The following is a 144,179-nucleotide window of genomic DNA, read 5'->3' as shown; positions in this document are numbered from 1 at the left end:
AATGTAGGGATTAACCTTTGACCTATCGATCGATCAAGTTGACAGTTGTCTTTACCCTATTGACCTTTGTATGATATATGAAGTTGCCAGTTGTCTTTGCCAGTTGTCTTTGCCCCATTGATTTTGACCTATTGACCCCGGGGGAAATAACTTCTTGGTGTGGGAAATCCCCTCCGTGTCGGGGTGAGAAAATTATTTTTCTAATGTCGCATAAAGATTAGAATAGATTAGAATTACAAAAGTAAAATCATCTTACCGTTTCACTATGGTGAAGAATTGGATTAAAGTTGACAGTCTCCGCACTGTGTGTGTGTGCGTCTGTCTGTGAGTGCGTGTCATCCGATATCCTGGCATTCCTGAGCACGCTATATAAATGGGGATAGTGAGAAAATATCTCCCAGTAACTAAAGTTGAAACACATTCTGTTCTTTAAAAAGTATATAAATGAAATGGTTAATACAATATCTTTTCAAAACAAAAATAAATATCTTACTAAAAATCTACTGAAGCAGTCATTTCAGATTAAATAAGTTTAAAGTTTTTAAACACTCTGTGTTTTGACACTCTGTGATTCAGAGTGGTGGAGGAGTGTGTGTGTGTGTGTGTGTGTGTGTGTGTGTGTGTGTGTGTGTCTGTGTGTGTGTGTGTGTGTGTGTGTGTGTGTGTGTGTGTGTGTGTGTGTGTGTGTGTGTGTGTGTGTGTGTGTGTGTGTGTGTGTGTGTGTGTGACACCCTCCCTCCCCTCAGTCTCTCAAACACCAGCGCATGACAGGCATGGTCTCCGCGCTAAGTGTGTGCGTCTGTCTGTGAGTGAGACACCACCCTATTCCTGCACCCTCTGCTGGGGGGTGAAAGTGAGAAAATATCTCCCAGTAACTAAAGTTGAAACACATTCTGTTCTTTAAAAGTATATGAATGAAATATTTATAAAATTTACATTTAGTCATTTACAAATATAATATTTTCACACTAACTAAAGTTGAAAACGTTCTGTTATTTACAAGTATATATGAAACGGTTATAACATTTACATTTAGTCATTTACAAATATATTATCTTCACCCTAAGTAGAGTTGAAATACATTCTGTTCTTTAAAAGTATATAAATGATATGATTATATCGTTCATTTTAAAAATAACCATCTTTTCTAAATTTACTGAAACACAGTGCACCAATTAGTTTTGTTTTAGATGAACACAAAATAAAGAAAATCATCTTACATTTTCAGAGAATTGAAGAAGTAAATCCCAACACATCATTGTCCTTTTAACGTATGAATGTATTTACAAAGATGCAATAAGTTTAAAGTTTTGATACAAAATATCCCTGAGTGTTTTTCTCCCACACAGGCGTTTGTGACACTCTGTGATTTAGAGTGGTGGAGGAATGTGTGTGTGTGTGTGTGTGTGTGTGTGTGTGTGTGTGTGTGTGTGTGTGTGTGTGTGTGTGTGTGTGTGTGTGTGTGTGTGTGTGTTCAGCCAGCAGTATGAGACGTTGAGGATGTTTTGTTAGTGTTAATCTTAAAAGTTAATGTTAAAAATAAAAGATAATTTAAATTCAATTCAATGAATTATTTAAAGTCTTAATAAAAACGTTGTAATACAGTCGTATCTTCTATTTATCTTTTGAAGATTACTGTAATGATTTTATTTAACGGTGACCTAAAGTATAATTTTTATTAATATAGCCATAATGATTTTTGTACTGTAACAGCATATTTATTCCCGTACACAAACACGACCATCACAGAAAACAACATCTTTACATTGTTTTTACATACATTGCACTCACACTAACTCAGTTCCATAAATTAACTAATCTCCATATTTAAATTAAATGATTATAAATATAGAATAATAACAAGTATGTTACTAAAATGAATTCAAACAATTTAAACATAGTTTTAGCTAAATGAATTTATATATAAAAGTATATATATATATATATATATATATATATATATATATATAAATATAAAAATACCTTACATTTTCATAGTGCCGAAGATGTAGTTCTTTATGCAATGATAAAAACAGTCCAAAGTCATAAACAAAATTGTATTCCTTTTTTATTCCTTCAGTGATAAACTACAGGGTGAAATGAATGCATGACCCCCTCAGAGAGACGAGAGGAGTTACAGGACAGATGAGCCTCTGGGATGTGCCAATGTCATAGCATATGTAAAGTTAGTCTGCTTTCCAAAGTTTTATTCATACTAAATTCATTTCAAAATCTTAAAAGCTTAAATTAGATCTTTTAAAATTAAAAGACTGTTTAAATCAAAGCTTTAACGTTTTATTAAAATTGTATCTTCTATTTATTTTCTTAGAAGACTTATGTATGATATAAATGATTTTACATAAATTTAACCTAAGCTATTATTTTTACTAAAGCGTCTGTTCAAAAAATAAAGCAAAAACCGTACTTTGGTATCTTAGTCAAAAATATTTCAAACAGTATTTTTTGTCCATGCCGCATGAAACATGTTGTCAAAGTTTGTCATAATGTTTTTTTTTTTTGTAGTTGTTGTTTTTGTTTTTAAGAAATCCCAGGACTCTACATTGCTCTTATTTAGATTAAGTTGTATCATTTAGAAAACCACTGTACATTTTCAGAGACGCGATGTACCTTTTTTGGTCCATCACACAGCATATTTAATTTTACTCCTCTTAATTCAAAGCATGATCTTACTTTTTCTATGGTAGCTATATGATCTATTGCACGTATAAGGTGTATATCATTTTTTACTTTTCTTGTATCTCCCAAACTATCCTTAATCAGTGTGGAAACACACAGGGTGAACCCCTTTACTGAGAATATACTATCGGTTATCTATATACCAGGAGGCATGCCCTTTGACCTCCTCCATTTTGGAGGCTTACAGCTTAGTCCTTAAGCGGCTACAGTAATTTATTGCCATGTGTAACCTGAAAAACAAGAGGTGATAAAAAATGTTAACGATGACCTCATGGCTACGGCTGTGAGAGGACTCCATTGCCTACTGAAAGAACATTGTGGACACACAGCTCTGACGTTTTCCAAGAGTATTTTGCCCAGCCTCTTCTTTATATACAGCCAAGACAAATCATTTCTGGACCAAAAACTTTTGCACCCTCACTCCTCTTACCACCTCATCAAAAGACATGTCTAAAAGTGAGTATTGTCTTTATAATTCATTTATGCTACAGTGTTTTATTTAAAAAGATTGTTTACAAATAAGGAAAAGACGGTATAATTCATTAGTGTTTTAAACATGCTATTGCTGTTATAGCATGCTTTGTTGCTCTTACACATTGCTATATGTTCTATATCAAATGTTTTTGACGTCCAATACGTTTCAGAATATATATATATTGTATATATATTGTATATTGCTGTTGTGTTAGCTTTCTCATTCAAAGTCATGTTGAAAGAACCTTTTTCAGTTAAGTAAACCAAAAAAATTAATTAAGTAAATGGAGTTATTGTCTACTTTATGTATATTTAATGTCGGTCTATCATCATTTTGTAAAGAAAAATACTGTTGAAATAAAAGATTGTACCGCTTAACTCATCATTCTTTGCGACCGTGTCGGAGCTTTGGAGTTTCACAATTTTATAATAAAATGGTATTATAAGTCTTGATTCTTGCGCATTAATAATTTAATGAATAAATACTAGATGAGAATATTTAAGAGATTAAATATTTCAGTGAGCCTGTGGATTTCCCCATCCCATCATGCTGTATAGGGGTGTACATTTGAAATAAAACGTTATTTATGTGTTTTAACAGCAAGATAAAAACATGTTAATGTTTATATTTAAAAGAGTTTCTGATATGTTAGTGTTTTACCATAAAGTGTAGACCATGATAATAATAATTAAAGCGGTTTTAATCATTATAAAAACAACTACTTTGGGGATGCATTGGATGCGACAAAACCAATAAGAGTCTTTACCGAGTAAAGATTTTGTAAAAGGTTATCTTATTAGATATATTTGTAAAGGTTGTTGAACACTATCCCTAAATAAACGAAACAATTGGATTATTTGAACTTAATAGTTTTGGACTAAATTAAGAATGTTAACCTGATTCAACTAAATGGCATTGAATTAATCTTATGTAATAAACTTAAGTTTACTGAAATAAACAATGTTAATTAAATGCGACGTTACCCCGCTATGCAGAACCTGTTGACATAAAAAGTTGAGTAAATCCACCAGTTGTTTTCCAACAAAATGTTGATTAAACATTAAAAGTTCAAAACATATGGATGGGTGAATGGATCGCGATAAACTCTGTTTAGAAAGTAGCTAGGATGTATTTTATTTTGCGCAGACTTTAAGTGAACTTTTACCAACTATTAAGATGTTAAAGTTCAGTTATAGACCTTTAGCGCATTATTGAGTAACCGAATTCAGGGTTGTTCAATAGTTATCAAGCACCCGCACTTGGCGAGATTATTCAGAAAAAAGTAATTTTCTGATAAATCATCGTACACGGATGCACTGTGTTTTGAGGGACACTTATAGAAAGATGTCTTCATTCTTTGTTTCGGTGTATTTTTAAAAACATAGATCTACCTAGATGTTATACACGACCTACATAGATGTTTTACACAAAAAATATTTCAGAGATCCTTGTGCGGTATTCTGTAGCCGCATAAAAGGGGTAAAATATACATTTAAGCGCTATTTAAAACTAGGATGGTATAATATACTGTAAAATACTGTAAAATATACTGTAAACCATAAAATATAATGTAAATGTCTCAAGCGAAGATGATGGTTTAAACCGTCATTTTATTAAATCACGCCAATTCATGCGAATACTGTCAAATATGAACAAAGAGAAGACATAGAGTTGACTAACATTACCGCTAACTGTAGGAACCAGATATCCAGGGGGAAAGTGTAAAGAAAAACACCATACAAAACATTACAATCACACCCGGCGATACGATAAGTGTTACGATAGTGTTGTTCAAAATGAAACCGCGGTAAACAATTTAAGAACCCTAGAGCTGTTAAACATGCGGTTCAATATAAACAAGAATCCATCTCTAATGCGACTGAGCTCGTTTCACATATAACTGTTGATAGTTAGGTATAATCGTTAGATAATTTATCAAACAATTGAAATTTACGATATGTTAAAACATTTTGATGATGGGCTTGCACAAAGCATTGACCAGCTCCTTGGCAATGCTTTCACAATTCACACAGTCAAGCAGTTCCCTCATCTTCATCACACAGTCCAGCAGTTCCCTCATCTTCATCCGGCGTGTTGGATTCGCTCACACATTTGCAACTGATTCATTGTGCAAGTCAAGATCGTCAATGATTGGATCAATGTTCTTCATATTTTCAACCAACTGACTGGTGTTTGCTTTCAGAAACCCTTGATGATCTGAGAATATAAAAATAGAAAAATTAAAACAGGAAAAGGAAAATGAAGGCAAAATGGGGAAAGAATATAAAGATTGAATCTAACCTTGTATTGACCTGTTTCTCTTCTTTCCCAGTCGCCCCTTTTGGACAGTATTTGGCTTTGATAAAATCTGTAGTAAAATAAATAAGTGCCGTAAAATAAAAGGCTATAGTTACAATTCTGAATAATCCAGGAGCATGACACCAGATAAGATAAATTCATCATGACTTAACTTGATTCAATAGTACCAAAATATTTCAAATTTGTACATGATACTGTTAGATCAGAATGTAACTTTCCTTAAAATTTGTCCCAAATAGTTAACTCGGACTGCTTAATTGAGATTAATTTTATACATTACATAGGCGAAAAACTGTTTTAATAGTTCCCTTTCAAGGGAACTTCGAGCTGCGTCAAACGCTGCGGGAACGCCCCTGCGTTGTGCGTCATGAAGCACGTATGGAATCAGCCCAATGGAGAGATGAAACGTCATAGGCGGGTGACGTCATCGACCAGGAAACTATAAAGCACCCCAAAAACACAAGCGCATTAGCTTCTGTGCTTTCAGTCGCGCTACATGTGAATCTGTCCCTGTGTGATATTGTCTGTCTTACATACCCTGCACCACACAAACAATTTATCCCTATATATATATATATTGAGAGATTATGGCGGACGAACAGCAGTTTAGAAAGTGTGTTCCTCCCTGCTCGCGTTATTTAACGAGCGGGGATACACATGATCTTTGTGTTGTTTGTTTGGGAGTTCAGCATGCCCAGTTTGCTCTCGAGGGAGCAGACTGTGAGCATTGCGAGCGTTTGCCGTTAAGGACGCTCCGCTCCCGCCGGTCGCTCTTTGAGGAGAGCGGTTCGGTGCGCGCTCCCCGCGGTTCGGGTCCCGCTTCTGCCGAGGCAGAGCGGCGGCGCTTATCGTGGGGATCGCAGATGGATCTCACAGCGGGGTTTGAGACGGGCTCTGCCTTATCTCTCCCTTCACCTGTGAGATCCAGTGCCTCAGTCCCGGGTTCGGAAGCACGCGCTGCGGTTTCTTCCGCTCGGGCTGAGGCACCAATGCTATCCAGTTCTGAGGAACTTGATGTTGTTAGTGTTGAGGGAGATGTGGAGGATTCGCCACCCCACACTCCTGAGAGTGATGAGCTTATGGAGGTGTTAACAAGAGCTGTTGAAAAACTTAATATTGAATGGCCAGTGACTAGACAGGAGTCTGTTTCTAAATCAAAGTTGGATGAGAGATTTTTGCCGTCACGTGTGCAGCCTCCACGCCGGTGCCTGCCGTTTTTCCATGATCTCCACACCGAGGTGTCGAAATCATGGAGAAAACCGGTGTCATATAGAGTGTTTAGTCCCCAGACTTCAACATACGCTAATATTATGGGAGCCAAGGCTCATGGTTATGGTGCGTTGCCTCGTGTGGAAGAGACGCTTGCGAGCCATCTCTCCCCCGAAGCAGCATCATCTTTTAAGGCACCGGCATTACCCACCAAGCCTTTAAGAAACACTTCGGCTTTGGTGGGTAAAGCATATTCGGCAGCAGGTCAGGCTGCGTCATGTCTGCATACTATGTCAATCTTGCAGGCATACCAGGCTGATCTGCTAAGGGACATGAGTGAGAGTGAGGAGGTCAGTACTGACGTAGTTCGCGAACTGCGTCAGGCTGCTGATTTATCCCTGCGTGCCACCAGAGAATCGGCCAAATTAATGGGTCGTTCTATGGCAGCTCTGGTGGCCGCAGAAAGACATTTGTGGTTAAATCAGACTAATATTAAAGAGAGAGAAAAAGCTTTTCTTTTAGATGCTCCTCTTTCTCCCATGGGGTTGTTTGGTGATGCTGTGAATTCAGTTATCGATAAATTCCAAGAAGAAAAGAAACAAACTGCAGCTTTTAAAAAGTTTCTTCCCCTTAAAGTTCATGTCCCTGGGGCTGCTGGGCGGGAGCAGCCCCGGCCGTCTTCGAGCTCATCACATAGAGCGCAGCAGAGGCAGAGTGTCGCGTCTCGTGCTCCCCCTGCTGGACAGTGGGCTCAGCCGCGACACTCTCAGCCGAAGCCTTCTCCCAGTAGAACTGATCTGAGGACAGTTATATTGGCTAAGAAGGCTTCGGCTAAGAAGAAGTCCTGACGCCAAGCCTTTCAGGATGCTGAGGGTGGTCCCCACCGAGGCGGAAAGGTGTTCACCTCTTTTTACGGTGCCCATTCCTCCTCGGTGCCCTCAGGGGCTCGTTCTGCCAACCCCGCCTTTATGCCGGGGCACAGACGATCCCAGCGAGCGCTTTCCCGAGGGACGCTCGCTCCCTCTGAGGAGGGTCTCAGAGCGGTCAGACCAGTTGTTCCCTGCCGGTGCGCCGTTACAGGGCGCTGCGTCTGCTGCTCAAGTTACACCAGAGGCCAGTCTCGAGAGGCTGGTACCCTTAGTAGAATTTCTGGCAGAGTGGAAAAGCCTTCCAAAAATATCTCATTGGGTCCTGCAGACAGTAGAAAAGGGTTATGCTATCCAGTTCAGGTGTCGTCCACCAAAATTCAGAGGGGTTCTGCACACAGTGGTGGGCCCCGAGCAGGCTCTGGTATTGGAACAAGAGGTGAAAACGCTCCTTCAAAAAGAGGCTATAGAACGGGTTCCTCCTCCCAGTTTGGAGTCAGGTTATTACAGCCGATATTTCATCGTTCCAAAGAAGGATGGGGGGTTGCGTCCAATTTTAGACCTGCGCATATTGAATCGCTCGGTAGGGAAGCTAAAATTCAAGATGCTCACTATCAAGCAGATCGTGTCTCAAATCAGGTCCGAGGACTGGTTTGTCACGATAGATCTGAAGGACGCATACTTCCATGTGTCCATCCTTCCACAACACAGGAAGTTCCTGAGGTTCGCCTTCGGGGGCGAGGCGTACCAGTACAGGGTTCTTCCGTTTGGCCTAGCTTTATCTCCCCGCACTTTCACGAAATGCATGGATGCAGCACTAGTGCCTCTGAGGCTTCAGGGCATTCGTATTCTCAATTACATCGACGATTGGTTGATTTTAGCTCAGACCGAGCAGATGGCGGTTCGGCATCGAGATGTCGTCCTCGCTCATATCAGAAAGTTGGGGTTGAGGCTGAACGCAAAGAAAAGTGTATTATCTCCTTCCCAGAAGACCACTTTTCTGGGTGTCGTTTGGGATTCGGTATCGATGCGGGCGCGACTCTCTCCGACCCGCATCGCTTCGATTCTCTCAGCTGTGAAACAAGTGAAGCTAGGCCAGCTACTCACTGTCAAGCAGTTTCAGAGACTGTTGGGTCTGATGGCAGCAGCGTCCAACGTTATACCTTGCGGCCTGTTGTACATGAGACCGCTACAGTGGTGGCTCAGGACCAAGGGATTCTCCCCGAGGGGAAATCCGCTCCGCACGTTCAAAGTCACGCGGCGCTGCCTTCGTGCTCTGGTCATGTGGAGAGAAACTTGGTTCCTATCCAAAGGTCCTGTGCTGGGGGCTCTTTGTCGTCGCATAACGCTAACGACGGATGCTTCCCTCACAGGGTGGGGGGCGGTCATGAGTGGTCGCCCAGCCCAAGGTCTGTGGCAGGATCATCATCTTTCGTGGCACATAAATTGTCTAGAGATGTTGGCTGTGTTTCAGGCTCTGAAACACTTCCTAACAGACCTGAGAGGCCATCATGTGTTAGTTCAATCAGACAACACGTCGGTGGTCTCTTATATAAATCATCAGGGGGGCCTGCGGTCTCGCCGGCTTTACAAGTTGGCCCGTCAGATCCTCCTGTGGTCCCAAGGGAAGCTACTATCTCTGAGAGCAATGTATCTCCCTGGGTATTTGAATGTGGTAGCAGACTCCCTGTCGAGGCAGGGGCCGAGGCCAGGGGAATGGAGACTCCACCCCGAGGTGGTGGAGCTCCTTTGGTTGAGTTTCGGTCGCGCCGAGGTGGACCTATTCGCTTCCAAGGAGACCACTCATTGTCATCGGTGGTTCTCCATCACTCTTCCAGCCCCCCTGGGGTTGGATGCTATGGTGCAGCCGTGGCCGAGGTCACGTCTGTACGCCTTTCCCCCGATTGCTCTGTTACCAGGAGTTCTGGAGAGGGTCCGCCGGGACGGGGTCAGTCTACTACTAGTAGCCCCGTTCTGGCCGGCCCGAGTATGGTTTGCGGACCTGATTTCTCTCCTGGACGGTTCTCCTTTGGAGCTCCCGGTCAGGAGGGATCTACTCTCCCAGGTGGGGGGCACGATACTTCACCCCCGCCCAGAATTGTGGAAACTGTGGGCTTGGCCTCTGAGGGGGCCCAGCTCATAGACTCCGGTCTCTCAACCGAGGTTGTTGAGACCATTCTTAACTCCAGAGCTCCATCCACGAGGAAGCTTTATGCCTTGAAGTGGAAACTTTTCACTTCTTGGTGTGGAGAACACCTGCAGGACCCAGTTAACTGCCCAGTGGGTGCAGTGCTGGAATTCCTGCAGGAGCGCTTCTCCACAGGGTTATCCCCCTCCACACTAAAGGTGTATGTGGCGGCACTAGCTGCTTACCACGTCCCTTTCAGTGGAGTTTCTCTTGGGAGACACCCGCTTATAACTCGTTTCCTCCGTGGCACTTTGAGGCTGAGGCCAGCAGTTCGTACGAGGGTGCCGACTTGGGATCTGGCCATTGTATTAGAAGGTCTTTCCCTAGCTCCTTTTGAACCTATCGAAGAAGTTCCCGAGAAGTTTCTCACTTTTAAGACTATCTTTTTGCTTGCTATCTCTTCACTAAAAAGAATCGGAGATTTGCAGGCTCTGTCGGTTTCACCCTCGTGCCTGGAATTTGCACCTGGCATGGTTAAAGCTTTTCTGCATCCTAGACCAGGTTACGTTCCTAAGGTTCCTACTAATATTGTTAGACCTACGGTTCTGCAGGCTTTCTGTCCTCCTCCATTTATGTCATCGGACCAGGAGAAACTTAATTCACTCTGCCCTGTTAGGGCATTAGACGCTTATGTCCACAGAGCTGCCCTGTGGAGGAAATCAGAACAACTTTTTGTATGTTTCGGGCCACCCAGGAAAGGGTGTCCGGCGTCTAAACAGAGAATGAGCAAGTGGGTGGTTGAGGCTATCTCACTTGCTTATGAGTCGGCTGGCCAGCCTTCACCTTTGGTTGTCCGAGCTCACTCTACCAGGAGTATGGCTGCTTCTAAAGCTCTTTTGTCGGGGGTTTCCCTGAGTGATGTTTGTGATGCGGCTGGATGGTCTTCACCGCATACTTTTATTAAGTTCTATGACCTAGACTTAAGCTCTACCCCTGGGGCACAGGTGCTCTCGTCCTCTGTGCGCTAGTCTCACATGACGGTCATTTGGTCCTATGGCGACGTGGGTATTCGCGTTCCCGCAGCGTTTGACGCAGCTCGAAGTTCCCTTGAAAGGGAACGTCTCGGTTACGTATGTAACCCTAGTTCCCTGATAGGGAACGAGACGCTGCGTCGCTCCGCCATACTCCCGGCACTCCCGTTAGCGCTTCCTTCAAGCCTATCAGAAGCTAATGCGCTTGTGTTTTTGGGGTGCTTTATAGTTTCCTGGTCGATGACGTCACCCGCCTATGACGTTTCATCTCTCCATTGGGCTGATTCCATACGTGCTTCATGACGCACAACGCAGGGGCGTTCCCGCAGCGTTTGACGCAGCGTCTCGTTCCCTATCAGGGAACTAGGGTTACATACGTAACCGAGACGTTTTTCATGCATCACACTTACAATTTGCCGGTACATTTGATTCGTCAGAAGTTATGTTGATCTCAAAGGGGGAGCCATGAGTTAAATCAGTTATCATAGGCGAAAACACATGGCCGCCATCAGATGAAGAGATTTTGCCTGTTTACATAAAATATCTGTCAGTTCATCTGTCAATTGTTCATTTATTTTATTATTGCAACCATGAATTGAGTTAATTCGTCGCTTTGATAAAATCATCAGTAAATAAAAGGCTAATGTAGTATAGTAAAATAATCCAGGAGCATGACAAATTTGTACATGAAGCTGTTAGATCAGAATGTAAATTTCCAATTGGTCCCAAATAGTTAACTCGGACTGCTTAATTAAGATTAATTTAATACATAGGCGAAACTGTTTTATTACATTTACAATGTGCCGGTACACTTGATTCGTCAGAAGTTATGTTGATCTCAAAGGAGGAGCCATGAGTTAAACCAGTTATGATAGGCGAAAACACATGGCCACCATCAGATGAAGAGATTTTGCCTGTTTACATAAAATATCTGTCAGTTCATCTGTTCATTATACAGCCAATAGAGTACCTGCCCCCTTTTTCACAGTCGCTGGTTACCGGAAGTGTTTTTACTTCCAGAAAACGCCTGTTGCACTCTATAATGTTTCTCATTAAAAATAAATATAAACCACACTAACATGTTACTTGGATGTCCGGTTGTCCTGCAGTGTTTGCTGTCTCTAGAGAGAGAGAGAAAAGGAAAGACCATGTTATTTTAAATGGAAAAAAATCATGCAATCATCCTATAGGCAGTAACGCAGTTCATTACAGTACAATGATGAAGTTTACAGTTCTTTTCCATTCAGGGGAGCATAATATCATAAATATTGAACCATCTGAAAGAAGACGCTTGACAGTGTCCCAGCGTCAGAATGTATAACTAAATTATGAGAATGTGAAAAACGCTAGGCTATATAAATAGCTTTGACTTAACTTTTATATATTTTGGTTATCACATTGTGCCATTCATATTTACAGCTTACATTTTAAACAATTTTATCATGCAAAGTGCTAAAAGTTAAAATCAAAGACAAAGTAAAGGAAGAATTAAAAAGTAGCCTACCGAAATTTAAAAAGTAAGTAACTGAAGAGGAATAAAATATATATATATATATTTCCCCCCCATCCAAGCACATTTTACTGTAGTTGGCCGCTGCGGGGTTTCCATAAAGGACTTTTAAAATATATGTTTTGGTTTTTATTCAGTTTTAAATCTTATTTAGATTATTTGAGTCAAACATGGTTATATGTGCATAGGCCTATTTAATTATTTAATCTGTATTTTATTCCTCTTCAGTTACTTACTTTTTAAATTTCGGTAGGCTACTTTTTAATTCTTCCTTTACTTTGTCTTTGATTTTAACTTTTAGCACTTTGCATGATAAAATTGTTTAAAATGTAAGCTGTAAATATGAATGGCACAATGTGATAACCAAAATATATAAAAGTTAAGTCAAAGCTATTTATATAGCCTAGCGTTTTTCACATTCTCATAATTTAGTTATACATTCTGACGCTGGGACACTGTCAAGCGTCTTCTTTCAGATGGTTCAATATTTATGATATTATGCTCCCCTGAATGGAAAAGAACTGTAAACTTCATCATTGTACTGTAATGAACTGCGTTACTGCCTATAGGATGATTGCATGATTTTTTTCCATTTAAAATAACATGGTCTTTCCTTTTCTCTCTCTCTCTAGAGACAGCAAACACTGCAGGACAACCGGACATCCAAGTAACATGTTAGTGTGGTTTATATTTATTTTTAATGAGAAACATTATAGAGTGCAACAGGCGTTTTCTGGAAGTAAAAACACTTCCGGTAACCAGCGACTGTGAAAAAGGGGGCAGGTACTCTATTGGCTGTATAATGAACAGATGAACTGACAGATATTTTATGTAAACAGGCAAAATCTCTTCATCTGATGGTGGCCATGTGTTTTCGCCTATCATAACTGGTTTAACTCATGGCTCCTCCTTTGAGATCAACATAACTTCTGACGAATCAAGTGTACCGGCACATTGTAAATGTAATAAAACAGTTTCGCCTATGTATTAAATTAATCTTAATTAAGCAGTCCGAGTTAACTATTTGGGACCAATTGGAAATTTACATTCTGATCTAACAGCTTCATGTACAAATTTGTCATGCTCCTGGATTATTTTACTATACTACATTAGCCTTTTATTTACTGATGATTTTATCAAAGCGACGAATTAACTCAATTCATGGTTGCAATAATAAAATAAATGAACAATTGACAGATGAACTGACAGATATTTTATGTAAACAGGCAAAATCTCTTCATCTGATGGCGGCCATGTGTTTTCGCCTATGATAACTGATTTAACTCATGGCTCCCCCTTTGAGATCAACATAACTTCTGACGAATCAAATGTACCGGCAAATTGTAAGTGTGATGCATGAAAAACTATTAAAACAGTTTTTCGCCTATGTAATGTATAAAATTAATCTCAATTAAGCAGTCCGAGTTAACTATTTGGGACAAATTTTAAGGAAAGTTACATTCTGATCTAACAGTATCATGTACAAATTTGAAATATTTTGGTACTATTGAATCAAGTTAAGTCATGATGAATTTATCTTATCTGGTGTCATGCTCCTGGATTATTCAGAATTGTAACTATAGCCTTTTATTTTACGGCACTTATTTATTTTACTACAGATTTTATCAAAGCCAAATACTGTCCAAAAGGGGCGACTGGGAAAGAAGAGAAACAGGTCAATACAAGGTTAGATTCAATCTTTATATTCTTTCCCCATTTTGCCTTCATTTTCCTTTTCCTGTTTTAATTTTTCTATTTTTATATTCTCAGATCATCAAGGGTTTCTGAAAGCAAACACCAGTCAGTTGGTTGAAAATATGAAGAACATTGATCCAATCATTGACGATCTTGACTTGCACAATGAATCAGTTGCAAATGTGTGAGCGAATCCAACACGCCGGATGAAGATGAGGGAACTGCTGGACTGTGTGATGAAGATGAGGGAACTGCTTGACTGTGTGAATTGTGAAAGCATTGCCAAGGAGCTGGTCAATGCTTTGTGCAAGCCCATCATCAAAATGTTTTAACATATCGTAAATTTCAATTGTTTGATAAATTATCTAACGATTATACCTAACTATCAACAGTTATATGTGAAACGAGCTCAGTCGCATTAGAGATGGATTCTTGTTTATATTGAACCGCATGTTTAACAGCTCTAGGGTTCTTAAATTGTTTACCGCGGTTTCATTTTGAACAACACTATCGTAACACTTATCGTATCGCCGGGTGTGATTGTAATGTTTTGTATGGTGTTTTTCTTTACACTTTCCCCCTGGATATCTGGTTCCTACAGTTAGCGGTAATGTTAGTCAACTCTATGTCTTCTCTTTGTTCATATTTGACAGTATTCGCATGAATTGGCGTGATTTAATAAAATGACGGTTTAAACCATCATCTTCGCTTGAGACATTTACATTATATTTTATGGTTTACAGTATATTTTACAGTATTTTACAGTATATTATACCATCCTAGTTTTAAATAGCGCTTAAATGTATATTTTACCCCTTTTATGCGGCTACAGAATACCGCACAAGGATCTCTGAAATATTTTTTGTGTAAAACATCTATGTAGGTCGTGTATAACATCTAGGTAGATCTATGTTTTTAAAAATACACCGAAACAAAGAATGAAGACATCTTTCTATAAGTGTCCCTCAAAACACAGTGCATCCGTGTACGATGATTTATCAGAAAATTACTTTTTTCTGAATAATCTCGCCAAGTGCGGGTGCTTGATAACTATTGAACAACCCTGAATTCGGTTACTCAATAATGCGCTAAAGGTCTATAACTGAACTTTAACATCTTAATAGTTGGTAAAAGTTCACTTAAAGTCTGCGCAAAATAAAATACATCCTAGCTACTTTCTAAACAGAGTTTATCGCGATCCATTCACCCATCCATATGTTTTGAACTTTTAATGTTTAATCAACATTTTGTTGGAAAACAACTGGTGGATTTACTCAACTTTTTATGTCAACAGGTTCTGCATAGCGGGGTAACGTCGCATTTAATTAACATTGTTTATTTCAGTAAACTTAAGTTTATTACATAAGATTAATTCAATGCCATTTAGTTGAATCAGGTTAACATTCCTTATTTAGTCCAAAACTATTAAGTTCAAATAATCCAATTGTTTCGTTTATTTAGGGATAGTGTTCAACAACCTTTACAAATATATCTAATAAGATAACCTTTTACAAAATCTTTACTCGGTAAAGACTCTTATTGGTTTTGTCGCATCCAATGCATCCCCAAAGTAGTTGTTTTTATAATGATTAAAACCGCTTTAATTATTATTATCATGGTCTACACTTTATGGTAAAACACTAACATATCAGAAACTCTTTTAAATATAAACATTAACATGTTTTTATCTTGCTGTTAAAACACATAAATAACGTTTTATTTCAAATGTACACCCCTATACAGCATGATGGGATGGGGAAATCCACAGGCTCACTGAAATATTTAATCTCTTAAATATTCTCATCTAGTATTTATTCATTAAATTATTAATGCGCAAGAATCAAGACTTATAATACCATTTTATTATAAAATTGTGAAACTCCAAAGCTCCGACACGGTCGCAAAGAATGATGAGTTAAGCGGTACAATCTTTTATTTCAACAGTATTTTTCTTTACAAAATGATGATAGACCGACATTAAATATACATAAAGTAGACAATAACTCCATTTACTTAATTAATTTTTTTGGTTTACTTAACTGAAAAAGGTTCTTTCAACATGACTTTGAATGAGAAAGCTAACACAACAGCAATATACAATATATATACAATATATATATTCTGAAACGTATTGGACGTCAAAAACATTTGATATAGAACATATAGCAATGTGTAAGAGCAACAAAGCATGCTATAACAGCAATAGCATGTTTAAAACACTAATGAATTATACCGTCTTTTCCTTATGTGTAAACAATCTTTTTAAATAAAACACTGTAGCATAAATGAATTATAAAGACAATACTCACTTTTAGACATGTCTTTTGATGAGGTGGTAAGAGGAGTGAGGGTGCAAAAGTTTTTGGTCCAGAAATGATTTGTCTTGGCTGTATATAAAGAAGAGGCTGGGCAAAATACTCTTGGAAAACGTCAGAGCTGTGTGTCCACAATGTTCTTTCAGTAGGCAATGGAGTCCTCTCACAGCCGTAGCCATGAGGTCATCGTTAACATTTTTTATCACCTCTTGTTTTTCAGGTTACACATGGCAATAAATTACTGTAGCCGCTTAAGGACTAAGCTGTAAGCCTCCAAAATGGAGGAGGTCAAAGGGCATGCCTCCTGGTATATAGATAACCGATAGTATATTCTCAGTAAAGGGGTTCACCCTGTGTGTTTCCACACTGATTAAGGATAGTTTGGGAGATACAAGAAAAGTAAAAAATGATATACACCTTATACGTGCAATAGATCATATAGCTACCATAGAAAAAGTAAGATCATGCTTTGAATTAAGAGGAGTAAAATTAAATATGCTGTGTGATGGACCAAAAAAGGTACATCGCGTCTCTGAAAATGTACAGTGGTTTTCTAAATGATACAACTTAATCTAAATAAGAGCAATGTAGAGTCCTGGGATTTCTTAAAAACAAAAACAACAACTACAAAAAAAAAAAACATTGTGACAAACTTTGACAACATGTTTCATGCGGCATGGACAAAAAATACTGTTTGAAATATTTTTGACTAAGATACCAAAGTACGGTTTTTGCTTTATTTTTTGAACAGACGCTTTAGTAAAAATAATAGCTTAGGTTAAATTTATGTAAAATCATTTATATCATACATAAGTCTTCTAAGAAAATAAATAGAAGATACAATTTTAATAAAACGTTAAAGCTTTGATTTAAACAGTCTTTTAATTTTAAAAGATCTAATTTAAGCTTTTAAGATTTTGAAATGAATTTAGTATGAATAAAACTTTGGAAAGCAGACTAACTTTACATATGCTATGATATTGGCACATCCCAGAGGCTCATCTGTCCTGTAACTCCTCTCGTCTCTCTGAGGGGGTCATGCATTCATTTCACCCTGTAGTTTATCACTGAAGGAATAAAAAAGGAATACAATTTTGTTTATGACTTTGGACTGTTTTTATCATTGCATAAAGAACGTCCTGGTTGCGTATGCAACCCACCGTTCCCTGAAGGAGGGAACGGAGGACGTAGTCGACGCGACTGAAATGGGATCACGCTAGGGAGCCTATCATCTTCGAGTACTATTGAACGAGCCAATGTAATTGGCGTGCGTGATTCGCATCACACACTCCGCCCCCGCGGCGCGGGTATAAATGGGGAAGTGGATGCACGCACTAGTTGCTTTTCGCTGAGGAGCCGAGAGTAACCCGGGGTCAGCGGTGGTCCAGCGGTAGTGGCAAGGGGACTACGTCCTCCGTTCCCTCCTTCAGGGAACGGTGGGTTGCATACGCAACCAGGACGTTCCCTTTCAGTCGATAACGTCGGACGTAGTCGACGCGACTGAAATGGGATCAACCATTGAACACGCCACTAACGCTGCCACCTTCCAGTGCCTAAACCAAAGCCTCCTGATGCCCCCGCAAACTTAAGGCGGGGAAGGACAGGGCTTAGGCCAGGGAAGTCACTGCTGTTCCTACAGGACCACTGGGAAAGCGTTCCCCGTACGTTGGAAGGAAGGGACGCTGCGGAAGCCACATCCAACCCGAGGGAGGAAATGTGGAGAATACACATATGAACTGGGCGGAAACCGGGCAGTCTAACATATGGAATGTCACTGGGGTGGCTCCAGCCTAAGACGGGGGGAGACACACCGGACAGTGACGGCAGAGAGACTCTGCCGAGGGAAGACACGGGCTCACCGCAGGGAGCCGTATCGTGGAAGAATACACATATGGGGTCACCGAAGGGACCGCAACATATGGACCCAGCCTAACACAGGTTCCACACTGCTTACGAGTGGTAGGCCTAACACCAGACGTTCCGCACGTCCGACGTCGGAGGGGTGTGGAGGAACTCAACAGGGTTCAATTTTAAGGGAACTCAACTGGAGTAGAAAAGCGCACGTATCCAGTCCATAGGAGGGGAATGGCGCCGCAAGCCGACACTTGAACCGGGCTCACGGTGAAACTGGCTTCATGAGAAGGGAGCCCACGGGAAGCAGCGGTTCAACTAGGTGTCGTCCAGCCCCCAACTCTAGAATCTGTTTAGCAAAGTATATCGTCAACGCCCAGGCGGAGCACTTTACACTCATCATAGAGGAGCTCAACACCTAAGTGGACATGTTGCATCTCGGATCTTTGCCGAAATGAAGGCAAGCACTAAGTGCAACTTTGCATGGAAACAGCCTTCCCTCTCTGCTGAATTCCAACAGATATTTGAAGAGCTGGTCTGAGGTCTATGACTTGCATTCTGTACACGTCCAAGCGAATCGGACAGAGAAGCCAGGGCTGGATCTGCCTCCTCCAGGGCAGCGCTTGCAGGCTCACCACCTGCTCCTATTACGGGAGAGGTAGGAACCTTGGGCACAATCCGAGCCGGGGTCTCAGCTTGTGAGAGTTAGCCGGCCCAGACTCCAGGCACAATACGTTGACCGAAAGCGAGCAAGTCCCTACCCTCTAGTAGAGACCACGCGAGCAGGAGAACTGATATAACAGAATTTTTAACTCACTACCTGCAGTGGCTCAGGGGCGGTCTCTGCAGTGCAGTCGCACCAGGGACAAGGCCCAAGAGGATAAAGAGGGACACAAGGATTTACAAGACCTTGCTCCTCAGGAACCTGACGATCAGAACGTGCTTCTGCATACTTCTGCAACACGATGAGCGTCGTTTAAACACCGAGGCAACATCATTTTGAGGGTGATTTAAGAAAACAGCCTACTGCAACCCATTTTGCAGGAAAGAGAGCACTGAAGTGATCGAAAGCTTTCAGGATCTCCTCAGGGGAGAAGACGCACTCAACGACTAGGTTCCACTTCTAAAGGCGTAAGCACGCTACCCAATTCTAGGGGGTGCTCGCAGAAGTGATGGTAACTAACACATGTTCTTGTGATAGCCACCTGAACCTCCGCGTTCAGATGTAAGACCGCCCGGAATCTCCGGGGGAAGAACGCGTGTGCCATCGTGCCCCGTCCCCGAAAGAGTTTCCAGGGGAAGTCAGGAAGGCTGTTGAAGGGAACCAGGTCTAGTTGGGCCAATGAGGGGCAACTATGAAGACCTGTTCCTCTCCCGACATGGCACGTAGGTGCAAGTGACGGGCGCAAAAGACAGGAGCATTGCTCAACACAACATGTGAAGATCACTGGGCTTCAGGAGCATTTTCTGCTCAGCACTTGGGTGTGACAAGTTCACTGAGCTTCAGGAGCATTCCTGCTCAACACCTGAGTGTGATAAACTCACCGAGCTTCAGGAGCATTTCTGCTCAACACTTGAGTACGAAGAACCTCACTGAGCGACAGGAGCATTTCTGCTCAGCACTTGAGTGTGACAAGTTCACTGAGCTTCAGGAGCATTACTGCTCAACACCTGAGTGTGATAAACTCACTGAGCTTCAGGAGCATTTCCGCTCAACACTTGAGTGCGAGGAACTTCACTGAGCACCAGGAGCATTTCTGCTCAGCACTGCGTGTGATGAATTCACTGAGCTACCTGTGATGGACTCACTGAGCTACAGGAGCATTGCTGCTCAACACCAGAGTGCGATGAACTTCACTGAGTTTCAGGAGCAAATCTGCTCAACATGAAGAGTGATGATTTCACTGACTTGCAGGTGCAAGGCGACCATGAGTCGCAGTCACTTTTAGAAGGCTCACTGGGGTTAAACGCATTTCTGCGGGCCCCTGGGGCCGCTGAGTCCCAGTGTTTGTCCAAGGGTAGTCCGCTCGGTTTACCCAAACACTGGCGGAAAAATAAAACCGGGGGGGCAACTGAGCGGCCCCGGAATGGTCATGACCCAGCCGGACCCAGGGGATGGAGTCTCCACTTGCCCTGGCTATAACTGTCGTGAGGCTCGATGGCGGCACGATTGAGTAAGCGGGAGGAGTGGAATAAGGCGCCCTCAGAAGCGTCTGACTCCAAGGAGGAGGTGACGGGTGAGTTTGTGACATGCAGGGGAAGCTTGCGCAACGGTCGCAATGTCTAACAACTCGAGGCACGAATGCCCGTGTAGTCGGGGGTCGCCCAGGCCCCCGTTAAAACACGCCCTTTGTACATGGCCGCTCTGTTGAAGAGGGTTTGGCAGCAGACCGGGATGAACTATAGTCACACAGGGTGAGCTGCTCTGCCACGGTCACCTCGGGACTCGATCGTGAAGCTAGCGCTGAAGCGGTCACATATGGAGGGAGCCAAAGGCTGCGACTACCATATACCCCAGGAGCCTCTGAAAGTTCTTTCAGTGGGACCCTTTCTCACTTCAACACCAGCTGAACACATTCTCATTGGAGAGACATGTTGGACCGAGTACCTCTCCAAAACTAGAAAAGAGATACTCAGCCCGTGGGCGAGATTACTCTCTTCCAGTTGACCTGAAGACCCAACGGGCTCTGGAGCACTCGAGGGGAAGGACACTGTACTGATACTCCACCCTTAGACGCAACACACAGGATGGCCTGCGGTGCGGGAGGTAGAGATCTGAAGCACATGCCTTTCAGGTCAAAGCTGCAGACCAATCTTGGGCCAAGATGGTCACGACCCACCACCTAGTAGCACGAAGAACGAGTTTACAACTGGCCTTCGTACCGGCTGGAGGAGCGGCTATATCAAATCCTTCGCCAGCAGGATAAGATAAGCACGCACAAGTCAGGAGCACTGCTCAACACTCGGTGTGATGAATATCACTGAATTTTCAGGAGCACGTCTGCTCAACACCTAATGTGATGACTATCACTGACTTGAGCGGGGTAGCCGAGCCTGAGGTGGGGCAGCAAAGTAGAGAGAGTGGTGTTAGTGTGCTGTGCAAAACTTACCTGTCTCCACAAGCGGCAGGGGGCGCGTGAGAAGGCGGATGACCGGGTCCTCGAACGCACCAAGCTGCCTGCTGGCGACCAAGGGGGAGCTGAGGGGTGTAAGGCTATACAGGGTCACACCCGCCAGACTGGCCCTCTTGGGACCCAGGAACAGATGAAATTGCTCTCTCTTTGAAGTGTGGGTACCGCTTGCTCCGCTTTTTTTTTTTTTTTTTAGGGAGCCAGCGGCGGAACAGACACACACTCAAACAAAGGCTCCACCCGGCCCTCACCCGGGGGGAGGGAGTGATCGTGCCACTCCAAGAGCATCTCATCCATTCCTGGGCGGCCCGCTCCGGAATGCTTTCGCTGTCGCTTGCCACCTGGCTTGGCAGCGCCTGGAGCGGGCTGGGCGTCTCTACTGCGGCCGGCTCCCTGCTGAGGCCTGGGTGGAGGCTGCTGCGGAGGGCCAGCAGGAGCGGCGGCCGGAGAACGCCCACGGCGACGAGCAGGCGGAGGAGCTGCCACCGGCGGCGGGTGGAGGCAGCAGCTGGCCACCGGGGCAGGATGTGCCGGATGACCTCCGTCTGCGCTTGAGCGGCAGAGAACTGTTTGATGCAGTTCTCCACCGCGTCGCCGACCAGCCCAACCTGGGAAATTGGGGAGACCAGGAACCGAACCTTGTCCGCATCCGCCATACCAACCAGGCTGAGCCAACGAAGGCGCTACTGGACCACCAAGGTGGACATCGCCAGACCGATCACGCACGCTACGATACCCGTACCCCGGAGGGTGAGGTCGGATGCAGTGCGGTGCTCACCTATGAGCGCACGGTCTGGATTACCCTCGTGCATGCCATGGGTGCCCTAGCCTGCAGCAACGCCATGGCACGCAAGAGGAAGGGGCTTGCCCACAGGCTTTGTAAGCTCTGCCCGTCGGAACGGACGAAACTCACAGGCCTTAGGGGGGAGACGAGGATCCCCCCAAAAGGCAGCGGCCGCCGGACACAGGTGCACCTGTGTCGACAGACCGCTCCAATGGAGGGACACCTCGCAACCCTTCACCGTTCCTCCATCAAGGGTAATGAGGGGGAAAAGCTATTCAGGCAGTTTCTGGCAGAGAAAGATGCTGTTCACCACCTGATAAGCTCTCCATGCATTTCGGGAAAGAAAGGCACTGGGGCGGCGAGCTGAGAACCAGCGCGGCCCGCCCCAAGATAACAAACTCCAGATTCCAACCGAGACTGAACGGGACACGGTGGAGGTTCCACTCGAGCCCGGCAGCCTCGGCGGCCCGTTTCAGCATAGCTGATAATTCTGGATCCGGCTCGGGCAACATTGAACTCCCGGAGGGAGACAATGCAGCCGAGTCATCATCTCCAGAAGTCAGCTCACCCTCTGATGCTGCAATCGGCGTCCTGTCCTCCCGGGGAGCCCCGAGTGAAACCGCTGGCCCACCCATTACAGATGGACCAGCAGACAACACAGGAGGCTCCAGTGGTTGCAGTGGAAGGGAGGAGTGAGGAGCCCACAGGGAATGGTTACTGGGCGGGACATCCAACACTATCCTCTGGTCACCCATCCCACACAGCACCCGAGGGTGGGGCATGGTAATGGGGACTCGCTCTCCGCGAACGAAGGCGAGTCTCGCCCTCAACACTGCGACAGTCATGTTCCCACAGTGAAAACATGAGCTGTCCACAAAAGCTGTCTCAGCGTGCTGTAAGCCAAACACGTGACACAACAGTTGTGACCATCAGAGAGAGACAGGGAACGACCGCACCCAGAAACGCACGGGATGGAATGACATCTTGAAAAAGACGCAAACGCACCCGTGTTGCTCTTTCAGAAAATAGGACCGTCACCAGTGCCGGAGCACACAGGGAAATGACCGCGGCAACACTGAACAGAGAACTGAAACAGTGAAGCACTCACTTTTCCGCCCTCTAACCAGCCATCAACACACACAAACATTTAGAAATTTGTTGCTGTTAAAACAGCAGTTGAGAGCTCAAAGCTCGCGATCACCGCTGCACTCGCGCTGTAGAACACCAGCACTGGGAGAGTCTTCCTGAAGAACACCGACACACTCGCCCGTTGTAGACAACAGCACTCTCAGAGACATCAAACGATCGGCTCCGAAGCGAAAGGCAACTAGTGCGTGCATCCACTTCCGTATTTATACCCGCGCCGCGGGGGCGGAGTGTGTGATGCGAATCACGCACGCCAATTACATTGGCTCGTTCAATAGTACTCGAAGATGATAGGCTCCCTAGCGTGATCCCATTTCAGTCGCGTCGACTACGTCCGACGTTATCGACTGAAAGGGAACTACATCTTCGGCACTATGAAAATGTAAGGTATTTTTATATTTATATATATATATATATATATATATATATACTTTTATATATAAATTCATTTAGCTAAAACTATGTTTAAATTGTTTGAATTCATTTTAGTAACATACTTGTTATTATTCTATATTTATAATCATTTAATTTAAATATGGAGATTAGTTAATTTATGGAACTGAGTTAGTGTGAGTGCAATGTATGTAAAAACAATGTAAAGATGTTGTTTTCTGTGATGGTCGTGTTTGTGTACGGGAATAAATATGCTGTTACAGTACAAAAATCATTATGGCTATATTAATAAAAATTATACTTTAGGTCACCGTTAAATAAAATCATTACAGTAATCTTCAAAAGATAAATAGAAGATACGACTGTATTACAACGTTTTTATTAAGACTTTAAATAATTCATTGAATTGAATTTAAATTATCTTTTATTTTTAACATTAACTTTTAAGATTAACACTAACAAAACATCCTCAACGTCTCATACTGCTGGCTGAACACACACACACACACACACACACACACACACACACACACACACACACACACACACACACACACACACACACACATTCCTCCACCACTCTAAATCACAGAGTGTCACAAACGCCTGTGTGGGAGAAAAACACTCAGGGATATTTTGTATCAAAACTTTAAACTTATTGCATCTTTGTAAATACATTCATACGTTAAAAGGACAATGATGTGTTGGGATTTACTTCTTCAATTCTCTGAAAATGTAAGATGATTTTCTTTATTTTGTGTTCATCTAAAACAAAACTAATTGGTGTTTCAGTAAATTTAGAAAAGATGGTTATTTTTAAAATGAACGATATAATCATATCATTTATATACTTTTAAAGAACAGAATGTATTTCAACTCTACTTAGGGTGAAGATAATATATTTGTAAATGACTAAATGTAAATGTTATAACCGTTTCATATATACTTGTAAATAACAGAACGTTTTCAACTTTAGTTAGTGTGAAAATATTATATTTGTAAATGACTAAATGTAAATTTTATAAATATTTCATTCATATACTTTTAAAGAACAGAATGTGTTTCAACTTTAGTTACTGGGAGATATTTTCTCACTTTCACCCCCCAGCAGGGGGTGCAGGAATAGGGTGGTGTCTCACTCACAGACAGACGCACACACTTAGCGCGGAGACCATGCCTGTCATGCGCTGGTGTTTGAGAGACTGAGGGGAGGGAGGGTGTCACACACACACACACACACACACACACACACACACACACACACACACACACACACACACACACACACACACACACACACACACACACACACACACACACACACACACACACACACACACACACACACACACACACACACACACACACACACACACACACACACACACACACACACACACATATTCCTCCACCACTCTAAATCACAGAGTGTCACAAACGCCTGTGTGGGAGAAAAACACTCAGGGATATTTTGTATCAAAACTTTAAACTTATTGCATCTTTGTAAATACATTCATACGTTAAAAGGACAATGATGTGTTGGGATTTACTTCTTCAATTCTCTGAAAATGTAAGATGATTTTCTTTATTTTGTGTTCATCTAAAACAAAACTAATTGGTGCACTGTGTTTCAGTAAATTTAGAAAAGATGGTTATTTTTAAAATGAACGATATAATCATATCATTTATATACTTTTAAAGAACAGAATGTATTTCAACTCTACTTAGGGTGAAGATAATATATTTGTAAATGACTAAATGTAAATGTTATAACCGTTTCATATATACTTGTAAATAACAGAACGTTTTCAACTTTAGTTAGTGTGAAAATATTATATTTGTAAATGACTAAATGTAAATTTTATAAATATTTCATTCATATACTTTTAAAGAACAGAATGTGTTTCAACTTTAGTTACTGGGAGATATTTTCTCACTTTCACCCCCCAGCAGGGGGTGCAGGAATAGGGTGGTGTCTCACTCACAGACAGACGCACACACTTAGCGCGGAGACCATGCCTGTCATGCGCTGGTGTTTGAGAGACTGAGGGGAGGGAGGGTGTCACACACACACACACACACACACACAGACACACACACACAGACACACACACACACACACACACACACACACACACACACACACACACACACACACACACACACACACAGACACACACACACAGACACACACACACACACACACACACACACACACACACACACACACACACACACACACACACACACACACACACACACACACACACACACACTCCTCCACCACTCTGAATCACAGAGTGTCAAAACACAGAGTGTTTAAAAACTTTAAACTTATTTAATCTGAAATGACTGCTTCAGTAGATTTTTAGTAAGATATTTATTTTTGTTTTGAAAAGATATTGTATTAACCATTTCATTTATATACTTTTTAAAGAACAGAATGTGTTTCAACTTTAGTTACTGGGAGATATTTTCTCACTATCCCCATTTATATAGCGTGCTCAGGAATGCCAGGATATCGGATGACACGCACACACTCACAGACAGACGCACACACACACAGTGCGGAGACTGTCAACTTTAATCCAATTCTTCACCATAGTGAAACGGTAAGATGATTTTACTTTTGTAATTCTAATCTATTCTAATCTATATGCGACATTAGAAAAATAATTTTCTCACCCCGACACGGAGGGGATTTCCCACACCAAGAAGTTATTTCCCCCGGGGTCAATAGGTCAAAATCAATGGGGCAAAGACAACTGGCAAAGACAACTGGCAACTTCATATATCATACAAAGGTCAATAGGGTAAAGACAACTGTCAACTTGATCGATCGATAGGTCAAAGGTTAATCCCTACATTAAAGGACCTCCGGAACATCCTCCGGAATGTACTGTCAACTTGATCGATCGATAGGTCAAAGGTTAATCCCTAAATTAAGCGACCTCCGGAACAACCCCTCCGGAAGGTCAAAGGTTAATCCCTACATCAAAGGACCTCCGGAACACCCTCCGGAAGGTCAAAGGTTAGCCCCGCCCACCTGTCAATCATAGGGTCATAAATCATCTTGACAGAAGGTAAATGGTATTACTACTCATGATAATTCATGTACCCTTACCGTAAAGTGTTACCTATATATATATATATATATATATATATAAATAAATAATCTTAATGTATGTAATAAAAAAAATATATTGTATTTAAATATAAAGTTGAATAAGTTCCACTTTCCGAACAGGAACAACTGCTTTCTTTCGATTAGAGAAGATCGTCAGAAACAAGAGGATTCTGAAGGATGTTGAAAAACTGAGCCCTCACCATCAGACCTCATCCCTGGAGGCGTTCCACAGTGTAATTCAGCCCTTTGCGCCAAAGAATGTTGTCTTTTATTTCCTGGGAATGTTATGCAGGTAACTCAATATAATTGGGAAAGGAGTGGAGAAGTTTTCAAATACGCAAGTGTGCCCTAAGTAATCTTTAACCATTATTTCTTCTTTATAGACCTGGCAGCCCTACATTTTAATGAGAATGCTGGGCATCCCCAAGCCATGACAGCAGCTGGAGAGGCACTATTTAAGGTGGTTTTCCCAAAATACAAGAAAGGACAATGCTCTTCAAAACCTGTGAAAGTAGAACCAACCTTTCGTGAGTGTTTGCTTTTATTCAAATGCAAAATAATCGTTGTATCTACAGACATAAATCAGAAGCTAAACATAAATTGTATAATTTTTTCTTTTTATTTTATAAAAAAGACACCTTATAGACAGTATTATATACAAAACCATGTAACCACCACACTAAGTGAGCAACACAACTTCAGACTAAACTTAGAAGATCAAAACAATTTTTTTAATTTTTTTTACAGAGTATGTGGACAACTTGTTGCAACTTATCTTTGAGAACATTGCTGTTGACCCAACTCCTTATATGGACGATATCCTGAAGAACTCCATACCTGAGGATCTCACATCCCAGTTTGACAAACCAGATAAACAGGAAGTGATAGACAGCTACGTGTCTAGGTTTAATCAAGGGCAGGTCCGAACCCTACATATTGTCCTTGAGCATTAGGGAACTCTGCCCTTATTCGTCGCACCACGCAGGAGGGCAGCACAACCCTGATATTCGAGCCCAGAATGCTCCAACACCAGCTGACGAAATTTCGGTAGGCCAAAAACCTGTAACGGCTGAGAAAATTAAAACATTTTTACGTATAATTTGTCATAATTTCATTTATTTATTGATGTTTGTTTTTTTTACAATTATTTTTGCTGTTACTGCATTTTTTTATTTTTTTTATTACATACATCTTTGGATTTCAGTAAAACCGTATTTCTGTCAATAAATGTTAGTCCAAAAAGTTTTGTCTGTTCATTACTTGGTATTTCATGCTTATGGTATGTTATGTGGTTATTAAAAATTACACTACAGTTGATCAGTTACCTACAGTGAATGTTATGCTTTGCACTGCAGTCGCTTATGTTACAATAGAACATTATGACTGAAATGAATCAAAACACAACTTACGCTGCCATTCCCCTTAAACCTAAAGGCCCATAGTCTTCTCGGTAGATGTTTAATGCATTCTGAAGCGAGAAGAGATTTAAACAAACGGGTTCCAGGCCTGGATGATCAACCATACATTGAGGTGGATTTTCCAGCTGCTGTAATCTTCTTAAAACCTACAAATTATGAATATGGTGACTGCGCTGAGATTTTTACAAGAAGATTGTGATAGTAATACAATTTAGGAAAAGTACTGTACCTGTGGTATCTCCCTGCAGCATATATTCTCAGCCTCTGTAGGCATTTGCCCACAACATCCACAAAGACACCTGAAACAGGAATATCAATGCAGTTACAATACTATAGATGTACTTAAAACTTTTCCTAAAACATAAACATTTTCGTACTGCACTAAACATAAACATACAACAAATTCTTAGGTATCCTTCAACTACTGCTAGAATCATTACTGACATGACCTCATGTCAGTTTTTCAGTCACGATAGTTGTACCTAATACTGAGATAACGTCACGCATCACTGACAAGCCTACATTTACAAAAAAAAACAGTTTTTCAAAATTAATCTGTCAACGCACTAACCTATAACTTACATTAGTAACATTAAACACATAGTGTTTGTATCTCACAACTCTAACATTACCCTGCCAGTACATACAAAAATAGATCAAAGTGACATTGTTAACTGTAGTGAGGGGGGCGTGGTTTAGCGAGGTCTGCAGCGGAGGAACGGGGGCGGAGCCGAGTGGTAAGAAAGTATGTCAAGTGCAAAATGACGAACACCTGTTTCTGATTGCAGTGATTGGCGTGGGGAGACCGGATAAAAGCCGGGCGATTCGGGGATTCGAGAGAGAGAGAAGGACTGGGATCTTGTACACAAATGGACTGAGTTGTTTCCCTGCTAAAGGACTGTTTATTTTCCCTGACGAGTGCTATAGTTTACCTAGTGTGAAGTGTATAAAATAAAATAAAGTGTACAAGACCCAGTCACACCGACCCTTGTCTTCTTCCATCCTTACAACACTGAACCTGAATTCTACTACACTGGTGCCGAAACCCGGGATGGAAGAAGGAGCCGCCGCAAGATCATCTCCGTCGCCACTTGAGGATATCATCCATGCGCTCGCGGGACTCCACCAGGAACAACATCGGGCCCTGCTGGATGTCAAAGAGGAGCAGGAACGGAGGTTCGAGATGCTCCTCAGGGCCCAACGAGAGGACCGCGAGCTGTTCCGGAGCTGGATAGACCAGGAGGCTCGGGCCGCCCCCCAAACACCAGCTGCTGCCTCGGCCGTGTCCATTCCCCTACACAAAATGGGGCCTCATGACGACCCGGAGGCATTCCTCGACTTGTTCGAGAAGACGGCCGAGGCTGGGGGCTGGCCCTTGTCGACTGGCCAGTGCGTCTGATTCCCCTGCTGTCCGGGGAGGCGCAGATAGCCGCACAACAACTGCCAGTCCAAAACCTCTTGGTCTATCAGGACCTGAGGCGCGCCATCCTCCAGCGGGTCGGTCGGACCCCTGAGGAAAGCAGACAGCGACTCCGTTCATTAGAACTCGGGGAGTCTGGCCGAACCTTTGTTTTCGCGCAGCAGCTCCGGGACGCGTGCCGCAAGTGGCTGATGGCCGGAGGCCGCGACGTCGAGGGAGTGATCGATCAGGTGGTGCTGGAGCAGTTCGTGGCGAGGCTGCCCAAGAGGACTGCGCAGTGGGTCCAGTGCCACCGCCCGACGTCGCTGGACCAGGCCATCCAATTGGCGGAGGACCAGCTGGTGGCGTGCCCAGGGGTCGGTGAAACCCTGCCATCGCCTTCTCTCTCTTCTTCTTTTTTTTCTCCTTCTTCTTCTTCTCCTCCTATCCCTGCTCCCAGGTTTCGAGGAACGCCTACACCCCGACCAGCGCCGAGGTGGAGGTCTGGGAGCTCGACGGAGCCCATTGAGGGTCCGAGGGCAGCTCCGCGGAAGTTCATCTCCCGGACCAGCGGAACGCCGGGGTTTGCGCTCTCCCCACGCCATTCGCTTGACCCGCTTCCCGCCACTGGAGCGGCGGGGAGGTCTGGGCCGGCCTGTTGGCGTTGCGGGGACCCTGGGCATTTGATCGACCAGTGTCCAGTGATGGAGGTGGGGACACTGGTCAGGGTCCCCGACACACCGCAGGCTGCCCCCGGTCAGGGAGGACTGTACCAAATTCCGGTGAGCATAAAGGGGGGTATGTATCAGGCTCTGGTGGATTCAGGTATGTAACCAAACCTCGATTCATCAAAGCCTGATGCAATCCGGGGCATTGGATAAGAGCCGCGCGGTTAAGGTGAGGTGTGTGCACGGGGAGGTGATGGAATAACCTTTAATGCCAGTCATTATCCAATTCAGGGGACAAAAGCATAGTGTAGAGGTGGCTGTTAGTCAGCACCTCAGGTATCCGCTGATTTTGGGGACCAATTGGCCAGGGTTTAAAACGTTATAGGGTCATTTGTGTGCGGGTGCTTCTGGGACGAAAAGAAAGCGGGGGAAGAAGGCGGTTGCTCAGGTGGGAAATGCTGTTCCGGGACCATCGGAGCCTGTTTCAGAGGAACGGAGTGCGGTTGAAAGGAGAGATCTTTCAGAACGCGATGATTTTCCTCTGGAGCAGTCCCGAGATGAGAAAAATGCATTTGATCAGGTTCGCACAATCGACGGACTGCCTCTTCACCCAGACCGACCTCTTTCATATCCTTATTTCGCAATTATAAAAGATAAGTTGTATCGGGTGACCCAAGACACCCAGTCAAAACAAGATACAACTCAGTTGTTAGTCCCGAAAAGCCGCCGGGAAATGCTTTTTCAGGCGGCTCATTGTAACCCGATGGCTGGGCATTTAGGGCAGACAGCTACACTAAATCATCTAATGACCCGATTTTTTTGGCCGGGCATCCACGAGAATGTGCGCAAGTGGTGTGCCTCTTGTCGTGAATGTCAACTGGTGAATCCGCCGGCCAACCTAAAAGCACTTTGGTGCCCTCTTCCTTTGATGGAGGTCCCCTTCGAGAGAATTGGTATGGACCTCATCGGGCCATTAGAGCGATCTGCACGGGGGCATCGCTTTGCATTAGTCCTAGTGGATTATGCAACGCGATACCCAGAAGCCAGTGCCACTTCGCACTATTTCCGATAAGAGCGTGGCGAGTGCACTGTTTCAGTTAATCTCCCGGGTGGGAATCCCGAAAGAGATTCTCACCGATCAAGGCACGGCGTTTATGTCACGTACGATTCACGAGCTTTACGAATTATTGGGCATTAAATCGATTCGCACCAGCGTTTATCACCCACAGACGGACGGACTGGTGGAACGCTTTAATCGCACGTTAAAATCCATGATTCGGAAGTTCGTTCACAAAGACGCCAAAAATTGGGATAAATGGCTAGAACCCCTCTTGTTCGGTGTACGCGAGGTCCCCCAAGCCTCCACGGGGTTTTCCCCCTTTGAGCTTCTCTATGGGCGTCAGCCCCGCGGGGTGCTGGATGTGCTTAGAGAGACTTGGGAGGACGGACCTTCGAATAGCAGAAACGAAATTCAATATGTCATGGACCTGAGAACAAAACTCCACACTTTGGGGCGGCTCTCTATGGAAAATTTGTTACAGGCCCAGGACACGCAAAGTCGGTTGTACAACAGGGGGACTAGGCTGAGAGAATTTGCACAGGGAGATAAAGTACTTGTATTGCTTCCCACGTCCAGTTCTAAATTACTCGCAAAGTGGCAAGGACCCTTTGAGGTTACACGGCGAGTGGGAGATCTCAATTATGAGGTCATTCGAACAGACAGGAACGGGGCACGTCAAATTTATCACCTCAATCTGCTAAAAAAGTGGAATGAGGTGGAATCAGTAATGCTGGCATCAGTGGTGAGTGGGGAGGAGGATCTCGGTCCAGAGACGAGCTCAAAATCACAATCTCTCGCTCTGGCACTGGGAGGAGACCACCTTTCGCCGATCCAGATTACTGATATACGTAAGTTACAAGCAGAATTTGCTGACGTGTTTTCGCCTCTGCCTGGTCGAACAAATATCATTCAGCACCACATTGAGACAGATCCGGGCGTAGTAGTGCATAGCCGGCCATACAGGTTGCCTGAACATAAGAAGAAAGTGGTTCAGGAGGAATTAGAGGCTATGCTGGACATGGGGGTAATAGAAGAATCCAACAGTGAGTGGGCGAGCCTGATAGTTTTAGTGCCTAAAACTGACGGCTCGATCCGCTTCTGTGTGGATTATCGCAAAGTGAATGCCGTGTCGAAATTCGACGCGTATCCAATGCCTCGGGTTGATGAGCTACTTGACCGGCTGGGTACTGCTCGATTTTATTCGACACTGGATTTAACAAAAGGATATTGGCAGATCCCCTTAACTCCAATGTCCAAAGAAAAAACAGCTTTCACAACGCCGTTTGGATTTCACCAATTTGTCACACTTCCTTTTGGGTTGTTCGGGGCTCCGGCGACCTTCCAGCGCCTGATGGACAGAATTCTCCGCCGCATGCTGCATATGCCGCTGCCTACCTGGATGACATCATCATCTATAGTAATGACTGGCAGCGTCATATGCAGCACTTGCGGGCTGTCCTCGGAGCGCTGCGGGGGGCTGGGCTCACGGCCAACCCAAAGAAGTGTGCAATTGGGCGTGTGGAAGTCAGGTATCTGGGTTTCCACTTGGGTCATGGGCAGGTGCGTCCCCAAATTGATGAGACGGCAGCGGTTGCGACCTGCCCAAGACCTAAGACCAAAAAGGAGGTTAGACAGTTCCTGGGGCTGGCGGGATATTATAGAAGGTTTGTGCCTAATTATTCGGACCTTGCTAGCCCACTGACTGATCTAACTAAAAAGGAGGCACCAGATACTGTCCAGTGGACGGAGCAGTGTCAGCAGGCCTTTACCCATATAAAGGCTGCTCTGTGTGGCGGGCCGCTCTTACAGGCTCCTAACTTTTCTCTCCCTTTTATTCTGCAGACTGACGCGTCAGACAGGGGGTTGGGCGCAGTCCTGTCCCAGGAGATGGAGGGGGAGGAGCGGCCGGTGCTGTACATTAGTCGTAAGCTTTCGAAGAGAGAGACTAAGTACAGCACCATTGAAAAGGAATGCTTGGCCATCAGGGTGCCCGTTCTCACCCTCCGCTACTATCTCTTGGGGCGGGAGTTCACCCTCTGTTCGGACCATGCTCCCCTACAGTGGCTCCACCGCATGAAGGATACCAATGCGCGGATCACCCGTTGGTATCTAGCATTACAACCTTTTAAATTTCAGGTGGTCCACAGGTCAGGTGTACAGATGGCTGTGGCCGACTTCCTTTCCAGAAGGAGGGGGGGAGGGAGGCTGCAGTCCGGATGGCTCCCCGGCCTGAATCGGGCGGTGGGGGTATGTAGTGAGGGGGGCGTGGTTTAGCGAGGTCTGCAGCGGAGGAACGGGGGCGGAGCCGAGCTGTAAGAAAGTAGGTCAAGTGCAAAATGACGAACATCTGTTTCTGATTGCAGTGATTGGCGTGGGGAGACCGGATAAAAGCCGGGCGATTCGGGGATTCGAGAGAGAGAGAAGGACTGGGATCTTGTACACAAATGGACTGAGTTGTTTCCCTGCTAAAGGACTGTTTATTTTCCCTGACGAGTGCTATAGTTTACCTATGGTGAAGGCGCCTTGCGCATCTTTCTTTCCCTTGTTTTGGTTTTCTAAATAAAGTGTACAAGACCCAGTCACACCGACCCTTGTCTTCTTCCATCCTTACAACACTGAACCTGAATTCTACTACAGTAACCAACCATTCAGAAACGTCCTTTTTGAACCATAATTGTCAAACTTCTTCGGGGCCGTCATCTTGTTCCGGGTCCGACTCCGGTTCAAATTGATATGGTTGCACTACAGATGTGTCCTCAGAGACTCCAGCTGCCATTCTTTCGCCAAAATACAACAATAACTGTTGTCAAGGTAACACTCCACGTGCGTTGTGTCAAAAACGCCCCACAGAACAGAGGGGCGGGGTGAGCAAAGCTCATTATCATTTAAAGTCATATGCACTGAAATAGCGTGCTGAAAACAGAGATGTTTTTGAGAAGGTAAAATGAGTGTTTTCTTAAAATACTATTGAGAATTTTTAATAAAAGTATATTACAAAGTTTTCATTTAGACCCTAAAGATTCATATTAACATTATATGACCCCTTTAAGTAACTTTTTAGCGTATCTGTACTTTACTTGAGTATCATTGTTTTGTGAGACTTTATTCTTTGACTCTACTACATTTCAAAGTGGAAAACCTTAATTTTTACTCCTCTACTTTACTAAAACCTGTCGTTTCTTTCTACGTTCCTTTCCACGACATACATGCGAGACCAGTGACAGGTCCAAATAAGTGCACGTGCTCCGCAAGTTTAACAATCAGAACACATCGTGTTTCGTGCAGTTTGGGCGCTGCTGCTGGCTGCACCTGCGCTTTACTGTCTATTCATTTGCCGAATTTTTTTCTCTGTCACGTTTATAGCCAACGCAATAATAGAAGAAGCGCCAGACATTGAAATTGAGCACCCATGGCCATATTTAAGCAAACTATTTGAAGTAGTGGAAAGGAAGAACGAATCGTTAATTTTTAAGTGCCTTCTCTCTGCCTCAGAAGCATACGGTTTCTTCTTTCAAGAATTCACCGTCCAATCTAAAGAAACACAAGGAGGTAAGTAATTTTCACTTTGACTGAGTTTGACTCAGTTTGACTTTTAAATTAATTAAAGGCTAATATACCTGTCGTTTTACCCAAACTGGATATAATACAGTCATACGTTGTGTTAATAATAAACGTGGACATCAGTTGCATTGTGTAAGTTTAAGCTAGGAAACTGCAGACTAGTAAGATTAGCAAAGCTCATTAACACCAAGGCACTTGGCTAGAAATAGCCTAACATTACCCCCTAAAAATGCTTTTTACTTGTCCAAATTTACTTGTCAAGCTCATTCATAGAATGTGTAGTGTGTCTAAAGAAATTCAATGTAAAATGATGAAAATGCATTTAGGCATTTAGGCTTCTATTTGACTAGGTTTACATGCAAGGTATGATTGATTGGTAGCTACTTGAACAGTAGCCTGCGATTGATGTAGGCTAGCTAGTTACTCAGCCTTCTCGGCAGCCTACTGTACATGCAAAAAAAATATTTTCAAAATAATGAAATTGAGATATATTGCTGTGAAGATATGATGTTCATGATGTGTTTTTCCCCCTTTCTTTCCAGTGAAAGCATTCAAGTCACTTGGAAAGATACAATGCCCTGACAGCCCCTCGAAAAAGAAAAGCTGAAAACCCAGTTACCTCCACTTCCAGACAACTGAAATTAGGAGAAACGAAGATTGTGAATCAAACAAAGGTAGACAACGTAGTCATAGATTTTGTAATTCAGAGTACTCAACCATTTACTGTGGTAGAACAGCCTGCGTTTCAGGCTTTAGTGCAAGAGCTACCGCCTAATTCACGTGTGATGTCAAGAACTACATTGCGCCGGAAAATAGAAGAGGGTGCCCAAGAAATGAAGAGAAATATTAAACAAGCAATGTCCTCCATTGAATTAATTGCCACAACGACTGACTGTTGGAGTGCAAGAAGGAGAGGATTTCTCAGGGTCACTGCCCACTGGGTGGATCGAGATTCATTGAAGAGGTGCTCTGTGGCACTTGCTTGCCGGCGGATTAAAGGGCCACACACTTTTGATGTGTTGGGCATTTCATTGAATGACATCCATTCCAAATTTGGCATAGAGAAAAAAATACTTAGAACCACTACAGACAATGGGTCCAATTTCATAAAGGCATTTAGAGAATATGGAGAACAACAAGAAGATGAGAACAATAACCGTGCCTCCAGTGAGACTGAAGAGGATACTTGCAGTGATGATGATGAACAGGAAGAGGAAGGTGTTGATGTTGACTTCATTGAGGTAACACCGATCCTAATGGAAGATGATGGCTTACAATTTCAGCTTCCAAAGCATCATCGCTGTGCATGTCATCTATTAAACCTTGTTGCCACAGTTGATGCAGCCGAGGCCAATTCCAATGACTCCTATAAAAGACTGTCACAATCAGCTTTTGCAAAATGCAGTGGCTTATGGAACAAGACATCTCGATCATCCACTGCTTCAGACATCACAGAGGAAACATGCAAAATACAACTGATCCGGCCAAACGACACACAATGGAACTCATTATTGGAACTTTGTTGAAAGAATCGTGAGAATAATCAAAGATGAAGGAGAAGGGGCCCTGAGAACTGTATGCACTGCACTGAAGTTGCCAATGTAAGTGTAACTTTTCTTTAAATATACCTTTCATTCCAATATGTAATATTGGAAAATATTGCCTAACTATTCACTTGCTTTAAGTAAGGGGAAATGGAGGACAATTATAGTCCGAGCAGCGTCATCACTCAACACACACACACACACACACACACACACACACACACACACACACACACACACACACACACACACACACACACACACACACACACACACACACACACACACACACACACACACAGACTTAAGTGTTCTTTATGTTTGTTAGGTTGAGTTCAGTTGAAATTTCCTTTCTGGAGGAATTTGCCAGAACCATGGGTCCTCTCGCCAAAGCCCTCAACATCCTTCAAACTGAGACGGATGTTCAGATGGGATGGCTTCTGCCAACTCTGACGCTCCTCATCAATAAGCTTGAACGAATCCACATAAATTCTAGGTAGAGATTTTTCCCCCCATGTTATCATACACAATTCAACTCCCTTAAAACTTCATATAGCATACGTGTAGGAAGTTAATGTGTGCCATTAGTAAAATGATTAAAAAGAGGCCTTTATGAACACATATTGACCAAGAACACAATAGATGTAAGACAGTCAAATCATATTTAACAATTTAGTATTGGGATGCTTGTTATTGTCATTGTCTCAGTATAAATGCATGCTGTAAATGTTGTGATATTGTACTGTATCAATTTCACTCCCCCACCTCTAATTACAGGTACTGCAAACCTTTGGTGGATGCAGCCCTAGAGGGACTACAAAAGCGCTTTAAAAGACATGATGGCACAACCAGAGTTTATTGCTGCTGCCGTCCTGCTCCCAAAATTTAAAACAGCGTGGACATCTGATGAAAACCTATTAAACCTAGGTATGTATCTATGTGTAGCAATGTTCAGGGAAGAAGGAGGCGGGAACCGGGACCCGGCGAACATTCAAATAAACTTTATTAAAATAAAACAAAACTCAACTAAAATACAGGCCTGTTCCTCTCTCGATCATCAACGTCGTCACTCCTCCTTTATGCTTCCGCCCCTCCGTGAGAGATGCGAGACCGGTGTGCTTCACAGGTGTTGCTCATTAGCAATCGCACCAACGGCCTCGCGCGTTCTCTCATGTCTCTCGGCCGTCCTGTTCGCCACACTATGTATGTACATATGTTTTGTTGCATTTTTATTTCAGATGTCATGCGCTTAGTTCACAAAACAAAAGTAAACAAAAAAACTAAACAAGCACATTTATTTACTTACTTAAATGTGTTTATTTACTTAAAAGGGTGGGGGGGGGGGTGGGGGGTTGTGACCTGGTTTCATATATATGCCTAAAAGTCAAGTTTGATATAGATGGACCCCATAGCCTTATTGTTCAAGGTACTACATGCTGTTCATGTTGTTCAGGAAAAAACACCAGCCCATGGATTGAGTGCTTCAGATGACGATGACTTCTTTTCAAGCATGAAGCCAACTCATGGGCAGGAAAGTTTTAAACAGCTAGAAGGGTACCTTGCCTCTAAAATAGACAACAAAGAGATACTGCAATCTTATCCTGTGGTTTGCAAATTGTCTCTTAAAATCAACACTGCCTTACCAGCTTCTGCTGCATGTGAACGTCTCTTTAGCACTGCTGGACTGATTTTCAGCCCAAGAAGGGCAAGATTGGATGCCAGAAATTTTGAAAATCAGCTCCTTCTCAAACTAAACAAAAAATATTTTAGCTTAGGTAGGTCATACAGTTAACAGCACTATTTCTGTTATTCTTCTGTTATAGCACATCACTACTAGTTAGCAGTTCTACATACTACGTACGTCTTCAGGGAAATCTGGTGGTGTGATAGTTTCTGTTTTTGTGTGATTTATGCAAACACTAACATTTGTTTTTAGAGTGGACATACGGCTGTGTTGTAAGGAGTCATGTTTAGTAAATGGGAAAGAAGACATCCTTTGTAAACTTGAGTAAATAAGTTTTTGCAAGTTATTGCACAGCTGTGATATGGTAAAGTAGCAGTGTGCCATGCGATAAAGGAGTGAGATTTCTACATTACTTCAAACAATAAATTGTTAAAGAAATGCGTGTCTAATGTGGTTTCCCCCAACCCTATTTATTCCTAATCATGTGGTTTCCAATTAGTATGATGTGCTTATGATAATTTCAAAAGATATCAGTACCAGATATCACAAATACAAAACATTGTATTTTCAGAGTGGTGTTAGTGGGCTTTCTTTTTTTTTACCTTAAATGACTTGATGAGGACATAACAAGACATTGGAACTACATTACACCAAATTACTTTTACTTTTGATACTTAAGTACATTTGAAGCCAAGTACTTTTATACTTTTACTCAAGTCAACGTTTAAAGGGAGCACTTCCACTTTCACTGGAGTAATATTTTACACTAGGTATCTCAACTTTTACTCAAGTACATGGTCTGTGTACTTCGTCCACCACTGTTGGTATCTCCATTATGAATTTGTTACAATGCTATTGTCAAATAGCCTACACAAAGATATGATTGCATAGGCTAGCATTATTTGTCTCTGTTTCCTTGTCTCCCTGCCTCTCTCACTCTCTCTCTCTCTCTCTCTCTCTCTCTCTCTCTCTCTCTCTCTCTCTCTCTCTCTCTCTCTCTCTCTCTCTCTCTCTCTCTCTCTCACACACACACACACACACACACCCTCTCTCGCAAAGAAAAAATTTAGCACCTCTGTTCAATCTTTCTGATTTTAGTAAATTTTTGTAAAATTAATTTAAATAATTTGAGCTTCAGCCTGGTTTAATAGCATTTATATATATTAATGTCTTTGGTCAAATTTAGCTGTAAAATAAATAGTGTATCCCTTTAAATGCAATGGATTTTGAAAGATATCAACAAAAAACGGGCAAAAAACTTTAAAAGTGAATTTCTCAGGTTGTCAATTGGAAAAAGACGGCAGACGACCATAATTCAAATGTGTATATCTTTACAACCATTCAAGTATGACTTTGACTAGGATATCATTTGAAAGCTTGGTCTCCTCTTTCCATTAACCCTCTGGGGTCTAAGGTGTTTTTGGGGTCCTTGAGATGTTTTGACATGCCCTGACATTTGTGCTTTTTTCAGTTGCTTGTAAACATATTAATGGCAAAGGTGTCATTACACTCTATTTGTCACAGTGTCTGGTTTGTGTTCCCTGAGTTTTCACTAGAGGTTCTTTCCCTGATCGTCACCCTTATCATGAACTCAATTTCCCATAACCCTTTGCCTGAACTCATCACTGATCATTGCATACAGCTGTTCCCACTCACATTGTTTGCACCTGTCTATTTATACCCTGTTGATGTGTTAGTTCATGTTACGGAGTCTATTGTTGTATGTCTAGCTAAACTTCTGTCTGTTACTAGTCTGTTTCTTGTTTATTTTGTGTATTTGTTTTTGGACTGATTAAAATGGATTTCGACCCTTGCATGGATGACGACGAATTGGATTGCCTTGATTACCATGTTGCTGCGTTTGGATCCACCCATTTCTCCGCTAGCGATCGTGACACTATTTAGCACAAACAGGGCTACCATAATACGTCATTTGTATTTTTGAGAGAATATTGTGTATTGTTTATGCATGGTTATTGAAAAAAACTAAAACTTAAAGTGTCTGAAATAAGGCCACAAAACACATACTAAATATGTGCCCACAAGACTTTTGAGTAATGGATGTTGTCGCCTAGAGTTTTTGCTTCAAAATGATCTGAAAATCATCCTGCCTAATCATTTACACAAAACAATACATTGATGTAAATTTTATAAGACACTTTTTGTTTGGAAAGGCAATATGCGTGGAGGCGTGTTCACACCTGAAAAGACAAAGAGCACATAATGTGCCACATAATGAGCTGCATAATGAGCCTTTCACACAGGTGTGTCACTGGTACCAAGGACTGCGAGGACAAAATAAATGATATATATAAATAATAATATATATATATATATATATATATATATATATATATATATATATATATATATATATACCTGTACCTGAACCTGAACCTGTACCTGTAACTCTGGTTGCCTGATGAGAGAACGAGACGCTGTGTCGCCCCGCCAAACTCGCCGCATGCCAGTGATCACCTAGCTTCGGCTTTTCAGAAGCTAGCGTAGTCTGTTTTCAGGGGTGCATTATAGCTTCCTGGTCTATGATGTCACATGACGTTCCGTCATGCCATTGGACTGATTTCATAGGTGCTTCATGAAACAATCACGCAGGGCCTTCCCACAGCGTCTCGATGCAGCGTTTCGTACCCTCTTCAGGGAACCAGGGTTACAGTCATAACCTGAGACGTTTTGGGGCCCTGGAGAAGATTTGACATGCCCTGACATGTGTGCTTTTTTCAGTTTCTTTTAAACATATCAATGGCAAAAGTGTCATTACACTGTATTCAGCACAAACTGGGCTACCATATGTGAGCAACATGTATGTACATGTTTGCATTTTTGAGAGAATAACGTTTGTGTGGTTATTGAAAAAAACAAAAAAAAATATTAAGTCACTGAAATAAGGACACAAAACACACTAAATACTGTATGTGTCCACAAGAATTTTGAATATTGGATGTTGTAGCCTAGAGTTTTTGCTTCAAAACGATGTTAAAATCATCCTGACTACTCATTCACATAAAACATTCACATAAATGTTTCTTGATTTAAATTTTGTAAGACACTTTTTTGTTTACAAAGCCCGTATGCAAAGAGGCATGAATGATATTTAATATTGTTGTGATTCACACCTGAGAAGACAATAACCTGGGCTGCGTTTCCAGATAACGATGGATCTTCGAGCTTACGAGCATTTTCTACAAGCGACTTTACGAACGTTCGTGTTCATTTCACGTGTGTTTCACAAAAAACACACTTAGCACGATCGTGCGCAGCTGTGCTTTAAGTGCTACTTAATAGTCGCTGTCCGTTTGTCAAGTGCTGAAATGTCACGCTCGTAATTGTAGCACACGCTTGTATTTTGAAATGTTTAGCCTAATTGTTTTCATCTGATGTGCATTTTCTACAAGGCCAATAATGTATAATAGCACAAACCTACGGGTGGAAACACCAGCAAAATGGCTGAACCAAAAAAAAACAAGAAAATACTACATAATGCCAGTAAGAGCTACACAAGGAGCCTTTCACTCGGGTATGTGAGAGACTACAAGAAAGAATGTGAGGACAAAATAAATATATTTGTAGTTCATTTCGCATATAGTAAACAATATAAATGAGAGTCAAAGGCACATTTTGAGTATACAGTTATGCCTGGAAATACTAATATGCCATTGCTGATTTATTATTAATGTTGGAAACTGCTATGCTGATAAATGTTTTTTTAATAACCTGTGATACTTCTTACAGGATTCTTTGATGAATAAGTAATGGCTGATAAAAAGTCAGCTCTGCATCACAGAAATAAATTAGATTTCACAGTATATTAAAATAGAAAACCATTATTTAATCATTTGCGCCATCTTCTCAGTTTCTCGAGCATGCGTTGTGGCGCTCTGGTGAACTCATGTCAAAGGCCCACACAGAAGAAAATGAATAGTTGAATAAAGTCCTTATTTTTGCGTTTTTTTGCGCACAAAAAGCTTGTCGCTTGATAAACTTAATTTTGACCCACAGTAGTCACTTGGACTATTTCAACGATGTTTTAACTAACTTGTCTGGACCGGCAGAATGAAATTGCATAGAAACCTATGAAGGAGTGAGACAGCTCTCAGATTTCATCAAAAATATCTTAATTTGTGTTCCGAAGATGAACAAAAGTAATTATTGACAGAATTTTCATTTTTGGGTGAACTAACATTTTAAGGTAAATTCTTCCAGCATTATTCTTCACCGCGTCTCAGAACGATGTAAAATACATGATGGAGAGGCATTGAGTTTGTATGGATCGCCTCACAATTTGCCTTTGATTGGTGCACATTCTCAGTGGGCTTGACCGCATTAGTGGATAATGAGGTTACTCACAAAGGACTGACATCTCTCTCTTTTCAAACAGATTAAATAACAGATAATATTTTGTTTTCGATTTGCATTCAACATACATTATTCAAAACCTGACATTTCAATGTTTCTTTAGACATATGTCTCATGTTTGTGTGACAAGTATACAAGTTACAATTGATTTTCTGATTATCAGAATGGACTTCATTGAGAGAGACGGCAGATTGTGCATCATATTTGTTTTCTTTATTTTGAGAAAAGCACAACATTTTGTTTTCATTGTGAGTGTGCAAAAATAAAAGTAGACACTTAAGTGTTTCGAATGATGTATAACACTTATCTGTATAACCAAAATTGACGGCGTATTTTGAGTCTCTTTTGCAGTTATCAGGAAAAAACGCAAGTCAAGGTGCCGGCAATTTTGCTGACCCCAGGGAGTAAAAGAGGTGTGTGAACTGGCAAGTATGACCTTATTTCTAAAAAGAAATCCACCATGGAGGAGCTGACACAATCAGCATGAGCTCTGAGAACCAATCCTGGTTGAGCCAGTATGGCGCAACCATTAGGGTTTGTACTTCTTCCTCCCTGACTTTGCACAGAGTACGTGCAGTAATGCCGGGCGTACACCAAAGGATTTTCACAGTCCCAGACTAAAGACCGGCAGTCTTTAGGAATCTTACTGGAGTCTCAGCGCGCTCCCGTCGTCTCGATCGTTAAATGTGAGGTGATAATCTGCAGTCGGCGACCCAATTTATGCCAGTCTTTCTCTAGTCTTTCATATCAAACATGTTTGATATTATCGCAAGTCTTTAGTGTGAGACTAAAAACTGTGAACCCAATTATTTAGATGTGAGCTGATAATCTTATAAAGTCTTTTCTAAATCTTTTCAAAGTCTTTAGATGTACAGAAAGCATAAGGCTTACTAGGGGAAATGCATACTTGTGCAGGCAGTTAGGGAGTACCACAGTGGACAGTGAGAGGATTCCTGGGATGCGAACAGGTCCACCTGTGGTTCCCCGAATCGACACCTTATCAGATGGACCACCTAGGAAAGCCTATCAACTTCGGGTATTACAAAACGAGCCAATGGCAAAGAAATGCCATGGGTCTGCGGAATTTGCATGGCGTAACTCCGCCCCACCTCGTGGGTAGGAGCTCAGCTCTGTGAAGACATTGTCGTCTAGACAGCCATCTGTACAGATCCTCAGAGAAGCCCATGAGAACCAGACAAGTAATCTGCACAGACCCTATGGCCAGCTTCAACTCCTCCAACCTGCATGTATGTACCCCAATTTAAGAAGAAATAACAGGATGAAATATTCTGAATGATATCAATCCACATTCTGACTTGTGATGCAGCCTGGAATCAAACCACACCATGTTCATTAATTTAATCAATATTTTCCTGTTTATCACTGATATGAAACTATTAGTATTATATAAAACGTTATATACTGTAAAGAAATGTGACTTGACTTGATTTCCAAGAGACACACAGAGACAGCAACGTCGCTATTTGATTTGTGATTGCACTGTGCTCATTTCATTCATCGAGTTTATGCTCATTCACTTCACACACTCAATATTGTGTAGTGATTTTAGAGGTTTTATAATATTGTGCTGTCCCCTGGCTCACCTGTTATGCAGAAAATATGAGGAGTGAATGTGTCTGCCAAATATTTTTCTTATTATTCGGTATAATTTGTTATTTGTTTTGAAGCCATTATCCATGCCTTTCCGATAAAGGTATTCGGCTCCAGGCACATCGATAATTCAGATAATTAACAAGCAAGCAAATACTTTTGTCACTTAGAAGACAGATTACTGTAAGTAATTTTATTTAGTATATTTTGGTTACAGTTCATCACTCTACAATATCCGCAGTCAATTGTGCATATATCCCCACACACTCTCTTCCTCAGCTAACAAATTTACAGTAACGAATATGGCTATAGGAATATACTAACATTTCATACGGATTTATCTAAAATATTTACCTTAATATAGTCATGGTGTGTATTGAGAATTTGTCCATATCATCCCGCATAGTAGTAAAGTATACTCATTTAACTCACACTCTCACTTCACAGGAAATGTATGATATTGTATAATGCAATATAATGTAATATAAAAATATTTCTCATGAAGGATATAATACTACTTTTTTATTATTATTTTAAAGGATATTATGCTACTTCAATACTACATATTGACCAGGCGGCATTCCACTCAGTGTCTCTGTTTTTTTTGTTTGTTTATTTCAAGGGTTCCAGATCTGAGTAGTGAGTGTTGTGAAGTAAAACAGATTGGGTAGAGGAGTCATGTAACATTGCCTGGATTTAAGTTATTTTATTTTCTGTATGTTGTGTGATATTGCATAAATATATTTTTTCAAACATGCTTGACAACTATGCCGCTGTTACGAAAAAGTCGACTGAGTTGGATCATGCCAGGGAGCCAGTCATCTTCAAGTACTATTGAAACGAGCCAATGGAATTGGCGTGCGTGATTTTCATCACACACTCCGCCCCCTTGGCGCAGGTATAAATACGGACATGGGCGTCACTAGGCCCTTTTTAGGGGGGCTTCAGCCCAAAAAATACCCACAAAAAATGGTGATTAACTTCGTGATCGCTTCAGTCCCCTTTTATACATGAAACAGGCAGCAACAGGCTTCAGCTTTGCACAGAGTGCACGCCAGAAACCGAGGACAGGGTGTGTCAGAAACAGAGGACAGGGGACACTGCCCGTCAATGTCAGAATATTTGAGATGACCAATCAGATCAAAGTTGGTGGGCTTTATGGTCATAGACGCTGCAAAGCGTGGATTTTAGCAGCGCGAGGCACGACTCAAAGCTTCAGATGTTTATGCTCAAGTGCGAGATAAGATCTAAGTAGCTAAACTAAACTATTCATTATTTATATTTCATATTTCATATTTGACAGCTGTTTTAGGTCATAAATGTTAGACTGACAGAAATAATCAGGCAAACTAATAAACTTTTATCTAATTTCGTCATTTTTAATTGAAAATAGGCCTATGTAACGTGATTCAGGTAATGCAATAATTAGTTTTTCTATCATTGTGAGGGGAGGGGACAAAAACATTAACAAAGCCGTTCCCTTTCGTTGTCACTCCGAGTTACGTCGGATGACGATGAATGGGGTTTCGCTTAGAAAGCCTATCAACAAACAACAACAAGTATTACAAAACGAGCCAATGGCAAAGAAATGCCATGGGTCTGCGGAATTTGCATGGCATAACTCCGCCCCACCTCGTGGGTATAAAAGGAGGAAGCCGGCAACATGCAGATATGTTTTCGCTTCGGAGCCAAGTGTATTCTTCTCTCCACAAGCCATCTCTGAATTGGTTCACTAGGTGGGTTTGAGTCTTCTGGAAGTGAGGGCTCGTCACAGCTGCCACCTTCCGGTGTGCATACGGCTGTGCTCGAGTCTGATCCGGAGATGACGGCCATGCTTTCCCGGGCAGCCGCGGGCATCGGACTTGAGTGGAGGCCTCAACCCTGTCCCGAGCGCTCGTGGCTGGACGATTGGTTTTTGGGTAAGGCCGCCGACCCTCGTCCTCGGCAAACCCAATACCTTTCTTCCCGGATGTGCACGATGAGATCTCGAAGTCCTGGAAGACCCCCCTGTCTTCTCGGGACCACTCGCTGGTCTCATCCGCCTTTCCTCCCCTCGATGAGGCAGCTGCCCGTGGGTACACTGGGCTTCCCCCGGTTGAACGCTCTGTTGCCATGCAACTATGTCCTCAGAGTGCTTCTTCTCGGGGCGAGCCTAAGCACCCATCCAAAGCCTGTAGATTTTCGTCGACCCTGGTGGCGAAGTCTTACAGAGCGGCGGGACAGGCGGCTGCTTCACTGCATGCTACAGCCACTCTGCAGGTCTACCAGGCCCAGATGCTCAGAGACATGCACGAGGGTAGGACAGACCCAGGGCTCTTTGATGAGCTGCGCGCCGCGACCGACCTTGCTCTCCGGGCGACGAAGGTTACCGCACGCTCCCTGGGTTTGGTGATGTCCACAGCTGTGGTCCAGGAGAGACATCTGTGGCTGAACCTGGCCGACATGCGGGACTCTCCTGCCCCGCGCCCCGCTAAACGCCGGGCCAAGTGGCGCTCCTGAGACAGGCTGCTCAGGGATGATGATTGTTTCTCAGGAGGTGGTAGCAGGACACTCCTACCCCGGTGGAGGGCCTGGGGAGAATCTTTTGTTCTCCACTCCCCGCTGCTCACCCACGGGTGGGCAGCACCTTCCCTGAGCTCACAGAGTTCTCGGGCGACACAGAGCGCCGCCCACAAGCCGTGTTCTCGTCGCCCCCCTCTGTCCCAGAGGCGGTTGACATGGTGTGCCGTCCACGGACCACATCGCCCCTGTCCCCCTCTGTCGCCAGACCCCTGGCAGAGCAGGCCCCCGCGGGACGACCAGCCTGGTCCTCCCCTGGCCCCCTCTGCCAGGGCGCGGTTGCTAATTGTGCCCCCACACCGGGCCGCTATGCCGTCCACGTCTGGGCCAGTTACTCCGCTTCGCTGCCCCTCTGGGGGGACGCCTGTGGTTTTCGCTGAGAAGACGAATATAACTTGTAGTCAGTGGTGGTCCAGCAATAGTGGCGACGAGACTACGTCTCAGTTCCCTCCTTCAAGGAGGGGGTCCTACATACGTAATTCGTAAGACGTTCACTTTCAGTCGCTCACGTTCGACGTAGTCGACGTGTCAACTGATTGGGATCCCAATTAAAACGCCACTAGTGCTGCCACCTTCCAGTGCCTAGACAAAAGCCTTCTGATCCCCCCGCATTATTTGAGGCAGAGATGGGACAGGGCTTAGGCCAGGGAAGACACTGCTATTCCACAAGACCACTGGGAAGCATTCTTTTTCGTTGGGAACTCTACTGGAGCAAGAATTGCGCATGTATCCAGTCCATAGGACGGGAAAAGGCGCAGCAAGCCGACACTTCGAACCGGGCTTACAGTGAAACTGACTTCATGTAAAGGGAGCCCACGGGAAGCAGCGGTTCGACACATAGGCTAGTTTTCTAGAGCACGTGATAGGTGTTGCCCAGCCCCCAACTCTATTTAAACTATGTTCAGCGAGGCAATCTGTGTCAACGCCTAGGAGGGAGCAATACTCTCACTTAGGAGGAGCTCACCACCCAGGTGGGGACGTGCATCTTGGGAAAACTTTCTCACAAAGATGAAGGCAACCACATGTAGTGGGCCAACCTCTGCTTGGAAACAGCCTTCCCCTCTGCTGGTCTCCATAACAGACAAGAGCTGGTCTGAGGTTCAGGCTTTGCATTCTAAACATGTATAACCGCAATGGAGCGTTTTTTCTCAGATTTCATGAGAGTTAGCAGGCCTGAATTCCAGGCAAGATCCCAAAGTAAGACCAAGCAAGCAGGATAACTTTGTCTAAAAACAGGAGCCATCATGCCCCATCCCTGAGAATGTACTCAGAGGAAGGAGTTAGGAAGGGCTGTCGAGAGGAGAGATCTGGTTGGGCCAATAAGAGGCAACTAGCAAGACCTGCTCCATCTTCTCCCTGACTTTAGCACAGTTGTGTGCAAGAAGGCTAAATGAGGAAAGCATTTCTGCAGGGGCCCCGAGGCCAGCTGTGGCCAGAGTTTTTTCTGTGTCGAGAGATGTCCACACAGACAGGAGAAAAAACAACTGGTGGAGGGACGAGACGGGAGAGGCACCAGATGTAACAATGCGGCCCCGAACTGCTCAATGCCTGGGGATGGATACACCACTCTCCCTGGACCATAGGCTGTCGTGAGGCTCGTCAGCATCACGATTGAGCAGGCCAGAAGTAATAAGTGGAATGAAGCAACCTCAGAAGCTTCTGACTCCGAGGAGGAGGTGGCGGGCGAGTTGTGACATTCGAGGGAAGCATAGCGCAACTGTCGCAATGTTGTATTTTCAGACCAGTACAAATTCGCTGAGTAGCGGTGTCTCAAAGTGAGATGAACTGCAAGCAACTCGAGCCAATTGATGCCAATGCAGTCAGAGGGCCCCCCCAGACCTCCGTTACTGCATGCCCTTTGTACGTGGCCCCTCAGCTGGAATTGATGGACACTCATTCTAGGGACCATTGGCCGGAAAAACAAAAGGTCTGTTATGGACTGAGGGTTTGGCGGCAGGCCAGGGTGCTTTCACACGGAGAGTGCCACTCGGCCAAGGCCACCTCGGGACTCGGCCGTGAAGTCAGTGCTGAAGCAGTCTTCATATGGAGGAAGCCGAGCGGCTGCATCTACCATATGCCCCAGGAGCCTCTGAAGAGTTTCAGTGGCTTTCACACTTCTATATAGCACTAACCAACCACATACTCTTTTTCAGAGATGCGGTGGACCGAATCCATCTCCAAACTAGAAAAGAGATCCTCAGCCTGTGGACAAGTTTACTCAGTTGACCTGAGGACCCAACTGGCTGTGAACACTTGAAGGATAGGACTTTGTACTGATACTTCACACCTTTCGAACGCACGAACACAGGATGGCCTGTGGTGTGGAAGGATAGAGATCTGAAGTACATGTCTCTCAGGTCGAAAGCTGCAGACCAATCTTGGAGACGGAGCATTTGGAATTGCATCTCTGTGTAACAAATTGAACGGAGGCTTTCGAAAAAAGGCCCGTCTCAATTAACACAGGATCAAGATGGTCGTGACCCACCTCTCTTGGGTACAATGTAATACGGCCTTATAGAAGCCGGCCTTCATATCGGCTGGAGGGAGCGGCTGCATCGCGCCAGAAGACTGCGATGTGCGCACACAATGCAGGAGCACTGCTCAACACTTAGGTGTGACTAAAGTCACTAATTTTAGGAGCATATTTGCTCAACACCTAAGTGTGATGAAAGTCAGTAACTTTTAGGAACATCTTTGCCCAACACCTAAGTGTGATAAATATCACTAATTTGAGGAGCATATCTGCTCAACACCTAGGTGTGATGAATATCACTGAGCTTGGGCGGAAGCCGAGCGAAAATAAATCGCAAGCCGAGTCTGATGGTATAGTTTGGGGCCATCTGGACCGGTTGGGAAGCATTTTTAGCTTCCACAAACTGGGCCAGGGGACCACAGACGTACCCGAGGTGGGGCAGCGAGGTGGAGGACAGAGACCCGGCTCGAATGGCCTGAAGGCGGCCCGAAGCAGGGTCTGAGTGTGGTGCACAATACTTACCTGTCTCCAGGAGACGGCCAGGGATGCGTGAGAAGGTGGATGACTGGGTCCTCGAACCGCACCCAGCTGCCGTGCTGGCGAACAAGAGGGGGCTGAGCGGTGCAAGGCTTTACAGGGTCGCACATTGCCAGACTTGCCCTCTTGGGACCCAGGAACAGAGGAATTTGTTCTTGCTTTGAAGTTTGGGTACCGCTTGCTCTGCTTTTTGGGAACCAGCGGTGGAACAGACACACACACAAACGAAGACTCCACCCGGCTCTCACCAGGGGGGAGGGAGTGGACCGGTAGCCAACTCCAAGAGCATCCTCCTCCATCCCTGAGCGGCCCGCTCAGAAATGCTTGCGCTGTCGCTCGCCACCTGGCTTGGCAGCGCCTGGAGCGGGCTGGACCTCCCTACTGCGGCTGGCTCCATGCTGAAGCCCTCTGCGACGAGCAGGCGGACGAACTGCCACCAGCAGCAGGGTGGAGGCAGCAGCGTGCCGCTGGGGCAGCATGTTGGGGAGACCAGGAACCGAACCTTGTCCACATCCGCCATATCAACCAGGCTGAGCCAACGATGGCACTCCTGCACCTCTAAAGTGGACATCGCCAGACCAATCGCACATGCCATGATACTCGTGCCCTGGAGGGCCAGGTCAGGTGCAGTGTGGTGCTCACCTATTAGCGCACGGTCTGGGCTACCCTCGTCCATGTCCATGAGTGCCCTGTTCTGATAGACCTGCAGCAGTGCCATGCCACGCTAAGAGGAGGTGGCTTGCCCACAGCCTTTGTAAACTCTGCCCGTCAGAATGAACGAGAACTTGCAGGCCTTAGGGGGAAGACGAGGATCCCCCGTCCAAAAGGCAGCGGCCGCCAAACATAGGACACCTGTGTGGCGACAGAACGCTCCACTGAAGGGATAACCTTGCAAACCTTCACCGCTCCTCCGTCAAGGGTAGTGAGGGGGAAAAAGCTATTCAGGCAGTTTCTGGCAGAGAAAGGTGCCGTCCACAACCTGGTAATCTCTCCATACACTTCGGGAAAGAAAGGCACTGGGGCGGCGAGCTGAGAACCAGCATGGAAGATTCCACTCGAGCCCGGGAGCCTCGGTGGGCTCTAGATCCGGCTCGGGCAACGTTACACTCCCAGAAAGAGATAACGCAGCCGAGTTTTCATCTCCAGAGGCCAGCTCACCCTCCAATGCTGCTATCGACATCCTATTTTCTGGGGGAACCCCAATGGAGATGGCTGATCGGTCCATTACAGAGGGACCAGCACGTTCTACAGGAAATTCCACCAGCTGCGAGTGATGGAGGAGTGAGGAGCCCACAGGGAATGGTTACTGGGCGAGACATCCATCACTATCCTCCGATCACACATCCCACACCGCACCCGGGGGTGGGGCATGGTAATAGGGACTCCAGCTTCGCAGACGAAGGCGAGTCTCAATCTCAACACCACGACAGTCATATTTCCGCAATGGGAACATGAACCGTCCACAAAAGCTGCTTCAGCGTGCTGTAAGCCCAAACAAGTGATGTAAAAATTGTGACCGTCAGATAGGAACAGGAACGACTGCATACAGAAACGCACGGGTGAATGACATCTTGAAAAAGACACAAATGTACCCGTGTTGCTCTTTCAGGAAATAGGACCCATCACCAGTGCCGGAGCACAAAGGGGAATGACCGTGGCAACACTGAACAGTGAACTGAAACAGTGAAGCACTCACTTTTCCGCCCTCTAACCAGCTGTCAACAAACACAAACATTTAGAAATTGTTGCTGTTAAAACAGCAGTTGAGAGCTCAAAGCTCGTGATCACCGCTGCACTCGCGCTGTAGAAACCACCAGCATTGGGAAGAACATCGACACACTCGCTCGTTGTAAACAACAGCACTCTTCAGAGACATCAAACGATCCACTTTGAAGTGAAAGGCAACTAGTGTGTGCATGCACTTCACGCACACCAATTCCATTGGCTCGTTTCAATAGTACTCGAAGATGACTGACTCCCTGTCGTGTCCCCAATCAGTCGACACGTCGACTACGTCGAACGTGAGCGGCTGAAAGGGAACTGTGTCATTTGCTTGGTAATTCAGAGGATAATGAACTTTTTGATACTATTTGACATTCAAACTATTTGAAATATTTAACATTGATTGTATTTTCAAAAGTTCTAAATATCACCTATAAAAGATACCTTTTCAAAATAAATTTCAGTCTATTTAGCTTTTTCCTCCTAAATGTATATGTGAATTTGTATTTGTCACTGCACTTTCTATTCAAACAATACATATTTTTTGAACTGTGGAAAGTTGAAGCAAATGCAAATTTCTATCAGCATTTCATTTCTTTTGACCTTAATAGTTCAAGTTTTGTTCTGCCACTAAGCACATGAAATATTAGAAGTATTAATGAACCTACCATTCACTACTGAAACTTTTCTCTTATCTGTTACTGATTATACCACCTCTAATATTAGACGTTTCCAGTCATAATTATGATAAGGGAAGTTTTATGTGCAATTTCCAAATCATCAACTCATATTTATTATAATTCCGATAACCTTTAAAGGTCACCTTATAGAAATTACCAGGCACTAATTACAGTGTTTCCTGAGAATGACCCAGCTCTGAAATTAAATTAGCTAATTAACAGACAGTTCATTAATGACTGATTGACTGGTTTTATAGACAGCATTTCATTGGGTATTGGTTCCAGCCTCAATCCTTATTCTTTTCTTCATTGATAATGACCACAGACCTGCAATGGAGAGTCAGAGTGATATAAAAAGACTTCAATAACAGAGTCAGCTAGAAGTGGTAGAGAAGATGATAGTGAGGGGTTGGTCTGATGGAGTGACTCTATTGAGTGCTACAGCTTATGGCTGGAATGGATCTCAATCCACTTATCATTTATTATACAGCAGTGATGATTTTTAAGGGTGCAGGTGTACAACACCCAAATCACACACTTTTTTTAAGATGCTGTGGCTAATGGACATAAGTGTAGGGGCCTCAATGGAAATCCACGCAAGAAAAAAAAATCTCTTGGGAGAGAGGTGCTCAGTGAGGATACATTAACTTGATTTAGACACCACCTTACCACTTTAAAGGATAAGCCCATCAAGACTTCTAATGCTCGGTTCTTCTTCACTGATTGCACAGAGGCCGAACTTTACATTTAAAATCTGTAAGAACGGTGGTGGTGGTGGAGGGGGATAAAATTAACCTTCCTTTAAATCCTTTTCAATAAAGGCAGAAGGTGCACTTAAGTCCAGGGTTATTAAAAGTTGAAGAGGCAGAATCAGATTTTTCATTCCCTGATTTTTCACTCGACTTATTATTAGGAAATAATTTAATAATGTGGATAGTGGGAATTATATTGAGCCCAAAAGTCCTGAAAGCACATCAAATATTGCCAAGTAATATGCTTTAGAAACTATTTACTGTAAATTACATTGAAAATGTCCAGTGCTTAAGGTGAAGAGTGTAATTTGTGCGTCACCAAATTTAGAAGCACAATTTATTCACAAAATATCCTAAACTGAAAGAGTGTTCTTAAAATAAAACACATTTTGTGCAAGCTGGGCACATTTTTTATATTCTATTGATGAAATGAAAAGTGCATTCACCGTTGTGAGCAAAAAATCATCTCGGTTATTTATGTAACCCTCGTTCCCCGAAGGAGGGAACGGGAGACGTAACGTCGACGTTACAACGTAATTGGGATCACTTTAGGGAGCCCTATCATCTTCGAGTGTCTACAGAATGAGCCAATGAACTTTGGTGTGCGTGAATCGTGTAACACACCCCGCCCCGCAGCGCGGGTATCAACAAGAAGCGGGCGTATGCACTCATTGTTTTTTGATGAGGAGCCGAGATCGTGACGGCCGACAGCAATGGTCAGCAACCGTGGTGACGGGACATTACGTCTCCCGTTCCCTCCTTCAGGGTAACAACGAACGTGACGACATAATTGGGATCCCTATGGAAAACACCAAGGTTGCTGCCACATCCAGCGCCCTATGCAAGACTCTCAGACTGGGGCTGAAGGCCGCAGGGATCACCACATATGGAACCCAGCCTAGCACGTTACACAAGCATACGAGCACTAGGCCTGGCGTTGGACGCTCCGCAACGTCTGACTGCCGAAGGGGTGTGGAGGAACTCTACAGGGTTCGCCTGAGTGGGGAACTGGACTGGAGCAAAAAAACAAACGTATCCGCTCCATGTGGAGGGGAGTGCCGGAGCAAGCTGACACTAGAGCGGGAACTTCAGTGTTACCGGCTGGTTGAAGTGAGCACACAGGAAGAAACCGGCGCAACATGTAGGCTAAAACCTAGCAAACGTGTTAGGTGTCGCCCAGCCCGCAGCTCTACAGATATCTGTCAGCGAGGCGCCGTGTGCCAGCGCCCAAGTAGAAGCGACACTCCTAGTGGAGTGGGGTCTCAACCAGGAAGGAAACAAAAGATTCTCCGCCCGGCCCTCCACAGGGGGAAGGAGCGTTGCGTGCACCATCTCCTGAAGAACATCTTGATCCACCTCTGGGTCGCCCGTCTCAGGGTCATTTGCACCTCCGCTTGCCTCCTGGTTTGGCAGCGGCCTGGACGGGCGGGGTCGACATCCTGCGGCTTTCTCCACGCTGAGGCCTGGATGATGGCTGCTGCTGAGGTTTAGCGGTAGTGGAGGACGCCGTGGGTGGCCGACCTTGGCGACGAGCGGGCGGAGGGCCGGCGGATGGGTGGGAGTAGCAGCTGGGGCAGGATGTGTCGGATCGCCTCCGTCTACTTCTGTGTGGCCGAAAACTGCTGGGCAAAGCTCTCGACCGCTTTGCCGAACAACACAACCTGGGACAGATGAGCCGACATTTATCGGTATCCCTTATATCGGCCATCTTTTGCCAAAGGTGGCGCTCCTTGACCACAAAGGGGTACATCGCCTGACCAACGGAATGTGCGTTTTCCTTCGTCGCCCAGAGCGAGGTCAGTTGCCACACGGAGCTCCCGGAGGAGCTCTGGGTCAGAACCACCCTCGTTCATGTCCATGAGCTGCAGGAGCGCCATGGCATGGAGGGCGGAAGCAGGGGGTGAGGGGGAGGAGCCTCTAGGACGGCTTCTGGCACTATACTGTGTCGTCCACATCCTAGTAAGCTCCTCATGCACCTCCGGAAAGAAAGGTACCGGGGCGGCGCATGGAGAACCAGCACGGCCCGCCCCGCCCCGAGAAAACAATTGTCCATCCGGGAAGGTTCGGGACGTGGTGGAGGGTTCCACGCAAGCCCGACCTTCTCGGCAGCCCGGGAAAGCATAGCCACCCATTCTGGATCAGACTCTGGCAACACTACACTCCCCAAAGGGGGCAACGCATGCTGCATCTGACATCGGACCGACATCTGATCATCAGGTGGAGCTCCAAAGGACACGCCTGGTCATCCATGAGAAGGACCAGCATGCTCCTTTGAAGGCTCCAATGGCGCCAGCACTTGTGAGGCGTGCGGGGCCCACGGAGATTGCCTTGGTGCCAGAGATGTATAGTAACGAAGTAGAACTACTTCATTACTGTAGTTAAGTACTAAAAGGCTGTATCTGTACTCTTCTACAGTATTATTTTTTTCTCCTTCCACTTTCACTTCAGTACATATTTTCGATGAGTTTAATACTTTTACTGCAATACATTTTTTATGTGCTGCATCGTTACTCGTTACAATTCTAAAAATGTTACGAATCATTCCAAACCCACATAATCACTGCCAGTGCGGGTAGATGGCTCTGTCACCAGGCTTGAGAAAGCTGGCTCATCATTGAGCGAATCAAGCGATCAGGAAGACCGCACATGCTCCCGTTCTGCCTTTCGCTCTGCTGCCTGCCTGCATTGAGAACACTTGAGATTTGTTAGTTTGTTACGAGATGTAAGAACCAGAAACAGCACCTTCAACTTCGAGTGATCGTGGCGGTGAGGAAGGAGACACATTAGAGTCCACGTTTTCATTTGTTGGAGTGAAAGACAATTGGCTTTATGCCCAGCTGCACTACTTCCTGAACTTCAGCCAGCTCCTTTGTTTCCTGTCTGCCATTATTGGACAAACTGATTAATCCAGGTGTGCCTGGCCTCAGTAACAATAATCAGGCACACCTGGATTAATCAGTTTGTCCAATAATGGCAGACAGGAAACAAAGGAGCTGGCTGAATTTCAGGAAGTAGTGAAGCTGGGCATAAAGCCTATTCATATAGAATGTGCGAGGACGCCAACGCATTGAATCGTTCTTTGTTTTTAATAGTTCAAAGTTACTATTAGATTTAATGTTATTACCTTGACAAACTATACATCACTAAATAAATCTAAGACTTAAGTTTCTCTATTTGACCACTATTTTATTCTGAGAAACTTATAGTGACTGTTATTTCTTAATTTGTGTCAGGAGTTATGTAATGAAAAAATTTGTTGATACCTTTAAAGGTGCATTGCGCAACAGTTCATGTTAAAAATACCAATTTTTCTAACCCATACATGCATAAACAATTGCCTGATGGGCTGAATGAGCCCTTCTCTGATCACTGTGATTGCCTCTATAATCCTGTACAGTAAAATAAATAAGAGGGATTCGGGTCGGAATTTGAGACTGGGCGTGACGTCATGCGCGTTCACGCTCACCTGGCTATGTCTGGAAGGTTTGTGTATTCGCCGCAATTCTCCGTATCAGCGAAGACAACTCGCGCGACAAAAGTAGAAGATGGATTCAAAGAGACCGGCTTGTAGTCCATTCAAAACCCTAAAGCAAACTCCACGTAAGACAAAGAAAACACACTCTGGTTGCAGTTTCGCTTGTTGCCAGAGGGGGGCATAGTTCTGAAAAAACTCAGAGACTGGCGCTATGCACCTTTAATATGAATTATGAGCGTCAGCCACTCCCATTAATTTTTTTTAAAAAACTCCTGTTAGGTCGTCATGAAAGCGTTTGACCAAACAACGTCCCTCTGGTTTTTAGCTTGTGCAGTTTTTGACAAATATTGAAAGATTTGCATAGGTTTGCATCAGATTTCTATAGAGAGGAAAAATATTTATTGAATTTATACCCAAAATTGTCCGATGTAATCATTATGAGCGTTGGGTACTCTGATATACTGTGTTTTCAATCCATACTGGCAGCCTGAGGGCACCCTGTGCATATTTAGTCCATATATGGAACACATGAAGAAGAGCCATATCATGTGACATTCCAGGAACTCCCTGACATAAACAAAGCTTTCAGAGATCGCTGTAACATGCAGATAAATACGCAATAAGCTGTGGAGAAAAAAGGCACAAGCAGGGAAGAGAAGGCTGAGATGCTTTCCTACATAATACAATAATTGTACTTTTACTTTCAGTACTTGAGTAGTAAATAAATAAAAAAACTACTTGCAATACTTAAGTATTTTTTTGTTGAAAACTTTAGTATTTCCACTTAAGTATGGTGCTTAAAAAGCACTTCTACTTCTACTCAAGTCACTTTTTTGATAGAGCACTTGTACTTTAACTCAAGTCTGTATCTCTAGTATTTTATACATCTCTGCTTGGCGGGGAAACCCTCACGGTGATCCTCAGATCACCCTGGCCATGCACAGAAGTAGGTCTATTCTGAGGTCCAGAATAGACACTAGATCGGGGCATAGGCGAGGGGACTGCGAGTCTCTATCTAAGCGCTGCCATAGTATTTATTCCCACAATGGGAACATGAACTATTCACAAAGGCTGCCTCATTGTGCTGAATGCCTAAACACGAGATGCAACTATTGTGGCTGTCTACTTGCGCCAGGGAACGATCGCAACCAGAAATGCACAAGCAGAATGACATGCTGAAAAGGACGCAGAGTCACGCTTGTGTTGCTCTTTTAGTGAAAACAAAAAACAGAAAAACTCTTTCAGTGCTGAGGCACCCAGGGGTAGCCGCGGTGTAACAAGGTTACACACTCAGGAGGAAACGCCCACCGAAACCAACACACACACAATTTGCAGTGCTGTGAAAACAGCAGTTTGTGAGCTGAAATGCTTGGAGCCACCGCTGATCGTGCCATCACGCCAACACTGGAAGCAAGAGTCTTTGAAGAGTCTTCAACATAAACAGCAGTCTTGCAGAACTCTGAAGTCAAACAGAAGCTCAGCTCCGAAGTGAAAGACAATGAGTGTGTGCGCCTGCCTCCTGTTTATACCCACGCTGCGGGACAGGGCGCATGACGTGATTCATGCACGCCAGCGTTTATTGGCTCGTTCTGTAGACACTCGAAGATGATAGGGCTCCCTGAAGTTATCCCAATTACGTTGTCACGTCAAGATTATGTCGAACGTGAGCGACTGACTGGGAAAGAATGATTAGTCAGGTTACAACTGGCACCCCATACCACAGAACCACAGTGTTTAATCTTTTTAGAGAAATCAACCTAAGAATGGCTTATACACATGTACCTGGTGTAGGAGGCAGTATTTATCATTTAAAAATGCTTTTACCTGTAGTGAAATGTCAATTAGATGTCCCAAGTTTAAACAAGACATATGAACAAATTTGTGTTGAAAGTCCAGGCCATTTTGGTAAATGGTAGCACTGATTTTGGTACTCATCAGCCATTAAATTATTGCTCTGTTACAGTAAAAGCAATAGTTCATCCAAAAATGGAATTTCTGTCCTCGTGTTCTTTCAAACCCATTAATGTGAAGGAGAAAATGTTCAGCTTGGAATATAGTGTATATTCTTTTGGACCTGATTTTGTTTTTGTTTTTTTTGCAGGTTTCTTTTCTTTTTCTTTTCTTCTTATTTTAACTTTGACAGTCCCTGGGACTGCAGCATGGACTTTCTGGAAATCATATATATCATATAATCTATAATATATATAATATATATATATATATATATATATATATATATATATATATATATATATATATATATATATATATATAAAATCATATAATCAGTAAATATAAAAGTCATAAAAAGCTAAGTAATGACAAGTCTCAGTAATGTTGTTTCTACAGTGTTCATCAATAGCTTTACTATTCTAAATAATTACTTATCTAATCATGTTTATATATATATATATATATATATATATATATATATATATATATATATATGCACATGCATTGTAAAATAATCTCAGTATAGAGGTTTTATGGTGATCAACTTAACTGTATGACATGAATAATCGCTAATTAGCCACGTAGTAGGAATTGTCCGATATATATCACCATATGGCTTGGAGAAAATAATATTTGCTAATATTTCCTTGACAAATAAATATGTACAGCTTGTCATGCCATCAGAGAGAGATAAATATTTTAACATGCACTTGAGGGTGTCATCCATACCAGATTGTGCTTGTAGTAACAACAATCTGAAATAGTCTCTTTAGTGCATATGAATCCACAATAGGAACAGATGCTCTGAATTACATTAACCTACATTAGTATCATATGCGGTGTATCGGTCTATATACACACGCTAAATATCTTGAATTATAAGGGGGCTCATTTGACTGTTGCTAATGAAGAAAGTTCTTCTATGTGAAACGATCAGAATTCATCTTTCGGAGTTTGGGTGGCAGGTGTCCGTCCATGCGGCCTCCTCCCCCAGCCATTCTCTGAAGTTTCGGTGGCAAGTCTGCAACCGATTTGCTGATGGCCTCTGTGGAAATCTTAGTCGCCTTGGTAACCTTCATTTCCTCTGAGACCCCAGGCACAGAACTGATGCGTTGGAGCTTCATGGGCAGTTCACCAAGGCTGTATGTCATCTCTGATGTGGTGGAGCTCATTCTCAGTAGCTTCCTGGGCAGCCCGTCTCTACCTGTCATTTTCTGTACCTTGGTTGGTAATTTACTGCTGTTCTCTAGATCTTCCAGCAGCTCCAGACAGTCCAGGGAGCTGTTCTTCTCTCTACTGTTGCACAGTGATGGGGCCATGAGTGGAGAGGACATGAGTAATGCCTCATCCTGCTCCTTTGCGCTGTAGGGAGGTGTGTGAACCTCAAATGTAGCGTGGAACTGAGAATAATCGACTTTAAAGAATCCCTCCTCCAGAGAGATGACCGGGAAGAATCTGTGGCCCCAGAGCACCTCATCCTCTGTGTATGATGTCCGTGCTTGACAAGTCATGCCTTTGAGAGAAGACACATGAAAAGGAACAGATGGAAGAATGAAAGAAATGGTCAGGGATTAATCAATCAGATGGAACTGGGAAAAGCATTGCTTCACTCTAGAGTATCATACACAACTCTCTTGATTAGTATAGTGCTTGGAAAGCATAACTGTATTGATATTCCTCAAAATTTCTGGTTGAGATTGGTTCTAAACTTCTAAACCTATACATATTAAACACATTAAACTTGTCTGGAAGATACATTGTGTATTGACATTTTTCCAGTAACACGTTTGTCCTTTTGTGGTTTGACTGCTTAAAGTAAATGCTATAGAAACTGCATAATATAAATCTTTCAGTTTATGCTACTGCACCTAGGGATTTTACGATTAACCATTATTTAAAACGTCACGATTAATTAATCGTATATGCTCTGCTATACACTGAGTGTTTCTGCTGCACGGAACAGAACTGTTGCAACTTGCACACATCGAAAACAAAGTTACTCCAGGTGGACTCCTGCAAAATAGAAAATCTAAAAACAAATAAATTGTTATTCATCTATTACAAAAAATCCAACAAGAACAACTGAAATAAAATAAAGACGATTTACATTTGCAAGCATAGGCAGAGTTTCTATTTATAACATGCTTTTGTAGTGTTGTGGAATGTAGCCAATCACAGACATATGCGTTGATTTCTTAAACGCAATGGCCAATCAGATGCATTTAAGATAGATTCCCTCACAGCTCAAAATGTTTGAGTTTTTGTTCAGTACTGAATTCTGCATGCTGGTGAATCCTCTTTTTATAACAAACAAAGTGTTGACATTATGAAAGATTCATTGTGCAGATTCATTGTTATAACTGAGCTTTGTGAGACCACAAATAACTGAGATGTCAGCTTTTTAAAGGGGTCATAGGATGCCCATTTTCCATGAGTTGGTATGATTCTTTAGGGTCTTCATGTAAAGTTTGTAACATACTGTGGTTAAAATTCCTCAAAGGTTGTGTAAAACAACACCCTTTTTAAACATAAAATGGCAACAAGGCAACACATAAAGTGTTGCCTTGGTAACCTGCCATGGTGGACAGTATAGAGGGAATGCATTAACGTCACTTTCCCGCCGGAACACGCCCCCTCAGCCGGACTGAGTGGCAGAAGAGCAGCTGCGTGACTGGATTTAATAGGGGAAACTGCGAAAACGCGAGTAAAACAAACGATTATCAGTTTAAACTAAAGATTGGACTCAATATAGTGTTCCTTACAACTTACTAAAGATCCAGTGATCCATGGATATTAACATGCAGCCAGGAATCGTGTTTCCTGACATTTATATGTGCCTGATTTGGACACCAGGGAAATACATACAGCAAATTTGCCTGTGAATGCTTTATATAAATACAAAATAGGCAGGTCTAAATCCAGGTTATCACTTATCAATGTTATATATATATCATCATATCGTCTAGAGACTTAAAACGTGTATAATTTTTTGTCAGTGTTTATTTGAAAATGTCATATTATACAGAATATACAGTGGTAAATATTTGATTGATGAGTTGTCACTGCAATATATAACAATACAATATATAGAGAATGATTTTACCACTAAATTCAGCATATTGACACAAAAATGATAACTGCAAATCCACCTTTCGCTGCCTGGAGTCCAGTTGTTTCTATGAATTGCAGCGATCTATTTGCTTCTCTGTTCTGTAGCTTTAGGTAGTCTGTAAAAATATTCCTCATATTTCTTGTCAAATCTAGTTGTACAGTCAGTCTCAAAGCTCTTTCCCATTTTAGACGCGATTTGTGTGTTTTTCCGCAGCATTCACACTGAAAACCAATTCTGCCGCTCAGTCTTTTTGCCACTTGTGGGCGTAACTGCAGTCACTCCGGCCAACGGTGACGTCACGTGCATTCCCTCTATACAAATGGCTGAGGGCGGAAATATGCTAATACAGGACAGTCCGTCAGTGGTCGTGGGCGGAGCATAAGCAATATGACATCATATTGCTCAGAAAATCCAAACGGCTTGATTATTGAGTGTTTAGGCTTTTTGAGGATTAAAAAAAGGAGTGAATGGATTTTTTTCATTGTATGGTGGTTGTGTCCACACACTGCAAAGACACATTTATATGCAAACACCATATAAATGTGAATTTTGCATCCAATGACCCCTTTAAGGGGGTCTTGCTTTATTTATACTTTTATGCAGGCTTTTGTGGACAGGAGCAGGACAAAACATGAGTGTTGCGGGCAGTAGTGATAGCATATATTATCATATATCCTGCGGGAGCGGGACTGAAAAATCCGCCCCATGAAGGTCTTTAATGTAGTCCTCTCAAGACCTTCAGTCTTCAGTGAACTTTTAACGTTACAATATAGTTGATAAAAATGATCCTTTCAAACAGAGGTCCAGCAGCCTTTTAGTTTTTAGTTTTTTTTAAAATAGAAATACATAGCTACTAGGTAGCTTATAATTAATTAAAACGATATGGTATGGAAAGAGGGACTGTTGATTAAGCTAGGCAAAAATAGAATAAAGGGAAGAACTGTTAATTGGATCAAAGATTTTTTTTTTTATATGAAATATACACTCACCTAAAGGATTATTAGGAACAGCTGTTCAATTTTTAATTAATGCAATTATCTAATCAACCAATCACATGGCAGTTGCTTCAATGCATTTAGGAGTGTGGTCCTGGTCAAGACAATCTCTGGAACTCCAAACTAAATGTCAGAATGGGAAAGAAAGGTGATTTAAGCAATTTTGAGCGTGGCATGGTTGTTAGTGTCAGACGGGCCGGTCTGAGTATTTCACAATCTGCTCAGTTACTGGGATTTTCACGCACAACCATTTCTAGGGTTCACAAAGAATGTTGGAAAAGGGAAAAACATCCAGTATGCGGCAGTCCTGCGGTCGAAAATGCCTTGTTGATGCTAGAGGTCAGAGGAGAATGGGCCGACTGATTCAAGCTGATAGAAGAGCAACTTTGACTGAAATAACCACTCGTTACAACCGAGGTATGCAGCAAAGCATTTGTGAAACCACAACACGCACAACCTTGAGGCGGATGGGCTACAACAGCAGAAGACCCCACCGGGTACCACTCATCTCCACTACAACTAGGAAAAAGAGGCTACAATTTGCAAGAGCTCACCAAAATTGGACAGTTGAAGACTGGAAATGTTGCCTGGTCTGATGAGTCTCGATTTCTGTTGAGACATTCAGATAGTAGAGTCAGAATTTGGATCCATCATTCTTTGTTACCACTGTGCAGGCTGGTGATGGTGGTGTAATGGTGTGGGGGATGTTTTCTTGGCACACTTTAGGCCCCTTAGTGCAAATTGGGCATCATTTAAATGCCACGGCCTACCTGAGCATTGTTTCTGACCATGTCCATCCCTTTATGGGAGCTTTGTGCCCTGGATGTGCATCCTACAAATCTCCATCAACTGCAAGATGCTATCCTATCAATATGGGCCAACATTTCTAAATAATGCGTTCAGCACCTTGTTGAATCAATGCCACGTAGAATTAAGGCAGTTCTGAGGGCGAAAGGGGGTCAAACACAGTATAAGTATGGTGTTCCTAATAATCATTTAAGTGAGTGTATATCCAGGTTAAAATTGGAACAACACTGTCCAGTATATACAGAGTAAACAATGGGAGTCCACAGGGTACCGTGATCAGCCCATTGCTTTTTTCTATAATGATTAATGATGTGTTCTATGAATTAAAATAGTATATCGGTAAATCATTGTTTGCTGATGATGTTGCTCTTTGGAAATATGGGAAGAATTTAATGTTCATACAAAAGAAGATGCAAGAAGCAATAAGAATGATTGACAAATGATCTTATTCATGGGGTTTTAAGTTTCGTAGCAGGGATATTGTCACAGTGTGGTGCAGGCAGAAGGAGATGAGGAGTCCAAAGTTCCATTGCAAACGTTTACTAACAATATAATACAAACAGGTACAGACAGGCAGAAGGTTCACACACACTTAGTACAACGGAGAACAGACACAGACTGACTGAACAGAAGGGAACTAAATACAAACACAGATGAACATTGATTGACGGAACACAGGTGATACAGATGAACAGATAATGATGATGACACATGGGATGAAGACAGGCAGACAAGTCCAATGAAACCAAACTAAATAGAATACAGCTGTGACAGATATGTTGTTACACCGGATTATACATCTTTTTTTGTTATTTGTTTTAATTATTATTTGTTTTGGGGCATTTTATTTTGAAGGAAGTTTGCGTACTTCTATTAGAGGTAACAATCACAGTATGCACGTTGACTGACGTCATGCGTAGGTCAGTGGTTCAAACTGCAGCGCAATCGGTGATTTTCCTTTTTCCTGCATTGTCACTAAAGAGGTGATATTAGTGCGTGTTTGTTTATGTGTTTTACCACACAGGCACTGCTATTAAATTCACCTTAACCCTCTGAGGTCTAAGGGGTTTTTGGGGTCCTTGAGGTGTTCTGACATGCTCTGACATTTGTGCTTTTTTCAGTTATTTATAAACATGTGAATGGCAAAGGTGTGAATTCACTCTATATAGCACAAACAGGGCTACCATAATATGTGAGCAACATGTATGTATATGTTTGTATTTTTTAGAGAATAATGTTTATGCGTGGTTATTGAAAAAACTAAAACTTAAAGTGTCTGAAATAAGGCCACAAAACACATACTAAATATGTGTCCACAAGACTTTTGACTAATGAGTGTTGTTGCCTAGAATTTTTGCTTCAAAATGATCTGAAAATCATCCTGCCTAATCCTTTACACAAAAAAAATACATTGATTTAAATTTTATTAGACACCCTTTGTTTGGAAAGGCAATATGCGTGGAGGCGTGTTCACACCTGAGAAGACAAAGGCCGGATAATGTGCCACATACATAATGAGCTGGATATTAATTAGCCTTTCACACAGGTGTGTCACAGGATTCCAAAGAATGCAAGGACAAAAGAAATTATCAATATATACATATTTTACAATTAGAAATTGTAACCAATTACAAATAGGTTACAAATACAACAACAATTACAATTTTAACAATATTTCAAGTGTATTTCTTTGTAAAAAGTATACATTTTATCATACGTATTAAAAAAGGTAAGGATTGATTAGTTTGAATATTGGAACACTATAATAACATCTTAGTTGATAATTCAATATACCTACTTTATTTTTGACAAAACATCATACTATAGTATATTTAACTATGAGAAGAAATTGGTGAACAAAAGCGTACCAATTTAATGTGACAGTAGTCTTTTTTTTACAGTCAAAACTTTATAATCTATCCAAAACTAATCACAAAATCTTGTCTAAACATTCATATTTAGTCTGTAACATATTGTGTATTATATATTGGCATATACATGTGAATTTGCAGTTTGTTGCTTATACAGACATTTTATTTCCACATATTTCAGTCTATTTTTACTCATCTTAGTAGGCTATAGCAATATAGTGTGTATGTGTTCATGTAAACATAACGTTTACTAATGTAGGTGCAAGAGTGAATGAACGGCACAAACAGGCGCTGTATAACTGTAGTAAACAAAGCGCGCGCGCCTGTGTCATTCATTCATCATTTAGCCGACACACAGACACGCAATTCATATTTAAACAGCCTTGTTGCAATTTACAGTCAGACACTATTCAATATCGCGATTAGAACAAAGCACTTACGAATAAATGACTTACTACATCAGCTGGATCCGTTGCTCCTCAAAATGAAACTACCAGCACTTCTGGTACATTTTCCAGGGTTATTAGATGTAGCTGTAGTAAGATACTTACTAAACACGATGTGTTTTATAATCCAGCTGGTGGGCTTTGGCATGTTTGAATGGCTTGCCTTAGATCATTTGCGTTTGAATACCGCGCGCTCTCCGTGGGCGTGGCAAATTAACGCGTAATTAGGTATAATGAGCTGGAAAGAAAAAGACTGACATCTCTCTCTTTTCATACAGATTACATAAATTGAGAATATTTGTTTTTTTTATATTAATTAATTAATTTAAAAGAAGAGAGTTCAAGCTTCATTATGGAAAAAACACTCGTGCCTGTATGACATGTATTCGCCGAATTAAAGTTAATTTTCGGACGCGTTTCAGAATGGACTTAACTGACAGAGAGAAGGCAGAAAGCGCATCATGTTTGTTTTTCTTTATTTGGCGAAAAGCACAACACTTTGTTTTTATTGTGTGAGTATCCACAAAAAAAAAATAGACACTTATCAGGATCTAATGATGTACAACACTTAATATGTAAGATCAAAATCAACAGAGTATTTTGAGTTTCTTTTGCAGTGATAAGAAAAAAAGGCGAGACTATCGTGCGCCGACCTCAGAGGGTTAAGCACGACCAGATTTGTGTGAAAAATCCTTTTATTTACATCAAAATAACACAACGCAGAGGAACAACCGCTACAAAACTGGTGCCGTGACCCGCCGAATGCTTGATCGTTGTCGACCGCTAGGATTGCTGACCTGGAGTTTGACTGGTGCTGAGAGGAGCTGTAGGCGAGACAGGACTTCAGTCATTTATTCAGTCATCAATTGATGTTTCTTCGGTGGTGTTTAAATGTCAGATGGTTTGAGCTGTGCCTAGGAGGGAACTGCTGATGAACTGTATTCTGAGAATTCAACGCTGAAGACGCGGGTGGACGATTGTACAGTCATTTGGACTGATGAGTTGTGGCTTAGCTGTATCAAGCAAGCAGCCTGCTGGACCATCGAGGACTCGCCAACTAACCTTTTTTTAACCGAACTGTGTAGAGCAGGGATCACCAATCTTGGTCCTGGAGGGCCGACGTCCTGCAGAGTTTAGCTCCAACCAGGTCCAACACACCTGCCTGAAAGTTTCTATTATGCCTAGATAGACCTCGATTAGCTGGTTCAGGTGTGTTTAATTAGGGTTGGAGCTAAACTCTGCAGGACAGCGGCCCTCCACGACCGAGATTGGTTACCCATGGTGTAGAGTTTTAAGGACAATTTTTTTTTTGTTTTTGTTAAACACGGGATCATTATATTTAGTTATTTTTTTTGTTTGTATTCTGACGCCTGAGGGGAATGGCTGGTAGACAAAGCGATTTAGGATGGGACAATGCATTTACCATTTACGGCTGGTAGAGGGCAGGGCAGTCTTTTGAATATGCCTGACAAAACAAAGATGTTTGAGGATCCTGAGTACTGTAGTACAGGCCGGGGAAGAACAGCTCGTCATTCCTCCGATGACAGAGTCCAAATGTGTGGTAGTCCAATCGCTGCAGCCAGTAACTATGAGTACGCCCCTCAAGAGTCAGAAATGTCTGGTCAAATGAGTAACCTCATTAAACAAATTGGTATTGAGACCGGGCAGTCAATTTGAGAAAAAGTGTTGAGACCTGAATTTCCAAATTTCACATCCGCTAAGAAGTCCCAGAAGGTGTCAGTGGTCATGTGACTGACCAATCAAATACTACTGTCATTGATGCATCCAAAATGAACTTGATCCTGAGAGCTGAGGTGGGAGCAACACCTCACTATAGAGGCGATAGTTCAGACAAATACTCAATCATGGAATGGGAAGACATGATGAGGGTATATTTGAACAAACTTGATGTGACAGATTCTAAAATGGTTGAGGATATAATGAACAGAGTTATGGGACGGGCCAGAGATGTAAAGAGAGTGTCGCTGTGCAATGGTTCAACGACTCCAAATGTTGACTCTGTATTTTCTGTTTTGAAGCAGCACTTTAGGGACACGAGTAGTTCAGGTATCCTGTTGGCTGACTTCTATTCTGTGAGACCATATCCCAGAGAGAGTGCTTGGATTTTTGGATAATACTGAACAAGGCAGCAGATGTAGCTGAGCAAAGTTTAAGATGGGAAGGCAGAACTCTGAATAACAGGAGCAAATAGGTAGCAGTTATGTTCATTCGTAACTGTCCTGACAAGGAGTTAACTTTTGTTCCCTTTCGTTCGGTATCTCCTACGTCTTGTCGGAGGAGTTACCAATGAATTGGGATCAAGCTAGGGAGACCAATTGCCTTTGAGTGAAACTAAAACGAGCCAATGAACATTGGCAACCAAGACTTGAATTCTGCGCCCTGCCTGCCAGTGCGGGTATAAAGCGGAAGCGAGCGCACACACAATTGCTTTTTGCTTCAGAGCCAACCGATTGTGTCCTCTGAGTCAATGAGTTTAAAAGAAATTCTTTCTTCACGTCCAACGAGTCTGCTGTTTCCCAGGACCTCTCTGTGTTGGTGTGACAGCGCTTCAGTTACTGCACGCGGTTTACATCTTTCAAAGAGCTGTTGTCACAGCTGGTAAATGGTTGAGTGCACACAGCGGGCTTGCAGTTTCCCCGCTGTGTTGCTGCGTTGATCCCTGTGTGCTTCAGCACAATAAGAGAGCGTTCTGTGAAAGAGAAACACAGGTGAAGATTGCGTCCTTTTCAGGATGACGTTTCACCCGTGTGTTTCTGGATGCGGTCAAAGTCTGCCTCCGGTTGATGGTCATGATCGCTTCCTCTCATGCTTGAGCCTCGCGCACGCTGAGGCAGCGTTCGTGAACAAGTCATGTTCTCACTGTGGGAACATGACCGCCGCGGTGCTGAGATCGAGACTGAGAACCCTCAAGCGAAGGGGAGTCCCTTTGGAGATTCCCCGATCTAGTTCTCCTTCCGGTTCACTTCAGAAGAAGGCTACTTCGGCTAATCCCATTGGTGGTCTGAGGGTGCAAGACCCCCGCTGGCTCCTCACTCCTCTGCATCGCTGCCATTGGAGCCTCTGGAGGAGCGCGCTGGTCCATCTTGTACCAGTCGTTTCCTTCGGGGCTCCACCGGAGGACCAGATGTTGATCGCTGCATCGGAGGGAGAGCAATCATCTTCTGGAGATGACGACTCGACCGTGTTGCCCCCTTCAGGTGTGGCAGAGTTGGCCGAGCCAGATCGAGAAATTGCTTCTATGCTATGCACTTGCGGCCGCAAGTGTCGGGCTTGTGTGGAACCCTCCACCGTGTCCCGAACCTTCGCGGCTCGACGATTGGTTTCTCGGGGCGGGCCATGCTGGTTCTCAACGTGCTGCCCCGGTTCCTTTCTTTCCGGAGGTGCATGATGAGCCTCACCACTCTCGATGGCGGGGCAGTGAAGGGATATGAAGGCGTCCCCCCAGTGGAACGGTCGGTTGCGATGCAATTGTGTCCTAAGACTGTGTCCACCTTGTGGGTTAACCCTTTAATTCCCTCCCGCTTATGTAGGTTTTCTTCCAGTCTGACTGGGAAGGCTTACCGTGTGTGTGGAGAAGCTGCCCTGCATGCCATGGGGCTCCTGGAGGTCTACCAGGCCAAGGCGCTCTGTGACATGCAGGAGAGTGGTAACGACCCAGGGCTGCTCCAAGAGCTGTGTACGGCGATGGACCTCGCCCTCCGGGCAACGAAAGTCACTGCACGTTCCCTGGGCGATGTCCACTCTTGTGGTCTAGGAACAATATCTGTGGCTCACCCTGGCCGATATGAGGGAGTCGGACCAGAGTAGGTTCCTGAACTCTTTGGCGACGCAGTGGAGAGCTACGCCCAACAGTTCTCCACCACCCAGAAGCAGTCGGAGGTCATTAAATACATCATGGCCTGGAGAAAGGCTGCTGCTGCCCCATCCCCGTTGGCTGCGCCTCCGGCTGCTCGTCACCAAGGGCGCCCTCCTGTCGCCGCCTCCGCCCCTGCCCAGCCTAAACACAGCCCTCAAGGCAACAGGGTAGCGGCCACAAGAAAAGTGCCCAGCCCGCTCGGGGTTCGTCTAAGACCCACAGCAAGAGGAGAGGTCAGCAATTATGCACCTCTCCTTCCCCTGGAGGAGGGCCGGGTGGAGAATCTTCTTTTCCTTTTGTTTCTGTTCCCAAAGTTTCAATAACAGAGCAGTTTCTACTTCCCCTGGGTCACTCACGGGCGAGTCTGGCAATCAAGGTCAGCGCTCAATTGCCTCGCCGCTCCCAGTCTCTCCCATCCAAGAGGGCCAGAATGACAGTGTGTGCCGCCACGTTGCCTCGCCGCTCTCATTCCCCTCGCCCCAGCGCTCAGATGTCAGTGATGCCGCTACGGTCTCGCCACTTTCGTCTCCCGCTGGGCAAGGAGGCGCGTAAACCAGTACTCCACGCCCCCGGGCCTCGCTCCTCGTTTCCCCTCCTTCCTTCACCTCGGGACAGCCAGCAGCCGAATGCGTCCGGGCCTTCCCTGCAGTCTGCCCCCAGTGGAAGCAGGTAGGTGTTGCCCCGCACACACAGACCCCTTTTCTGGGCCACAATAATGCCTCCGGAGTCTGGTCCCTGCCTTCCACCTCGCTGTCCCTCCGCGGGTACGCCAGTGGTCTGGGTGGGCTCGCTGGTACGGTCTCTCGAAGCCTAGCTAGCGCTTCCGAGGCCGTCCCACTGGCCCATTCGGCTCGGCTATGCAATTCATTTTGCCCGCCGGCCTCCCAAGTACAGGGGCATCCGCTTCACCCAAGTGCGGAGTGTCGATGCTCCTGTCTTGAGGAAAGAGTGCGAAGTCCTGCTGGCGAAGGACGTGATCGAGCCGGTCCCTCCAGCCGAGATGAGGTCTGGGTTCTACAGCCCTTACTTCATTGTACCCAAGAAAGGCGGTGGGTTACGGCCAATCCTGGCCCTACACAAGCTCCCATTCAAAATGCTCACGCAGAAACGCATCTTCGAATGCATCCGTCCCCAGGATTGGTTTGCAGCGATCGACCTGAAGGACGTGTACTTTCCGTTTCTTCGGTTTGCGTTTCTTCGGTTTGAGTTCGAGGGTCGAGCATATCAGCACAAGGTCCTACCCTTCGGCTTGGCCCTTTCGCCGCGTGTCTTCACGAAAGTCGTGGAGGTGGCCATTGTTCCCATGATAGAACATGGCGTTCGCATTCTCAACTATCTCGACGACTAGCTCATAACAGCTCACTCGCGAGATCTGTTGTGCGAACACAGGGACTTGGTGCTCCGGCACCTCAGCCGCTTGGGGCTTCAGGTCAACTGGCACAAGAGCAAACTCTGCTCCACACAGAGGATCTCTTATCTCGGTATGGAGTTGGACTCTCACCGAGGAGTGCATCCAGTCAGTGCTCAACTGCCTCAAGTTTTTTCAAAGCAGGTCTGCGGTCCCACTGAAACAGTTTCAGAAGCCCCTGGGGCATATGGCAGCCACAGTAACGCCGCTCGGCCTGCTTCATATGAGACTGCTTTGGCGCTGGCTTCTCGATCGAGTCTCGACATGGGCGTGGCAGAGCGGCACGTTCCGTTCAACATTACCCAGCATTGTCGCCAAACCTTCACTCCTTGGTCGGACCCTGCGTTTCTACGGGCCGGAGTGCCCTTAGTCCAGGTGTCCAGGCATGCTGTGGTTTTCACAGATGCCTCTGCCAACGGAAGGGAGGCCACGTATAACCGGCATGCGGTTTCAGGTCTGTGGACGGGGCCTCAACTGCATTGGCACATCAACTGCCTAGAGTTGCAAGCAGTATGCTTAGCCTTGTGCGGCCTCAAGGGACTGTTTCTGCACAAGCATGTACTGGTCCGTATGGACAGCACTGCGACTGTTGCATACATCAACCGCAAAGGTGGTCTGCGATACTGTCGTATGTCGCGACTCGCCCGCCATCTCCTCCTATGGAGTCAGAAGCATCTGAGGTCGCTCCGGGCCATTCACATCCCTGGTGTGCTAAACCGTGTAGCCGATGAGCTCTCACGGCAGCCGCTTCTTCCGGGAAAATGGCGACTCTATCCCCAGGTGGTTCAGCTGGTATGGGGAATCTTCGGAGCCGCTCAGATTGATCTGTTTGCCTCTCCGGACACGACCCATTGCCAGTTGTTTTATTCCCTGACCGAAGGATCCCTCGGTATGGATGCACTGGCACACAGCTGGCACACAGCTGGCCCCAGGTTCTTCGCAAATATGCATTTCCCCCAGTGAACCTTCTCGCACAAACTTTGTGCAAGGTCAGGGAGGACGAGGAGCAGGTCCTGCTCGTTGCGCCGTATTGGCCCAACCGGACTTGGTTCGTGGAACTCATGCTTCCTCGCGACAGCCCCTCCTTGGCCCATTCCTCTGAGGAAGGACCTGCTTTCTCAGAGATGGGGCACTCTATGGCACCCGCGTCCAGACCTCTGGAATCTTCATGTCTGGTCCCTGGACGGGACGCGGAGGTTCTATGTGGCCTACCACAGGCTGTGGTAGACACCATCATTTCGGCTAGAACCCCCTCTACGAGGCGCCTCTATGCGCTGAAGTGGAACCTATTCGTCGATTGGTGTTTTTCCATCGGGAAGACCCCCGAACTTGCCCGATCGGAGTCATGCTTTCCTTCCTGCGAGATGGGTGGGAGCGAAGGCTGTCTCCCTCCACCCTCAAAGTGTATTTTGCTGCAATAACCGGTCATCACGATGCAGTAGAAGCTAAGTCATTGGGAAAGCATGACCTGGTCATCAGATTCCTTAGGGGTGCCAGGAGGCTAAATCCGCCTTGTAATCCGCACCCCTTACCCTCTTGGGACTTAACTCTAGTGCTCAGAACACTCCAGAGGCCCCCTTTTGAGCCCTTGCCTACGGTTGAGTTAAATATCCTGTCTATGAAGACAGCTCTTCTGTTGGCTTTGGCTTCTTTTTTCAGAGGATAGGGGATCTGCAGGCTTTTTTGGTCGACGAATCGTGCCTTGAGATCGGACCGGGCCTCTCTAACATTGTTCTGAGACCCCCGGCTCGGATGTGTGCCCAAGATATCTGATAATTCTCTCCTCTCCCCCGAAATCAGGTGTTACCCCTGGGGTACATGAATTGACCCAAAACAACTCTAAAAAATATTTGTAAAAGGCTTTTTTTCTGATCTGGGCATATAAGGGTAAGTGGCAGAGCAGTCTTTGGGAACCTATAACCAGAAAACCCCCATGCAGTGCTGTGTCAATGTTTTCCCGTCGGAACAAACTCACACACCACAGTGTGTTTTTGTCAGGAATGCATTTCTTACTCTTAGTCATCTTTGAGCAATTTATGTTATGTATTTATTATGTTATGAATTGCCGTTTAATCATTTACATGTGTAATTGGCATGATACATTTTTACCTGGCAAATAAAATGTTATATTTGATTTATTCTGCATTATTCTGAAATAATTTTTATAGTATGAATTAATGTGTAGTCTGGTGTTTCCCCAAATCTCTTCCAGGACAGATCACACTGAAGGGACTAAAGAATGGAGCATGGAGCACATCGTTAAGGAGACCGTCTGATTTCTGTCTATCACAGACTTAGCACATTGCGACTAGTAAAAAACTATACCTTTTATTATGAGTTAGCACCGAGTGGCATCTTAAGGGTAAAATAGATAGCACTGCATCCTCTGACTATTTCAGAACTGGCTAGTTTGCGATTGTGAGCACACATTCACGACGTGACGTCTCAAAGTGATATCGGGTCCTTTAATGAACGAATAATTGAAAGTATGGGATACCCAGAATAATCATAGATCTAAATCAATATTTATGATTGTTTTCTAATAAGAAACACAATCTAAATTTGATTATCAATTGAAATTTAAATCAGATTAAGCGTTGACTAAAGTAATATTAAAACCAAATTCTAATAAATTAAGTGAACTTCACTGGAGCGCTGAAAAGACGCATTATACGTTACACATACACATTAAACGCATTATACCTTCGCCCACACCATTGGATTCCTTTGTTGGGCCAATGGGTGGCCCTTACAGTTGACTGCCAGTAAAGATTATCAACCCGACCAATGCAGAAATTTTGTTAAGGAAAAATGCTAAGGTGGCTGATGTGGATCCTTGCGTTGCTTTGGAAGACCTCGAACAAACGATTGACTGTGTGGTTAGCCAAATTGCAGGTGCAGCACGTGCTGACAGGTCGTGTGGTAGCCTAACTGTAAGGGACTCTACATCTGGAGCAAGTTCAGTAGGTGACGGCAGGTTGGATGACCTGGGGCTGAACGATCTTAATGTCAAAGATTGTGAAGTGTCTTCTTTTTGGCAAAACAAGCTTGTTGACCTAGTCGAGAAATATAAGTGTTTTTTTCCAGGCACAGTTTGAACTGTGGCGAAGGGATTTTGTCATCGTATCAGAGTTACACATGACAGGCCCTTTCGTCTTCCTCCTGTCGCTTGAAGCTCAAAGATACTTTAGACAAAATGGAGGACAAGAAAATTATTAGGAAGTCGAGCAGTGAGTTTGCGTCACCATTTGTCTTAGTGTGGAAGAAAAATGTTGACTTAAGGATATGCACTGATTTCCGATGGTTAAACACGCGCACGGTGAATGATGCTCATCCTCTTCCTTACCAAGCTGATGTCCTTGCAGCATTGGGTGGGAACGCATACTTTAGTACAATGATCCGACTTCTGGGTACTATAAAATCCCATTGCACAAAAATGACAGGACGTTTACAGTGTTCTTGTCATGATTCTGCCCTCGTGTCCTTGATTTTCTCTAGTCTTGAGGCAGGATCATGACAGAATCATGTTTTGTGTGCAAGCACATGGTCTTGTGTTTAGAGCCATGTGCTTGTGTTGTCTCGTCACGTCAACCCGCCCCCTTGTTATCCTCGTCTCGTCATTATTGTCTAGTCAGTTTCACCTGTCCTTGTCTAGTCAGCTTCACCTGTCTTTGTCATTAGTGTTCCCTTTATTATCCCCTTGTGTTTGCTGTCCTGTGCTGGTTCATTGTGATTCTAATCTGCGTGTGAAACTTTGTGAGAGTCCCTGTGAGTATTTGTCAAGTGTATTGTCCAGAGAGAGATCCTGATTCTATCTTTGCTGTTTTGTTTATCATCTAGTTGTTTGTCAAGTCTCAGCCTAGTTAAGTGATTCCTGTTCCCGTCTTGTTTTGCCCCCTCGTGGGTTTTGTTTTCCCTGTTTTTGTCAATAAATTAATGTTGAGAGTGTTACATACTGTCTGCGCTTCGGTTCATCCATTACCTTCATGACAGAATGAACCAGCGAACAAAGAACCCAGCAGACAGTATGTCCTCTTTTGTTGAGCATAACCCGGATGACCTTGCACAATGGTGGCGGAGGACTATTTCTGATGCAAGTAATGGCAAGCTGCCAATTCCTCCCCAGGGAGACCGGTCCCTGAGGGAGTACGCCCAGGTTGCAAACGAGAGGAGGCTTTTCCTACCTGATATCCTCCTCAACTGCTACCTCATTGCGGGTCTCAACGCTCCTCCACCCCTGGCTGAACGGGAGAAGCTGGTCTGCTGCCCGTTTGGTGAGATGGTGGATTGTTTGTCACGGAGGGAGTCGCGGGGTTCCACCTTGTCGTCACCATCACCCAAGCTGTCAGTGATCCCGGAGGGTCGTGTTATAGGCGTCGCGACGCTTGGGGACCAGGCTGGCCCCCTCACGACTCCTGGCACTTCATCTACCCCCTTCAGTCTTTGTGGAAAACGAGGAAGACTGCTGTCGTGGGAGTCGGCGTCAGAGTCCTCCTCCGCAGAGTCTGCTGTACCTGCGGTGTTTTCCGCTGAGCTTCCCCAACCCGTCTCAGCTCCGGCGATGGTCTCTGCTTCGCGGCCTAGGAGAAAGAGGAGGAAGAGGGGAGCCTTCCGTTCTTCGCCCGCTGCAGTCACAGAGCCCGCTGCAGTCACAGAGCCCGCTGCAGTCACAGAGCCCGCTGCAGTCACAGAGCCCGCTGCAGCCACAGAGCCCGTCCCAGTAACTGATGAGAAAGTTGTGGCCGATCTAGCTGCTAAGGAGGTTCTGCGGGCTGTTTCTGCTCGTCAGGAGATGCCGGTTTTCATTGCGGCTAAGACCCTTTCTGATTATTTGTCTAGTCTTGCAAAGATCCTAGAAGTTCCGTCCAGTCCTGTTGTGTCCCCCAGTCTTATGCCCACTGTTGAAGAGAGCGCTGTACCCCAGTCAGCTGCCGAGAGCGCCATACCAGATTCGGAGATGTGGAGCATGGGATCCCAGCCATCTTCTTTGAGCTCAGTCCCAGTGTCACCTCCACGGTCACCTATTTCCCCTGTCATGAGTCCTGTTATGCCTTCTACTGTTTCCCCCGTCCGGATTCCTGTTCTACCTCTCGGTGTACCCCCTGTCTCCACTAATTCCCGGACTGTTTCCCCGTTCGTCCCTGTCTCCACTAGTCCCCGGACTGTTTCCCCGTTTGTCCCTGTCGCCACTAGTCCCCGGACTGTTTCCCCTGTCGCCACTAAACCCCGTACTGTTTTGTCCAAGTCCCCCCCTCGTGTGTCCCCCTCCAAGCCAGCCCGGATTCCTCGTTCCCCGTCCTCATCCCGTGGACCTAAGACCCCCAGCACACCCATTCACCCTGGACCACCCCCCATGAACTCTGTGTTTCCTCCACCACCTCTTCCTTGTTTGTTATTTTTAATGTTTCATCCTAACCCGGTTGTTGTGTTTTCGTGTTTGCCATTACTGTTATTTGTCATGTTTTGTTGGTTTGTGTCGATGTCTCAGTCTGTCATGTCCCGTGTTTGATGTCCCCTTGAGGAGCGTCTGGTAGCCGCTCTTTAAGGTGGGGGTTCTGTCATGATTCTGCCCTCGTGTCCTTGATTTTCTCTAGTCTTGAGGCAGGATCATGACAGAATCATGTTTTGTGTGCAAGCACATGGTCTTGTGTTTTGAGCCATGTGCTTGTGTTGTCTCGTCACGTCACCCCGCCCTCTTGTTATCCTCGTCTCGTCATTATTGTCTAGTCAGTTTCACCTGTCCTTGTCTAGTCAGCTTCACCTGTCTTTGTCATTAGTGTTCCCTTTATTATCCCCTTGTGTTTGCTGTCCTGTGCTGGTTCATTGTGATTCTAATCTGCGTGTGAAACTTTGTGAGAGTCCCTGTGAGTATTTGTCAAGTGTATTGTCCAGAGAGAGATCCTGATTCTATCTTTGCTGTTTTGTTTATCATCTAGTTGTTTGTCAAGTCTCAGCCTAGTTAAGTGATTCCTGTTCCAGTCTTGTTTTGCCCCCTCGTGGGTTTTGTTTTCCCTGTTTTTGTCAATAAATTAATGTTGAGAGTGTTACATACTGTCTGCGCTTCGGTTCATCCATTACCTTCATGACAGTTCTGTTCACCAGTCTGTTCACCATTGGGACACCAATGCACACTTCTGTATTTGGTTGTATCGTGAACTTTTGCAGCGCGTTTCTGTATTTGGTTGTGTTGTGAAAATTTGGACAACACTTGTTGTGAAACTGATGAAGATGTTTTCTTAATTTGCTGGTGTTTTTTCTATTTGCATGTGTGTTCTTCAGTTGCAGTGCGTTGAGCTCTCTCTGGCTTTGCATTTGTTATTCCAGATTTGAAGATAAATACTGGGGAAAGAACATCTGATCATTTAACAGTACTTACAGTTGAGATGTAAGCTATTTTAAAGGAATTACAATGGGTATAACATAATAAGCTTAAAATTGCAGTAATATGGTCAGATAGTTTATCAGCTTTGGTTTATTTGCAGTCTTTATCTTCTGGTAAACAGGTAAACTCCTTTCGTTTTTTAGGGGTTTCATTTGACTGACTCAATTGGAGTGATCATATAAAGAAGATTGAGAAAAAAAGCAAGACAATTTTAAATATAATGAGATGTCTAACACTGTCACTGCATTAAGTATGATACACAAATAACAAGGTTAAAAGAGAAGTTAAAGAAGTATGGGGTGAGTGTGTTACATCTTAAGAATATACTTAATGAAGAACGGATCAATAAAGCTGTATTTATTTTTCTGAAAGAAACTGTATTAATGAACAATTTTATTTATTATTATTATTTATGTATATATATATATATTTTTTTTTTTTCTTAAGAAAACACAAATCTTGGGTCCAAACAGTACAGCAGGTGGTGGATATACACCTAAACTGTTAGATGCCTCCCGCCAATAGAAAAACAGAAGAAGGAGAAGATGTGTTAGCGGGTAATTGTTTTTATTGTGTTTATCTCCTGATTGTCAGTCAGTGCTACATTTAATTTATCTGCCAGTTCTAGTATTGTATTTATTTCATTTGCTGTGTTTTTCTTTTATTCTAGTCAAGTTCAAATCTTTATTTTGCTTTAGCTATCCCAAGTCTTATTTTGGGATTCTCTCTTTTGTATTTATTTTTTTATTTGATTGCTAATTGATGTTTTATTTATTTTCTCTCTAGTTATCTGCAAGGTTTCAGTCTTGTTTTATTCCTTTTTGTTTGCAAGTTCCAGTTATTTATTTTTCTGTTTTTTATCTATTTTTCTCTTTTCTTCATTTATTTATTTTGCTAGCTCCCGTTGTTATTTAGAATATTTTTTTTTTTTTGGTTTTCTCTAGTCTTAGTTTTAGTTTGCTTTTTTCCCTTGTCGTCTCTCCTGTTGTCTTGTCATGTGTTGGTCCCTGCCCTGCTTCCTGTTCCACCCTGGTCGCTGACTCTACTGTCCTGGCAGCCAGTCTAGTGCCGAGTGCTGGTTACATCTCATTAATGCCAAGTCTCTGTTTCCTTGAGCCAGTGTCAAGTTTCCACTGTTGCCATAGAGACTAGTCCTTCAAGTTTGTCATCCATTTTTTTTCTTTAAGACTGTTCATAACTGTTACATAAAACATAGGTTTACTTTTTACTAAAAAGTAAGACTGATTAACCTTAACTAAGGTGTGCGTGTCCACCAAAGCGTTTTTAGCCAGCTGAAAATATTGGCAGCACAGCGGTTTTTCACTTGAGACTCTTTGCTGGTTATGATATCCTACTATACTAGAAGTGTTACTTATATCTTTATATTTCACAGATAGTTTGTTTCTGTATTGTTTGTATATAAACATGTCGATAAAATGTAAAGTATTTGCTCTGGCTCTTGTTTTAAATTATTTTGTTCTGTTATTTTGCTTGTTGGTGTCATCTGTTTACGTTGTACTAGCAGAACGTGATAGTTGGTCAGTATGGAATTTGTCCTTCCCCTCCTCCACTGTGATTGGACGGCTGAGTACAAAGTGACAGTGATGAGCGCTGAGTTTTACCCAAAGTTGAACATTCTTCAACTCTCGGCAATCAGTAAAAAATGCTGACCACTCAGTGCTTCATCGTGAAATAGAAGCTCAGCGCCTCGTTAGGCTCCTGGTGTTTTAAAAACGCGGTGCTCCCATTTTTTTTTTTTTTTTTTTACAAATACACTAGCCATGGGAAAAAAACGCTTTGGTGGAAACTGCTAGCTGGTCATGCTAGTTCTTAAGCCACAGTCTTTTCTAAGTTTATCTAACTGGCCCCTAGGAGCATACCTTTTCTCATCCAAGAAACCCCACAACACCCAGTCTACAATGGCAGTGACAATTCTGTCCACACTGAATGGGTGATGTGGCACATCCATAACCAATTTGAAAACATTTTATGTTTAATTTATGGCTATGTTAAGCAGAATGAAGCACAGAAATAATATAATGATTATTTTAATCATAAAAACCAAGCCTCAAAAAATAGAAACAGATTAAGAAAATCAGATTAGTGAAATGTTGCTCTCTCTCTGTCTCTATGTGTGTTGCATGCTGGGAGCGAGTGAACAGAGTTTGGCATGGGTGAGAGTTGTTGTGTTGGAGTTTACATTTTTTTCCATTATTTCCTTTCTTGAATCGTGTTTTGTAAAATGTTATGATTATTTGGGCTGACTTCGATCAGTGAGTGGTGAAAATGGGGAGAAATGCGGGTGATTTATTGCAACTGACTATTAGACATGGTTGTAAATGCATGCCTGACGTGCCTGTGTTAGTAGAGAATTGCCTGGTGGCCTTGAGTGCTGCAGTCGGTGGCATTAATATCAGATCTTTCTTTTGTATGAACAAGGCAATAGTTATTTTCCTGAGTCAAAGCCAAATGGTAAATGATTTAATAGAGAACAGATTAATGATCAATTAAATGTTTGTGCCCGCTTTAGCCTCTATTGAGCCCATTAAAGAAAACTGTCTTGTCAAATGAACCCCCATTTGTTAAAAATGAGAAACTCGAGATTAAATTAGTGAGTCCATTTAAAGGGATAGTTCACTTTGAAATTAATTTTTGGTGTGTTTTAGCTTACCTCAAGGGCATCCAAGATGTAGGTGTCTTTGTTTCCGCAGTAGTTTCAATTTTGATATTTTTAGCGCACGCGAGAGATCACTTCCGGCGCTTGCGCAGACCGAAGCGCCCGCGCCCTCAGATCACTTGGACGTGGCTGTGGTTACAAGAGGTAAAAACGATATAAATACTGTTCGTTTTCTCACACAAACCGCTCGTTTCCAGTCTTAGGCCATCAATGTGTAAATTTACGAGTCATTAAATCATGTTTAATTTGGACTTCTCTGTGCATGCTCTTTGAGGTGGTGACTATAGACCTGCATTATATGACTGACAGACAAGAACGGTGTGACCTAAAAATATCAAAATTGAAACTACTGCGGAAAAACAAAGACACCTACATCTTGGATGCCCTTGAGGTAAGCTAAAACATACCAAAAATTAATTTCCAAGTGAACTATCCCTTTAAGATTAAACATGCAATGTCTGTTCGGTGTTAGGTTGTCATGATTCAGAATTCTCAGAGTGATTCTTTGAACCTGTCAGCGAAATTAACCCTTGAGGGTAAGGATTACACTATTTGTATTAGTTCATTAAATTATTAGTTATTTTAGAGTCAATTAAACGTTTAATTTGTGGCTAATTTGGACACGTTAGGCAGACTTGCCTAAACCGTGATGGAAATAATGACGCTAATGGTGTCACGCAGGTTGAAGCAAACAAACTCAAAAACTCAACAAGGAAAACAGAACAAACTACAATACGCACAGACGACAGAAAACTGGACAGAACTAAACATAGGCTTAAATACATAGGCACACAGGGGAGTTAACAAGATAATTAACAAGACACAGCTGACAAGAATAACAAGATGATGAAACGCATGGGAAAACGTCTCGGGTTATGACTATAACCCTTGTTCCCTGAGAAGGGAACGAGACACTTCGTCGAGAATCGACTCTTTGGGGACGCTCCCTTAGCGTGCGTCTCTGAAGTATGAATGAAACTATTCCAATTCCTGAACCGGATGCATAAAAGCGACGCCGGCATACACACACACTAGCCTAGCGATGAAGCAAGACGCTCTCAGGCCCAGAGGGGCGTGGCAGGACGACGCAGTGTCTCGTTCCCTTCTCAGGGAACAAGGGTTATAGTCATAAACCGAGACGTTCCCTTTCGATGGAACTCAACACTGCGTCGAAAATCAACTCTTTGGGGAACGAATGCCCACTAGGCTACGCACCGAAAACAGGCCTGCCCAGGAGTGAAACTGATTCAGGCACTCAGCAGGACGAGAGCACACGTGCGCCAGGCGTACTGGGGAGGTGCAGACTATAGAACCTAATAAAAGTGTGTGGGGTAGCCCAACCGGCTGCCTCACAGATCTCCTGGAGGGGAACTCCCGAGAGGAGGGCCCTAGAAGACGCCATGCCTCTAGTCGAATGAGCCCTTATGGCCAGAGGTGAAGGCAAATTGCGCACCTCATAAGCCAAGGCAATAGCCTGCACAATCCAATTACTAATTGTTCTGCCGACACATGAGGTGGAGGATGGAAAGCCTGAAGGGTTGTAGACCTAGTCGTATTAGCAGGCACTTTAGCACATAGCCCAGTGTCTCGGGTGCAAAAAGGCCTTAACCTTGCCAGGGGCAAACTCCAAGCAAGCTGGTGTCACTGCCAGGGCTTGGAGATCTCTCACCGTCTTAAGATAGGTGAAGGCTAAGAGAAAAACCAATTTGTAGGTAAGATCTTTAGGCGAAGCCGACTGAAGAGGTTCGAAGGGGGCCAGGGATAACCCTTCCAGAACCACTGGCAGGTCCCAGGCAGGAACCGAAGAACCGAGAAAACGAATGACCAGCTGGTGCCTCCCAAGAGGCCCATCACTTAATGGTGCGTGGAAAGCCGCAATGGCAGCCACGTACACCTTAAGCGTGGAAGGGGAGAGACCCGCAGAGAAACGATCTTGAAGAAACTCCAGAACTGAAGCCACCGGGCAGTTAACTGGGTCTAAATTATGTTCTCTACACCAAGTGGCGAAAACATTCCACTTGAGGCCATATAATCTCCTAGTAGACGGAGCCCTAGAGCTAAGTATGGTTTCAACCACCCCGGCTGATAGACCAGCGTTTAGGTACTGAACCCCCTCAGAGGCCAGGCCCACAGTTTCCACAGCTCTGGGTGAGGGTGGAAGATTGTGCCCTCCACCTGAGACAATAGATCCCTCTTCAGAGGAATGCAGATTCCTCTGAAGAGGGATCTATTGTCTCAGGTGGAGGGCACAATCTTCCAAAGTTTGCAGATCTCTTGGGGATCGCCTTGACTAAATATGACCATATTTAAATAATTGGCGATTTTAACATTCATGTATGTTGTTCTGCTAATGCTTTAGCCAAGGACTTTTCAATCCTATTCACTTCTTTAAATATTGTCCAGTGGGTAATTGGTCCCACTCATTGTCATGGTCATTCATTAGATTTAATTTTGTCGTAGGGTCTGTCTTTGGCCGATATTGAAATTAGAGATACTCCACTTTCTGACCACAAACCATTGCTTTTTTCAACATTTCTTTCTCTACCACCCACAACTGTTCCACCCCATGCTCGTTGGTCTCGCTCTTTAACCCCACATGCTCATGTTGTGTTCTCTGAAATGTACTTTGCGGCCGAAAATCCTGTCATCTCGGACTCCTCTACTTCTCACCCGGATGTCGATGAGCAGCTACAGGCTTTTAATAACAAATGTTCCAACATTTTAGACTCCATTGCACCTCGAAAGCTTATCTATCCTCAAAACAAGCCCCAGCCATGGATAACTAGCGATATTCGTCTATTGCGTCAACAATGTCGACGGCTCGAGCGAAAATGGAAGAAAGACAGGCTTCAAATTTCTTTCGAGATGCTGACTGTTTCACTAAATAATTTCCAAAAAACAGCCAAGGCAGGTAAGAATAAATTCTAATCTGACATCATAGAAAAAATTTCTCATTGTTCCAAAACGTTATTTTCTACTATTGACTGTGTCTTAAACCCTTCTGATAAGTCCTTCTCTATGACCTCTCCCACTGAGTGTGAAAACTTTCTGAATTTCTTCTCTGAAAAAATTAATACTACTCGAGCACAAGTTTTTACCTCAAGACTGCATGTTCCCGATCCTATTTTTTCCTGCTCGAAATTGAGCGACTTTGAACTGATCTCCCTTCAGACATGCAGGGAAATCACTTTAAAACTGAAATAAACCTTTTCTCCTAATGATATTCTACCCTCTCACTTTATAAAACAGGTATTTGACACTGTTGGCTCCGATGTTCTGCGTATCATTAACAACAGTCTCTTGAATGGGATTGTCCCTGCTTATTTTAAACTCGCCACTGTGACTCCCATCCTCAAGAAACCGTCACTCGACCCCGCTGTATATGCAAACTACAGACCTATTTCCAACCTGACTTTCTTATCAAACATTCTTGAAAAAACGGTCTTTATACAGCTGCAACATTATTTACACATTAATTCAATCTCGGATATTTTTCAATCTGGTTTTAAACCCCTTCATAGCAGTCTGCTTTTTTAAAAGTTCTTAATGACATTTTAATAACAACAGATGCTGGCGATACCATGGCTTTAGTGCTATTGGATTTGAGTTCAGCTTTTGACCTTGTAGATCACAATATACTCCTATCTCGGCTAGAATGTTCGATCGGTATCTCAGGTATGGTACTCAAATGGTTCCAGTCTTTCCTATCAACCAGAATTGTTTTTGTTAGATTAGGTACTCATTTATCTTCTGCGACTCACCTCAAATGTGGGGTACCCCAGGGATCGATTCTAGGCACCCCTACTATTCTCATTGTACATGCTTCCTTTGGAATCAATAATGAATAGACTTGTTGTGTCGTACCACTGTTATGCGGACGATACCCAACTCTACATATCAATAAAACATAATGATAACACTACATGTAAGAGACTATAAGACTGTCATCATGAACTTAAGCTGTGGCTCACTAACAACTTCATGTTGCTAAATGATGAGAAAACCCAAATTATCCAATTTGGTCCAAATGAGCTCTCTGACAGACATTGTACCGATCTTGGCACCCTCAGACCATACCTCACTTCCGAAGTTAAAAACTTAGGATTTTATCTTGACAGCAGTCTTAAACTAAACAAACAAATTAATGCCACAGTTAGAGCCATTTTTTACCATTTACTCCGGTTAGCGAAAGTCAAGCCATTTTTAAACAGGAATACCTTCTAAACAATTATTCACACATTTATTTCAACACGACTTGACTATTGTAACTCATTATATGTCGGGCTACCTCTCTCCTCAATCTCTCGTCTTCAGATGGTCCAAAATGTGGCTGCCCGTCTGCTCACTGGCAGCCAAAAACGAGATCACATCACCCCAATCCTACGTTCGCTGCACTGTTACTTAGTACGGGTTTCATATGTAACCTGAGACGTTCCCTTTTTAGTGGACCTTAACACTGTCATGGCTTGACACTATGGAAACTTAAATGACAAAATCACCAGTGCCTGTCCCACAAGGCTGCTACGCCATGGGACAGTTCATGCCCTACAAGGCTGTGATTCTGCACAACAGATGTGAGTGCAAGCTAATACTGGATCAACCATGAAGGACTTGAGAAAGCCTTCAAGACCACACGCTGACCAGCCATCAAAGGAACTTTTGATTGAAGTTTCTAACAGCACTTTGTGTTTTATGTTCTTAAACCTGTCTTTCTTTGACAACACTTAAAGGAAGGGGGTACAGCTGAGCTTACCTGCAGTCGGGAATGCAGTGATGGACAGCAGTCTTTCCTCATTCGACTGTTGTTTGGATTTCATGGTGGTGATATTTATGATAACTCAGTTTAACCCGACAATGTCTGTCTATTTATCCTTTTTTAATTGTTTTATTGTATACATTTATGTAGAAGCCTACTGATGTGTTGTCCCACATGATAACCCATCAGGAGTGGGAGAAAGTCTCACCTAAGCAATCCCAATCTACATATTTTTCCCTTGAGCCCCCCATTCCCCCGTTCCCTCTCTCTCTCACGCTGAGATCATCTGAAATTCACCCAAAAATCTATATAGTTTAATGTGAACAATTATCATACGGTATTATACATGTTTGGTATCATTTGAAATGTCTCAGTGTGACTGGTATAAATGTCTCATTCCCAAAGAGGTTAACCAAAAGGTAATAAGTTATTAAGAGTTTTTAGGGATAACTTGTACACTAAGGAGGGTGTGTCTTCCAGGCAAATGGCAAGTTTGCCTGGCAAGTTAAAAGAATAGTCAAACATTCGCTCACATTTTATGATGCACAGATATCATTAAAACCTTTTCATTTATGGAGTCAGATGAAATAATTAGGTAATACATATATAAAAAAAAGTATTTCATTTAATGAAATTACTTTGCCAAGCGAAAAGTACCTTGTTCAGGACCTGGACCTTGTTCAGGAACCATAGCTCCTTCCAAATGTATAGATCAACAGAGCCTGCGGCGCATGAGCCTTCCCTTACGTAACACAATTATATGGGAATATACTGCAAAATATAATGCGATATATTTCCACATATGGGAAAATAGTGCTTATCATGTCACGTCTATTGCGATCTCAAAATTCCGGCCAGTTGATAATACCTAGAATATCAAAATCGACTGCTGGTGGTAGATCCTTTTCCTTTTTAGCACCAAAACTTTGGAATAGTCTTCCTAACATTGTCCGGGAAGCAGACACACTCTTTCAGTTCAAATCTAGACTAAAAACACATCTCTTTGACCTAGTATACACATGACACATTATAGACTTCTATAATTCAGTGTTAGGCTGCATAGATTAGGTCAGCCGGAACCGGGGAACCCTTGCCATAAATCCTTGTTACATCATGAGAAGGATGGCGTCTACGCTAATATTAGTCTCTCTGTCTAACCCAGAGTTTTACCGCAGTCTGTCGGATCCAGGCCGTATCTGGATCTGATGAAGGACCTGAGCCTGGACACCACGACAATGCAGTCCTGAAGTGTCAACTAGTCTCTCCACTGTGAAGGCCCTTCCCTTTACCTCTGTATAGATAAAACGTTGTCGGGTTCACGTAATTCTGGTTCTAGCGGCCCCTGAATTAATAACTAATGATCGTTGCGACGGAAGTGAATCAATCAAAACTAATTTTATTAATTACCCTACCTTTGTCATTAAGATACGTACCAAAAACTTTTAAGTTGGCTATGATTAAACCGCTTGTTAAAAAAAACGCAACTTGATCCTACAGAATTAGTCAATTACAGGCCTATCTGGAATCTACATTTTCTGTCAAAGATACTAGAAAAGGCAATATCTTCATAACTATGTTCCTTTTGAGAAAAAAATGGTATCTGCAAGGATTTTCAATCAGGATTTAGACTGTATCATACTGAGACAGCTCTCATTAGAGTCACAAATGATTTGCTCTAATCATCTCGATATTAGTGCTGGATTTGACACTATCGACCTCAACATTCTTTTAAATAGACTCGAAAATTATGTTGACATTAGTGGAATTGCACTAGCATGGTTTAAATCATACTTATCTGACCGTTATCAGTTTGTTTCAGTAAATGAAGAGATGTCTTATTGGTCAAAAGTTCAGTATAGTGTACCACAAGGCTCAGTACTAAGACCGTTGCTGTTCACTCTGTACATGCTACCCTTAGGAAATATCATTAGGAAGCATGGTGTTAGTTTTCACTGTTATGCTGATGATACTCGCTCTATATTTTTTCACGCCCTGATGAAACTTACCAAACCACAAAATTAACGGAATGTTTATATAAAAGCTGATAGCTGATATAAAAAACTGGATGGCTAGTAATTTCCTACTACTTAATTCTGAAAAAAACAGATATTCTAATTATTGGACAAAAAACTTCAAGTAATAACCTAGATTACTGTCTAACTTGATGGCTGCTCTGTCAAGTCCTCGACGTCGATTAGGAACCTGGGTGTGCTCTTTGATACCAATCTTTCATTTGAAAGTCACGTGTCTAGTATCTGTGAAACGTATCGGTTACCTAACGTAACCTCGGTTCGCTCTAGAAGAGGGAACGAGTATTGCGTAAGTTAGCTTACGCTATGGGAAAGATTAATCTTCTCGAGATATTGAAGACAAAAAATTATCCTTAATTCTTGTATCCATTGTCAACGCAGTGCAGCAGCTAGCAGACCTAGAGCAGGCTGTCTAGCGTGCTCATAGGCTGCCCTGCGGGAACTGCAGCAGCCTACCACTGAGCCCGACGTGACGTCACGTCCAATGAAGGGCGCTCGCGCCTTCACAGTGTCAAAGCCCGCCAGAAAGGGCGTGGCTTAGCGTATATAAGCAGGGCTCGTAGGCTGTATTCTCTGTTTTTCATCGACTGAAGCGAAAAACACTCGTGGCGCAAGCACGGCAGGTTACGCAATACTCGTTACCTCTTCCAGAGAGAACCGAGGTTACGTTAGGTAACCGATACGTTCTCTTACGAGAGGTTCTCTTGTATTGTGTAAGTTAGCTTACGCTACGGGAACCCTTTGTCAACGTCGTGCGCGCCAAGCATCCACAATGAGTCCCAGGGCTTACCGGGGAACCCAAATAAGTGGGAAATAAGTTGGCCAGCACTTGTACATAAGCACTCATAGGGAATACACAGCAGCGTCGCCGGTCTGTATAAGCATATAGCACATACCCAATAGTGCAGCTCAACCAGAAGAGCTAGTATACGTGAGACTAGCCTGCGCAAGAACATCTGTGGACAGAACGTACATCTCACTTAAACTGACAGAAGTTTTGCCTGCAGAGCGGGAACTTCTAGGTTATAAAACCTGACAAAGGTGGACGGGGAGGCCCAGCCCGCCGCCACACATATGTTGTGAATATAAATTACGCTGGACCATGCCCAGGAAGAGGCCATGGTGGAATGAGCCCTGATGCCCAGGGGGCATTGCAGACCTGTCGACGCGTAAGCGGCTGCTATACCGTCCACAATCCATCTGGATAGGCTTTGTTTCGAGGCGGTGAGACCATTGGTGCCCCCACCAACGAAACGAAAAGCTGCTCCGAGCGCCTGAAAGGGGCGGAGCGCGCAGTGTAAATCGTCAATGCCCTGAATGGGCAGAGGAGATTAACGTCGCTCTCATTATCGGATGCCGCTCTGAATGGAGGGCCAATCACTTTAGGAACATAACCGTGTCTAGGTTTGAGGTTGACTTTTGAGTCATTTGGCCCGAACTCGAGACACGCGGCGCTGACAGACAGCGCGTGTAAGTCCCCCACACGTTTCACTGATGACACTGCTGTTAGGAAAACGGTTTTGAGTGATAGGTACTTTAACTCCACGGAGTCTAGTGGTTCAAAGGGGAAAGCTTTCAGGGCCTCGAGGACCAATGAAAGATCCCACATAGGATCCGACGGGGGGCCCGGAGGGTTCATCCTTCTGGCTCCTCTGAGGAAGCGGATGCCAAGCTGATTTTTCCCTAGCGACCGGCCGCCCGTCGACTCAGTGATAGCTGCAACGGCCGCCACACAGACTTTGAGCGTGGATGGGGACCTCCCCTTAGCCAACAGCTCTTGTAGGAAACTGAGCAGCCGCGAGACCCCACACGTCCGTGGGTCCAGGTTTTTGTCAGTGCACCATTTGGAGAACGCTGACCATTTAGACGCGTGAAGCTTTCTAGTAGAGGGAGCTCTAGACTGCGTGTTTGTGTTCATCACTCCTTCTGGCAGGGCAACGGGTACCCGTTGATTACCCATGCGTGCAGAGACCAGCGCTCTGGATGGGGATGCCAGATCGAGCCGCGAGCTTGTGAGTGGAGATCCGTTCTCACCGGAATCGGCCAAGGGGCTGTCAGTGACAGCCGCGTCAGCTCTGGGAACCAAATCTGATTCTCTCAACGCGGGGCTATGAGGAGCACCGAGTGGCGCGTTTCCCTGATCCTCTTGATTAACTGCGGTAGCAGAGAGATCGGAGGGAAGGCATACAGAGGGTGGCTGGGCCAGACTTGGGCCAGCGCATCCTCGTTCTTCGAATAGAACATTGGGCAGTGAGCGTTGTCTTTTGACGCAAATAGGTTGACTTCCGCTTTGCCGAACAGGCGCCATAATTTCTGGACCGTTTGGGGGGGCAGGCACCATTCCCCTGGGGGAACGTTGTCCCTGGATAGAGTGTCTGGGCCGTCATTCAGGTGGCCTGGCACATGTGCAGCTCTCAGCGAGCGCAGGTGATGCTGAGACCACGTGAGGAAGCGCTCTGTCAGATCGCAGAGGTTCCTGGATCTGACGCCGCTCTGACTGTTCACGTAGGAAACCACTGACATGTTGTCTGATCAGACTAGAACATGGTGGTCCTGTATGAGCGGGAGGAAGCGCTTCAGCGCGTTCTCGACCACTAACATTTCCAGACAGTTTATTTGAAGGAGCTTCTCCTGGTCTGACCACAGGCCAAAGACCGGTCTGCCCTCGAAGAGCGCACCCCAACCTGAGTTGGAGGCATCTGTCAAGATGAGCTTTCAGTACAAGACCGCTCCCATCATCACACCCCGCTGATACCAGGCAGCTGTTAACCAGGGCTGCAGAGCCGTAATACAGGTCTGAGTCACTCTGATTCGTTCGCAGCCAGCAGCCCAAGCTCGGCGAGACGCACGAGCATTGAAACAGCGTTGAAGCGGGCGCATGCGCAGTAAGCCCAGCTGAAGCACTGCTGCAGCTGATGCCATACAGCCCAGTATCCTCTGGAATGACTTCAGAGGAATGATGCTGCCCTTCTGGAAAGACGCGCCTAGGTGTCGAACACGGCGCGCGCTGTGTCGATAAACGAGCCGTCATGGCCACAGAGTCCAGTTCTATTCCTAGAAAGGAAATTGACTGACTGGGCAGTAATGAGGTCTTGGTCCAGTTGACCGTGAGACCCAAGCTCTCCATGTGACTGAGGAGCACAGTTCTGTGAGATAGCAGTTCTGTTTCTGACTGTGCCAAATCAGCCAGTCGTCGAGATAGTTCATAATTCGCAAACCCTGATTTCTCAAAGGGGCGAGAGCTGCGTCCATGCACTTCCAAATGTACGAGTGCCAGGGACAGGCCAAACAGCAGGACGGATTATTGATAAACCTGACCGTCGAAGGCGAATCTCAAGAATGGCCTGTGACGGGGTATTATCTGAATCTGAAAATAGGCATCTTTCAGATTGAGAGAAATAAACCAGTCCCTCGGGCGAACGTGCGCAAGGATTTTTCTGGTTGTAAACACTTTGAACGGTCTTTTCATAAGCACCTCGTTCAAACATCTCAGATCTAAGATGGGTCTGAGGGCTCCGTCCTTATTTCGTAGTAGAAAATAAAGGCTATTAAAGCGTGACTCGCTCAGAGAAGGCGGTACCAATTCTATGGCCCCTTTGCACAGCAGCTTCGCTATGTCTGCGCGAAGTAGATGTGTTACTTCTGCATTCACAGTTGTCGCTGAGAACGGCGAGCGAACTGTTGCGAATAGCTGTGCCTTATTTTGCTCAGCACCCATTCTGAAACCCCTGGAATGGCTTCCCACGCTTTTATATATGTAGCTAGGGGGGGAATGGTCTCCAGGTTCTGATCGCCGCGCTCTGTGGGGTCGAGAACTGAACCAGATGTGTGGGCGCGGCGCACGCGCGCCCTCGGTGCTTGCAAGCGGCAGCTCGCTGACAGCCATGACAGGCTGATACATAAGAGGCGTCCCGATTTCCGTGAATGGGAAGCGCCCTTTATCACTTTGTGATGCGCGTGCGGAGCCTTGGGCAGAGTGTTTATTAGTAAGCGTGAGTGCTTTTGTGCGGGCACAAGACTTACACATAACTTTGACGTCCCGATCGCTTTGGATGGGGAGCATTTTATGATAGCTCTAAGCGCAAGGCGCTTTGGGCAAAGTGTTTATTAGTAAGCGTGAACGCTTGTGAGCGGGCACGAAAATTACATACATATTTAACGTCCTGATCGCTTGGATGGGGATCGTTTTATGATAACTCTGTGACGTGCGCTGCGCTTTGAGCAGAGTGTTCATAAGTAAGCGTGAGCAGGCACGAGACTTACAGTTATATGTAACGCCGTGATGGGCGGCGTTTTGTGACAACTCTGGAATGCGCGGGCAGCGCTTGGGGAGAGATGTGTGTTAGTAAGCGTGAGCGCTCGTGGTCGGGCACAGGACTTAGTTTATATTCTGACTGATATGAGTTTTAATGGCCGTGTGAAAGAGCGGGCAGAAAGTAGGTGAGGGCACGGACACCTTTACTACGTTTAACAGTCGAGCGGCTATTTACCGCTTTATGGGAGTGGGCTCTTTGAGTGACACGGGAAGTGTTGTGCTTGTGTGTAGGGGTGAACACTGAGGTGTGGGCACCTTTTCTACACTAAAAACACCATCAGCGAGAGCCGGATCTGAATACGGCAGCTCGCTGAGGAGAGCCGCATAATTTTTATCTGCTGCGGGAGCGAACACGGGTCTCTCGCGCAAATGCTGCGGATTTCGCCACTGAGCCACAGGGGGGAATGACATCAGCTTCAGTTAGCGCGAGCATATAAAGAGAGCGTCATCACAGTTTCTGTGTGTCGGCATTTGTTTGCAGGTGTGCATGTTATATAACAGGCTCATGCTACAATATTGACATTACCAGCCGCTCAAATTAAGAGGAGCTGAGAAATGTTTGAGAAATGGGGGATAGTCCGGCCTCGGCGGGACTAAAACACACTCTTTCCTCATTTCGCCGTTGGCGCATGCGCACGGGGCGGCGCGTTCGCTTTCTGTATGTAAGAAAGCTGGCCGCGATCTCAGAACAGCATAACATTTTTATCCACTGCGAGAGCCGGGAACGAACACAGGTCTCTGGCGTGAAAGCTGTGGGTTTAGCCACTGAGGCACAGGGGGAAACCACATCAGTTTCAGTTAGCGCGAGCAGATAAAGAGAGCGTCACCACAGTTCCTGTGTGTCGGCGTTTGTTTGCAGGCGTGCGTGTTATATAACAGGCTCATGCTGCAATATTGACATTACTAGCCGCTCGAATTAAGAGGAGCTGAGAAATGTTTGAGAAATGGGGGATAGTCCGGCCTCGGCAGGACTAACACACTCTTTCCTTACTTCGCCGGTGACGCAGGCGGGATGGGATAGCTTTCTTGTAACTTAAAGAAAGCTAGCCGCGATCTCAGGACTGCATAAAATTCTTGTCCGCTGCGAGAGCCGGGAGCGAACACGGGTCTCTGGCGTGAAAGCTGTGGGTTTAGCCACTGAGCCACAGGGGGAAACCACATCAGTTTCAGTTAGCGCGAGCATATAAAGAGAGCGTCATCACAGTTCCTGTGTGTTGGCGTTTGTTTGCAGGCGTGCGTGTTATATAACAGACTCATGCTGAAATATAGACTTTACCAGCCGCTCAAATTAAGAGGAGCTGAGAAATGTTTGAGAAATGGGGGATAGTCCGTCCTCGGCGGGACTAACACACTCTTTCCTTATTTCACCGGTGACACATGCGGGATGGGATAGCTTTCTTGTAACGTAAAGAAAGCTAGCCGCGGTTAGAACAGCTGTCAGCGGCGCGTCCTCATCCATATCAAGTGCCTCGTCCCCTGAGGCGGCGGCAGCGCGGGCGGGAGCCGGTGGCTCCGCGTCCGGGAGGGGGGTGGAGAGATAGACGCTCCAGGGAGTCATTCCGGCGAGCGTTTGCATTAGAAATGACGGCAGTGCGGCTCGTGAGGGGAGGCGGGAAAGGCGAGAGCGAGGCTCGAGGGAGGGAGTCCGTCGAGCGCGTCGCTGTGGCCACCGGCCCCGGCGGCCTTTGAGAATGGCGCATCTATGCGCGGGCCTGCAAAGGGCGGAGTGACAGCTTGAGGGTTGAACACTTCGAGCCGAGCCCGCAGGGTCGAAATCGGAAGTGCGTCGCTGAGCTCACAAACCCCCGAGAGGGCAGAGCTGCGTGTTCCAGGCCCATTCAGAGAGCGCAGATCACATGGCGGCCTCCGTCGCTGAGCGGGGCTCTGCACGAGGAAAAAGATGCTCGCTGCTCTTTTAGACAGTAAGTTTAGCAAGAAAGGATACGTCGCCGGATAACGTAGCTTGCAAGGATGGCTGAAGGTGGCGAAGACTGCCGGCTTCTTCAGGCGCTGTCCTAAGCTGGCTCGTCGCTTCCTCGATGGCGGCGGCTTCTCTCTAGATCCAGCAATGCGGAGAGCTTCGCTGAAGAGATGAAAAATCATAGAATACAGCCTACGAGCCCTGCTTATATACGCTAAGCCACGCCCATTCTGGTGGGCTTTGACACTGTGAAGGCGTGAGCGCCCTTCATTGAACGTGACGTCACGTCGGGCTCAGTGTTAGGCTGCTGCAGTTCCCGCAGGGCAGCCTATGAGCACGCTAGACAGCCTGCTCTAGGTCTGCTAGCTGGTGCACTGCGTTGACAATGGATACAAAAATTAAGGATAATTGTTTGGCTTCAATATCTCGAGAAGATTAATCTTTCCCATAGCGTAAGCTAACTTACGCAATACGAGAGAACCTCTCGTAAGAGAACCACATTTTTTCATCTTAAAAATATATCAAAATTACGTCATATGCTCTCAATTAAAAATGCAGAACAATTAGTTAATGCGTTCATGACATCAAGGCTAGATTATTGTTATTCTGTACTGGGTGGTTGCCCTTCATGTTTAATAAAACTACAGCTGGTCCAAAATGCAGCCGCTAGAGTTTTCACCAGAACCAGGAAGTATGACCATATTGCCGTGAGACCGTAACTTTGTTTTTGGTCGAAAAATAGTTATTGATATTTTTGGCACATTCAAGACCTCCTTTATCATGTGGATAGGTATCTTGTGTCAATTCTGTTGTTGTTTTTTGTTTGTTTTTTGAGAAAATAATGGGTTGTCTTAACAGTAACTTCCAAAAGCCCATGACAAACCAAGGCAGAACACCGTAACACCAGTTACTGCTCTTTGGCTTTGTTTTGGAACGCTCATATTGAGTTACGGTACACTGCCTTTGTTTAGCCGTGCGTCGATATGAAGTTAATGTGCTGGTGTTCTATAAAATAATGCTACCTATCAGATTGTAGGGTGTTCTGCCTTTGTTTTACTCTCCATTAAAATTGAAATTACGATGTAGCCTGTGTACTTTGTACAGCTGCCATCAGTCCCTGTAATTTCTGATGTCCTCAAAGCTTTGTCCTGCACAAACGTGGTCAGAACATTTATTATGGTCTGAACCCGCACCATTGACAAACGTGCGATATCGATTGCGAAAAATATTCAGAGTTGACAGAAAAATGTCACACATGCCGTAACAGATGAATACAAGAAAGAACTAAAGCCCCACCTCACCCAGTTAGGGTAGCGGACCTGGTTGAAACAATCATGCATCTAGCTGGCAGAGTGCCAAAACTTTGACAGGTCCGTCAGCACCGACCTGAACACGGTCGAGCCGTCGCGGGACTAATATATCTCAGGGAGTGATAATAATGAAGCAATGGGGATTTTCGATTCCCAACCCCATCCGGACCTAGCTTGATATCTTTCATAGGATTTACGATCAGTTCTACAGGTGCTACCGTGTACAACCGTGCCTGCATAGTTGTTGAGTCCCAAATGACCCCAAGAAAAGTGGTTCTCTGAGCTGGAGAAAGCACACTCTTCTTGTGGTACAATCTCAACCCCAACTTCCTGTGAGCGAGCACAACATCTTGATCAACTCTTCCAATAGGGCCAGTATCAGCCAATCTTCTATGTAGTTAGCAAGACAAAGAAGTTGGCGACACACTGGCATGGCATCTATAATTTCGGTGACATGCCGCTACGTAATCACGCGTAGCCAAATGCTGATTGGTCAAGTCAAGTCACCTTTAATTACACTGTGCACAATTATTAGGCAAGTTGAATTTTTGAGGATTCCTTTTATTATTGAACAACTACAGCGCTCTGGCAATCCAAAATGTTAATAAACATCAATGCTGAATATTTAAGGAAGTAATAGTGAGGTTTTGGCTTTCTAAGGAGAATATCTATGTGTGCACAATTATTGGGCAACTCTTAGTGAGCAGAATTATGCAAAATGAAAATTTTCAACTTTTTGTGCAGCAGCCACCATAGCTTCCCATACACTGTTCAGAGAGGTGTACTGTTTTCCTTCACCGTAAATCTCCCGTTTAAGAAGGCCCACAAGTTCTCAATATGGTTTAAATCAGGTGAGGAAGGGGGCTGTCCTGCATAAAAATCGTGGTCTTCTTGAAAGATGTAACATTTTTCCTGTACCACTGCTTGAAGAAAGTATCTTCTAAAACTGGCAGTAGGTTTGTGAGTTCATTTTGAGTCCATCTTCAACCCGAAAAGGTCCAACTAGCTCATCTTTAATAATACCAGCCCATACCATCACCCCACCTCCACCTTGCTGTCGTCTGAGTCAAAGTGGAGCTCTGTGCCCGTTACTGATCCAGCCACGGGCCCATCCTTCTGGTCTGCCAAGAGTCTCTCTCATCTCACCAGTCCATAAAACCTTTGAAAAATCTGTCTTCAGATATTTCCTGGCCCAGTCTTGACCTTTCAACTTATGTTTCTTGTTCAATAGTGGTCGGATTTCAGCCTTCCTTAACTTGGCCATGTCTCTGAGCACTGAACACCTTGTACTTCTGGACACTCCAGGTAGGTTGCAGTTCTGGAATATGACAGCACTGGAGGATAATGGGTTCCTGGTAGCTTCACGTTTGATTCTTCTCAAATATTTGGCAGTTCATTTGTGTGTTTTTTTGTTGTTGTTTTTTTCTCAACATGTTTGTTGCGACTCTGATGAGTATTTGCTACAAAACGTTTGATGGTTCTGTGATCACGCCCCAATATCTTAGTAATTTCAAAAGTGCTGCATCCCTCTGAAAGACTTTTTAATTTTTTTTACTTTTCTGAGTCAGTTAAATCTCTTTTTTGGCCCATTTTGCCTGAGGAAAAGAAGCTGCCTAATAATTATGCACACCTTGATATAAGGTGTTGATTTCCTTAGGCCACACCCTCCCTCATTACACAAAAACACATCACCTGAAATGCTTAAAACCAATAAGCATCCTGCAGTTCCCACAGGGCAGCCTATGAGCACGCTAGACAGCCTGCTCTAGGTCTGCTAGCTGCTGCACTGCGTTGACAATGGATACAAAAATTAAGGATAAATTTTTGGCTTCAATATCTCGAGAAGATTAATCTTTCCCGTAGCGTAAGCTAACTTACGCAATACGAGAGAACCTCTCGTAAGAGAACTGGATTTTTTCATCTTAAAAATAAATCAAAATTACGTCATATGCTCTCAATTAAAAATGCAGAACAATTAGTTAATGAATCACGTTTGATTCTTCTCAAATATTTGGCAGTTCATTTGTGTGTTTTTTTGTTGTTGTTTTTTTCTCAACATGTTTCTTGCGACTCTGATGTGTTTTTGTGTAATGAGGGAGGGTGTGGCCTAAGGAAATCAACACCTGAAATGCTCAATTTAATAAGCATTCAAGTTTACAGCTTGGAGTTGATTCTGCACACAGTTCAAAAATTCTGCACACAGTGTATATTGCGCTTTTTATAATACTGATTGTTTCAAAGCAGCTTTACAGTGATAACAGGAAAATAATGCAAGAAAGTTTATTTTTGCTGTACAGCAGATCTAGGATAAAAGTGATCAGTTCAGATCAGTGATGATTCATTTTTGTTATAAAAAATGTATTAATTTAATTTATATATACAGTATATATATACAGTATATATATATATATATATATATATATATAGCCGCTCTAGAGAAAACAGTGCTGTCATCGTCCAGCTCAGTTCAGTTCTCATCTGCAGGCAGATCAATAATATTGTTGAATATTAAGTGTTCCCAACAAAGCAAGCCAAAAGCCAACGGGGACAGTGGCAAGGAACCAAAAACTCCAGGTGTCAGAATGGAAAAAAAAAAAACGTTGGGAGAAACCAGGCTCTGTGTATCTAAACACGTGCTTCATACACCAGTTCACGTGAAGCGTTCCAATAGCGTAATGCCATGGCGCTCCGTTGAGTTTCATTCGAAAAGGAACTTCAACACTGTGTTTCTATGGAAACCTAATCTTGCCATGTGCACATGCATAGCTCTTGCATCCAAAGCTGTTCTCTCATACGCATATGCTGATACTCCCATTAATAAACATAGACTGTTTACCTCAAATCTGTCAGTCTGAGGGTTATACAGGACAGTCTGAGGGTTATAACCACTATTTCCCAAAGGCAAACAGTACATTCTGGATGTTTCACAGCCAGTTGCAACACATAACACACGTTTGTAATTGTGTTCAGCTGGATGCAGGGCTGCATTGTGGTTTAGTGCATACTATAAGAGAGCCAAAACTCCTATGAACTTTATTCATACAGTATGAATGAATGAATGACCTTGTCAGCTATAACATATACAACAGCAGAATATTTTTTTTTTTCATCAAATCATCTGATGCCCTGTGCCCTAAGTTCTCCTCTGACTACACATGCACAACATGATTTCACTTCTAAACTACCCAAAGATGAAACTCAGTAAACAACCCACTATAAAGTATTTTTCTTAAGCGAAAAGGGAACTGTATAAAATTAAAGAATCAGTAATAACTGCTAAATGGAGACTTCCCATGTGCTAATTTGAATAAAAAACAACTGGAGCTAAATAAAGGAAGCACGGTCTTTGTGTGTCTGTGAGGTTAAAAGTGAATAAATACAGCAGTAAAATCAGTCAGCAGAGGGCACCCTTGCCTGATCTCATTAATGAACTTTGGAAACTTTAGTGGTGTTTATAGTAAGTCAAGCATCATTACTTCATTAAATTTAAATAAAAATATTATTTTACTAATAGTTCAAATGCATTGCTCTTCAACATGTAACTCTTTTTTTTCTTTATGTATTGCTTTCTTTATTTCTTTAATTATGTATTTTTTACACTAAACTCCTAAAATATGTGCGTACAAAATCAGTAAAGCAGTAAAGAAATAACCAGGCATTACTCAGGATTCAAAGAAAGGCAGTGACTGGAAAGTGTTTGTAACATCCTTTAAATAACAGCTGGAAATGAAGGTGAATGGAGTTGACACACACGAATCCAGTCCTTCACACCCTTAGACTAAAAGCAGAGGGGTTCCCTTGATAATGTGAGGTGAAAATTCAGTCTTTTGGGATTAGGGCAGCAGCAGGATGGGGGGAAAAAAATCCCAGTGCTTCTCAGGCAGTGACCTGGTATGAAAGCTAACAAACACTAATCATTTCATGTGCAAAAATATACAACGACTGAGGAAAATGCTCGGCCTGCATCTCCTTTCTGCAATACATTTATTCTTCCACTAATTATATTTGAATGTGAGTTACACACACATGGCTTAACCATCAAAAATATATATTTCCACAAGCAAAATTAGGTTATATGGTGTAGACTGTAGAGTAGAGCTCCCCAGGATGGAAAGTGTGGAAATAAAATATTAAGATGAATGGAGGAAAGTTATTTACATTTGCAGTGTTTTCACACTCTGTTTTATCTGTTACACACACAGAGAGAGAGAGAGAGAGAGAGAGAGAGAGAGAGACATTCAAATGAGGCCATCAGCCTGTCCTCATCCCAGAGGTTTTAAGAGTTAAAATATGAAAAATAAATTTAAAAAATCACTTGCGTGACCTCAGCAAAGCAAACCAAAATAGTGATGTCACAATTATGCTGTTTCTATCATGATTACATACTGTATTCTTTCATGATTTCATATTAGAAATGAGATAAAAGTGGGGTAAGCAAATTACATCTTGACTTCAACTTCCCACAAACACATGAAAACATCTCAGAATTCTGTTTTTATTAAGACTTACCAAAACTCATAAATACAGCTGTGCAGCTATGTATTTTTATGATATGTATTTCTTGCAGATAGTCATGATGTGACTTGTTTGCCCTTTTATTAATGGACGTGGTATAATCTAACTGAGGTCAGATTTCACAAATGAGTAGTTATTTAGAAGAGAATTTACTCATTACTTACACATATATAAATTTCAGCTTGGAAAATTAGCAAGACTATTACAAATTATTAATTCAGTTTGCAGTTATTAAGTGGGACTACAAGAATATCTATTTTTTTGCTGTAGTGTTACCGCAACCTAACAGAAAGACAAGCATTTTTAACAAACATTAAAGTCTTAGTCATGTTTATTATCAATTATTTATTATGTACATATGTAGTTAGTAGTTTGTGATACTTGGAGAGACTACATGGAATATTTGTCCTTAAAATATTTATTTGACATGCTGCAGGGTAATTGAAATGAACTGCTGTGGGGGAGGTGAATACAAATATTTAAAAACTGAAAGTGAACAATTTTATTATGAATTACGCAATCACATTACAAGTTTAAATTGCAAACATATTGTTTACATAATGTTAATAAGCCCATGCATTATTGTTATGTCTCATTCACAACTTATTTTTTTTCCATGGTCCTGGTCCTCGTGATCTTGACTTAATTTGCTCAACAGAAAAAAGAAAACTGTACATCATTCACTATTTCTCTTGTCAGCCACAAGCCATTTAATGAGCATCTCTCAAACATAATTCTATAGCCACGCAGAACTCCCTGGAGCTGGTTGACAATGAAACTGACCACTTGTTCAGAGTCACTATATTGTCTATGGTGATAAAGTTGTACCCTCTTTCTAAAATGATGTGCCTATCCCTGACAGACAAATTTAAGCTTGAGTTAGCCAATGGTCAAAGTAAATACTAGTTTACTAGTGTATGCCTATATATTTTAATTGAAGAGTTGGAAAGAGTAATGCAATAGTAAAAATAAGAGTGTTAGGAATCTACAGACATACTATTTTTTTTTATCACTCTACAAATGGCTTTGCATATTTTTTTGAGAAATCTGTTTCTATGGCAACAACAGTATTAGATACCACAATGGAACTTTTTTTTCTTCTCTTTATTACTGTGTTAAGACAACAGATCTGCCCCAATGGTATAAAACCTCATTCTCATACAATTAGAAAAGAAAGGGGACCCTCCAGTCCAGAACCTCCCAGCATGCTCTGCCAGAATGAATTATTTCAAAATATCTGGAAAAACATCTGATGTGTGACATTATTTTAGATTTGTGCGGTACAGTAGGTCTTAGGCTGTCTGTTTCATTAATGTTAATCAAAGAATTGTGGTATCATGGAAAAAAGTTGAATATATATATATATATATTATTTCTTTCTTTTTTTCCCCAAAGATATATAGGAAATATTTGGTTTTGACTTGGTTTGTGCCAAATTTGTTGTTATTACCAGTTATTACCATTTTAAGGTATGGTTGCTAGGTGATTTTGTTTTGGAACCTTCAGAAAACTTTAACTCGACTTTGCTGTCTCTATCGACTTCAAACAGTTGCAGCTCAGTATTTTTATTTTTTTTTGTCTGATTAAAACAAATCATACATCATTTTGAAGTTGTTTTAAATTTTTTATAGAGAATATGAAAATAACACATTTTTGAAAATTTGCTCATCACGACTCATTTTGCCAGCACGGGTCACGTGTATATATATATAGCATATAATATATCTGTCATGAAACTCTAGATGGCACAGTCTAATAGGTTCTTTAACTCAACCTGATTGTAATCACATCGTTATCTATAGGGCACAGCTGATTGGTTCCTTTTGTATCAGTAGCCAAAGAGCTCGCATGCCCAACCTTCAAATGCTTGGATAGCATTTGCCTTAGCAGTGCAGCCCGCCTCCATAAACCCTCCACCTTCCCCAGTGTAATCTGTTACGGGTAATCTAGGTACACTATATCTTACAGCAGCAGCATGTCATGTATGTATTGGCAGTAGCAAGTCCCGTACTTGCTCTGCAGCAGCAGCAATAACCTATAGAGAGAGGTGACCTTTTGCTATCGATTAAGACTTTAACGATTCAATCCACTCAATAACATCAAATCCCACCCTACATTGTTTCTCATTGTGTACCTTGTTTCACTTTGAAATACAACAGATTATGGAAGTAAAATAGCTTGTGAATTGCAGGTCACATTGTCGTTAATAATAAATGCTCTGGCATATGACAAATTTACATTTGACTTTATATAATCTGCTGTGCTGCTCTCAAGGGATGAGCAAAATGCAACTCTCCCTAATGTGTCCCATTCAAAACTTTCTTTTACATTGGGAAGTATCGCTTGTTTCTACTTTAAAAAGGCAATTGATTCCTGCAGTTCAAACCCAACCATTTTTTATCGGAGTGGTTTTCCTTTTCATTTAAGTAAAGCTGAGGAAGAGAAAAAAGATTTGTATGTATGGTGTCACTAGGATAGGCAGGGAGAGATACAGAATAAATGAGGTTGTAGATCAAGTAAGGTCAGAGAAAAGGAGCGAAAAGAGCATTCCTCGTTCCCTTTGACGAAGGCTTTTCCAGGGCTCTGACAGGCGTAGCATAACAATAGGACAGAAATAGCAACTATCTCTCCCAGAGAATCACCTCACAAGGAGCCACTCCAGCAAACAACATGTTCATGAGCCCATGTGTTTATCTGCATTTGATTAAAGTGCTCTTCAGAGGTGTTCAGACACAATCAATCAATAGTACTGAAGGCCCAAACACAAAGGCTACAGTTCTAAATTGACCAGGAGACAATTCAGACATTTATGTGATAGTCATCAAGCAATACCCAGAATACCACAGTAATTAATATCCATGAAAATGACTAAAAACGATGTATTATGCTGCCAGGCCAGTAGTTGGCGATGTCACTTTGTAAAGAAATACCACGCACCTATAGACTGAACATGTAAAGACGTAGTACGTATGCACATGACATCAACTTTTCCACAAATTCGGGTTTTTGTAGTTTACACAGAGACAATTATGGTATTGTTTTCAAAAACTTTCAATCCCGTTTTCAAAAGTTCGCATTTTCAGGCCCCCAAAATGCTGTTGTCTTGTAAATGAACTGCTGAAATGCTTACAAAGTTTCTAATTTTTATTTGAAAACGGTGTCGAGTAAACGTACCCTTAACTTTAGTTAAGTTGTGTTCTTGTTTGGTTCATCACTGTTTTCAGTTCAGTTTCCTGTGTTTGTTCCTGTTTCCTTTGTCTATATGTAGCCAAGACAATAGGGGGCGCTGCTGTGATTATCAGCAGTAGGTGCGATATGCCTTTAAATACGCCACTTCCTATGAGTGGAATGGTTGCAGTGCCTGAATTGTTTGGCATGCAGGTGGTTGTTGGTCGCTGGAAGAACAAGTTCTAGTAGATCTCTTTTAATAGGTGTTATGGCTTTACGATCAGTTCTTAGTAGTGGGCAGATCGAGCCCAGATGCAATTATCTAATCATCTAATAAGATTAGCAAGTGTCTATATTATTTTATCAATTGTCAGGGTTTGATTTGTTTGTTATATGAATGGCTCAGCTAAACAGGCCAATAAGAGACTATTAACTACCATTATACATTTTAATTATACTAATGTATGCAAATCTTACATCTACAAATTTATGAAACTGATCAGAGACACTTGTTCATTGGTTCTCAGTGACTCCTCATGATTCATTGGTTGACAGAGATCATTGTCCCCAGCGGTGAACCATTGAAATTTCGAAGTGTTTCGAAACAGTTATGATGTAATGAAGCCTTCTTTACTGAAATCAAGTGACTCTGGCAGTTTGATATATGATCCGAAACATTGATTTGGAACAAAAGATTCGTAAAGGTTTTGAAGGTTCATGAAGCAGTGTTTTGAAATTGCCATCACTAGTTTTTAGTGCTCAGATTTCATAATGTTTTGTGATCATTTTGATGTGTTGGCCTGAAGCCAGCGACCTTATAGTGACAATGACTTTGACGCAAACAGTCTGGGATAATGCCAGCAGTGAGTAATCATTTGGTTGCCTTTTCCTGTTTAGTTGATTTTTAGAAGTGTGGTTTAAATTCCCTCATGCTGATTATGTTGAGCTGGATGAGCAGTGGATGCTGAATGGCGTATTCAAACAACTTTGATGTAGTCATTTTATATTTCCTGCTTTAAATGCATATTGCCCGCAGAGCACAGTTTACCTAAAGCCACCGAGTTGGCTTGGCGTTTGTTCAAAAACTCTTGCGACTGCGATGCGGCCGTGTTGTATTCTGCAGTTAGGAACAGTTGCTCTCCACCCACGGCGCTGATCAAAAGCATGATGGGAAATAACTTGCTGACAACACAGCTTAATGCTCATTGGTTTAAACAACCGTGATGTATTGATCTCTTTTAATGTTTGATCTTAAAACTCTGATATCATGTCTTGATGTGTATAAATTACGTGTGAATATTCCCAAACTCTCTGAGCAGTGATATCGCTGAATGGGTTATGTGATTGTTTTCATATTAAAAATAAAAAATAATAAAAAAATAAAATAAAAAAATAAAATAATATATATATATATATATATATATATATATATATATATATATATAACATGTCTGTATTAAAGTAAAAATTAATGATAAACACGTCTTTCGAATGGAATTAATTAACAAGTGCTTTGTTTCTCTTGTTCATTATATTTATTTTCATATAAAAGCAACAGAACTTTCATTAAATATAGTTTATTAGCAACACAGTGTATGAATGTGAATCCTGCAATGTCCACCTATGATCTCATAGGTGTCTGATCCACTACAAGAAGAGAGAACTGTTTGTCTTGCCTACACTTTTTTCACTCCTCTCCTCACTGCACCCACCTTCTCTTGCCTACATTTGAGGCGAGGCATATCTTAGAGAGCCTTAGACCTTGATTACCTTGCTCAGGTGTGTTTGATCAAGGCAAGGCAAGGCAAGGCAAGGCTAGGCAAGTTTATTTATATAGCGCTTCTCATACACAATGGTAATTCAAAGTGCTTTACATAGAAGAAATTAAAATAATCAAAAGAAATCAGAACAATTAAAACAGTTTAGAATAAAATATAAAATACAGAAATAATCAAAAGAAATCAGAATAATTAAAACAGTTTAGAATAAAAAATAAAATAATAAAATAAAATACAGTATGAGCAGTAGGACGAACAGTGTGTTTTGAGTCTGGATTTGACTGTGACTACTGTAGGAGCACATCTGATCTCTTCTGGAAGCTGGTTCCAGCTGCGGCTGGCATAGTAGCTATAAGCGGACTCGCCATGCTTCGAGTGAACCCTAGGTATTTCTAGCTGATGTGATCCTAATGATCTGAGTGATCTGTTGGGTTTATATTCAGTGAGCATATCTGCAATGTATTGAGGTCCTAGGCCATTGAGTGATTTGTATACCAGTAATAATACTTTAAAATCAATCCTACAGTAAATGTAACTGGCAGCCAGTGTAAAGACCTTGAGGACTGGTGTGATGTGTTCATATTTTCTGGTTCTGCTCAGAATCCTAGCAGCAGCGTTCTATATGAGCTGCAACTGTCTTATGTTTTTTTTGGGAAGGCCAGTGAGGAGTCCATTACAATAATTCACCCTGCTGGTGATGAAAGCCTTGACTGGAAACAAAGCATCTAATTATTGCAATATTTTTCAGGTGATAGTATGCTGTTGTATTTATAGGTATGTTAGGGAAATTTACATTTTTCAATGATTCAACCCGATGCTTAGGTGTTTCGGGTCTTTCAACACCATACACCAGAGGTCTTCAATCCTGCTCCTGGAGGGCCACTGTCCTGCAGAATTTAGTTCCAACCCTAATCAAACACACCTGAATCAGCTCATCAAGCTCTTCAGGATCGCTTGAATATACAAAGGCAGGAAGCCTTCCAATATGCTGAAGCAGGTTGGAACTAAACTCTGATGGACAGTGGCCCTCCAGGAGCAGAATTGAAGACCTCTGCCATACATCATCCTCAAGGTGACCCAGCCAGGACAAATTAGATCTCAGCTTTTGTGCAGATGGCTAGCTACCTCTGACTCCATAGCTCTCCTCTTTTCAGCCACAGCCATCTTAATGCCATCTCTGCCTCTTCATTGATACTGTGGATGGCTCTCCTTTTTCTCTCTCCCTCAATCCCCAAATTTGATGAACTTGGAAGCACATTATACACTGCCTGAATAAGAAATTGTATGCACTGTGGCTCCGCTTTCCACAGCTCGGTACAGGTCAGTTTCTTTTCAACTGCATTATATCATCTTCATCAAGCTACATATAGCTTAATTCCCACCAACTTGCAGGTTCCTCCACTGTTGTTCTTACCTCATCCTGAACTTGGCAGCACCCTTCCTCTCCACTGCTGATTTGTGGTGTAAAGGATCCTAGCCCCGCATGGCTTTGTGTGACCACTTCCACCAACCTCTTGTGCTGAAGCCTTGCTTCTGCCTCCTTAACAGCCTTCTCAGCCACCCACTTCCTGCCAGTCTTCACTTAGATCTCTTCTTTAGCCACATTCGGATCACTTTGAATTTGAAAGGTAGTTCTTGGGAGAATGCCATGCTGATACAACCAGGCTTTAAGCTTCCTGGGTAGGCCAGACTTATCCACATATTTCAACCAGCCCACCAACTCCAAGCAGGTTTTCTGGATGGATTTTGTCTCTTTTAGGGCGCAGTTGAAAACCTTACCTAAAATCTTAAAGGTGCTCAAAGCGATGTCACGCGTTTTTCAGGCCAAAACATTTTTTGTCACATACAACAAACATCTCCTCACTATCCGCTAGCTGCCTGTCCCCTGAACACACTGTAAAAAAAACACGGTCTCTGCAGACACCCCAGGCTCCACAAATGGCAACAAAAACAAGCTGGGCTTACCCGCACCACGAAACATAACAAACGGTTCCAGCCAATAACCGATAAGAAAGGTTTGGGGGTGGGGTTTGGGGGTTTAGTGCGCGGATGAGGAGGAGGGAGGGTCTAGCTAGCCTTCGTTTTGTTTGACAATACTTTAAACGTCAACAAGAAGTGATGTCACCCGACATCGCTTAGAGCACCTTTAACTATCTTCTCTGTAATAGTTGCTGTGGCTGTACCTGCAATGCTAAACCGGAATGGTCCTCCACCTTCCCTTTCCTCAGAACCATCGATCCTGATTTGAATGGTTTAAAATTCTTCCGGGCCCACTCCACCAGCTTTTTGAGCCCCTAGCTGTAGAATCATTTGGCAGCCTGGAACTGATTCTGTGATGACTGTAAGATCATCCATGAATGCTACAGCAACAGCATTTCAATGGGGTTTAAGTTCAGACTTTTATTAGGACAGATGTCTTAACATTCTCCAGGAGATTTATCTGATGCTAAGCAGAATTCATAGTTCCTTCAGACTTCCAGGTTCTATTGCAGCAAAACATGCCCAAAACTTCATCACCATGCTTGACCTTGATGTCAACCAAAAATGCCCACTTTTTTAATCATCTGTCCATAAGACATTGTACGATCATCCCAGTACTACAAATGTGAGCCTCTGTGTTTCCAAGTAAAGCATTCCACCTTGCTACTCTATTATATGCATTGTGTGTATAAAGCGTGTATGTTTGTAAGGATGTTCATGTAAGTATATTTATTGTAACATTTATTGCCTGATTTAGATTTTTTAAAAAGGCTTTTACTTTTTGACGGGTTACTGACTGAGTGTTCTGATGTTTGCAGTGCAGGTGGGCTAATCACAACATTTATGACTGTAAAACCCCATGAGCCTGTCCCTGAACTCTGCACAGAACAAATCATTTATATAACAGAACAACATCAGCTGCACTGCTGAGCCAATTATTTTTCTCTCTCTCCTTTCTGTCTATGACAGATCCTTGGAAGATATTTTCCTCAGCAAACAGGGTTCACATGGGCTTGTGTGCCACTGCGCACCCTCAAATAATGTATCAACATTCACCCAAGCCATAGCAAATCCCTAAAGAGACAATTACCAAGCCATTTCACCCGAAAGATGACCCACAAACAGACATGCGCACAACCCCCCTCCACCCCCCACCCCCCCAACACCTATATTCTGGTGGGAAAGTAACATCAATGTATACCCTCTATAGGCTGAGTTTGGTGTGTGACTTCTGTGACAGGCAGGCTGTGCCAGAGGGTGTCGAGCCGGTGGGACAATGGCTGATACGTTACATGGGAAAAGACATTTGGCTCCGGTTACAGAAGTGCAAGCCAAACTTAGCTGCATTTAGACCTTCAAAGATGAAACAGGTCATGAACACGTCAAAGTAACAGGGTATTGCAATGCAACACTCTACAATACAGAATCATCACGCACCCATTCAGAAAGACAAATAAACCAGTTCATAATGGTTACAGTCTCAAACAAATGTGCTGGGTGCAGATTAGGGATGTTCCCAAAGCCGAATACCTTATTCGAAAAGGCACGGATAATGGCTTCAAAACGAATAACAAATACTACCAAATAATAGAACAAATATTCAGCAGGCAGTCACTCCTTGTGTTTGCTTGATAACAGGTGAGCCAGGGGACAGCACAATATTATAGCCTACATAAACCTCTAAAACCACTATGCAATCATTAGTGTGTGAAGTAAATGAGGGTCAACTCTGAATGAAATGAGCGCAGATAAAATGTACATGGCAATTTTTTTTTTTTTTTTTTTTTTTCTCTGTGGGTCTCTCAGAAATACGAGCTTGGCAAGAGTAATAACTAAAATACTGCATCATACAGATTTTCTACAATTTTATATTTAAATTATTTAAATGTTGTATGATATGATACACAACTGAATGCAATAAGCACATAATGATTGCAAATCAAATAGCCACGTTGCCATCTCTGTGTTACAGGTCTACACGGAGCACCCGAGACCCCGGATTTGACCCGGGACCCATACGGGTTCGGGTCTATATTTTAAATGGTCAGCCGGGTCCGGGTTGAGTCCCAATCTTTTACTTCGTGTCCCGGGTCTGTTTAACATTGTGTGCATGGTTTGAAATTAACTTTTTCACTCACCAGCCAATTTGGCTACCGAATTTATAATTACCGGCCATTCAGAACTTCTACTAGCCAAAAAATAATAATAAACCAGATTAACTACGTCACAGTTTAGGGCCTATATATTTGTTTATACAATTTGAATTTCATACATTCATTTCTTATTCAACCAAAATCCTGTCTAGCCATCTCCCTTTCTTTTTCATCCTCATCACCAAAAATGTATTTTTGGTGAAACATCGAACACCATGCGGAACAAAACAAATCTGTGGTCTCAGGTCTGCTAAAATTTTAGGATGTTGGGAAATTACAATGTCTTTTCTGTTAACCAAATGCTTAAATGTCCTCAGAGCTCTCATCTTCAGGTGTATCAGTAAGGTAGGAAGTAAGGAAGTGCTGTTCCCTTTCAAGGGAACTTCGAGCTGCGTCAAACGCTGCGGGAACGCCCCTGCGTTGTGCGTCATGAAGCACGTATGGAATCAGCCCAATGGAGAGATGAAACGTCATAGGCGGGTGACGTCATCGACCAGGAAACTATAAAGCACCCCAAAAACACAAGCGCATTAGCTTCTGTGCTTTCAGTCGCGCTACATGTGAATCTGTCCCTGTGTGATATTGTCTGTCTTACATACCCTGCACCACACAAACAATTTATCCCTATATATATATATATTGAGAGATTATGGCGGACGAACAGCAGTTTAGAAAGTGTGTTCCTCCCTGCTCGCGTTATTTAACGAGCGGGGATACACATGATCTTTGTGTTGTTTGTTTGGGAGTTCAGCATGCCCAGTTTGCTCTCGAGGGAGCAGACTGTGAGCATTGCGAGCGTTTGCCGTTAAGGACGCTCCGCTCCCGCCGATCGCTCTTTGAGGAGAGCGGTTCGGTGCGCGCTCCCCGCGGTTCGGGTCCCGCTTCTGCCGAGGCAGAGCGGCGGCGCTTATCGTGGGGATCGCAGATGGATCTCACAGCGGGGTTTGAGACGGGCTCTGCCTTATCTCTCCCTTCACCTGTGAGATCCAGTGCCTCAGTCCCGGGTTCGGAAGCACGCGCTGCGGTTTCTTCCGCTCGGGCTGAGGCACCAATGCTGCAGCTATCCAGTTCTGAGGAACTTGATGTTGTTAGTGTTGAGGGAGATGTGGAGGATTCGCCACCCCACACTCCTGAGAGTGATGAGCTTATGGAGGTGTTAACAAGAGCTGTTGAAAAACTTAATATTGAATGGCCAGTGACTAGACAGGAGTCTGTTTCTAAATCAAAGTTGGATGAGAGATTTTTGCCGTCACGTGTGCAGCCTCCACGCCGGTGCCTGCCGTTTTTCCATGATCTCCACACCGAGGTGTCGAAATCATGGAGAAAACCGGTGTCATATAGAGTGTTTAGTCCCCAGACTTCAACATACGCTAATATTATGGGAGCCAAGGCTCATGGTTATGGTGCTTTGCCTCGTGTGGAAGAGACGCTTGCGAGCCATCTCTCCCCCGAAGCAGCATCATCTTTTAAGGCACCGGCATTACCCACCAAGCCTTTAAGAAACACTTCGGCTTTGGTGGGTAAAGCATATTCGGCAACAGGTCAGGCTGTGTCATGTCTGCATACTATGTCAATCTTGCAGGCATACCAGGCTGATCTGCTAAGGGACATGAGTGAGAGTGAGGAGGTCAGTACTGACGTAGTTCGCGAACTGCGTCAGGCTGCTGATTTATCCCTGCGTGCCACCAGAGAATCGGCCAAATTAATGGGTCGTTCTATGGCAGCTCTGGTGGCCGCAGAAAGACATTTGTGGTTAAATCAGACTAATATTAAAGAGAGAGAAAAAGCTTTTCTTTTAGATGCTCCTCTTTCTCCCATGGGGTTGTTTGGTGATGCTGTGAATTCAGTTATCGATAAATTCCAAGAAGAAAAGAAACAAACTGCAGCTTTTAAAAAGTTTCTTCCCCTTAAAGTTCATGTCCCTGGGGCTGCTGGGCGGGAGCAGCCCCGGCCGTCTTCGAGCTCATCACATAGAGCGCAGCAGAGGCAGAGTGTCGCGTCTCGTGCTCCCCCTGCTGGACAGTGGGCTCAGCCGCGACACTCTCAGCCGAAGCCTTCTCCCAGTAGAACTGATCTGAGGACAGTTATATTGGCTAAGAAGGCTTCGGCTAAGAAGAAGTCCTGACGCCAAGCCGTTCAGGATGCTGAGGGTGGTCCCCACCGAGGCGGAAAGGTGTTCACCTCTTTTTACGGTGCCCATTCCTCCTCGGTGCCCTCAGGGGCTCGTTCTGCCAACCCCGCCTTTATGCCGGGGCACAGACGATCCCAGCGAGCGCTTTCCCGAGGGACGCTCGCTCCCTCTGAGGAGGGTCTCAGAGCGGTCAGACCAGTTGTTCCCTGCCGGTGCGCCGTTACAGGGCGCTGCGTCTGCTGCTCAAGTTACACCAGAGGCCAGTCTCGAGAGGCTGGTACCCTTAGTAGAATTTCTGGCAGAGTGGAAAAGCCTTCCAAAAATATCTCATTGGGTCCTGCAGACAGTAGAAAAGGGTTATGCTATCCAGTTCAGGTGTCGTCCACCAAAATTCAGAGGGGTTCTGCACACAGTGGTGGGCCCCGAGCAGGCTCTGGTATTGGAACAAGAGGTGAAAACGCTCCTTCAAAAAGAGGCTATAGAACGGGTTCCTCCTCCCAGTTTGGAGTCAGGTTATTACAGCCGATATTTCATCGTTCCAAAGAAGGATGGGGGGTTGCGTCCAATTTTAGACCTGCGCATATTGAATCGCTCGGTAGGGAAGCTAAAATTCAAGATGCTCACTATCAAGCAGATCGTGTCTCAAATCAGGTCCGAGGACTGGTTTGTCACGATAGATCTGAAGGACGCATACTTCCATGTGTCCATCCTTCCACAACACAGGAAGTTCCTGAGGTTCGCCTTCGGGGGCGAGGCGTACCAGTACAGGGTTCTTCCGTTTGGCCTAGCTTTATCTCCCCGCACTTTCACGAAATGCATGGATGCAGCACTAGTGCCTCTGAGGCTTCAGGGCATTCGTATTCTCAATTACATCGACGATTGGTTGATTTTAGCTCAGACCGAGCAGATGGCGGTTCGGCATCGAGATGTCGTCCTCGCTCATATCAGAAAGTTGGGGTTGAGGCTGAACGCAAAGAAAAGTGTATTATCTCCTTCCCAGAAGACCACTTTTCTGGGTGTCGTTTGGGATTCGGTATCGATGCGGGCGCGACTCTCTCCGACCCGCATCGCTTCGATTCTCTCAGCTGTGAAACAAGTGAAGCTAGGCCAGCTACTCACTGTCAAGCAGTTTCAGAGACTGTTGGGTCTGATGGCAGCAGCGTCCAACGTTATACCTTGCGGCCTGTTGTACATGAGACCGCTACAGTGGTGGCTCAGGACCAAGGGATTCTCCCCGAGGGGAAATCCGCTCCGCACGTTCAAAGTCACGCGGCGCTGCCTTCGTGCTCTGGTCATGTGGAGAGAAACTTGGTTCCTATCCAAAGGTCCTGTGCTGGGGGCTCTTTGTCGTCGCATAACGCTAACGACGGATGCTTCCCTCACAGGGTGGGGGGCGGTCATGAGTGGTCGCCCAGCCCAAGGTCTGTGGCAGGATCATCATCTTTCGTGGCACATAAATTGTCTAGAGATGTTGGCTGTGTTTCAGGCTCTGAAACACTTCCTAACAGACCTGAGAGGCCATCATGTGTTAGTTCAATCAGACAACACGTCGGTGGTCTCTTATATAAATCATCAGGGGGGCCTGCGGTCTCGCCGGCTTTACAAGTTGGCCCGTCAGATCCTCCTGTGGTCCCAAGGGAAGCTACTATCTCTGAGAGCAATGTATCTCCCTGGGTATTTGAATGTGGTAGCAGACTCCCTGTCGAGGCAGGGGCCGAGGCCAGGGGAATGGAGACTCCACCCCGAGGTGGTGGAGCTCCTTTGGTTGAGTTTCGGTCGCGCCGAGGTGGACCTATTCGCTTCCAAGGAGACCACTCATTGTCATCGGTGGTTCTCCATCACTCTTCCAGCCCCCCTGGGGTTGGATGCTATGGTGCAGCCGTGGCCGAGGTCACGTCTGTACGCCTTTCCCCCGATTGCTCTGTTACCAGGAGTTCTGGAGAGGGTCCGCCGGGACGGGGTCAGTCTACTACTAGTAGCCCCGTTCTGGCCGGCCCGAGTATGGTTTGCGGACCTGATTTCTCTCCTGGACGGTTCTCCTTTGGAGCTCCCGGTCAGGAGGGATCTACTCTCCCAGGCGGGGGGCACGATACTTCACCCCCGCCCAGAATTGTGGAAACTGTGGGCTTGGCCTCTGAGGGGGCCCAGCTCATAGACTCCGGTCTCTCAACCGAGGTTGTTGAGACCATTCTTAACTCCAGAGCTCCATCCACGAGGAAGCTTTATGCCTTGAAGTGGAAACTTTTCACTTCTTGGTGTGGAGAACACCTGCAGGACCCAGTTAACTGCCCAGTGGGTGCAGTGCTGGAATTCCTGCAGGAGCGCTTCTCCACAGGGTTATCCCCCTCCACACTAAAGGTGTATGTGGCGGCACTAGCTGCTTACCACGTCCCTTTCAGTGGAGTTTCTCTTGGGAGACACCCGCTTATAACTCGTTTCCTCCGTGGCACTTTGAGGCTGAGGCCAGCAGTTCGTACGAGGGTGCCGACTTGGGATCTGGCCATTGTATTAGAAGGTCTTTCCCTAGCTCCTTTTGAACCTATCGAAGAAGTTCCCGAGAAGTTTCTCACTTTTAAGACTATCTTTTTGTTTGCTATCTCTTCACTAAAAAGAATCGGAGATTTGCAGGCTCTGTCGGTTTCACCCTCGTGCCTGGAATTTGCACCTGGCATGGTTAAAGCTTTTCTGCATCCTAGACCAGGTTACGTTCCTAAGGTTCCTACTAATATTGTTAGACCTACGGTTCTGCAGGCTTTCTGTCCTCCTCCATTTATGTCATCGGACCAGGAGAAACTTAATTCACTCTGTCCTGTTAGGGCATTAGACGCTTATGTCCACAGAGCTGCCCTGTGGAGGAAATCAGAATAACTTTTTGTATGTTTCGGGCCACCCAGGAAAGGGTGTCCGGCGTCTAAACAGAGAATGAGCAAGTGGGTGGTTGAGGCTATCTCACTTGCTTATGAGTCGGCTGGCCAGCCTTCACCTTTGGTTGTCCGAGCTCACTCTACCAGGAGTATGGCTGCTTCTAAAGCTCTTTTGTCGGGGGTTTCCCTGAGTGATGTTTGTGATGCGGCTGGATGGTCTTCACCGCATACTTTTATTAAGTTCTATGACCTAGACTTAAGCTCTACCCCTGGGGCACAGGTGCTCTCGTCCTCTGTGCGCTAGTCTCACATGACGGTCATTTGGTCCTATGGCGACGTGGGTATTCGCGTTCCCGCAGCGTTTGACGCAGCTCGAAGTTCCCTTGAAAGGGAACGTCTCGGTTACGTATGTAACCCTAGTTCCCTGATAGGGAACGAGACGCTGCGTCGCTCCGCCATACTCCCGGCACTCCCGTTAGCGCTTCCTTCAAGCCTATCAGAAGCTAATGCGCTTGTGTTTTTGGGGTGCTTTATAGTTTCCTGGTCGATGACGTCACCCGCCTATGACGTTTCATCTCTCCATTGGGCTGATTCCATACGTGCTTCATGACGCACAACGCAGGGGCGTTCCCGCAGCGTTTGACGCAGCGTCTCGTTCCCTATCAGGGAACTAGGGTTACATACGTAACCGAGACGTTTTTCAGCTTGGTCTTTGCGTGTGAACTGTGTGAACTCTGGTCTGCGGGAAGTATCGGCACATTCTTTTTTTTTTTTTTCTTTTAATCTTCGCTTCAGTGCAAATGAATCGCGCGCTGTTATTTGTTGCGTATTGACGGGCATGTTCCAGTAAGCTAGATATGACATATTCAGCGCAATACTCTGTATTTAATGTATCACGATGACTCACAAGTTGAGTATGTGCGCTAAATCTGCGCAGATTTGGCTTACACAAACTTCTCCAGCAAAGTGAGTAAACATAAATAACACGCCAAATTGGCTAGTGATTGGTGGGATGGCGGGTGTTAATTTCAAACCCTATTTGTGTGTAATACCCGAGTCGATCGGACTCGGAGAACACCCGGCCGTGATCAGAGTCAGTCAGCACTACTGTGTTTTTTGTAACTTGCAACTTGTAAAAGTAGGATAAGAAAAGTGTGAGCTGGGAAATAAGGTTAAGATAATAATAAAAACACAAATTGCGCTAAAAAGCTCTTCAGGTTGCCCCAGGCAGCTAAGGTAAATGTTCAGTCTCAAGCGCGTCATGTTTCTATGCAACCAGAGCTTCTGCAGTGACACAATGACTTTACCAATTGACGATTGGCTATTTTACTTAAAAGGTGGGACTTATTCCGCCAAGCCGTGCTTTACACTTTGTCCCATTTTTATAATAATATGAATGAACCGTCTTGTTTAATCTTAAAGTTTTGGTGGTCAGACTCGGCGCAGAGAGGACAGAGATGATAGCAAATCAATAATGTTAACATCAGCGGCCATGGAAGTAAGCGAGCAATCCTTACTATAGTTCAAAAGGACAAAAAGTCAAAGTTATTATGCAAGTTAACTCGAGTTACAAACAAATCTGCAAAGTCGCATTTGTCATCCGTCACCGTGACATCAAGTGGACTTGTTAAAGTGTAAATTGCAGGTTAACCACCACAACCAATTAATGTGTAAATTAAAGTGCTCAAGTATATATTTAAACTTTTCTGTCGTAAAATGAGTTAAAATAACATTTATTGGGGTTTCTTCAAAGGTAGCATGTTTTTTTACCGTAACTGGGTGATGACATCATAAGAGGGAGTAACAACCCATACTCTGCTAGAATCCTACTGTTTGTGGCTTGACTATGGACAATTTTGAACCAGTCAGCTGTGAGAGAGTGGAGGAAATTGCCAGAAATCATGGCCCTCAAAGAGATATCAATGCTTGGTGTGAGGAAAATGAGTGGAGGGTTGGCCAGGTGTCCTGGTGAGTAGCTAGAGATAGCCTAGGTTAACCTGGTGCTAACCCGGATAACATTAGGGAACAAGCCAAAGTCTTTTCAAAATCTTGTCGTAATGTAGAATAGCAAGGAGGGACAACGACTGAAGACATTATTTACTTACATGGTGTTAGTAGTCCTAATCAGAGCTGTAGAGATGCACACACTGCACTGGCACAATGGCGCTTTTGCTGGCATCTGCAGACATAACGCGATATTGCGTGTGCTAAATCGCAACTAATTAGCTATGCCGATTGTCAGAAAGAAAAAAAGAGATCGATGTCCCTATCGCTGTGTTTGACAGGTGTTTGTGTGGGCTATGCCACCCAATGGAATCAGCAGTGGAGTGTATGTGCTGCCGTGAGGTGAACGGTTTTGGAGTTTAGTGGAGCAGCTCGACCCGCGACCGGCAAATCTGACGTGCCTCACGCAGGAATTGCATCGGAAATAAGGTGTACCCGGCGTTTAAAACCCATATTGAACCGACGCATGCTCCAGGGTCATAGTCGTCTGCAGTGAAGTGTTCGCCGCATGTGACGGCTGACTTAGTCACAGAGGCAGCAGTAAAATCTGCCCGCTTCGTAGCCACAAACCTCACCAAGGCACGAATCTGCTTTTTTTTCTTGGGGAATTTGTGGAGCCTCTCCCCCGTTTTTGATGTATTTGTTCATCCCGCACAAACACAATAGTTAACCATTTTTTCTAGCTGTGTTAGGTCTCCAATATAACTGCTAGCCTACTAGCCGTTAGACTAACGGTAACTCTAGGCTTGGAGTCCCTTTTATGGTCACACCCAGCCTAGTGGAAGGGAGAGGGAGTGCTTAAAACCACTGTAAAAAGTACCAACTTTTCATATTATATTCAGCATTTTGGTATAAAAAAAACATACAAAACAATGGTGGGCGGTTCTTATCTTTATGTTTAATAAGCACATTGCATTATCTTCGTGAAAAATGTAACCTGCAATCTACACTTTAATAGCAATTTAGTGTGGAATATGTGACAATCGGGTCCAGTCGAGTCTGTGTCTTCCCGTCGGGTTCGGGTCCAGCTTTCAAATAATAGACAGGTCCAGGTTGGTTCCGAGTAGTAGGCCTATATTTATGGCGTTTCTCGGATCTGTACGGGTCTGGGTCCAGTTTTTGAAATAAAAGACGGGTACTGGTCGGATTTTTTGGACCTGTGCAGACCTCTACTCTGCGTGTCTCTCAGAAACCATTTCACAGTTATGAGTAATGTTAACTAAGTTATGTAGCCTACATAGTTTTTGTGTAAACTATGACTGGAAACTAAACGAGATGAATCGTGACAGTCTCACTCTATCTCCGATACGGCAATTATTTAATTGATTTGCCACCCAGTCCGGCATATTCTGGTGGGAAAGTAACATCAATGTATACCCTCTATAGGCTGAGTTTGGTGTGTGACTTCTGTGACATGTATTCTTTATAATTTGTTTAGATTTGCATTTGTATGCATAGTAAAAGTTGTTTTATCATCAACCCTGTGAAGGCCTCATGGACACCTCAACAAACTTGTCTCCATACCGGCGAGATGACTCCGACCTCTAACCGGATGAACTGGATAAATATTGTGAAAGTTCTGATCCAATCTGACTTCTGACCTATGCCTGAATTATAATCATAGACTGCTCGTTCATTGGCCAAAGGAGGACTGGCCCCCTGACTGAGCCTGGGTTCTCCCAAGGTTTTTTTTTCTCCATTCTGTCACCTGATGGAGTTTTGGTTCCTTGCCACTGTCGCCTTTTCGCCTTTCTTCACCTTTGTCGCCATTGGCTTTTGGCTTGCTTAGTTGGGGACATTTAGTTTTGTACTATTACAACATTATTTTCCTGTTATCTCTGTAAAGCTACTTTACAGCAGCTCTGTAAAGCTGCTTTAAGCTGCTTTTAGCTGCATGTATTGTAAAAAATGCTATATAAATAAAGGTGACTTGACATGACTTGACTTTAGCATTACCAAAAATAATTAACCCGGACCAGAGTGGCTTTATTCAAAAATGCCTATCTGCCAATAACTTCCAATAGTAGATTCTTTAATATAATCCATTTAGCAAAATCAAGATCTGATCACACCGTGGCTGTGGCGTTAGACGCAGAGAAAGCCTTCAATAGGCTGGAATGGCCCTATTTATTTAAGGTATTAACTAAATTTGGTTTTGGACAAGTATTTATTAAGTGGATGAGAATCCTATATCATAAACCCAAAGCAAGGATTACTACTAATGGGCAAATCTCATCACCGTTTTCCCTAAATAGATCCAGTAGACAGGGATGTCCACTGTCCCCAAGTCTGTTTGCCTCAGCCATTGAGCCTTTGGAGGAGGCATTCAGAAGGGACACTGATATAGAGGGCTTTAATGTTGGTCAGACAGCCCATAACATTAAATTATTAGCTGATGATGTTCTCTTATATCTAACATACCCTTCTCACACTCTTACTCACTGCTTTTTCCATTACCCCAAACCTTTTTTTAAAACTCTTAATAAAAATGTAAGACCGTTCATTTGGAATAACAAGGTACCAATAATATCTTTGGAGAAATTGTCGTGGGACTACAAGTCAGTGGGACTTTAACAACCCAATTTTAAAAAAATATTACTTTGCAGCCCAAAATGCGATTTCTTTTGTCTCTGTTTGAGAATGACACAATTCCATCCTGGGTTCACATTGCATTTCATTCTTTGAAAGACAATTTTTTAGTGAGTTTGTTTACAAATACAACTACCAATTTTTTTCAAAAAAGACTGATAACCCAATATTGTTTCATCCCATTAAACTTTGGTATGATGTACATAAAACCATTGGCAAGGAGATAGGACTCAAAACCACCTTTAAAGCAAAATTAACTTATCCCTATGACTGTAAACAATAAGATCCTGGAAGCATGGCATCATAATGGGATTCGTAAATTGGATGACTGTTATGAGAACAGACTTTTCATGACTTCTTAACAATTAAAAGGAAAACATAATTTGTCTAACAATACTTTCTTTTGTTACCTTCAACTGCGGTCATTTCTGAGAAGCACTTTGAACGACACTATGGCTGTACCCAAACTCACTGAAATGGAAAAATTGATGTATTATTTCTATATATATAATATTCTGTATTATTAAGCTAATTTCTAAAGTATACTCTTTGTTAATATCTGAATGTCCTAAACCGGCTCTGTATAGGTCCATGGAAAGGTGGGAGTCCGACTTAAATATCACAATTGAAGATCAACTTCGGTCAGAGTTGTGTCAAGACAGTTTATCTGCCACTATTAATGCACGGTACTGTATTAGACTCCAGAGAAAATTCACAAGTCTAAGCCTGATCTATCTGATACATGTTTCTGATGTGCTGCAGATGTGGGCTCTTTCCTACACTGTACTTGGTTGTGTGTGAAGGTAAGAGATTTCTGGATTGACTTTTGTGAGGTCTTAACTAAGACTACTCAAATTGCATTACCTGTTGACCCACAATTTTGCTTGCTGGGGAACCTTTATGAAAATTGATAAACCACTTAACAAATTTCAAATAATTTTTTGGGAAATAGCCCTGGCAGTGGCCAGAAAGTATTTTGTGGTCACATGGAAGTCTGATTCCCCTCTGTCCATAAATAAATGGTATTTAGAAATGAATAACTGTGGGCCTTTAGGAAAATAACATATAACCTTAGAAAGGGATACAACAGCTTTACTAAAATTTGGCAGCCCTATCTAGATTATGTGGATAATGAGATATTGGAATGTGACTGACCTCAAAACACTGTATACCTACTTTAAAATAATGGAGCATCCTTTTTGGGAGGGAGGTGGGGGTTGTTTGTTTGTGTTTGTTCTTGTTCGTGTAAACTGAAAAATTAAAATAAAGTATTTAAAAAAAAAAACTGGTTTTCGCAATATTCAACCACTGAATCTTTTTTGTTTCTTTCCACTTTCATCATGTTCTGTAATCAGCTATTTTATATAAAGTCTGACCCCTCTTATTTGATGTTTTGGATGATTGTGATAACTCTGTACACAAAGTTCCTTGGAAAATATTTTTTATTTTATGTTTTATTTAACATTTACTATTATTTTTTTAATTAGAAGATATTTAAATATTTATTTATTGGGATATCGTGATTGGGAAAGGTCCCTCAGCCGGGACTCGAACTTGGGTCGCCCGAAGCACAACCGCACTATATTTTTCAGCACTTCCTACGAAACTTTTGGCTCTGACAATTAGAAGATATTTAAATAAATGTTATAATTATGATGAAAGTAATTATTTTATCAGTTATAGAAGGCATATTTGTTAAATGATAACAGAAGGAAAAAGAATCACATTTAAAACCTCTTCTCAAGTAATGTATGAACTTCCGGGTTTAAGCCACGCACACATCCAATCTTATCCGGATACAGACACAAATAACTTTGAGATTGTTACAGATAAAGAAACAAATATTGGCTCCACTTCACACCCCTATTAGAACATGTGAGCTATTGCTAGCTAGCAGTGTTAACTTCAAGAGGTTTGAGTTAATGTTTCTAATTGTAATGGCTTATTCACTATATTGAATATTTGATTACACAGAGTGTTTAGTTTAATTGCACATTAAGAAACTTTCTTTTTTAGTGAGCTCAAATTAAATAAGTTCACAGTACTCAATACTATTTCTAAACTTTTTGTATTGGGGAAATTGGTTTCCTCAAATGAAATGAGTTCCCTTTTGTTGTCACTCCGAATTACGTCGGATGACGACGAATGGGGTTTTGCTTAGAAAGCCTATCAACTTTGAGTATTACAAAACGAGCCAATGGCAAAGAAATGCCATGGGTCTGCGGAATTTGCATAGCGTATCTCCGCCCTACCTCGTGGGTATAAAAGGAAGACGCTGGCAACATGCAAATATGTTTTTCGCTTCGGAGCCAAGTTAATTCTTCACTCCACCAGCCATCTCTGAACTGTCAGCTTCTTACAGACGAGCGAGATTCTCTGGTGTTGGTGTGACGGCGATCTCCCGGCAAATGCGCACTTCCTTCTTATCTGTGCAGTGGTTTGCCAGTGAGTGTGTTTCTCCTCGGACGCTTCAACACTCTCAGAGTTTCTTTTCTCTCACAAAAGAGCTTGAACGCGGCACGTCTTTTTAAAGATGCATCGCCTGTGCACTTCTGGTTGCGGTAGACTCGTTGCCGACTCTGATGGGCACGAGTGTTGCAGAGTGTGTTTGGGCATTGATCACGCTAGTGCAGCGCTCGTGGATGACTCATGTTCTTACAGCGGGAACATGACCATCGCGACACTACGATCGAGACTCATGGATCTCACAAGAGTGAGAGTCCCCTCATCCACACCCCGATCTAGCGTCTCCTCGAGAGGCTCTACTTCGACCGGTGGCCAGGGTGATCTGAGTGTGACGGTTTGGAACAAAGCGCCGACTCTCCGTCCGTGCCCTGCCGCACCCTCTCCAGTGTTGCAACCCGTGAGTGTTCAGGGGATTTCTGCGGGACCATCTTCGGGTGCCCCGCGGATTTCCTTTGGCACTCCAGAGGAGGATGCGATGTCTATTGCAGCATCACAATGTGGGTCTGATTCTTCTGGAAGTGACGACTCGTCACAGCTGCCACCTTCGGCTGTGCATACGGCTGTGCCCGAGTCTGATCCGGAGATGACGTCCATGCTTTCCCAGGCCGCCGCGAGCATCGGTTTAGAGTGGACCCCTCCCCCCTGTCCCGAGCGCTCGCGGTTGGATGATTGGTACTTGGGTAAGGCCACGGACCCCCGTCCGCGTCAAACCCCAATACCTTTCTTCCCGGACGTGCATGATGAGATCTCAAAGTCGCGGAAGACCCCCACGTCTTCCCGTGACCGCTCGTTGATCTCATCCGCCTTTTCTTTTTTTAGTACTCATTTTTTATTATATTTATTATATGGTACCAACACAGAGAGACATCGTGACAAATCAGATACAAACCAAAAAACAGTTGTACCAACTTCCCACCCTCCCTCCCTCCCTCTCCCCTACCGCATGAGATATAACAAAAATATCAGTGTAGCACAGATAGAGTTAAAGAACAGTCCGCTTAATGTCCATCCAGCAGAATACTCTGAACCTTGGTAATTCCATCATTCCATGCTTGAATTGTCCGAGGCGTGGCGCAGTTGATCCTGGCAGACGAGAGTTCAAGAAAAAGAATCTCCAGGAATGTATTCAGCCAATGTTTATGAGCTAAGTTGTGTGGTGGAACCCAGACTTGAACAATGATCTTCTTGGCTGCCGTTAGCCCAGCTAACCAAATTTTCCTAGACCTTTCATCCATGCCTTCAAGTTCAGAATCATCATTGAGGAGATGTAAAACAGGGTCCATAGGGAGTTGAACATCTATCAGATCAGACAGTGATTGCAACACTTTAGACCAAAAGTCATACATTTTAGGGCAATCCCACATTATGTGCATAAAAGTCCCCAAGATATTTTGTGAGCAAAGAGAACAAAAAGGGTGCAGGGCTTGACCAATTAAGTGCCTGACTCTAGGGGTAAGGTATGCCCTATGGGAGATCTTCATGTGAATAAACTGATGGTTGGGATTCTGAGACGAGCTACATATGTTATTCCAGCTTGTGCCCCAGTTTATTTCCTTACCCCTAAGTGCCATTGATCGATCCCATGCCAGAGTACTAGGCTTAGGAGACAAAGATGACAGAAGCCTGGCATACAAAAAAGAAACAACACTTTTTGGGGCCACATTTATTCAGTTGATTACTGGATGTTCCTTCATCTCTGAGCCCCATACAACATTATGTGCTTTAAAAGCTGATCTAAGTCTGAAATACAAAAATAAGGAGTGTCTGGAGATACCATAAAGTGAAACCAAGTCGTTAAAGTTTAATAAAGAATCTTCCCCATTCAAGTCTCCCATGACCCATATACCTTTTTCTGCCCATACACCTTGAATGAATGGTTTATTTCCAGACAATAATTTGTTATTACGCCAAATGGGAGATGATCTATGCCATTTTGCTGCAAAACCCACTAGCCTCTCAACCTGTCTGGTAGTCCGAAGCATGTATGTCAGTACCGGGCCATACCTCAGTGTACAACGATTAATGGAGAGACCAGAAAATAAAAAGTCCTTAAGCCTAATAGGGGCAATTATGTCCTGCTCTATTGTCTTCCACGGTGATGTATAATTTGGATCCAACCACTGCTTAATTGGACGCATAATGAAAGACCAATGATAATATTTAAAGTTAGGAAGTGCCCATCCTCCATCTAACTTGTTACGCTGTAGTGTGGACCGTTTAATACGAGGTCGCCTCCCCTTCCATATATATTTGGTGAGTAGCGTGTCAACTTTAGACCAGTAGTTCTTTGGTGGGGATAGTGGCAGCATAGAGGAAATGAAATTAACACGTGGTAAAATGTTCATTTTCACTACTGCTATGCGAGATGGGACAGAAGCAGGCAGGGCAGTCCATCTTTTAGTATCCTCCTCAACCTTCTTCAACACATTTGTGTAATTGGATTTAGATAGGGCTGTGACAGATGTTTGAATCAACACCCCTAGATATTTGACCTCTTTGGTAATTGTAATATTAGTAGGTAAAACCAACTGACTTCTATCCCCGTTAATTAACATCAGGGCCGATTTAGAGAGATTAATTTTAAAACCTGAGAGTGCACCAAACACATTTAATGCTCTAATAGTGTTGGGAAGAGAATTTTGAACCTCTGACATATATGTTAAAGTATCATCCGCATACATTGACACTTTGTGAGTAGAAGTGCCAATGTGAATAGGAGAAATAGTTATACTGTTACGGATATACTGCGCTAGAGGTTCTATAGAAAGATTAAAAATTAAAGGGGACAAGGGGCAGCCCTGTCTTGTACCACGATTGATAGTAAACAGATTTGAAATGACACCCCCAATACACACTCTAGCAGAAGGGTTCGCGTACAGCACCTGAATCATTTTAATAAACTTGGGCCCAAACTTAAATTCACTAAGGACACGCCATAAGTACTGCCATTCGAGCCTATCAAAGGCCTTCTCGGCGTCGAGAAAGAGAAGGCCACAAGAGGGGGGAATCTTCTGAGCTTCACCCAAAATGTGAATTAGTCGCCTAACATTGTCTGCAGCCAAACGTCCCTTCATAAAGCCAGTTTGGTCTGGATGTATTAGATCAGGCAGTACTGACTCTAGTCTGCGCGCTAATACACGGGAGTAAATTTTAAGATCAGCATTAATAAGAGATATTGGTCGGTAGCTCGCACAGTCAGAGGGGTCTTTGTCCGGTTTGGGGATAACTGAAATAAGAGCAGTGTTAAGATCTTTGTGGAAATGTCCTTGTTCAATAGAAACATTTATAGAATCCAGCCAGATAGGACCTAAAGTCTCCCACAGAACTGAATAGAGCTCAACCGGCAAACCATCCAGGCCAGGAGAACGCCCTTTCTTCATACTTCTTAATGCTAGATGTAATTCTTCTAGTGAGATAGGCAAGTCAAGATGTTCCGCATCCTCTATGGAAAGAGTGGGAAGATTCAGATTGGTAAAGAAATTTGTATAATCACTCTCCAAGGGCTGGCATTCACTAGAGTACAGTTTGGCAAAAAAGGATGCAAACGCCTCATTTATATCTAGATTAGTTGTTGCCATTTCGCCCTGGCCCCTTTTGATGCATGCTATTGATCGACTTTCCTCCTGACGTTTAAGAGTCAGGGCAAGAAGATGACTCGGGCGGCTGCCTTGTGAATAATACTTGTGTTTGGTAATATGCATTAAATATTCCACTCTGTGTCGTAGCAAATTGTTCAGTTCAGCTTGATGTGCCTTCAATTGAGATTCTGTATCTTTATTATACTTCCTTTTAAGTTGAGTTTCTATTTGTTCACATCTTAGTTCTAAATCCGAAATCTGACGAAGTCTATTACGCTTAATGTAAGATGAAAATCTGATTGCGTTGTTTCTGAGGAAACCTTTTATGGAGGCCCATAAGAACATTGGGTTCTCTACACTCCCCTTATTAATGTCTATGAATTCGTTGAGTTCAAGCTTGAGCTGATTGAGGAAGTTTTCATTTTGTAGTAACGAGGAGTTAAACCTCCATCTAGAAGACTTGTTGTCCCTAATATCTCCAAAACTAAATGTTGCTTCAATAGGATTATGGTCTGAGATAAGTCTGGGAAGAAGATTTATTGATGAAGATGTAGAAACCAGATCAGTTGAAGTAAGTAGGTAATCTATCCTAGAGAAAGACTTATGGTTAGGTGAGTAATATGTGTAATCCTTTGATGAAGGATTATGTAGTCTCCAAAAATCCACCAAATTGAGGTCCTTTGCTAAATTACCTAGAGCCTTAGAGGAGGCTATCTGAGTGTGAGTAGCAACAGTGGTGGATCTGTCTAGGATGTTATCAAAAACTGCATTCATGTCCGCGCCAATAACCAAATGGTACTCGTCTAAAGTTAGCAATTCTTTGGTAATGTTCTGAAAAAATGCACCGTCAAAGATAGCTGGGGCATAAATACTAATAAAGGCTACTTTCTTTCCATCAATGGAGGTACAACAAAATGCTAGCCTTCCTGAAATATCCGAGCTTACCTTAACTATGTTTATGGTCAGATTACGTCTCATTAACACAGCTACCCCCTTGGTGCTGCTACCATCCGATGAGGCAGCGACAATTCTATTTCTCCTATTTTGCAGTCTTAAAGTATCGTTAGGTTTAAGATGAGTTTCCTGCAACAGTGCTATATCAACATTTTTGCGATGAAGGAAATCTAAGAGCTTGGACCTTTTGAATGGAGAATTGAGCCCTCTCACATTAAATGTCAAAACATTGTATCTATCCATTGTCTCCATTGAGGTAAGCCCAAAACAAACTGTGTGTAGTGAGGTTGAGATAAACTGCCGATGTATATAACGAGATATGAGAAACTACTGTCAAGAAAGAAATGACTGTGCAAGAACATATCCATCCCATGCGGAAAAAACCCCCCTGAACACCCCAACCCCCCTCCCCCCTCCCCCTAAACTCACCCCCAACCCACATTGTCGTCTGTGAGAACCACGATGCGATGTCTAACAATGAACTTGTGCCTATTAGCCCTAATTGGAACAGCTTCTACTGCTTCATAACTGAAACATATTGAAAAACCTTGATTCAAAAGATAAAGGAAAATATAAAATGGGGGATAATCATCCTATCTAATAAAACAGAGAATACGATAAACTGCTTACAACCCCCGAAAAAAAAAAACAACAAAAAAAAAAACAACATCAAGCATCATGTTAAACTCGAGCATCATATGCCTACACATTTTAACCTGCTCGCAGTCATTCCATGTCAGTGAAGCGCAAGGATTCTCTAGCAGAAGACCTGGCATTATTATCACTCTGTAGAGTTGAAGCAGTGTCCTGTCCCGCGAAGAACAGTTCAGCCTCCTCTGCCGAATTGAACGACATTTTGTCCCCTTTGTACGTGAGCTTCAAGATGGCTGGGTAGATCAAGAACGAGTCGATGCCTTTTTGTCGCAATTGGGCTCGGATTGATTTGTATTTGTTTCTTCTCTGCACGGTTTCGGCACTGTAGTCGGCGTAGAATTCCAGCTGAGTGTTGTCTGGTAGCTTAGGTTTAGTGCTACGAGCTCCCTGCAGAATGGCTTGACGATCACGATAACGGAGCACTCTGAAGATCATTGTCCGCGGCCTGGCAGAGTTAGCAGAGAAGATTCGGTGGGCTCTATCAATTTCTATGGAATTCCGGGCCAGTGTCGGAATCCACTGAGGTAGCATTTTACAAAGAAATCCGACCGGATCATCACCCTCCGCCCCCGTTGGTAAGTTAATTAATCTCACGTTGTTCCTCCTCGATCTATCTTCCATCTCGGTGACTTTCTTCTTGAGGCTGTCTAGCTCTGTGAGACAGTGATTGGTGTCCTTTTTAGTCTGACGGAGCACTCCGTGCATTGTGTCGACTTTAGCGGTCACCTTTTCCATATTTTTGGCATGAGTGTTGATGTCGTTGTTCAGTGATCTCAGTAAATCCCCATTTTCAGCTATTTGACTTTCGAGCGTTGTTAAAGCTTTAGCCAACGTCTCACTCAGCATTTCGGATACAAGGCCTCGTAGCGTCTCTCTCTCTGCCTCTACCGTCTGCCTAATGAGCAAGGAGATTTCTTCGGGGAGTAAACTAGCTGACGAAGCACCGGAGCTCAGGCTAGTTTTGAATCGCTTACCGGGGCATTGTTTGGCCGGCGAGCCTGCGCTTTTCTTTGACGCCATTTTACGATGCTGATGTAAAAGAAAAGAATAAAAACGAAAATAAACTCTGTCCGGTATGTTAAACAAACAAATTGTTGCAAAAAATAAGCAGTTAGGCTGCCATTCAAAGGCCTTTTGGCAGGAGCTCAATGCAATGCGACCATCTCGCTGCGCGCTTCACCGGAAGTCCCTCATCCGCCTTTTCTTGAGGCGGCTGCCCGTGGGTACACTGGGCTCCCCCCAGTTTAACGCTCTGTTGCGATGCAACTGTGTCCTCAGAGCGCTTCTTCTCGTGGTGAGCCTAATCCAAAGCCTGTAGATATTCGTCTGCGCTAGTGGCGAAGTCTTACAGAGCGGCGGGACATGCAGCCACCTATTTGCATGCCATGGCCATTCTGCAGGTCTACCAGGCCCAGATGCTCAGGGACATGCACGAGGGCATCAATGAGCTGCGCACCGCCATTGACCTTGCTCTCCGAGCGACGAAGGTGACCGCACGCTCACTGGGTTTGACATCTCTGGCTGAACCTCGCTGATATGCGGGATGCCGAGCGGTCCCGGCTGCTCGACACCCCCATATCACTGGCCGGCCTTTTCGGCGGTGCAATCGAGGATTTTGCCCAACAGTTCTCGACTGCTCAGAAACAGACTGAGGCTATCAAGCACATTCTGCCCTGACGGCCAGCTGCTGCCTCCACCCAGCCGACCGGGCTGAATACTCAGTCTGTTTGCCGCCGAGGGCGCCCTCCTACGCCCCCCCCCCCACTCCCGCCCGGCCCAAGCAGCAGCCTCCAACCGGGCCCGGTCGCGGAGGAAGCCGTAAGAAGGCGCCCCAGCCCTCTCCTGCCCCGCCCCCCGCTAAAAACCCGGGCCAAGCGGCGCTCCTGAGACGGGATGCTCAGGGATGACTGTCACTTCTCAGGAGATGGTAGCAGGACCACTCCTTCCCCGGTGGAGGGCCGGGGGACAATATTTTGTTTTCCACTCCCCGTTGCTCACCCCCGGGTGGGCAGCACCTTAATGTGGTTAAAGAAAGAAGTGACATATTCATCCCTGAGCACAAAGAGTTCTCGGACGACACAGTGCGCCGCCCCCGAGCCGTGCACACCTCGTCCTCCTCTGTCCCAGAGCCAGATGACAGTACACGCCGTCCCCGGACCGTGGGGACGTAGAACACAAAAGGGTGTTCTACTAAGTACTAAAGATGCTTGCCGTGAAGGGGTTGAAACATTTTGATACTGCAGAAGTCATTAATAGTTGCATTTCAGTTGAATTTGGGAAAACCACTTGAAACATTTGTTGATTTAAGCTATTTCAATTACTTTTGTTTGATTTTTTTCATTGCAAACAGCCGAAAATTTTGCCAATAAAATTTGCAATGGGTGTTTAATCATTTCAATAACAACTGTATCTATACATCAGTGGCGGCTGCTGGTCTTTCAAAGAGGGGAAGCTCTTTTTTTTTAAACTCGACTGTCAGGTGTGAGGGTGGAGAAAGGAGCGAGGAATTAGGTGCAGAGTTGATGGGCTTTATTTTAATAATAAAATAAAACAAAATACAAACATTCTACAAAATTCATCTTCTGATTTTTTTAATGGTGGTTGGCAAACAACTTTTTAATGTGCATTACCGCCACCAGCATAAGACTTCAAATGCAAGGAGAATAAGGCCCCGTTTACACGAAGGGAAAACGCAGATATTGAGGTTTGGCCTCTCATTTACACGAAAACCCCGTTTTTATCACAGAAAATGATTATTTCTAAAAACTCCGGCCAAAGTGGAGATTTCTGAAAACGCCGGTTATGTGTTGACGTGTCAACTGAGAGAAACGGGTTTTAAGGTTCGCTCTTGTCGATTCTGAGGATTATGATTTGCTTACATGGCTTTATCCTTCTCCCTACACTACCGCCCATAGGTTTGGCATAGTTATGATGGCGCTCGCGGCGTATTTATGCGGGTTGTGTGCACGATGTTATTAGGGGTGGGGGGGGGGAATATTCGTTCCATTTCGTTGTCACTCCGAGTTACGTCGGATGACGACGAATGGGGTTTCGCTTAGAAAGCCTATCAACTTCGAGTATTACAAAACGAGCCAATGGCAAAGAAATGCCATGGGTCTGCGGAATTTGCATGACGTAACTCCGCCCCACCTCGTGGGTATAAAAGGAGGACGCCAGCAACAGGCAGATATGTTTTCGCTTCGGAGCCAAGTGTAATTCTTCACTCCTTAAGCTATCTCTGATTGTCAGCTTCTTACGAGACGAGCAACTCTCCAGTGTTGGTGTGACGGCGATCTCCCGGCGAGTGCACACTTCCTGCTTATCTGAACGTGGTTTGCCAGCGAGTGTGTTCTCCGCGGGCGCTTCAGCACTGAGTTTCTCTCACAAAAAGAGCTTGCACGCGGCACGTCTTATTAAAGATGCCTCGCCCGTGCACTTCTGGTTGCGGTCGACTGGTGTCTGACTCTGATGGGCACGAGCGCTGCTTGGTGTGTTTGGGCTTTGATCACGCTAAAGCAGCGCTCGTGGATGAGTCATGTTCTTTCTGTGGGAACATGACCATCGCAACACTTAGATCGAGACTCAAGGATCTCGCAAGAGTGAGAGTCCCCTCATCCACACCCCGATCTAGCGCCTCCTCGAGAGGCTCTACTTCGGCTGGTGGCCAGGGTGATCTGAGGGTGACTGTGTGGAACAAAGCGCCGACTATGTGTCCGTGCCCCGCAGCACCTTCTCCAGTGTTGCAACCCGCGAGCGTTCAGGGGATCATCGCGGGACCGTCCTTTGAGGTCCCGCGGGTGTCCTTTGGCGCTCCAGAGGAAGATGCGATGTCGATCGCAGCATCACTAGGCAGGTCTGATTCGTCTGGAAGTGACGACTCGTCACAGCTGCCACCCTCGGGTGTGAATACGGCTGTGGCTCAGTCTGATCCAGAGATGACGGCCATGCTTTCCCGGGCGGCCGCGAGCATTGGTTTGGAGTGGAACCCTCCACCCTGTCCTGAGCGCTCGCGGCTGGACGATTGGTTTTTGGGTGCAGCTGCGGCTTCCCGTCCTCAGCCTGCCCCAATACCTTTCTTCCCGGACGTGCATGATGAAATCTCGAAGTCCTGGAAGACTCCCATGTCTTCCCGCGACCACTCGTTGATTTCATCCGCCTTTCCTCCCCTCGATGGGGCAGCCGCCCGTGGGTACACTGGGCTCCCCCCGTTTGAGCGCTCTGTTGCGATGCAGTTGTGTCCTCAGAGTGCCTCTTCTCGCGGCGAGCCTAAGCACCCATCCAAGGCCTGTAGGTTCTCGTCTACCCTAGTGGCGAAGTCCTACAGAGCGGCGGGACAGGCGGCTGCCTCTTTGCATGCCATGGCCACTCTGCAGGTCTATCAGGCGCAGATGCTAAGGGACATGCAAGAGGGTAGGACGGACCCAGGGCTCTTCGATGAGCTGCGCGCCGCCACCGACCTCGCCCTCCGGGCGACGAAGGTGACCGCACGCTCCCTGGGTCTGGTGATGTCCACAGCTGTGGTCCAGGAGAGACACCTGTGGCTGAACCTGGCTGACATGCGGGACGCTGAGCGCTCTCGCCTGCTCGACTCCCCCATGTCCCAGGCCGGCCTATTCGGCGGTGCGGTGGAGGACTTCGCCCAACAGTTCTCCACCGCCCAGAAACAGACTGAGGCCATTAGGCACATTCTGCCCCGACGGCCCGCTGCTGCCTCCACCCAGCCGACCGGGCAGATCCCTCAGTCTGTTCGCCGCCGAGGGCGCCCTCCTGCGGCTCCCGCCCCTCCCGCCCGGCCCAAGCAGCAGCCTCCACCTAGGCCCGGTCGCGGAGGAAGCCGTAAGAAGGCGCCCCAGCCCTCTCCAGCCCCGCCCCCCGCTAAACGCCGGGCCAAGCGGCGCTCCTGAGACGGGCTGCTCAGGGATGCTGAAAATTACTTCTCAGGAGATGGTAGCAGGACCACTCCTCCCCCGGTGGAGGGCCGGGGGAGAATCTTTTGTTCTCCACTCCCCGCTGCTCACCCACGGGTGGGCAGCACCCTAATGTGGTTAAAGAAAGAAGTAACATTCCCATCCCTGAGCACACAGAGTTCTCGGACGACACTGTGCGCCGCCTCCGAGCCGTGCACCCCTCGTCCCCCTCTGTCCCAGAGCCGGTTGGCAGCGCGCGCCGCCCCCGGACCGTGCCGCTCCCTTCCGCCTCTGTCGCCAGCCCCCTGGCAGAGCAGACCCCCGTGGAAAGTTCTTCCTTCCCTGGTCTCCTCTGTCAGGGCGCGGTTAATGACTGTGCCCCCACACCGGGCCGCTATGCCGTCCACATCCGGGCCAGTCATTCCGCCCTGCTGCACCATCGGTGGGAAGTCTGTGGTCCGTATGACCCCGCTGGTACAGTTTTTGGGAGCCTGGCTAGAGCTCCCCCTCCTGTCCCGCTGGGTCGCACGGACGATCAGGCTCGGCTACGCGATTCAGTTCGCGCGGTCTCCTCCCCGCTTCAGGGGAGTCCGCTCCACTTTGGTCGGTGGCAACGCCCCTATCATGAGAGCAGAGATCGCCACCCTGCTGGCGAAGGGTGCGATCGAGACCGTCCCTCCGGCCGAGATGAGGACCGGCTTCTACAGCCCGTACTTCATTGTCCCCAAGAAAACCGGTGGGTTACGACCAATCCTGGACCTGCGTGTGCTGAACCGTTCCCTTCACAGGCTGCCGTTCAAGATGCTCACTGCCAAACACATTCTCGGATGTGTGCGGCCCCAGGATTGGTTTGCAGCAATCGACCTGAAGGACGCCTACTTTCATGTCTCCATTCTCCCTCGACACAGACCGTTCCTTCGGTTTGCCTTCGAGGGGCAGGCATACCAGTACGCGGTTCTCCCTTTCGGGCTAGCCCTGTCTCCTCGCGTCTTCACGAAGGTCGTCGAGGCAGCCCTTGTTCCCCTTCGGGAACACGGGGTTCGTATCCTGAACTACATCGACGACTGGCTGATCCTAGCTCACTCTCGAGACCAGGTATGCGAACACAGGGACCTAGTGCTCCGGCACCTAGCTCGTCTGGGCCTTCGGGTCAACTGGGAAAAGAGCAAACTTTGCCCCGTGCAGAGGATCTCTTTTCTCGGTATGGACATCGACTCGGTCGCCATGTCCGCGCAGCTTACGAGCGAGCGCGCGCAGTCACTGCTGACTTGCCTGAGACAGTTCGAGGGCAAGAGTGCGGTTCGACTGAAACTCTTTCAGAGGCTCCTGGGGCATATGGCATCTGCAGCCGTGGCAACACCGCTCGGATTGCTTCATATGAGACCGCTTCAGCTTTGGCTTCGCGACCGAGTCCCGAGGTGGACATGGCAACACGGCACCTTCCGAGTAACTGTTACTCCGTCCTGCCGTCAGACCTTCACCCCGTGGTCGGACCTCAGTTTTCTACGGGCCGGAGTGCCCCTGGAACGAGCTTCGCGGCATGTTGTTGTAACGACAGATGCCTCCTCCACGGGCTGGGGTGCCATGTGCAATGGACGTGCTGCCGCGGGCTCCTGGACAGGACCCCGCCGCCTCTGGCACATCAATTGCCTCGAGTTGCTGGCCGTACGTCTTGCTCTGCGCCGCTTCCGGGCCGTGCTCAAGAACCAACACGTACTAGTCCGTTCAGACAATACCGCCACTGTAGCGTACATCAACCATCAAGGTGGTCTACGCTCCCGCCGTATGTCGCAACTCGCCCGCCACCTCCTCATATGGAGTCAGAAGCATCTGAGGTCGCTTCATGCCATTTACATCCCCGGAGCCCTGAACTGTGCAGCCGACGAGCTCTCACGGCTTCAGCCCCTCCCGGGAGATTGGCGACTCCATCCCCAGTCGGTTCAGCTGATTTGGGACCAGTTCGGGGACGCACAGATAGATCTGTTTGCCTCTCACGACTCGACCCATTGCGCCCTGTATTATTCCCTGACCGAGGGCACGCTCGGCACGGATGCACTGGCGCACAGCTGGCCGCGGGGCCGCAAATATGCGTTTCCCCCAGTGAGCCTTCTTGCGCAGACCCTGCGCAAGGTCAGGGAGGACGAGGAGCAGGTCATTCTGGTCGCGCCATACTGGCCCGCCCGGACCTGGTTCTCCGAACTAGTACTCCTCGCGACAGCACCTCCCTGGCCGATTCCCCTGAGGAAGGACCTCCTTTCTCAGGGACGGGGCACCCTATGGCACCCTCGTCCCGATCTTTGGAACCTCCACGTGTGGCTCCTGGACGGGACGAAGCAGGTTTGAGTACCCTTCCACCTACGGTGGCGGCTACCATCACTTCCGCTAGAGCGTCGTCCACGAGACACGTCTACGCGTTGAAGTGGAACCTCTTCGTCAACTGGTGCTCTTCTCTTCAAGAAGACCCCCGGAGATGTTCGATTAGTGTCGTGCTTTCCTTCCTTCAAGATAGGCTGGAGCGAAGGCTGTCTCCCTCCACCCTGAAAGTCTATGTTGCCGCTATTGCCGCACACCATGACCCAGTCGAAGGTAAGTCTGTTGGAAGGCACGACCTGATCATCAGGTTCCTGAGAGGAGCGAGGAGACTGAATCCTCCTCGTCCTCCTCTCGTTCCCTCTTGGGACCTCTCAGTGGTTCTAACTGCCCTGCGGAGTGCTCCCTTTGAGCCTTTGCAATCAGTGGAGCTTAAGTTCCTGTCTATGAAGACAGCGCTCCTGGTTGCATTGGCCTCCATCAAGAGGGTGGGGGACTTGCATGCATTCTCCGTTGACGAAGCGTGCCTGGAATTTGGGCCGGCTTACTCTCACGTGATCCTGAGACCCCGGCCTGGATATGTGCCCAAGGTTCCTACCACTCCCTTACGGGACCAGGTGGTGAACCTGCAAGCGCTGCCCCCGGAGGAGGCAGACCCAGCCTTGGCACTGCTCTGTCCAGTACGCGCCCTCCGCGCCTATGTAGACAGGACGCAGTGTTTCAGGACCTCAGACCAGCTCTTTGTCTGTTATGGTGGGAAGCTGAAGGGAAAGGCTCTCTCCAAGCAAAGGTTGTCTCACTGGATAGTGGATGCCATTGCCTTGGCATACCAGCAGCAAGGTCGACCGTGCCCCCTTGGTGTGACCGCCCACTCCACCCGGAGTGTGGCATCCTCTTGGGCTCTAGCGCATGGCGCCTCGCTAACAGACATCTGCAGAGCTGCAGGCTGGGCGACACCTAACACATTCGCCAGATTCTACAATCTCCGAGTGGAGCCAGTGTCCTCTCATGTACTCGCTTCAACCAGCTAGTACTGGACCCGCTCAGGTGTCTTCGCTTGCTCGCCATTCCACTCCACGGTCTGGATACGTGCGATATTCTCCTCAGGTGAGCTTCCCCGAAAAGCCCTGAGTTCCTCCAGCACTCCTGACGTTGGCGCCAGTGTCTATTGCCTGTGCGTCGGCTAGGTGCCTCCCGTGTGCATGGTCCCTCCCCTGAGCGACCCCCACATGTGTATTTCCACTGTAAGCCTCTTGAGCATGTGTCTTTCCCTTGGCAAGCCACCTTGCCTCCCCTGGGGTTGAAATATTCCACCTGCGGCTGGACACCCCAGTGTTCTCCATATGTCTCCTTCGGGTCATATGTGTATTCTCTAAGTCCCCCCCCCCCCCTCTGGGTTGGCAGTAATTGCATATTTCCCCTAAACTTTGGGATATGCTCCCCAGTGTACCTTGGTATTCCTGTGCTAAATAGGAGTCCTTCGTCCGTGCCAGTCTCACGACAGGGATCTCAGATTTACGCAGGGCACTGGAAGACAGCTGAGAGGGTGGCGTGATTAGACTGGTAACCCCATTCGTCGTCATCCGACGTAACTCGGAGTGACAACGAAAGGGAACGTCTCGGTTACGTATGTAACCCTCGTTACCTGAGTAGGGAACGGAGACGTTACGTCTGCCTGCCACTTTCCGCTGTACCGCGGGGATCGCCTGAGCTCAGTCTTGGCTCCTCAGCGAAGAAACATATCTGCCTGTTGCTGGCGTCCTCCTTTTATACCCACGAGGTGGGGCGGAGTTACGTCATGCAAATTCCGCAGACCCATGGCATTTCTTTGCCATTGGCTCGTTTTGTAATACTCGAAGTTGATAGGCTTTCTAAGCGAAACCCCATTCGTCGTCATCCGACGTAACGTCTCCGTTCCCAACTCAGGGAACGAGGGTTACATACGTAACCAAGACGTTTCTCTAAATACCCGGCTATGTGTAAACGTAGCCTAAATATAGAGGAAACAAGGCAGGACAGGTGGGGCAAATAAACCAATAATCAGGTAACAAGATGGGAGTAGACACAATCGACAGGAGAGCACATGGCACAAGGAAACACATGGCAAGACATGTACTCACACCAAACATGACAAAAAACACAAGCACATAGCCAGTAAAACAAATCACAAGCAAAGTGCTCACACAAAATGAGACATGAAGAACAATGAGAACACTCATAAGCCACGTGTTCACACAGAACATGACATGAAAGCACACAGCTAGTGTAAAACACAAGCTGTGTGCTGTACAGCACAAGACAAAACATGACATGAAAGCACGCGGCCAATGTAAACACGAACCTCGTGCCACACAAAACACACGTGAACAGAGCAAACAAAACCGCGCATTCACACGACAAGACAGAACGTTATGCACGAGAACGAGCGTAAACTCATCCTGTGCGCTCTCACAACAGAAAACAAACACGCGGAGCATGAATGTCCGAATCCCGACACAAAACCGAAACCAAACTAGACAGATGTGCCGTGATCCAAAGACCAACATGTAACAAAGGCACCTGACATCGACGGAGGAAATGTGGGAATTAGGTTAAATTGTGAAATGTATGCAATACATAGGCTAGCAATTTCGCCAAACAAATACCAAGAAATAGGTTACAGCAGTTTGTCTTTCGAGTACACAAAATCCACGATGGGACTGAGCTGGAATAGCTTCCGCGTCAACGACTTTTTATTGTACAAAATCGCTGTCAATCAAAGGGAGATGCAGTCTTTCGACAGACCCTCCAATCATCACGCAGAAGCCCAGTGTCCAGCCCCGCATAAATCACAGATTTATCCAATAACCGTCAAGTTTCGAAGCACTGAAAAAAACTGTTCAAAGCAGCCCCATTGAAGTCAATGGAAGCTCGGCTTCAACAGGGACATGCACTGTGACGCTCTGGGAATGAATGAGAAGGAAATCGAGTCAGCCGACATGCTATATGAAGCTGAATTTGAACCTACTGGTCTTCGAGATGAACGTGTTCTAACGCATTTTTAGTCAATAAAATGTTAACACAATAGTACACATTTGACAATACATTTTTTGACATTACAGGGGAAGCCGAGCTTCTCTTGCAGTCTTAAAAAAATTGCCACTGCTATACATGTATATAAACATAGAAAGCTCAACTTCTGAAAAAAAAAAAAAGTACAATGAAAGGTGTTGCTCTAAATCCCCTGAATTAGAACACAACTTATTCTCAAATAAAGTTAGCCTGGCAAGCCAGACCTACATGATACAAGATGTTAGGTCTGGGAACTCACAATTGGCATACCTCAATCCGAGGGGCGGGATAAACAGTTGTCTTTCAAATTCCCTCTGCACGCAATAGGACAGCGCTACAACCAACCAGAGCAACGGAGGGCTGTGGCTGAGTGAGTCCCATGCGTTTTTCCACCAGCGGAGCTAGTTGATATATTAAACTTTTGCCGTATCCGGTCGTCAAAACTCCGAACACATCTTCCTTTTTTAAGAATGACTTAAGTGACGTTCTCTTAACTCCAAATCATCCAGAGTCGCGGCCAAAGCCTATTCAAAAGACCGCTGTTCGCCAGCAGCATCTTCTTTGTTTTCAAGTAGCAGGGAGCTCACCTATAAAAATCACGCGGAACCATCACAACTCTGCCGTCATTATCTTAAGCCTGACCAGAGTTTGTTTTTTCCAGCTCGAATGCCAACGGAGAGTTGCTAGACCACACTTTGCTGCAAAATAATTTTTGCTGCCGCTAGGGTGCGTCTAGATTTCTAGGCTAAAATAAAGTAGCTTAATTTCACTGAAAAATCTTTAGTATAGACTTTATCAGCGACAGCCTTGACAGTCTGGGGAGATTATTTGTCATGACATTCAAAAGAGTTTGTGTAGTTTTATTTTAAAGAGCTCCTGCATTCACTGACAAAATTTCTAAAATCAGCATGACGGATTCAAAAATCTACCTCCAAAGCTTTTGTTGTTGTGTCAGAACTATTCAGGAATATTTGCTGAGCGAACTAAGAGCTCTTAAAATATACATCTCCTTGAAAAAAAGTGCTCTGTAAGTGTTAAAAAAAGATGAGGTTTGATGCTGATGATTGTTTCCTCGTCTGTTTCTTATACAGTAAACACACACATATGGATCTCACCAATATAAATAGTGGCTGACTGAAATGTGTTTTTCAACATCCAATGCTAATGTGTAGAGAGCAGATGATATATATTTATGGTTTAAACTAATATATTTTAATATTCTGAAATACACATTCTATACTGTATAATGAGGGTAGAAGAACATTTTATTGCACAATATGTATTCACAGAAAATATTTGAAAACATTTGATACAATTTGGAAATGACTCAAAGAGGATCTAACGCATCTGTTAACACGCCAACTGCGCATGGTTATTAATACCAGATATTTGTACATTTTGCGATCACCTACTCCCGTTTGAGTTGAGGACTGTAGAAACTGCCAATATGAAATAAACTATCAATACTTGAACATAAAACTGCCTATTTCTGAATCTCTAAACCAATGTCAAGGCACTTTTGCTCTCCCTGTACCTCTGTCTCTTTCTATGTTCTGTTTCATGCACATTCTTGCTCTTCTGTCTGAAAAAAGTGCTTTGCACACACTTTTCAGGTCTTCATAATAATCATATGTTCAAAGGCTGCATGGAAACAAAAAAGGGGGGGGGGGGTGTCAAAATGGGTAACCATAGAAACAGTTACAGCCACCAGAACACTGGAGAATCTTGGGATCCTGTACTTTCACTGTTCATCAGTTATTAACGTTGCCGTTTGCTCATGCCACATGAGTGCCCTACAGAAGAAATGCTTGTCAAGTGATTTCTGAGATGTTGGGGATTGGACTCAATGACTTCTGCAGTGATTGAATCGATATCAAAGATATGTGAAAGATATAAAATGCACTGCACGGTTAATTTACAATCTTTCTTCAGGACCAATATATTATATAAAAATCTCACATTTATGTTAACTCAATTTAAAATGTATATATTTCAAAAGTAGATCTGAAGATTGACTTTTTTTTCAGAACATGGCTATACAATGCATCAATTACTCAAGTGTTACATAGTCACTCTGTAGGAACTACTGGTGATTTGCACACACACACACACACACACACACAAACACACACACACACACACACACACACACATATATATATATATATATAAAGCCAGTTATTTACGTCTCCAAGACGCTCGAAGAAACCTAACTTCCAATGCTACCTGGAATATGATGTGCAAGTGTAAGGCAAAAGATGTTTTAAACACAAAGGGTCACACTAACTATTGATTTGTATTTAGAAGTTAATTGATAAATAAAATCTATTTATGACATTAATTTTGAAAGCATCCTCCCTTTAAAGCATTAAACTTTAAACATACAGTGCCTTAAACTTTTCACAGTACTGTAGCTGTGCAGGCAGGTTTCTTCAAGGGTCTTGGAGATGTTGCTGCAGTTCTTCTGGATTTAGTCTCTCATGTAATCCCAGAAGGACTCGATGATGGTGGGATCAGATCAGATACTAACGTGCCTAAGACTTTTGCCCAGTACATATATATTAGAGCTGCACGCTTAATCATTAAAAGATCGCAATCTCGATTCAAACACCCACGCAATCTCATTCCTAAATGACAACGATTCGCCTGTGTCTATTAAACCTTTGTCAAAATCATACTGGAACATTCAAATCTGTGTTCGCGCTACCACTGAGCCAGAGAGAGCGTTTGGTTTAGCCTAGGTATGAAACAACTTCAGAAACTTTAAAAAAAAAAAATTGAAAATCTTTTAAACCACACAGTATTGTTATTTATGTTATAAATATTCATATTATCACAGAAGAATAGGGATAAAAGTGTATAGTTCGGATATAAACACTGATGTCTACGTAAGCTATCAAAATAGAGTAAATCACCTTGAGAAAGTAACTTGGCACTTCAAATAACAATTGTATCGATTACATCGTCACGCCACCATTGCCAACAAGGGACAATAAAATAGTTTGCTTCATTTTTTTTTACTTTAAAATAATGGTCCAGGGGCCTGATGTATAAATGTTGGGCTCGCACATTTCAATGCCTTTTTTGTGCGTAAAAAAACTGTTTAGGCAGCCGACGTCACAGTATGCGACAGAATTTGCACCTGCGTCAAAAGTGCAACCTCTTTGTTCAAAAGAGAAAGTGGAAGTGATTCGTTGCTGTTGTGGCTATTTTCGGGATTCTGATTGGCTAACGTGGGCTTGAGCTTCTCGTTACACTGCCACCTACAGGTTTGGCATGCTCTTGAGCGCATATATACACAGGTTCGTGTAAACGAACACTTTTCTGAAAACTGACAGGTGTGCACGATGTAATTTTTGAAAACGGAGAGGGTGAAATGCCCATTTATGAAAATAGCCGGCCACATGTAGATGTAGCCTGAAGGACTCACTCGGTGATCGAACAGTCCATTGGCCAATTTGAATAAGTCCGATGACATTAGGTTGTAAAACCTGCTGCACGCAGCTGCTGTTGGTGTCGTGCACAGACAGTCAGTAGGCTAATGATAACCATTTCCAGGGTCTTCCCAGTATTTTGAAAAATACTATTCTATTTGAAGGATAGAATTTGAAAGAAACGGTAAGATATGCATGCTTTAGTTTTTAAAATGTTTTGTCAATGATGAGCAGAGTTATTTAAAATAAGGCCTATCTGTTTACATTAAAAATAGATTAGATTGAGAATAAATCTTCTCTGAAAACTTTCACTGAAATGTATTCTATACAATATAGATTTATTTATTCTAAAACAAGGCAAGGATACTGAATGATGTTTTATGTAATGTAATGGCACATAGTCCTTGTCTCATATTTTCCTAATGTACAATTTTATACATGAGGCCCCTGGAGGAAGATAACAAGATATTGGAAAAGAGTACTGTATTTTGGGTTGTTGACAAAATGGCAAATCTGTTAACATGAAAACAGTATCAATAAGCTGGCATGCTATTAGTCAAAAGTTTTTTTTTAACACTATTATTATCGAAAACTCGTAGTGCTGGCCAACCTCCAAACATCCTACAGTACTATTTTATGTTTGATATTATCTCAACAGAACAGTTATCCTAAATAAATAGAATATACAGTAATTATAAAACTGACAACCACCTGTTAAAATTAGCTTTACATATATAGGATTTTCAAAATCTAAGGCAAATAAAGTGTGTTCCAGAAGTGCTTTTCTTTTTTCCTCAAGAATATTATCTATTAAGCTCTGAATTTTTGTATTATAACAAAAAATAAAGGTAAATTGTAGCACACTGAGAGCTAAATGGACAAAATAAACAACAATCAAATAGATGTGAAAATCAGATCTATTCTAGGACATACTGTCATTTTGATTTTAAGACATGTGCGTGAACTACTTTGCCCTGTTAAATGTTATATTTTCATCCTAAGGGATACACACTGACACCACACTGGTTTTACCAACTTCCCCTTGCAGCATGTCTACAATTACACTTCATTGCTGATCAATAGAAAAAAATCAATCATGTGCACTTCAAGGCCAGTGAGACCCAAAATGCCTCCTATTTTAGTAACTCACTTTAACAGGATGTGGTAGTCTTTCTAAATGAATAAATAGTACGATGTCCCTTGTTCTTGTGCTTGCAGCTTAAGGCTGGAATACTCTACACAAATTTTAAAGTCAGAACAGATCTGGGCAGAAGGTCAGATTATATACACTTGCTGACTTTGTAAATGGTTACAGAGATAAATTGAGCATCATACTCTAAATGACAGAGGATCACAAACTACAAGTCATTATGAAAAATAAATTACGCAGAAACATGCACTTAGTTTCTAAGAGACGCATGGAAAATGTAAACAACGTGTTCTAAAATCAGCTCAAAATATCAATATGTCTGATATCCTCTGATGGATGGAATGAAAATCTGAAGCTAAAAAAGTCTACTGCCCAGAATCTGCATACTGGATACTGACTACTGACATCTAGATTTGACTCATCCAGACTGTAAATCATTGCAAAACCCATCATTTACATTTCAGAGGCCTTTTAAATTTAAAATCAAAAAGTGAAAGACAATACAAGATTAAAGTAGCAGACAAAATAACTTACCAGTTGTTTCAACAATACCCTCCAAAATCACAACTATTTCAAACTGTTCCGTCTGCATGGATCGCTGTGAGAGCTCATAGAAGGGGCTCTTGGTGTCGATCACATGACAGATTGTGAGTGGTGACACGAGAAAGAGTTGGTCCGCTCCGGTGCTGAAGCCCACATCCAGCTCCAGCTGATCCAGGGGGAGGAACTCGCCCTCAGGAGTCTGTCGGGACTGCAGGAGCGAGAAGAGGGGAGACGGGGCGTAAACATCGCTTTACAAATAGTACGGTGAAGTGAGCAGTGAAGATAGACAGTCAGTCATCAAAGGAGGGACAACTAGGAAATCAAATTAAAGTTTACAATAAAGGAACTAATGCTATATTTTTAGTTTAGTTTTAGTTTTTGAATACAACAAAGATGTCAGGGAGATACTATACAGCATGTCTCCTGGTTATTGTACAAGATTTTGGCCAGTTTACTTAAATACAGGCCTGAATATAAGGCAGCCCATCTGGTTCTAAAGGACTGAAAACACATTTTCTCACAAACATTTTATAAGTAAATTTTTTTTTACACTGTTCTTACTGACATCTTTAACATTTAAATTAAATAAAATCTTTTTTTTTAATTTAATGAGAGGATGTCAAGTATCACATTCAAGCATTAGCTGAGTCTCTAGATGGACAACAGAGGGCAGAGTAACACTTTCCATTACAGTACTCATATCAAACATATTTTAGGTAAATATAGATACAGCGGTTATATCACTAATAAAGTGTAGCAGCTACAGTATAGAAAATAACCACTGCTCAAAAGTATGTTTTTCAAATAAGTCTCTTATGATCACCAAGGCTGCACATTTTTTTGTTGGCAAATAAATACAATAAAAATACAATTAAAACATTAAATTAATTGTGAAATATAATTACAATTTAAAATAACTGATTGTTTAATGAATATAAAGTTCAAAAGAACAGCATTTATTTGAAATAGAAATCTTTTGTGAGTTTTTATTTGTCTTTACTGTCACTTTTGATCAATTTAATGTCTCCTTGCTGAATAAAAAAATTTTTTTTCATGTTTTATCTTATTTACCGAACTTTTGAATGGTAGTGTATCACAGTTTCCACAAAAATAAAAATCAGCAAAAAATGTTTTTATGTTAATATAAACATTGATGTTAATATTTCTTGAGCAGCAAATCTGTATATTAGAATGATTTCTGAAGGATCATGTGACACTGAAGCCTGGAGTAATGATGCTGAAAATTCTGATTTGTGACAAAAGGCAGGCTATTACCTTGAGTATTTTGCACCGGATCTGTGCTGAAACCATGTGACTATTGCGCAGATTTCCCACCCTGAACATCAGCGTGAGTTTGCCGTCACGCAAGGAGATGACTGCGTTTTCACTAAACATCAGAGTCTCTGCCCTCTTCTTTGGTTGAGACATCTTAATAAACATACAGCCTATTAAAAAGGCATCCACTATGGAGCCCAGTATAGACTGAAATAGGAAGAGAATGATTCCTTCTGGACATTTATCGGTGATGTATCTGTGGCCATATCCTATAGTGGCCTCTGTCTCAATGAAGAAGAGGAAAGCAGAGGGAAAGTTATAGACGTTGGCCACGCATGGCGTGTACTTCTCATCATGGACACGGTACAGGTCCCCTCTGATGTATGCAATGATCCACCACATTGAAGCCATGAATAACCAGGCCACTGTGTATGTGAGGATGAAGATGAAGAGGTTCCATCGCCATTTGAGGTCTACTAAAGTTGTGAATAAGTCTGAAAGATATCTGCTGGTCTCTCCACCCAGGTTTCCATGCTGGACGTTACATCGTCCATTCTTGTCCACGAATCGCTGTCGTTTCCTCCTCTTGTCCTTCTGATGGCTGGAGGATTTGGTGGTCACTACCTGATAGTCGCTTCCAAATTTCTTACGAAGTGCAGACATTTTATCCTGCAGAGACAAAAGTAAAACTATCTTGACTCTCTGATATTTTAGCAGTGCATTAGACCTGTCATGACCTTTTCAGTGGATTAAGATGTTATAAGTAAAAACAAGACCACAGAAATAGAAGAGACTGAAGCTAGTTGTCACATGAAGAAGTTATCACTTGGTCTTTATCTCTTACGTCTTATCTCTTAAGATCTGTCACAGTGTAATTAAACAAATACGTTGGGTACAATGGGGCTAAAGGCTCCACAGGGTAAAATGCTCCTTCGATTTTAGTTTCCTCTAAACCAGTAGATGGCAAAAAAAACTTTCCTCAGCATTTTTGGCTGATCCTTGACATGATCGTTGGCAACAAAGTTGATTCTGCGCTAATTTTATATATTAATATGATAATATTTAATGTTTTTGTTTAGATGTTGTAGGCAAAATATAAGCAGCAAATGAGAATCGTTAAAATTATTGAATATATTTTGAGACAAAGGTCTTCTTAATGATTTTCAGTTTTGTTCAAGCTAATTAAGGCAACATTTTCAATAAGGAAGAATATATAATAGTATGGTATTTGGGGTAAAAGGCGCCCCAGTTGTTGGGGCTAAAGGCACAATAATTAACATAATAAATAGCTGGCTGACTTTTCCATTTGTTGACATTACATGGTTAGATTGAGATAGTAATTATCATATATTAAGTTGGGTGTCCTCCTCAGAGATAATCACCATAGTTATAATCAAACAATCATATTTAAAAATATGATATTAGTCATTTCATATAATAAAATATGATTTAATATTACTACTCTAAATCTATATTATTATAGGATCTCATTCAATGCTTTCAGAATCTTTACTTTTAAAATAATTTTGTTTATGTATTTTTAAAATATATATTTATATTAACATATTTTAACAACAGTCTATTTATTGAACAAAAAAATGTTCCTTTTAAAACCTTTAGGTTTCCAGTTCCACCTAAAAAAAATAAGGTGTGCCTTTAGCCCCATTGGAGCCTACTAAGTAATATTAAAATCAATGTACTACTATACTACTACAGTTTTAGGGATGGTGTTTGTTTAGGATTACTTTCTTACAATTATGTATAATTTACTGTTGTTATATCTATAGCAAACTTGTACATTTCATACACCAAAATAAAGTTTGACCATTTAATGTATTTTTTTAATGTTTATATATTTTAAGTTTTCTCCTCATTGGCTGTTTCATTAATTGTTTTTGCTCCATAATTCTTTAATTGTTTGCATTTTGTAAAACCATTAAACAGCCTGTAATATTTAGAAACATGTTGTGGAAGATAGCTTTTGTAGCCTACTTTAGATTGAAGAAAGTTGTTAAAGTAGCCTATGGACGGCAGATTCCATGATTATATATATAGTGAATTAATCCCTTGGCGGTGGAAATGTTCAAATGCGTGTTTGTATTCATAAAACATAAACATTGAATTTCAAAACCTGAGAAATATGCAGAGGAAACTGTAACGATAGATCTGGTCTAATGAAAATTTGAAAAATAATAAGAAAAGACAGTAGTCTTACCTATATTTCACCATACAGTGATTTCTCCTATCTTCTCATTACCTGCGTATCATCTCAGTTTAAAGCCTAGTTTAAAGGGAAGCAATCATTCGATTATTTACGGAAAGGAGTAAAGAGACATGTTCCCTCGTTGGAAATGAAAGCAGGGAACTCTCCACAGGCGCTGTCCAGCGGCTCGAGTCCTGAAACACTCAGTCTGTCTTCACTCATCTGTTCATTTGAGTTTCACAAACCGGATGATTTTCGTCAGTCCGATCACAGATTAGCGCATCCGTCTGTCCAGCGATTTGCCCAACAATTGATGGATACAAAAAACTAGTCTAGATGCGTTTCAACATCTGGCTGGATTTTCTCCACCTCTGTATGTTCTCCAGTAGAACATTTGCAACTTAATCAGATTATGTTG

General features: G+C 43.9%; 1 protein-coding gene across 1 annotated transcript; it reads right to left on the bottom strand.

Annotated features, from left to right (window-relative positions):
- Positions 1–59,067: 59,067 nt before the first annotated feature.
- kcnj3a (potassium inwardly rectifying channel subfamily J member 3a) lies at positions 59,068–143,943 on the bottom strand. The gene is made up of 4 exons (XM_077215256.1): positions 143,774–143,943; positions 141,559–142,227; positions 140,275–140,491; positions 59,068–59,660 (listed from the first exon to the last, which is right to left on the bottom strand). Exons 2-4 carry the CDS (start codon positions 142,219–142,221, stop codon positions 59,068–59,070), a joined length of 1,473 nt encoding a protein of 490 aa, XP_077071371.1. The 5' UTR covers positions 142,222–142,227; positions 143,774–143,943.
- Positions 143,944–144,179: the final 236 nt, after the last annotated feature.

The sequence above is a fragment of the Siphateles boraxobius genome, unplaced genomic scaffold (genome assembly GCF_051911475.1).
Source record: "Siphateles boraxobius isolate OS27281-9 unplaced genomic scaffold, OSU_SipBor_1 7, whole genome shotgun sequence".
In the NCBI taxonomy this organism is placed as follows: Eukaryota; Metazoa; Chordata; class Actinopteri; order Cypriniformes; family Leuciscidae; genus Siphateles; species Siphateles boraxobius.
This window is presented reverse-complemented; position numbering and strand designations above follow the sequence as displayed.

Excerpts from the sequence above, each read along its gene's own strand:
- kcnj3a (XM_077215256.1), bottom strand. The coding sequence starts at position 142,221 with ATGTCTGCACTTCGTAAGAAATTTGGAAGCGACTATCAGGTAGTGACC. Across the intron at positions 140,492-141,558 it reads TCCGGTGCAAAATACTCAAG|TCCCGACAGACTCCTGAGGG; the intron begins GTAATAGCCTGC and ends TCGCTCCTGCAG. Across the intron at positions 59,661-140,274 it reads GGGTATTGTTGAAACAACTG|GCATGACTTGTCAAGCACGG; the intron begins GTAAGTTATTTT and ends CTTCTCTCAAAG.